The sequence below is a fragment of the Dendrobates tinctorius genome, unplaced genomic scaffold (assembly GCF_039654945.1).
Source record: "Dendrobates tinctorius isolate UK_male_01 unplaced genomic scaffold, ASM3965494v1 ptg000224l, whole genome shotgun sequence".
Taxonomy (NCBI): domain Eukaryota; kingdom Metazoa; phylum Chordata; class Amphibia; order Anura; family Dendrobatidae; genus Dendrobates; species Dendrobates tinctorius.
Window position 1 is genome coordinate 7,275,459 of NW_027361891.1, and position 144,179 is coordinate 7,419,637.

The following is a 144,179-nucleotide window of genomic DNA, read 5'->3' on the forward strand; positions in this document are numbered from 1 at the left end:
AGGAAAAAAATAACATTTTACTTTTTGCACAAAAATGTTACCTTAGGCTGGTTTCACATTTGCGCTTTTGTGCGCAGCGCATCGTGCGCACCCGTGCGCATGCGCACTGCGCACCTATGTTTAACATGACGTGCGCATGGTCTTGCACACACTTGCGTTTTCGTGCGCATGCGTTTTTTTGTCTTTTGCGCCAGGCGCGCCAGACGCAACATGTTGCATTTTTTGGTGCGCCCTGTCTCGGCAAAAAAACGCATGCGCACGCTTGCGCACGGAATGCGCAAAAACAACACATTGAAGTCTATGGGAACGCATGCGTGCGCATGGTCTTGCGCACGGTTGCGTTTTTTTGCGCATGCGTTTTTGAGTTAAAAAAGTCTAGAATGTTCTCTAGACAATGGAAAAAATGACACACCTAAAAACGCATGTGCAAAAAAAAGCAAACGCATGCAAAAACGCATGTAAAACGCAAGCAACGCTGCGTTTTTTTGACGCATCAGCGTGCGCATGACGTTAAAAAAACGCGCGTTTGTTTTGCGTTTTTCTTTGCGTTTTTTATGCGCTGCGCAAAAAAACGCTAATGTGAAACTAGCCTTGGACCGAAACTTTTTTATTTTAAAAGTTTTATTTTTATTTTTAGTGTGCAATTTCTCCTGAGTACAACGGGGGAAAGCCACTGTTTGGGCATATGGCAGGACTCAGAAAAGAGGGAGGGTTCACCATTTAACTTTTTGAACCCAAAATTGGCTAGAATCAATGGCGGGCATCATGTCGCGTTTGGAGACCCCGTGGTGTACCTAAACAGTGGAAACATCCCAATTCTAACTCCAACCCTAACACAGCCCTACCCCTGACTCTATTCCCCACCCTAACCATAATCCCAACCGTAACCCCAACACCACCCTAACTCCAACACCCCAACTGTATCCCCAACACAACCATATCCCCAACACAACCCTAACTCCAACACAACCATAACCCCAACACCACAACAGTAACCCCCACACCACAACCATAACCCAAACACAACCCTAACCCTAGCCCCAACTCTAACCCTAGCTCTAACCCTAACTCTAACGGACAAAAGGAAATAAATACATTTTCTTATTTTATTATTTTTACCTAACTAATGGGGGGTTTGATTTACTATTTTTTTTTATCACTGTGATAGACCCTATCACAGTGATCAAAATGAACTAATATAGGAAAAATCTCCTATTGTTGCCGGGTGCCGGCCGGCAGTTCTCAGCAGGCGCACTGCGCATGTGCCAGCCATTTTCTTCCCAGAAGAAGACACAGAGGGCCAGTGGGGGGCTCAGGGGACCGCATTTATCTCTCTTCTGGTATGCTAGATCATATCAGAGGAGAGATATAAATGGAAAATCAGCCTTTTTTTTGCGGTCGCCGTTATTCTGTGAATAACATCGATCGCAACACTGGGGATGGTAAAAACCAACCCGAATCATGTTCTCTAGTGTCTCAGCTACCCCAGTAGCCGAGACTCCGGAGATTTTCAGATGCTGAGGGCGCTATACACTTATTTCTCAGCGCCGTTAAAAAGCGGCACTAAGGAATAAGTACCCTTAACTGCCGCCTTCGTTAAGGCATTAATAGCCTGTTCAGACAGCCTGAACATATGTTTATGTGCACAGAACAATTGTCAATCTGAATGTTCTGTGCGTATAGTGTACCATTGTTCTCGGCATAGGACGAGTTACTTCCAAGGACGTTGATTTTTAAACCACTTTAGTTTACCTAAAAATGAGCGTTTTTCTCATTTGTAAATATTTGTATTCCTTTTTAGACAGGCCAACAATTGATAAACAATAAACGATTTGTATAGTCATTTATATTTGTATCTAAATTTGATGTACATTATTTTGCTGAGCTAGTAGTGCTTATCTTTTGTTTGTATGTGCTATTTATGCTAAATCTGCAAAAGAACTCAATTAAAATAACTCAATTTAAAAAAAATATTACTATGTTAGAATTCTGCAGCTTCTTTGTAACACAATACATAACCAGGTGGAGAATATTGTTCACAGTGAAATCCATGAGGGAGCTGTAGACCAAAACATTTATACTTTTCTGAATATCTTAAAGGGAACTTGACAGCTGATACATGCTTTCCGATCCACGGGCAGCATGTCAGACATTGGTTGTATGATTTTAGCCATGTAAGTTGTACTCTAAAATACAGCGGCATTTCAGAGAGAAACATACTTTAAAAGCCAACCAGGGACGGGTGTCTAGTCGAAATGGCTGATCCCATTCCCTTTGAGCGATGGTTCTCTCCCAGCATGCGTGTATAGGAAGAGACCAGTCAGTCAGTCATCGGCAACTGGCGTGGGAAGCCGATGGGGACTGGCCTCTTGGACAAACACACAGGGCTAAAATCATACAAACAGTATCTGATACACATTGCACTTACTCAGGAACCTCTTAAGCTGAATTATAACCAAATCCAAGTTAAAAGAAATTCCCCCCAAAGGTCTACAGCCTTGATGGTTCATAAAATGTCATACAAGAATATTAAGACCAGTTTACTGTTAATTAACATAAATATTTATGAACAATAAAACAAATCAAGAAAATTGAAACCCACACAAAAATACAAAAATCTCATTAGACTTTTCATATAAATAATAACCACAATATGAAAGCCACAATATGAAAAGCTTCTGTTCTTGCATTTATGAAAATATGTCTAAACAGCAGAAACAATCATTAATTTATTTTATTTTTTTTAACTATGACCACATTCATTTAAATAAGATTTTTTTATTGGTTTCATTAAGGTTTGTGGGCAGCTATGGTTTTCGCAAGAAAATGAGCAGTCGTGTATTCTAGGTATGAGTGGATATTTACAGGTAACACATCCAGTAAATTGGTAGATCAATGTAACCGGCACGTCATAGGGGATGTTTTTTTTCTCCCCACAATGAACAAGTAAGGACAAAACTCACTCCACAAAATGACAAATACCATGTAGAATTATATATTAGAAAAATTATATAAAAATATGTAAAACATTTATCACACATATAAAAATTAAGTTGTTCAACAATAAATTTATATAATCTAAAAATGATTTTTTTATTAGCAATTCACACCCATACAGTACTTCCATCTTTAGTACTTAAATACATATCATTGTAATTCGTCGTCCCAGCATGAAAACACATTCAGGCTTTCTCATGATGAGCTTTTGATGCTGTGTATCTTTGAAAGAATGGAAGTAATCTGTCTTACTTAATGGGTGAAGGAATCCTGCGGAAAATCTGCAAAATCAAAAACTCACCAAAAAGCTCATCGCGGGAAATTAGTCTCAAGGATCGGCATTTCAGGTGCCCTCATACAGCAGAATCTAAACCAACCAGTAATCTGAATTCAGTAAATACTTTAAATGGCATCACAAATCTCAATGCCGATAGAATATTTGACCACTGAATTCAGCATTACACAAAAGTACATGCACAGCTATATATAACAAAAGAAAAAAGTTGAACAGACTGCTCTGTGCATATTTTTGTCAACTCAGTTTTGACATTTGTATCACAGGCTAATTTAGAGAACTTTAATTTTTTTTTTAAAGTAATGCATTGTTTGTATTTTTTAGCTTATTAAATCATTTCAGCCTTAAAAATCCTGGAGATGGCTATGCTTTATACCTCTCTTGACATAATGGTTATCTAAAACTTCATGTACAAAAAACATTTAAAAATACCAGGAGAATTGATTCATATTTACAGATAGAAATGTAAAAAATATATATTGGAGTAAAAATTGGTGTTTATCGAATAGCTACAGCGCTTACCGAATAGCTGCATCGGGAACCCGGATAACTGGAGCGCTCCCGATAATCAGCTGTTCAGTGCAGCAGCTGCATGTGTCGCGGTTGTGTGACAGTCACAACACATGCATGGAGAGCCCAACAAACACTAGTAAAAATCAACATTTAAATATAAAAATACAGACAACATTAGCACACTTCTTTCAGATCTGTCACGACTGCTGTTCGAAAAAATGTATACAACATTCAGCGGCTGACTTGCTCTGTCACTTCTTTCCCCAGAAGTCCTCCTTTCTTTTCTGGGCACGCTCTAAGACTTCAGATGCCAGAGAACTTGAGGCAGCTGACCTCGCAGAGATTTGTGAAAGTCGGTCATCTGTGAAACAAAAAAATGCTGCGGTCAGAGCCCAGTGAAAGTATTAAAAGATAGTGCACTTCTGAATGTTGTGCTATGACATCATGAGTGTTGGATGAACCATGGAATACACATGAGGGTAATAAAGAGATGATACAAACATACAGTCATGGCCAATTGATCCAGAAAATTAAGTATTTCTCCCAGAAAATTATTGCAATTACACATGTTTATTTCCTTTGTGTGTACTGGAACAACTCAAAAAAAAACCTAAGAAAAAAAGGCAAGTTGGACATAATTTCACACAAAACCCCCAAAATAGCCTAGACAAAATTGTTGGCACCTTTCCAAAATTGTGAGTAAACAACTTTGTTTCAAGCATGCTCTCCAATAAGGTTCCAAAGAAATTCAAGCTGTCTTGCTGGCTCAGGGTGCATCAGTGTTGGCGTGAACTACCTGTCCACATTGGAATTAAATTAAACGCTATGGCAGGAGACCCAGGATAACCCCACTGCTGACGCAGAGACATAAAAAAAGCTAGACCGCAGTTTGCAAAAATGGACGTGAATAAGCGAAAATCATTCCAGGAAAGTGGCTTGTGGATAGAGGAGACCAAGATATAGCTGTTTGGTTAATCACATCATTCTACTGTTTACCAAAAACTGAATGTGCCTTACAAAAAAAAAGAACACAATACCTACATTCAAATATGGTGGAGGTTCAAAGATGTTTTTTGGGTTATTTTGCTGCCTCTGGACTTGACAAGGCATCATGAAATCTGAAGATTACCAAAGGATTTTGGGTAGCAATGCAGTGATGGTTTTGCATCCTAGGTCATGGATCTTCCAGCAGGACAATGAACCTCAAACATACTTCAAGAGGCACCTAGAAATGGATGGAAACAAAGTGCTGGAGAGTTCTGAAGTGGCCAGCAATGAATTGGAATTTAAATCCCATTGAACACCTGTGGAGAGATCTTAAAATTGCTGTTGGGAGAGCGCACCCTTTGAATAAGAGAAACCTGGAGCAGTTTGCAAAAGAAAAGTGGTCCAAAATTCCAGCTGATAGGTGTAAGAAGATTGTTGATTTTTATATGAAATGATTCACTGTAGTTATTTATTCCAAGTTTTTATGTGCACCTAAATATTAAGTTGAGGGTACCAACAATTATGTCTTCCCATTTTGGGGCCTTTGTGTGAAAATCTGTCCAATTTGCCTTTTTTCTCAGTTTTTTTGTGCGTTTTTCCAATACAAACAAAGGAAATAAACAGGTGTATAACAATGTGTAATTGTAGTAATTTTCTGGGAGAAATATTTCATTTTCTGAAACAATTTCAAGGGTGCCAACACTTTCAGCCATGACTGTAAGTAGAATTTACTGTCAAATTGTGAATAGGACAGAAAAATCCATTCTGCAAACTGCAATATTCAATGCGTATACAATGAAAAAGGGTTTAACCCCTAAAGGAGGCAGCAAATTAAAATTTTTAAAAGTTCATTAGTTCTTCCCTTTATTCATAACTTACCGCATATACTCGTGTATAAGCCGAGTTTTTCAGCCCCTTTTTTGGGCTGAAAAAGACTCACTCGGCTTATACACGAGTCATACGCCAGAAAGCCGGCGGGGGAGGGGGAGCAGGAGACATCATACTCACCCTCCAGGCGTCTGCATATCAGGCTCTGCTACATCTCAGTCCCGGCATCTGCATCTCTCTTCCTGTCTTCTTCCTGTGCGGTCAGATGGTACCGCTCATTAAAGTAATGAATATGGACGTGTCTACACTCCCATAGGGGTGGAGAGCATATTCATTACTTTAATGAGCACAGGAAGAAGACAGGAAGAGAGATGCAGACGCCAGGACTGAGATGTAGCAGAGCCTGATATGCAGACACCAGGAGGGTGAGTAGGACTGGGGGAGGGTGAGCCATGCCATATTCACCTGTTCCCGTTCCACCGCTGCGCTGTCTCCCGGGTCCTCTGGCTGTGAGGTTCAGGTCAGAGGGCACGATGAGGTGATTAGTGCGCGCCCTCTGCCTGAACAGTCACTTGAGAGAGAAAGCCGGTGACGCTGATGAGCAGCGGGCAGCGACGAGGGGTGAGTATGTAATTTTTTTTATTTAAATCGCAGCAGCATCATATGGGGCATATATTAATATGGAGCATGTTATGGGGCCACCATTAACCTTTCTGCAGCATTATGTGGGGCATATTTTAATATGGAGCATCTTATGGGGCCATCATTAACCTTTGTGCAGCATTATACGGGGCATATATTGATATGGAGCATCTTATGGGGCCACCATTGACCATTCTGCAGCATTATCTGGGGCATATATTAATATGGAGCATCTTTTGGTGCCACCATTTTACTTCTATTAGTATCTATTTTCATTTTTGAAATTTAACAGTAGCTGCTACATTTCCCACCCTCAGCTTATATTCGAGTCAGTAAGTTTTTACAGTTTTTTGTGGCAAAATTAGGGGCCTCGGTTTATACTCGGGTCGGCTTATACTCGAGTATATATGGTATATATTTTTGAGTGAACAATGGTTTAAGTATTTGTTATTTTGCTGAAAGAGTTGTAGTTTTGAATCATACCATTACTTTTGCCATACGATGTACTGAAAAATGGGAAAAGTTTAAATTGAGGTGAAATTTAAAAAAAAAAAAAAAAAATTCATTTTTGCGTTTCCAATTCATGGTGTTCATTATGAAATAAAAAGAAGCTGGTGATTTTTTGCGTGCTAAGATGTGCTTTTCAATGGTAATATCTACCTACAATGTTTGGATTACTTTTTGTAGATTTTTTTATCCTAAGTTTATAAAATTATATTTGTTTGTAAATCTTCAATGCTGACAGCGTTTCAGAACCAGAATTTTCACAATGCTTAGGCTAGGTGCAGACGAGAGTATTTTTGGAATCCAACAAAAATTGTATCAATCATGCTAATCACACTCTGATCAGCGTTCAATCAGAGTGTGATCATAGTGTGCTTCTGGATGACGAGGACATGGACAATTTTCTCCATCTTGTCCATTCTGTCAGTGAAAATCGTGCTGCACTCAGATGTCATCCAAGTGCTGTCGGGTAGTTTCCAAGGACTCATTGATTTGCATAGTAGAGACTAATCTGAAAGTTGGATCAAACTCGGGCATGCAGCGATTCAGAGTCCGTCCGAGTACAAAATCTGACATGTGCACAGCCCCATACACTAACATTGGTTTGGTTGTGATCCAATGTTTTGTTGGATCGCACTTGGCCCGATAACATGGGCATCTAAACTAGCCCTAACTATCATACGTTTTTATCATTTTTATGGCAATGTAGCCACTTTTGTATTTGTTTGTTTTTTTATTTGTTTTTTTTAAATGAGTTGTTTTTTTCTGGCAGAATTTGGGTTACATAAACATTAAGCTTTATTTTAAATAGATCTATATTTTTCCTTTAATTCCATACTATTCAGTAAGAGTAAAGGGATCGTAAACAGTGTGTTAAATGTAGTGTATATGTTGTTGCTATGGCTAGGAACATAATTATACTATATAGTATAATTAATTGCTATACTTGAGATACTATAAAGATTCGGGTGCAGGCCCTCCAGGTACATACCAAACCTCCAGATAGTCCATCAAAAAGGAAAGCAGCACACCACGTTTCAATAAAGTGCTTTTTTAATAGCCCATATGGCAATGGTTGAAAAAGGTTCACACCCATTGAACCGAAATGTTGCTGCATGGGAACATAGCCATTTGGGCTATTAAAAAAGCACTTTATTGAAAACTAACATGTTGTGCTGCTTTCTTTTTTGATGGACTATAATATTATATATATATATATATATATATACTGTATATATATATATATGTGGGACCATGCATACCACGAAAGGGGAGTGAGGGGACCATGCATACCACAAAAGGGGGTGTGTGGACCATGCATACCACAAAAAGGGGGGTGAGGGGACCATGTATAACAGGATTGGGGTGTGAGAGGACCATGCATACCACGAAAGAGGAGTGAGAGGACCATGCATACCACGAAAGGGGGTTGAGGGGACCATGCATACCACAAAAAGGGGGGTGAGGGGACCATGCATACCACGAAAGAGGAGTGAGAGGACCATGCATACCACGAAAGGGGGGTGAGGGGACTGTTGTGAGTTCATTTTACCCCTCCGTCACTGAGGCCTGGTGAACTCCCTATTCTAGTGAAAGAAGGTAGTGAGCCTGATTATCAGGCACCTGGGACTAATGAAGACGATTGGCTGAGTGGAGTCACTGACTGGATTTAAGACAGCCTACGCCCTTTCTGCCCTGTGGGTGATTTCTCTGTGGACTCTTGGACACCAGTCTGATTCCTGCTCTCCTAAAGCTAAGTTTTCTGTTTTGCCTTTTTGCATTTAAGATTTGTTTTTTGTTTTTCTTGCTTTTTGGATTCTGCCACTCCCTGCTGGAGTGTGCAGTGTTCCGTTAGCTCTGTCTTCTGAAAGTACCTGAGTGCTGATTTAGTTTTTGAAGCTTAGTTGCTTCAGGGCCCTTTTTATATCAGCTTGTTGGCTTTTGTCTCTGATAGGGTTTTGGCAGATTGCAGACAGCAGCCTTCCTATCCGTTCCTATCTAGGTAGTTTTGGGCCCCGTCTTTGCTCAGCCTGTCTTTCTGTCTGTGTAAGTGTTTTCATCTTGCTTCACCGTCATTATATGTGGGGGGCTGCCTATTGCTTTGGGGTCTGCTCTGGGGCAGTTAGATTTCCCCTTTCCTTCTTTAGGCCTATGTATCTCTCCGGCTGTGATCGAGGGGTCTAGGTCATCGTAGGAACCCCCCACGGCTACTGCTAGTTGTGTTGATAGGTTCAGGGGTCTGCAATCTGATAGTTGCCAACTTCTCTGGTTTTCTGGACTTAGCTAGCATTTCTGTTTTTGCCTCCTACGGTGACTCAATCATAATAGAATCATCCGCCAAACCGCAGATCCTTGGGTACTCAATAGCAGGAAAGAATTGTGCTTAAAAAAAAAAAAAAAAAAAAAAAAAAAAGAGTGTGTATATTCTTTCCTCTATATCTCTGAGGCCGTAGGGGGAATTTTTTTTTTTCTCTCAATGGAGATAAAGCAAGTGTCTGATCGTGTGGAGCAGCTCGCTGCTGAAGTGCGAGGAATTTCTGCCTACCTTGCTCGTTCACATGCTGTTGAACCAAAGATCCCCACACCTGATGTATTTTTTGGGGATCGATTTAAATTTTTGAGTTTCAAAAATAATTGTAAATTATTTTTTGCTTTGATGCCTAACTCGTCAGGGAGCCCCGCGCAGCAGGTTAAAATTGTCATCTCTTTGCTGTGCGGCGATCCCCAGGATTGGGCGTTTTCTTTGAAACCAGATGACCCTATTCTGACTAATGTGAACGCATTTTTTCAAGCCTTGGGGTTGCTGTACGACGAACCTAATGCTATTGATCAGGCTGAAAAGACCCTGTTAGCATTGAACCAGGGTCGAGAATCTACAGAGTTGTACTGTCAAAAGTTCCGAAAGTGGGCGGTCCTTACTACCTGGAATGATAGTGCCTTGGCTGCTCTCTTTCGGAAGGGTTTGTCAGAAGCCGTAAAAGATACTATGGTGGGATTTCCTGTTCCCTCTGGTCTGGACGATTCTATGTCTTTAGCCATTCAGGTTGATCGGCGTTTACGTGAACGCAGGATTACACGAGAGGTGTTGCCACCGGTTGAACAGACGTCTGAACCTATGCAATGTTTTGTCTAAGGCGCAACGTCAGGAATTCAGAAGGCGTAATAAGCTGTGTTTTTTCTGTGGAGATGCCTCACATATTATTTCTGTTTGTCCTAAACGTGAGAAACGCTTTGCACACACGTTTTCTGTTGGTGGGGTTCAGCCTAAGTTTCTTTTGGCGATTACTCTGATCTGTTCCCTGTCCACATTTTCCGCCAAGGCTTTTGTGGATTCGGGAGCAGCGCTAAACCTAATGAACTTGGATTTTGCTAAACGTTGTGGATTTCCGTTGACACCTCTGCAGACGCCTATCCCTTTGAGGGGGATTGATGCTATCCCTCTGGCTAAAAATAAACCTCAGTTTTGGACCCAGTTGGTCATGCGGGTCGCCCCAGACCACCAAGAAAATTGCAGATTTTTGGTGTTGCATGGTCTGCATGATGCCGTTGTTCTGGGGTTTCCCTGGTTGCAGATTCATAATCCAGTTTTGGATTGGAAGTCTGTGTCTGTGGTGAGTTGGGGTTGCCGGTGTACCTTTAGTGAGGCTCCGGTTTTTTCCACCTCTCCTCAGTCGCATGAGGTTCCTGACTATTTGGCGGACTTCTATGATGTATTTAGTGAGAATGAGTCTGCGTCCTTGCCTCCTCATAGGAGTTATGACTGTGCAATTGAACTAAGCCCGGGGTGTAAATTTCCTAAGGGTCGGCTCTTCAATTTATCTGTACCCGAGCACGAGGCTATGCGGTCCTATATTAAGGAGACGTTGGAGAAGGGTCATATTAGACCATCCTCTTCACCCTTAGGTGCCGGGTTTTTTTTTGTGGCCAAGAAGGATGGTTCTTTAAGGCCTTGTATTGATTATCGTGCCCTCAATAAAATTACTATTAAATATCAGTATCCGTTACCCCTGATTTCGGATCTATTCTCTAGAGTCAGAGGTGCTTGCTGGTTTACCAAGCTTGACCTCAGGGGGGCGTATAATCTTATGCGCATTAAGCAGGGGGATGAATGGAAGACGGCGTTTAATACTCCGGAGGGACATTTTGAGTACCTGGTGATGCCTTTTGGGCTCACTAATGCCCCTTCTGTCTTCCAGTGCTTCATGAACGATATTTTCCGAGACTTTGTTGATAAATTTTTGATTATCTATCTGGACGATATTTTGATCTTCTCCAAGGATTGGGATGCTCATGTGGAACATATTCGGACTGTGTTCCGGATCTTGAGAGAGAATTCTCTGTATGTCAAGGGATCAAAATGCCTTTTTGGAGTACAGAGGATTTCTTTTTTGGGATTTATTTTGTCTCCGTCAACTATTGAAATGGACCCGGCCAAGGTACAGGCCATTTATGATTGGGTTCAGCCCACTTCTTTGAAGGCCCTCCAGAAGTTTTTGGGTTTTGCTAATTTTTATCGGAAATTTATAGCAAAATTTTCTAGTATTGCCAAACCATTGACTGACCTGACCAGGAAGGGTGCGGATGTGTTGAATTGGTCTCCGGAGGCGGTTGCTTCCTTTCAGGAGCTGGAGCGTAGATTTACCTCCGCCCCGGTTCTGCGGCAACCTGATGTCTCACTCCCGTTTCAGGTAGAGGTGGATGCTTCTGAGATTGGTGCAGGAGCAGTGTTGTCCCAAAAGGATCCGGTAACATCTAAAATGAATCCCTGTGCTTTCTTTTCCCGAAAGTTCTCTTCATCTGAACGTAACTATGATGTGGGGAATCGGGAACTGTTGGCCATGAAATGGGCATTTGAGGAGTGGAGACATTGGTTGGAGGGAGCCAAACATCAAGTTGTGGTCCTCACTGACCACAAAAATTTGATTTACCTAGAGTCGGCTAAACGCTTGAACCCTAGACAGGCTAGGTGGGCCTTGTTTTTTACACGTTTTGATTTTGTGGTCTCTTTCCTTCCTGGAACTAAGAATGTCAAGGCATACGCCCTCTCTAGGAGTTTCTTTGCTGATTCTCCTGTGGTGACCAAGCCTGCTACCATCTTAGGCGAAGGGGTAGTTCTTTCTGCCATCTCGCCCGATTTGAGACTTGCTCTGCAAGAGTTCCAGGAGGACAAACCTGAGCGTTGCCCCAGTGGAAAGTTGTATGTTCCTGACCAGTGGAAGAAGAGAGTGATGTCTGAAGTTCATTGCTCTGCATTGGCTGGTCATCCAGGTATTTTTGGTACTAGAGATCTGGTGATTCGCTCTTTTTGGTGGCCCACCTTGTCTCATGATGTCAGGAATTTTGTGCAGTCCTGTGGGACTTGCTCCCGGTCTAAATCTTGTTCTCGCTCTAGTGGGTTGTTGATGCCTTTGCCGGTCCCCAGGAGGCCATGGACCCATATTTCAATGGATTTCATCTCTGACATGCCGGTCTCTCAAAGAATGACTGTTATTTGGGTGATTTGTGATAGGTTCTCTAAGATGGTTCATCTTGTACCACTCCCTAAGTTGCCATCTTCCTCTGAGTTGGTGCCCCTGTTTTTGCAACAGGTGGTTCGCTTGCACGGGATTCCTGAGAACATTGTATCTGACAGAGGAGTTCAATTTGTGTCTAAATTTTGGAGGACGTTCTGTTCCAAGTTGGGAATTCAGTTGTCCTTCTCCTCTGCTTTTCACCCTCAGACCAATGGGCAGACAGAGAGAACAAACCAGACCTTGGAGTCGTATTTGAGATGTTTTATTTCCGCTGATCAGGATGATTGGGTTTCATTTTTGCCCTTGGCCGAATTTGCCTTAAATAATAGAGCTAGTTCTGCCACTTTGATGTCACCTTTTTTTGTAACTTTGGATTTCATCCTTGATTTTCTTCAGGGCAGGTGGAGCCCTCTGCCTGCCCAGGTGTTGACACTGTGGTGGAGAGAATGCACCAGATCTGGGACCAAGTGGTGGATAAGTTATCTCTCTCCCAGGAAAAGGCCCAGCGGTTTTCCAATCGACATAGGACCATTGGTCCCCAGTTTAAGATTGGTGATATGGTGTGGTTATCATCAAAAAATATTGCTATGAAGGTGGCTTCTCCTAAGTTTAAGCCTAGATTTATTGGACCTTACAAGATTTTGGAGATTATTAATCCGGTCTCTTTTTGTTTGGCTCTTCCTGTCACATTTAAGATCCATAATGTGTTCCATAAGTCCTTGTTGAAGAGGTTTGTTGAGCCAGTTGTGCCTGAGGTGGCACCTCCGGACCCTGTATTGGTTGAAGGTAACTTGGAATATGAGGTAGAGAAAATTCTGGATTCCCGTTTGGCTAGACGGAGACTCCAGTATTTGGTTAAGTGGAAGGGTTATGGTCAGGAGGATAATTCCTGGGTCTCTGCCTCTGATATTCATGCCAAAAGATTGGTGCGTGCCTTTCATCGGGCTCACCCTGATCGCCCTGGTAGCGTTGTTGAGGGTTCGGTGACCCCTCCTCAAGGGGGGGGTACTGTTGTGAGTTCATTTTCCCCTCCGTCACTGAGGCCTGGTGAACTCCCTATTCTAGTGAAAGAAGGTAGTGAGCCTGATTATCAGGCACCTGGGACTAATGAAGACGATTGGCTGAGTGGAGTCACTGACTGGATTTAAGGCAGCCTACGCCCTTTCTGCCCTGCGGGTGATTTCTCTGTGGACTCTTGGACACCAGTCTGATTCCTGCTCTCCTAAAGCTAAGTTTTCTGTTTTGCCTTTAAGATTTGTTTTTTGTTTTTCTTGCTTTTTGGATTCTGCCACTCCCTGCTGGAGTGTGCAGTGTTCCGTTAGCTCTGTCTTCTGAAAGTACCTGAGTGCTGATTTAGTTTTTGAAGCTTAGTTGCTTCAGGGCCCTTTTTATATCAGCTTGTTGGCTTTTGTCTCTGATAGGGTTTTGGCAGATTGCAGACAGCAGCCTTCCTATCCGTTCCTATCTAGGTAGTTTTGGGCCCCGTCTTTGCTCAGCCTGTCTTTCTGTCTGTGTAAGTGTTTTCATCTTGCTTCACCGTCATTATATGTGGAGGGCTGCCTATTGCTTTGGGGTCTGCTCTGGGGCAGTTAGATTTCCCCTTTCCTTCTTTAGGCCTATGTATCTCTCCGGCTGTGATCGAGGGGTCTAGGTCATCGTAGGAACCCCCCACGGCTACTGCTAGTTGTGTTGATAGGTTCAGGGGTCTGCAATCTGATAGTTGCCAACTTCTCTGGTTTTCTGGACTTAGCTAGCATTTCTGTTTTTGCCTCCTACGGTGACTCAATCATAACAGGGGACCATGCATACCACAAAAAGGGGGGTGAGGGGACCATGTATACCAGGATTGGGGTGTGAGAGGACCATGCATACCACGAAAGAGGAGTGAGAGGACCATGCATACCACGAAAGGGGGGTGAGGGGACCATGCATACCACAAAAAGGGGGGTGAGGAGACCATGTATACCAGGATTGGGAGGTGAGAGGACCATGCATACCACGAAAGAGGAGTGAGAGGACCATGCATACCACGAAAGGGGGGTGAGGGGACCATGCATACCACAAAAAGGGGGGTGAGGGGACCATGCATACCACGAAAGAGGAGTGAGAGGACCATGCATACCACAAAAGGGGGGTGAGGGGACCATGCATACCACAAAAAGGGGGGTGAGGGGACCATGTATACCAGGATTGGGGGGTGAGAGGACCAAGCATACCAGGATTGGAGGGTGAGGGGTAGCATGCATACCAGGATTGGGGGGTGAGGAGACCATGCATACCAGGATTGGGGGGTGAGAAGACCATGCATACCAGGATGGGGGGGGTTAGAGGACCATGCATACCAGGATAGGGGGGTGAGAGGACCATGCATACCAGGATGGGGGGGGAGAGGACCATGCATACCAGGATAAGGGGGGGTGAGAGGACAATGCATACCAGGATAAGGGGGGGTGAGAGGACCATGCATACCAGGATAGGGGGGTGAGAGGACCATGCATTCCAGGATAGGGGGGTGAGAGGACCATGCATACCAGGATATAGGGGTGATGGGACCATGCATACCAGGATAGGGGGGTGAGGGGACCATGCATACCAGGATTAGGTGGTGAGAGGACCATGCATACCAGGATAGGGGGGTGAGAGGACCATGCATACCAGGATAGGGGGGTGAGAGGACCATGCATACCAGGATATAGGGGTGATGGGACCATGCATACCAGGATAGGGGGGTGAGAGGACCATGCATACCAGGATACGGGGGTGATGGAACCATGCATACCAGAATAGGGGGGTGAGAGGACCATGCATACCAGGATACGGGGGTGATGGAACCATGCATACCAGGATAGGGGGGTGAGGGGACCATGCATACCAGGATTAGGTGGTGAGGGGGCCATACATACTAGGATAGGGGGGGTGAGGGGACCATACAAACCAGGATAGGGATAAGGGGGTACCATGCATACCAGGATAGGGATTAGGTGTGCCATGCACACCAGGATAGGAGGGGGCAGCACATACCAGGATGGGAGACCATATACCAATAAAAATGCTTGCCACCCGGGCGTAGAACGGGTTCATAGCTAGTGTGTGTGTGTGTATATATATATATATATATATATATATATATATATATAAATACTGTATATATATATATAATCTCTAGAGATGCTGCCAGCCATATTAGATGACAGAGAGACTGATTGTTCGGTTGCATCCGACTATGAGGACTCTGACAAAGCAACCATGACAATCAGGCCAAGTCTCTTGCCAACACCTGAAAGCTTCGATCTGGACACAGGGCAGGGAGCATCACTAAATGTACTTTTTGACATCACAGAATTTATTTTTACTGTTAATCTAAAAGAAGTGTGTGAAGTGTCGGGGTGCTGCCGGATTTTTTATCGAACAGCATAATGACCCATTGATTATGTCCTGTTCAGATTCTCAAAATTGAACCACAATAAAACCTGCTTTGAGTTTCACGAATCTCATTTTCAGATTCGATATTTTAATGGATGTCTGAATAGATCCATTTAACTCAATGAGTCTGATAAAAAAAAAATGACAGCAGTTGGACATTTCACAAAAGATGTGTGAATGCAGCCTAAGTACATGTTTTATCACACACCATACCTTCAATGCTAGCATTCTCGTTAAATGCTGGATTGTAATAGCTGGAAGTGTTAAAATTTCCTGAAAAGAAAAAGAAGTACGGTAACACCTTACTTTAAAAACAACACTAACATTAAATAAAACTTTAATTTCAATTTACAGGGGTTGTCCACTTTTATCTTTATGTTAAGTGATTTTGTGGCACTTACTAATATATCATTCTTACGGGTTCTCCTCCAGTAATTGCTACCTTCATTTATCGTATCCGATTTAGCATGTGATATATGGAAAAGTGGGCTAAAAATTTTTCCAAGTGTGGCGAAATTGGGAAAAAAGTGCAATTCTGAAATGGCATTTCTTGGGTTTTGTTTTTACATTGTTCATTATATGGTAATAATGATGATACAATAATTCTACATGACCAGTACAATTACAGTGATACCAAAGATGCAGAACTTTTTTTTTATCCAAGTGGTGAAAAAAAACAATAAAAGAAATATATATATATTGGCTTGCATCACCATTTTCTGAGACGCGCAACGTTTTTAATTTTTAATTGATGGAGCTATGTGATGGCATGTTTTGTTTTGGAGTCTGAGCCAATATGTTTATTGATACCATTTTGAGGTAGATGTGATGCTTTGATTGTTTTTTGTTGCATTTTTTGAGTGACTTAGCAGCAGAAAATCCAAAATTTTGACTTTTTTTTTCTCATTATGCAGTTTAAGTATTGGGCTAACTATTTTTAGATTTTGACAAACATGACTTTTATAGAGATAGCCATACTATATATATTGTACCTTAAAAAAGCATTTATGCGCCATGAACTTTTCCAGATTTTTTCAAAATGAAAGACTTAAAGGGAATCTGTCACCTCATTTTTGGCCTATAAGATGCGGCCACAGCCATCAGGGGCTTATCTACAGCATTCTGTAATGTACTGCAGTGCGCAGGCGCCGGACCTCTGACCGTTCCCGGTGCCTGCGCACTGCAGTACTCTGCTCTGCCCTCAACAGGGCAGATAAAGTATGCCTGCACAGGAGCGCAGCATGAAGCAAGGAGGAGGACGTCATCTCTAGAAGATGGGAGACGCCGGACCGCGACACCCACCGCACCCCCCCGGTGAGTATAATATAACTCGTTTTTCTTATCTTTCAGGTTACATCGGGGGCTTATCTACAGCATTACAGAATGCTGTAGATAAGCCCCTGATGGCGGTGGCCGCAGATAATAGGGCAAAAATGGGGTGACAGATTCCCTTTCAATGTATTTTCTTGGGATTTTTGGGATATACTAACACAAAGTAGCAAGTATTTGAGAAGTGTAAAAGAAATGATTCTCGGTTCTATTTTAAAAATATATAAATCTGAAAATTGCGGCAAGCATTTGTACATGACGTACCAGTATGTCATATGTCAGGAATGGGTTAATGCTCCAGGTGTGAACGCCATTTTTTTTGGAGGGGGGTGCAGTGTTTTTCTGATGGACAGGTCTGGCTGTTATGAGAACAGGTGAGGGAGGCTGCACTAATAGGTACAAGACACCCTGTAATTCTTCTATATTAGGCTAGTTTCACACTAGCCTATTCTACATGCAGCGCACGGCGCCGCTAAGCCCCGCCCCATCCGGTCATCTCCTCCTACTATCGCACACGGCTGCATGCGATCTGGGCACCCTATCTTTAGCATGGGGTGCGCTGACCATGCGCTAGTAGTGCTTGCGCTGTGCACTTTTGAAGGTGCGCCGGTGTGCGCCGAACGCACCATGTTGCATTTTGGCACGCTCGGTGTACCTTCAAAAGTGCGCAGCGCACGCAAAAATCCTACTAGCGCACGGCAAGCGCATGGTCTGCGCACCCTATGCTAAAGATAGGGTGCGCAGATCGCATGCAGCCGTGTGTGCGATAGTAGGAGGAGATGACCGGATGGGGCGGGCAGGGGGTGGGGCTTAGCGGCGCCGTGCGCTGCATGTAAAATGCGCTAGTGTGAAACTAGCCTTAATAAGTGCCAAAAAAAACATATCCCCAACGCATTTGCTAAATGAATTACAAATTATACAACCATGAAGAGCCACTTGGGGCCATTAAACAGAAATTGTTTAAATGTTCTAATGTGCAATTCCATAACACACTCTTAATACCAATATAACATGATAGCATGGGCACTTAAATGTCATGGTGGCTCAGTGGTTAGGACTGCAGCCTTGCAGCGCTGGAGTCCTGGGTTCGAATCCCACCCATGACAACATCTGCAAGGAGTTTGTATGTTCTCCCTGTGTTTGCGTGGGTTTCCTCCGGGTACTCCAGTTTCCTCCCACATTTCAAAAGACATACTGATAGGGAATTTAGATTGTGAACCCCATCGGGGACAGTGATGATAATGTGTGCAAAACTGTAAAGTGCTACGGAATGTGTTAGCACTATATAAAGATTATATTATTATTATTATTATTGTGTTTGCACTGCAGATACTGAGTGATTTACAAAACTTTGCGTCCCTTCAAATAGTTTTCTAATGTACTATTTCGCAGCAGACCTGTTGCCAGATTATGCAATATAGACTGTATACATTATCAAACAGATCACTTAGACATGATGAGACTGGTACATTTATTTTCCATATCCATGTCAGAATGGCTGTATAATCTGAGTTTAGCTATAGAATGGAAATAGCTCATGAGAGCAACTGCACTTGGTCTCTGCCCATCCAGCCTGACTGACAGCTCGTGAGGAGCAGTGTGAGATCTCAGCTGCATGAGGGTTACTGAGGCGCTGTCAATCAAGCAAGGTGGGTGTAGAATGAGTTTCCTTTAATAAAGGATTATTCAGCCATTCAAAAATATGGACACCAGCCTGATCAGGTCTAAGAGGTCTACGTAGTAACTATGCAGTTAGCATTCTATAATCTTGTGACAAATCAAATTTGAAAAGGTTGAAAATATGTTCGCATTGGAATTTAATTAATTTGGAATCAAATACAAAGAGTAGTTAGTGACAGAAAGTTTGCTGGCTTTCTAATCGGCTTTAGGAAAAAGTGTGAAAAGCTTTGTAAGTGATGATCCTACCATTATGCTGAAACTCAGGATCTCGCAATGTTCCATGTATTCGACATGATGGACTCCATTGCCAAGATGATGGCACAAAAGGTTTCTCCACTGGCTTGCTGGTTGGAGATGTCATAGCTGCTGGAGAAGTTTTACTGCAAATCTGTAGAGTTGGCCATGGATCTTCTCTTAATGGCAATGGATCAACAGTCATCAGACCAGCAACAGGGGGAGATTTTACAGGCTGGTCTTCGTCATTCTGAAACATAGATAACTAATGAAGTTAGTAATTAGTAACACATATTCCTACATATTTTCATGTGTAAGTATATTGTGCATGATTATCATAAATAGCTAAACCTGATAAGATGCAATCAGCTGTAGTCAGTCCACAGATCTGATATTGATGTCCTGTTCTTAAGGTGCACAATTATGGTTCCCGATAATCATGCAGTGTAAACAGGCGGCCCATCACCAGAGAAATGAGCTAATCTCTCATTGCTGCTGAGACCAATGGCAGCCTATGCTCACGGAACAATCTGATCATACTGTGAGCACATGAAGCGTGGTCTGCCTGTCTAAATGGGCAACTAAATGACCATGGACAAGCAAACATGGTTTAAGCCCAGCTTCGGAAAGGATTATCAATATAAAAGACGTTGTAAACCCATCTAATTTAACCCCTTCCTTACCGATAGTACGTCATCGGTAAGGTCTCCCGCTTTGAGGTGGGCTCCGGCGCTGAGCCCACCTCAAAGCTGCAACACGTCAGCTGTTATGAACAGCTGACATGTGCCCGCAATAGGCGCGAGTGGAATCGCCATTCGTACGCGCCTATTAACTAGTTAAATCCTGCTGTCAAAGCTGACAGCGGGCGTTTACATAGCATTTCCGGCCGCCGGGCCTGAAATGAGCTCATCGCCGACCCCGTCACGTGATCGGGGGTCGGCGTCATGTTGCCTGGACAACCAGAGGTCTCATAGAGACCTCTATGGTTGTTCCAGGCAGATGGCTGTCAGCGCCACCCGGTGGTCGGCGCTGAAAGCACAGGAGTAAATTTGCTACATATGGGCGATCTGCTCATCGCCTATATGTAGCAGAGCCGATCGAGTATTGCATGCTTCAAGCCTCCTAAGGAGGCTATTGAAGCATGCCAAAAGTAAAAAAAATGTTTAAAATTAAAATAAAAAAAAACTAAAAGTTCAAATCACCCCCCTTTCGCCCCAATCAAAATAAAACAATAAAACAAAAATCCCACATACACATATTAGGTATCGCCGCATTCGCCGCATTCAGAATCGCCTGATCTATCAATGAAAAAAAAGTATTAACCCGATCGCTAAACGGCGTAGCAGAAAAAAAAATCAAAACGCCAGAATTACGTTCTTTTGGTCGCCGTGACATTGCATTAAAATGCAATAACGGGCGATCAAAAGAACGTATCTGCACAAAAGTGATATCATTAAAAACGTCAGCCAGCCATGCAAAAAATAAGCCCTCACCCGACCCCAGTTCACAAAAAATGGAGACGCTACGGGTCTCAGAAAATTGCGCAATTTTTTTTGTTTTTAGCAAATTTTGAATTTTTTTCACCACTTAGATAAAAGAAAGCATAGACATGTTTGGTGTCTATGAACTCATAATGACCTGGAGAATCATAATGGCAGGTTAGATTTGGCAACTAGTGAACCTACCAAAAAAGCCAAGCAAAAAACAAGTGTGGAATTGCACTTTCTTTGCAATTTCAACACACTTGGAATTTTTTTCCCGTTTTCGAGTACAAGACATGGTAAAACCAATGGTGTCAATTAAAAGCACAACTCATCCCGCAAAAAATAAGCCCTCACATGGTCATATTGACGGAAAAATAAAAAAGTTATGGCTCTGGAAATAAGGGGAGCAAAAAACGAAAACTCGAAAAAAGTTCCGGGAGTGAAGGGGTTAAAGGATTTAAAGGGATTGTTGACAACTTGCACAACCCCTTCTCAATTACTATATTCTCCCATGTAAAATAAAAAACAGTCTGTGGTGTAGGTGCTGTTCCAGTGACATCAGCGATGTCAGCTCTTGGGGCTTATGCAGTACTTTGATATTCATGACCCACTGTGAGATTAGGTCATTATTATCTGATGGTGGGGAATCCAGAATCAGCTGTTTGGAGCTCCTGCTGCAGCCAGAGGTAGACAGTAAAGGGGGCTTTACACATAGCGATATCGATAGCAATATCGCTAAAGCGTCACCGATTTTGTGACACAGCGATATTGCTAGCGATATCCCTATGTGTGACACTTATCTCCAACCGGCTCCCCCGCTGTCTGTCGCTGATCGCGCGAGATCGTGCAGCTCCATTTCTCATCGGGCGCTTCCTGCTGGGCTTCCTGCTGGCGCCGACGAGCGACGTGTGGATGCGGGCGGGAGGACGTCAGGATCGCCGCGTCTGAAAAGTAAGTAACGACCGCTGCTGCTTCGCGATGTCGCTGTGAGATCTGCCTGTGTGGCAGCTCACTAGCGACCATTTAGCGATGCACCGGGTCATATGCACTGACCGGGTCGTATCGTGGTCGGGATCGCTGGTGCATCGCTAAATGTAAAGGGGCCTTAAAATGAATGTGAGCTGCTCTGAGAACAGAGTTGTGCTATCTGGCCATTGCAGCAGAGCATTTTAGGCATTTGTACTTACAGTGGCTTGCAAAAGTATGTAACCTTCCTTGGCATATTTTGTGTTTTGCTACTTCACAACCTGGAATTTCTTTGTTTTTTCCAGAGTTTGCATCAGTTCATGTAAAGAACATGCCTACAACTGTGAACATTTGGTTTTATTTTTATGGAGAATCAAAGAACAAATAGGACAAAATAACTGAAAACTTCAGTGTGCATAAGTATTCACCCCCCTAAAGTCAGTACTTTCTAGAGCCTCCTTTTTGTGACAATTACAGCTGCACGTTGTTCTGGATAAGTCTCCATGAGCTTTACACATCTGGCCACTGAGATTTTTGCCCATTTCCCAAGGCAAAACTGCTTCAGCTCCTGCAAGTTATCTTGTTTCCTCTGGTGAACAGCAATCTTCAAGTCTGACAACAGATTCTCAATTGGATTAAAGTCTGGGCTTTGGCTAGGCCACTCCAGAACATTTACACGTTTCCCCTTAAACCACTCGGTGTGGCTTTAGCAGTATGCTTTGGGTTATTGTCTCGTTGGAAGGTGAACCTCCGTCCCAGTTTCAAATCACTGACAGACTGAAACAGGTTTTGCTCGTGAATATCCCGGTATTTCGCACCGTCCAACTTCGCCTCGACTAGGACCATTTTCTCTGTCCCTGTTGCCGAAAAACATCCCCACAACATGATGCTGCCTTCATGTTTCACCGTGGGGATGTTGTTCTAGGGATGATGAGCTGTGTTGGTTTGGCGCCAGACATAGCGTTTACCTTGGTGGCCAAAAAAAATCAATTTTGGCCTCATCTGACTACAGCACCTTCCTCAATGAATTTCAGGAGTCTCCCACATGGCTTTTGACAAACTCAAAATGAGCCGTAAAATCTTTCTGTAAGTAAAGTCTTTTTTTTGCTCACTCTTCCATAAAAGCCACATCTATGGAGTTTATGGCTTATTGTGGTTGTATGCACGGATACTCCAGTCTCTGCTTGGGAAATCTGCAGCTCCATTGAGGTTACCGTTGATCTCTGCACTGCCTCTCTGATTAATGTCCTCCTTGCCCAGGCTAAGAGTTTTGGTGGGAGGTGCTCTCGGCAGATTTGCTGTAGTAACCATGTTCTTTCCATTTAATGATAATGGATTTGATGGTGCTCTGGGGGATCATTAGAGATTGTGGGTTTTTTTTTGTTTTTTTGTTTTTTTTTTATAACCCAACCCTGACTTGTTTGGTCCTCATGGTGTTGTTTGGTTAGTGGTGCCTCTTGCTTAGTGGTGTTGCAGCCCCTGAGGCCTTTCAGAAAAGGTGTGTATATACTGACAGACCATGTGACACTTAGATTATACACAGGTGGACTTCCTTTCACTAAGTATGTAACTTAATAAAGGTAATTGCTTTCACCAGAAATTTTTGGGGGCTTCATAGCAAAATGGGTGAATACATATGCACATGCCAATTTTTATTTATTTTATCCCATATATTTTTCTCACTTCACCAACTTACACTATTTATTGCTGATGCATCACACACAAATCAGATTAAAAAATATTTAAAAACACAAGTTGCAATGTAAAAAATAGGTAAAAAGCCAGGGGTGTGAATACTTTCACAAGCTACTGTAATTGTGTATTTTTTCATGAACTCATATGAATGTTTTTCTTGAAAAAAGAGAAGGTTAAGGAGCACTACTAAGGGGCAGGAGAATAATTAATATTGAAAATAAATGAGGGGTGCTGCACAATGCAATGATCAACAAAAGGCACACCCAAGGCAATAAAGAGAAATGTAGCTAAAATAGAATACTGAGGGCAAGAGAAAAAAAAAGGAGATAAATGCCACAGTATATAGTAGAAAGTAAAGAAATGGTGACCATAAAGAGTAGTCCAAAATGGAACTTCGGGGGGTCAGGTCGTCAAGAAAAGGTGGTCCCGGGACAGGGGAGGTGTGGGGAGCCCCACGCGTATCGCTGCTGGGTGCAGCTTTGTCAGGGGAATTTATCTCCAATTTATTTTTTTTTTCTCTTGCCCTCAATATTCTATTTGGGTCTAGATCGCCTAACCATCCTCATATTGGATGATTCCCTGCTCCCTCCTATATCAGGGCTATTTACAGGGCTCCTCAGATCTTATGGGGTCTTCCGGAGTGAGTGTTGGTATGATATCCCCTCTATTCTTATAACGGATGGTCACCTTGCTTATAGTACCTTTTGGTCTATCTATAAATATAAATATTTTGAGAAAATAGCTAAATTTCTCTGGGGACGCCCAGATTCGGGGTTGTTGGGTCATGCCCTATGTATGTATGTATGTATTATGTACATTTTGGTGAATTTTGTGTAATTTTCCATAAGTGGTCTTTGCCTATCAGCATTTATTATTAGATTTGTTTGGGACATTTGGGGGTGTGCCTCCCTTTTTAAATGTTTTTATTCTGTATACCTGTTTGTCTCAATAAAATTTATATGTATTGGTCACATACTTTATTCCCTTGGGTGTGTGCTTTATATGCTGGGCCCTTTTTTCTTCTTTTGTTGATCATGAATGTTTTTCTTCAGACTAGTCACTACTTTTTCAGACATAAAAAAAATTTTTCACTAAATAATTTGATCAAGTTGCTCTTTTTAAAAAAATGGTTTTATCGTTTCACATACGTCTTGCATTGGTGGCTTTACACTTTGCATTATTCATCCTTGCATGGTGGAAGCAAAGCTGAACTTTGGGATCCTGGAAAATGCAGGAAAAAATGAAGCAAAGTACACAGCAAGAAAAGCAGCAGAAAAATCAGCAAAACCTGCTTTTAGTCTGCAGCTCTTTTACTGCCAAGAGATCAGGAAAAAAACGCAATTTCTCTTGCGAGAAAGCTTAGTCTTTTGTACAGAATTTCCCCATAAATTTGCATTAGATGTAGAAAATCCACAGTTTGAAAAATGCACATGTGTTGTAAGTGCATTTAAGCAGGTGTTTTTAGCCTGGTTTAATCTAGCAAACAAATAATTTTAGAAAAAGGTTCCTCCTGTTACACACGTTGTTGTGGAACCAATGTGCCACGGTCTGGGGATAGCCAGGAGGGGTGTACCTAAGAGACCTTGTTCTTCACTAAAGCCACTAATAGTGTGGTTAGACGTGGACCCAGTTAGATGCCAGGTACCACTCCCGGACAGACCCTAGAGACACAGCAGCAGACCCCCTAAGGGAAAAAGGGATGGACTAGGAGAGTCAGGACGGCCAGCAACAGGACAGCAGGAGGATGGATACTGCTCGGATGGTAGACAGGATGGGAATTGGAACACAGGAACAGATGGAGCAGGTTAAAGGGACACAGGACCTGATTCAAACTAGACATGATGAGGGAGGCGGGTCAGGATCAGGACTTGATATGGACAGGACAGGATCAGGAACGAGTTCTGAGAGGACAGACTGGATCAGGATCAGGATGGCAGGCAGGATGAGATACAGACCGGATGGACAGATTCAGAATCAGGGAAACGGACATCTACAACACTAATGAACTAGAATACCTAAGTCACCTTCCTATAGGGGAGAGTGCCTTAAATGCATGATGTCACCCAGCCATTGGCTGCTCCTTGAAGAAACAGGGAGAGCGTGCCTTAAGCACACTCCCAGGAGACCTGTGGGCCGTTTGCAGGTACGAGGAGGAAGTAGATGCTGCAGGGACTGGAGCAGCGTGAAAGGTTAAGTGAAAATGCCAGCGTCCCTGCCAAGAGGAGGAAGAGGACTCGTGCAGGGGTGCCGACGCTGCCCTAACACCCTTTATTTCTGATAACCAGTCTAGGTAAAGCAGACAGCTGAGGGCTTATATTATTAGGCTGGGAAAGTCCCTAGCTATTGTGCCCTTCACAGTCTAAAAATACAAGCCCACGTCATTTTTTAAATTTATTATGTTAATACATGTACAGTAAATTACACACACGCACACAATACTAATCATACATTTCATGAATAGCTATCTATCTACATCTTTGCACATCTAATCTAACATACTGAAGAGAGACAAAAACGCATGTGTGAAAAAAGCATCAAAAACGCATGTGGTACAAACGCATACAAAACCGCAAGGAAAAATGCAAGTGAGTTGAGGTGTGGGATTCATGCTGAAATTCAACTTTGTGAAAGCCTGAACAAATACTGATTGATGGAAATTCTGGATGAGAGAAAAGGAGCACATTGTGAGACGGTGGAGAACAAAATTTTTCCATATTCTTCATCCATTCTTTGAAATAGGATGCCACTCACCCATTCAAGTCTGTGAGTCCACAGAAAACGGACTGCTCTTGAATGTCATCCAATTGCAGACCGAGGTTTTCCTATGCACCTACAGACTTGAATGGGCGCATCTGATTTCAAAGTAAAATCACAGCATGTTGTGATATTTTTCACTGAAAGATTCAGTCGGTGAAAAAAATTGTGCATCAGCACTGCCCGATTGAATAACAATAATCTGAGTACTATCCAATAAAAAATTGGATAGCACTTGTTCTATGTGTACACTGGTGTGAGCAAGCCCTAAAACTAATTTGCAACGTGTTACCAGGATGATAAGTGCAGATTATTCCTTGTAAACTTTGATATCAAATTATTTAGTAAAATAATGGCCAACAGTGCACCAAGTAGGAGTTGTGAGGGCTTGCGCTGTAGCTAAAATAGTCACATGGCTCTTGTAGTGTTATATAGGGTGCTTGATGCGCTTAATAAGATTAGGTGACAGTAGCTCTGGAGGTTTTTCTATACTACTCACAGTACAATTGGAACACTACAGGGGTGCACAGTGTCATCCTATTGCTCAAAATAGTACATGGGCCATCAACTGGCTGCCTGGAAACTTCTAACTTGTTCGAGGGCATATGGGTAGTATCTAAGGAAGTCAAAATAATGTTATACTGTTTTTGGTTAAAAGGGGTTGTCTCAAGTTCATAAATGGTTAAAACTGCAAAGTGCTTGTAAAAAACAAGCAACGTTGCAATTTGCCAAAGTTTTGTTTTTTAGATTTAATATAAAAGAGTATTAAATTGCTTACAGAAATCAATAAAGATACCATATATTAGAGAACACATGTTTTTTGACAGATATTTTTCTCAACTTAATTAGGTGCCTAAAAATTGCTGTAGAACACAATACAAAAAAGCACAAGTGATAAAGTCTTTATTTCTGTTTTTTTCTGTTTATTTTTGGTCTTTCATACACCTTAAGCTGCAAGAACCAATTGGAATATATCAGGATAATATTAAATATATAAGTGAGAGACTAGTCTACAATACCAGGAAAAATGACTCATAAATTCCAAGTCACTCTTTCTGTGCATTAAAATTATTCAATGCGTAATACATATTATATATTTCCATCACCACTCTCAGTGTGTGGCAACATGTTTCCTTTCTGCACAGTTGACCATTCTTATCTAACTTTTAGTCTGAAAGCTACAAAATGACTTAATTACAAATCAGTGGTCATATTAATAATGAAAATGTACATGGTCATTAAAAGTGTTCTACTTTACCATCAAATGTTATATTTCAAAAAAATGTTTGCTTACCTTATTGGCTTTTCTGTCATTTAAACCATTGGATATATATTTCTTGGGAGAATAATCCTTTTTTGGGGACTTTTTATGCTTAAGTTCTGAATTGTCATGATCTTTACTTGGAGATACCAAAAGAGCACCACCTAAAATAATGATATTTTAGAAAAATAAGTTACGGTAATTAATGAATAAAGCATGGGTAAAACCATTCAGTCACTCTGAAAAACTGATGAATTCATCTTGCTCAAGGCAAGACAGGTTGCCAGCTCACTGAGAGATCAGATTACAGCTGCTTACTGAAGTCTATGGAGAGAGGGTGGAAAAGCAGATGGAGAGAGGGCAGAGCGACAGGGCTGTACCTTTCTAGTAGGTGTTTTAGAAAAGAAAAGCCAGCTCACCGATCTTCAGAAGGTGCACGGAACTCCGTCCTGATGAGATGTTACCACATGAAAAGAAAAAATGTTCCATATCCTCTTGATAAAAGTTGTCAATTTTTATTCCATGATGGTTAAAATACAAATACAAAAAGCTCCCCGGACTACACTGGTTCGCACATGAGGACACGAGCATCGCATTTTGATCACTGCCACGATCTTTATCAAAGCTATCCTACCACTGAATCACAAACATTAAAAAGGACCTTGATCCACTCAAATATCAATATTATTTATATTTTATTCATTCATTATCTAGCGATCTGCATATAAATGCATGTATGTTTCACGTTAGGACCTGTGATCATGTGATGAAAGACTGACATTTGATTGGATCAACGTCCTTTTTAATCTTTTGTGAATCAGTGGTGGGGTAGCTTTGATAAAAATCGTGGCAGCGATCTAAACTTTTCGCTCGTGTCTTTATGTGCGATCCAGTGTAGTCCGGGGAGCTTTTTGTATTTGTATTTTAATAAAAATTGACAAGTTTTATCAACAGGAGCTGGAACATTTTTTCTTTTCATGTAGTTTTATCCCAACACAGTGCTAGACGTACAGCTACACGGCTCAATACTGTCATGTAAAGTCCTCCACGCTGCTGTAATCCCTCAAGTCACTGTGTACTGAGTGCTAATTATGGTGGACAAGGTAGCAGGCAGTCAGTCCCCACCCACTAGCTCAGAGACAACTAAGAAATAATAATACAACATTGATACAGGAAAGATGCATAATTACAATTAAGGAATTTGTTCCTAAGACCTAGTGGGGGCATCACAACACTTTAGGAGAACCCCAATCAGAGGACAATAAAACATCCAGACTCCTCCTTATCTAGGAACTGGTCCAATATTTATGTTTCTCCCTCTCCCACAATGATAGTTCTGCTTGGCGTCACTTGTCTTATCTATTGCATTTTTTCTGTGCTGCGTTGTGCATAAATATGTGACTCTTCAGATTTTGTATTAGTCTATGCCTGATGAAGAAACCTGAGTAGTCTCGAAAGCTTGCAATGCGTTACCATCTTTTCAGTTAGCCAATAAAAGGTATCAACCACTGAGGTCTCTCAATTTTAATACAACATTGTTCATTTTACTTAAAAGCGCCATTAAGCACACTTTATGTGCCATATAAAATTGGCACTGAAAAGATAACTGGGCACTATATAAAATCAAAGAGTGGTCCTCAAGTGTTTAACATACAGAGAACGAAAGCATTCAACTAATAATACAGTTTATCAGAAAATATATTCACTGAATAAAATGTAGGAAATAATACTTGTAATAAATTAAGCCTATCCTATTTTTTTCTGCTGTTTTTAGTTGGTGAATATAAAGTACTGCCAACATGTACATAAGACCCTAAAATATAATGCCATACTAAGACCTGGATGCATTTATAGCCATATTAGACATGCACCTATAGGAGAGATGCAAGTGCTGAAGTGAAGACTTGCATTTAAATACATTGAACATTTTGTATTCATTAGTAAATAATGCATAATTCAGCACAACTTGAGTTGGAGGATTACAAGGAAGACATTCAGGAAGAAATATAGATGCCTACGGAAAGTATTAGACGTTGTGCAATGTTCTGCTTTATTTCATAGGAACAATCAAACCTCTTAAAGCCATATATAACTTAAAGAGTATCCATTACCTATATTATTTTTTCTTCAATAAAGCAAGTGAAACAGCACTCATTTTTTTATCTGATTTTACTTTCTGATATTTTTTTATTTTTGTATATTATTATGCAATCTGTCAGCTATTGCCTTTTTATCCCTATCCAAATGATGATTCCAATTGTCTTTTCTCCCCTCATTGCGTTGCTCTTTTCCATGTGTTCTCTATTTTCCCATTTTGGTCTGCTGAATCACATTCTGGCTTGGGTTTTTATATGTTCACCATTCACTGCACTTCCTTGCTGGCTATACCGCTAGGTGGCCTTAGGAGCTCCAGCCATTCAGCTAAAGGGTTTATCTTGCATGATAAACACCAGTTGAATTCCTGCAGTCAGTCTGTTTGTTTTCATTCCCAGTAACTCGTGAGGTTTCTGGAAGGTTACACTTGTTCCACTAAGTTTGGGCTCCTCAGCTTTCCCTTAGAATGACATGCTAAGCATGTCGAGGTGAGGAGACTTAAAGCCGCATGTAACTAGGCTCGTTAACGGGTCAACATTGACTTTTAGGATTGCTACCTCCAATAGGTGGCACTAGAGTCCTAGTCCTCTTCCTTTCTGAAGAGACAATTTGCATAATTAGCATATTTCCCAGAGGAGCATTGCGGCTTTAAGTCTCCTCACCTCGACATGCTTAGCATGTCATTCTCCGCAAGGAGAAATGACACTTCTTGGATATCGGTCAGACGCCTCTCTCACAGCCAAACCAGATCTCCCACTTTGCACTGATGAGGGGCAGTACCCCGAAACACAGTGTCTGCAAATGAAGCTTCTGGCTTGGCTTTTATCCTAAGTCATGTAACTAGACTCGTTAACGGGTCAACATTGACTTTTAGGATTGCTACCTCCAATAGGTGGCACTAGAGTTCTAGTCCTCTTCCTCTCTGAAGAGACAATTTGCATAATTAGCATATTTCCCAGAGGAGCATTGCGGCTTTAAGTCTCCTCACCTTGACATGCTTAGCATGTCATTCTCCGCAAGGAGAAATGACACTTCTTGGATATCGGTCAGACGCCTCTCTCACAGCCAAACCAGATCTCCCACTTTGCACTGATGAGGGGCAGTACCCCGAAACACAGTGTCTGCAAATGGAGATTCTGACTTGGCTTTTATCCTAAGTCATGTAACTAGGCTCGTTAACGGGTCAACATTGACTTTTAGGATTGCTACCTCCAGTAGGTGGCACTAGAGTTCTAGTCCTCTTCCTCTCTGAAGAGACAATTTGCATAATTAGCATATTTCTCAGTGGAGCATTGCAGCTTTAAGTCTCCTCACCTCGACATGCTTAGCATGTCATTCTCCGCAAGGAGAAATGACACTTCTTGAATTACGATGTGAATACCCTCAAAGCTAAGAGTCTGCCCTTTAATCCCATGCTGATTATATAACTGTATCTTAAAAATGTTTTGGTAAACAGCTAAAATGCCAAAACCTGTGTCACTGTGCAAATATTTCTGGAGCTTACTGTAAATGGATCACAGCATATAATATACTGGAAAATGATAATTATTTATTGATAATTTGATTTTCCTGAAACCCATAACAGCACTTACTAACTGATGCTAACATCAGTTTTAGAGAATAAACATTTAATGCTTCAGTACTTACCAGGGCCTGGTCTCTGGCCTGGGGCCTTATGTCTCGTGTTTGGCCTGCCTAAAGAATTTCTGGTCGCTTCGTAGTTGTAGAATAGCATGCCACCTCAGGTCTAGGGTGTTCTTAAGCTGCCTCAAGACGTGAACTGATGTGGCCTTCGGTGGAGGATGACATTCAGTGGTTGTACAACTTTGGGGATAATGGTTTTTGCCCTGATAGCCAGGCGACTTAGGGCTTATAGGTTTGTTTTCATTACTGTGTCAAAGCTTCACTACCCTTTACTAATAATATTACTGATATTGGTAAGAATGGCTTCTGGTGATACTGGATAACACTGTTTACATTGTATCCTAGAATCATGTATCATTGCCAGAGGTAAATTGAAGTGCAAATAAGCAATGAGTAACCTTCATATATAGGTATCAGGTACTTTTCTCTGACTCATAAAAAAAATATATATTTAAAGAGAACCTGCGATCTGTGCGCCCAATCAGCGCTGGCTTCACTCTCTCCCTCCTTTGGACAAATCAGACATTAAGCAGGAAGTCAGAGTTGTGGATGGCCGCTCACTTCCTCTTGATATTTGATTCATCTGAAGGCAGAAAGCGTGAAGCCAGCGCTGATTAGGAGCAGAGATGAGCGTGACAAGACAATGTGACACGTGTCCCAGGAGAGTGAGTGCTGAAAGTGTTGGAACGGCACCAGTACTGGAGGTGAATATAAGTGTTGTTATTTTACTGGGAAAAAACATGCTGATTGACATACTGTATAGTTTTATTGGACATATGCTCCTGTGATTTATTTTTCTATATACCGTATTTTTCGGATTATAAGACGCACTTTTTTCCCCCAAAATGGGGGTGCATCTTATAATGCGGGTATACCTTACTGGCATCGGTGGAGCAGGGTCCCAGAATGGCTGCTGGAGCAGGAAAGAGTGGAGCATTGCTGCAGGCCGCAGGCTGGGATGAGGGGGTGTTCCGATGTGTGCTGCTGCGGGTGAAAATGGCTGCGGTGCTCTTTGGAGTGGGGGGCTCCGCTGGCATTTTGTGAAAGCCCGGAGCCCCCCACATATCCATTACTGCGATGCGGTGGCCTCCGGAAAAATGGCCACCGGAGGCGGCGCACGCTGCCGGAGGAGCCCCCCCCCCCCGCACCACAGAGCACCGCAGCCATTTTCACCTGCAGCGGCGCACATCAGAATATCCCCTCATGCCAGCCTGCAGCCTGCAGCAACGCGCCACTCTTGCGTCCTCCAGCAGCAACCCTGGAACCCCGCTTCACCGCAGCTACCACTGCCGGTAAGCAATAAGACGCATGGATTATAACAGGCACCACCATTTTATTAAAACATGTTTTTTCCTATTTTTCCCTTAAAAATTTGGGGTGCATCTTATAATCCGGTGCGTCTTATAATCCGCAAAATATGGTGTTTATATATTTGGAAGTGCCCTGTATTTTCCTGGCCTTATATAAAAATTCAAAGAATATGAATTTTTGGGGATCACCAGGCGTTTTATTAAGTCTTAAAAAACTGCATTGTATGACTAAAGCGGTTTAGATCCAATATCTACAATTCTCCATAATAAAAAGAAAACCTATAAGGTGTAGTAGCAATGCATGCTGTAGCAGTCTTGAGTAACATGTTACCTGTCGCTGGAGTAGTTAGGTCATGATGAGTCCTCTGTACTTGTCCGTATGTTTTTAGTTTTGGGGTAGGAAGCCTTCCCTCAACCACTGACACTGAAGAGATGTCAGATTGCTCCTCCGAAGGTCTAGATTTAGCATCAAAAGTTCTTTAACAAAAAAAAAATGGAGTAAATTGTAAAAGGAACATGACCCAAAATATGTAAATTCTGTGTTTACTTGTTGATATTTACATCACAAATCATGAATTCTAAACACAATAAACAGAATTCCAATTTACAATGGGTATAATTTTTACCTTTTCTGGAAAACAAAAATAGTTGTTGATGGTCTGTAATAGTAAATGAACTTACATATACAAATGTTAACCTGGAAAATACCCTCTGAAATCATACAGATCAGGCACAATGTCTTGTATTTATGGTTATAGCACCCTGAAAGTATCAGATTTTCTAGTACTAGCACACATGTGAGTAAGGTGCTCCCTACAGTTCAGCACATTTTTTGCATCATGTTGATGAATCAGGAGAAAACAATGACAAGTTTAAAGTAAAAAAAAAAATTAGTTGCTTTTTAAATGATGTTGCTCTGTAAGTTGTTCTTGAAACTTAAATTTATCCCAGGGAAAGTTGTACAGAGGCTTTATAAGCCGGGCTCTTTATCATAATAAATCTAGTTTATAACTTAACCCCTTAGTGCAAAATGACATATATGTACATCAGAGCTGGGGTCACTGTATGTTGGAGGGCTCAGGAGCTCAGCTCTATCCACATATGGTAGCTTTCAGGTATGTTTCATAGCGAGCATCTGTTTCTAATAGCAGCAGCAAGAGCTGAGCTCCAATCTCTGCTGTCAGCCATTTAGATCAGGGGTCTCAAACTCGGCAGAGTAAATGGGCCGCACATATAAAAAAAAAATTGAACTGGGGGGCCGCATTCCTTTCAAACTTAATACGCTCCGTACACCCCGTACACGTGCGGCTCTGCTCCATCCACCCTGTAAACCCCTCCTGACCCCACGCATAAACTTACCTTCATCCAGCACCATGACAACTAGCACAGACAGCAGTGTCCTGCACACACTGAGGACCCTGATCATGTGACCCCTGACTCCTCCCTCTCCTGTGACCTCATCACAGGTCCTGTGCACAGAACAGCCAATGCCATCGCCGCTCCTGAATGCGCGCCTTCCCCCTGCCTCAGGGAGTGAGACATGTGGTGCACACCGCGGGCCGCAGATGCCTGCCTCAGGGGCCGCATGTTTGAGACCTCTGATTTAGATGCTGCTGTCCAGGTCTGACAACAACAAGCTGTTTCCGTGAGTGCACGCATGCACATTGGCTCCCACTGGCCCCCATGACCCAATAGCGAGGGGACCCCCTTCACTGTCATCTTGGTACACAGTTTCAGGTTGACGTTCATAGGAAACTGCTATTTTCACTATATAATGCAATATTGTAATATCACAGAATATAGTATCAGCGATCAGATTCAAAATCCACCAAGTAAACTAAAAAAATTTTTTAATTTTATTAAAAAAAAAAACAAAAGACTTTAGAATACATAAAAATTTTATTCCAACCCTCTTCCTCAGTATTAGAAATAAAAAAATTAAACATTTGGTATTGACATGTATGTATAACTCCGGGCTATCAAAATATAAAATAAATTAACTCACATAGTAAACAACGTGAAGAGAAAAAAATTCAAATTCGAGAATTGTGGCTTTTTGTTCACTACACCTCACGAAAAAAAATGAAATAAATCTATCAAGATTTAGCATGTAACCCAAATTGACATCAATAAACAGTTTGCTGTGCAAAAAAAACAAATCATACATACAGTATAATATATATATATATATATATATATATATATATATATATATATATAGGAATATAAGAGGATTGGGATCCAGCAAAAAGATGAAAGTTCACCAGAATTATAAAATCTTCTTCTTTATTTATCCATCAATTCATATAAAAAATAGATGAGGAACTCCAAACAATTAGTAACATTCCAGCAAGGGACTACATGTTTCAGCACTATGTGCCTTCTTCACGGTCCTATTTGAACTGAGCTCCAACACTGACAATATATCCTCCTTTGTGAAACATATTCAAATAACCCTTAATTAAAAGCAGTGAAACAAACCAGTTAAAAACACCTGAGTAAATGGTTGAAACTCAGTTCAAAAATATTGCTGGAAAAATACATATATTGAACATATTATATACATAGACCAATGATATAAACATTAAGTAATAACTCAACAGTGATATGGAATAACTGCAAAAAAAACAAATCATATATACAGTATAATATATATATATATATATATATATATATATATATATATATATATATATACACACACATACATACATACAGTGTCGGACTGAGGTGCCAAGGGTTCACCAGTAACATTGACTTTGGGGGGCCCACTTTACACCTTGCATACAAACAATACACTACCCTCGTTCACAAACTTACATATATCCTATTTAATAATAGATTGGGTAGGTTGATTAATGAATGATGAAATGTTGCTTTTTCTGTACAGTGAAACAAGTGGATTATGCCAAGTACTGCCCACAGAGTGGGGTTTGGGGCCCAGGTCTGCAGAGAGGCCCACCGGGGGATTCCCCTGTTCCCCTATGGGCCAGTCCAAGCCTGTGCATATATTGTGGTGTAGTAACCACTATGTCCGCTCAGGGGCGCTGTGTGGAGGTTCCAAGAGAAAGGATGAGTGGCAGAATCCTGAAAGATGGTTATGTATCTCAAAGTGGGTGGCTTTGAGATGGAGACTTAGTTATGTGTATTGATCAGCAATGGTATTGCTGAAGTGTTATTTCAAGATATAAGGGAGACGTCTCCAGGTAACTCGGGAGTTGGGCGGGCCGGTTACCTACAAACCCACCCAGGGGTGTGTCTGAAAATGCCTGTATTAAAAAGCTATGTGAGTGTGTGAAGGACCTGTGATGAGGTCATAGTCACGTGACCCGGTGGGCGTGGCTATAAACCATATAATGTGGCCAGGGAAGGTCACATGTGGTGAATGCTGGGACTTGGTTGGTCCAGAGTGGAAGGTCCCGTGAGGAGGAATGTCTCCTGGCTAACAGCCTGTGTGTGGCTGGGTGTAATGGCTGCCAGAGCCTGAAAGTTTCCTGGAGGGATATGGACGTCTGCAGCATGAGTGATGGAACCATGTGGAGACCCTGACGTGGGTGAGATAAATGAGGCTAAGAGAGCCTGTATGCTGGACATTGAGCAACCTGTGTATGCTGGACATTGCTGACAGAGGGGAACTCTGTAATGAACGCTATGCTGGTAATGCTAATATGAACTGTATGCTGGTTCCTGCTGAACAATAAACCACATGGATTGTGATGATATATGGAAATCCTGGTGCCGGATGTGTTTTTGTTCGCTGCCAAGTGAGATTCCCCTAAATAAATGACAGTGCTACCTCACAAAATATATATATATACATGCGCTTATTTTATTCTACAAGTCTCTGAATTTTTTTGGCACCACCATAAAAAAAGGTTGAATATCGTTGTTATCCTAATGACCTGGATGATCATGTTTTCAAGTACAGTAATTTTTACCATACAATCACACCGTAAAAAAAGGCAAGAAATAAAAAAACACAATGACAGAACTCCATTTTTTCCCATTTTTCAGTCCACTGTATGGTAAAATGGATGGCATCATTCAACATGACAACTCGCCCAGCAAAAAACAAACAAACAAACAAAAAGAGTTATGGCCCTGTGCAGAAGGGCAGGGAAAAATGCAAACTTAAAAATTAAAAATGGCTGCAGAAGTGAGGGGTAAATTAGACTGCGTTGCCTATAGCATTGTCTCTATGTGTTTGTTATACCTGTTTTATTGTTATTGCACATGTTCTATAATAGAGAATGCCAAATAAAATGGGATTACAGACTAAAAAAAAAAAGCAAATTATACCTTTCATCAAGAAGAAATTGTTTTCAGAAGACCTTAACTTTTTATAGAATTAGGATGTGAAAGGGAGATAGTGAAAAGTTCTTCATATTCCTCTTTCTACTCATTATTTAGCAAACAGCTACAGAAAAAAAGTAGTAAGAAGATCTCACTCATCTTAAAGCCATTCCTAACATCTAGAGACGTGGAAATAAGAAAAAAACTCTGACATAAAAGTAACGTTTCGTGGTCAGGGCAGTAGTTCCTCTACGTATCGTGGAGAATTCTGAGCTCACTTCTTCTTGCCAACCAAAGAAACTTGGAACTCAGAGAAAAACTCCAGATTCCCTATGACAGTAGAAGAGCGTTTGTGGCTAGAAGACCTGTTCCGCTACGTGTTATGGTGAATGCTGAGCTCACAGCTTCCTGCTGAGTCACCTCTCTGCTCTACTCCAAGAACACTGTGATATAAGCTGTGCATAGTAACACCGATACTAGCAGATCAACGGTTGCAACTCAGGTTACTAATGGAAATTGTGACAATGCAGAATGCCCTTTGCTTTTCTGCAACTTTGTCCCAGTAGAAGAAAATCAATTGCTTCATTGCACTTCAGTTACAAGGGGATATAACTAAATCATGAGGCAGGGAATTATACCAAATGCATAGAACACTCATAATTGTGTGTAATAATGAAAAAGGAGACTTAAGAATATTAAGTTAAGCAACTTTTCAAATAGACTTCATTAAAGAGTATTTTCCTGCTATAGTCTGTAAGTGCTATATGAGTGATCTGCAACTGATGGGAATGCATCCATCAGTGCTTCTGCTCCCTTCTGACCACTCTCTCTGCTGAGGACATGGTACACAGATCCCCATAGTATGGAGATAGGGGAAACAATCTAAAGTCTCCAGAAGAGCAGAGAAAGCAGGCTGTAGAAAAGGAGGAAAACACGTAAAGAGGAAATAAGTAGCGATGGGTCAACCCGAATAGTGAAGTTTGGGGTCCGTACCAAACACCTACTGTTCGGGCATAGACCCCGAACTTGGAGTTCACCAGGAAGTCCGTGTTACTGTTCGGGTTCGGCACCCTGAACACCAGGTGTTTTTTCACGCTATCATCTGCATGACAGCACGAAAAACTCCGGCGGCTCCAATCGGCCATAAGATTAATACCATTGGTCAAAGTGCTGAGGTTCTCGTGTTGTCATAGAATCATAGAATCATAGAATCGTAGAGTTGGTAGGGACCTCCTGGGCCATCTGGTCCAACCCCCTGCTCAAAGCAGGATTTGCTAAATCATCCCAGTCAGATGTCTGTCCAGCCTCTGTTTGAAGACTTCCATTGAAGGAGAACTCACCACTTCTCGTGGCAGCCTGTTCCACTCATTGATCACTCTGTCAAAAAGTTTTTTCTAATATCTAATCTGTGTCTCCTCCCATTCAGTTTCATCCCATTGCTTCTAGTCTTTCCTTGTGCAAATGAGAATAAAGTTGATCCTTCTACAATGTGACAGCCCTTTAGATATTTGTAGACAGCTATTAAGTCTCCTCTCAGTCTTCTCTTTTGCAAACTAAACATTCCCAAATCCTGCAACCTTTCCTCATAAGACAGGGTTTGCAGACCGGTCACCATTCTGGTCGCTCTTTTCTGAACTTGTCAGATGATAGAGTGAGCCCGCAGCTATCTCCAGAAGTAAAAAGTTCACCTCCGGTCACTGGTGTCAGCTGCTGAGACTACTACTCACATCAGCCTACGCCTGCTGTCTCTAATAACAGCAATAGCAGGTGGCGGCTGATGCTAGTATTCTTCAGCCGGAGTCTGCGCTCTAAATGAATAATTTAAAAAAACGGCGTGGGTTCCCCTGTATTTTTGATAACCAGCCAGGCAAAACTAACAGCTGTGCTGCAACCCTCAGTTGTCAGCTTTAGCAAGGCTGGTTGACAAAAATAGAGGTGTCCCCATGCCGTTTGTTTAAATTATTTAAATTGTGCTGTGCTAGCAGTGATGTCTCCAAGGTCACTGCAGTTCAGGGACTCATCTGGGAACCCAGTCTCAGTGAACTGTGGTAACCTTAATGACATCACCGCTAGTCACTGAGGCTGAGTTCGCAGCAGCTCATTCCTCAGTGGTTTTCAGCCCGGATGGTCTCATCTTGGCACCATCCAGGTTGAAAACTGTTTATTCCAGACATGGATTACGGCATGGGGCAGAACGACGGACGGGTGAGGAATATGGTTGTTTTTTATTTTTGTTTTTTTTCCAGTAAATTATGGCTTCAGTGTAATGGGCGTTATACTCACCTGTTTGTTATTTTTAAATAACAAAAGTGAAAGTGTGTTTTTTTTATTTCAAATAAAATACTTTATTCTGGCCATGTGTTTATTTGCAATACAACTATAGGATAAGTAGTTGATAGGTGTCTTATAGATGCCACTCCATTACTAAGCCATGGGCTTGATGTCACCGGACAATACCAAGGTGACAGCAACCCCACAAATATGAACCCCACTTGCGACTGTCTCAGGGCATGTGGGAAGAGCCAGGTAAAGTGCCAAAATTGACAAATCTAGTAGATGCGCCCTTTCTGGGCAGCTGCGGGCTTCTATTTTTAAGCTGAGGGGGCCAATATTCATGGCCCCTTACCAGCCTGAGAATACCAGCCCCTAGCTGTCTGCTTTAGCTTGGCTAGTTGTCAAAAATGGGGGGACCCATGCCGTTTCTTTAATTATTTATTTAAATAATTAAAAATAACGGCGAGGGGACCCATCTATTCTTGATAGCCAACCTTTCTAAAGCTGCCAATTGAGGGTTGCAGCCCACAGCTGTCAGTTTTGCCTGGCTGGTTATTAAAAATACAAGGGAATCCATACCGTTTTTTAAAATTATTTATTTAGAGCGTAGGCGCCGACTGATATTAACGGCAGCAGGTGTAGGCTGATGGGAGCAGTAGCCCCATCAGACGATGCCAGTGATCAGAAGTAAACTTTTTACCTTCGATCACAGCTGCAGGCTCACGTTGTTACTTGACTGATTGAGTACCTCAGCTCTATGGCTGGCACTAATGACTTTATCGCCGATCAAATGCATTGTTTGCCATGCTTTCATGCACATGACAGCGTGTCAAACACTAGATGTTCGTGCTCCCCATCAACTGAATGGGGTCTGGGTTTGGGATCAAGTACTGTTCTGGTACCCAAACCAAACTTTTTTTTTTTTTTTAATTTTCGGCTGAAGCTGCCAGACCCAAACATCCAGAGGTTCACCTATCACTAGTAATAAGTGCAGGATAAAAGCTGTGCTCATATATAAACTAGGAAAGACAGCAGAATCCTGGATACACAGCATGGCAGTTGAATGTAATTTCATAGGTGCAAAAATGCATATGTCAATCTAATATACAATGAGGTCTTTTAAAACCTGATGATATAACTAATAAATACCCACTTTTTCATGCTTCTTTCTCCTCTGTTGTTTTCGAAGTGTTGTTCTGTTGTCTTATCTTCTTCTTCATGGTCTTCCTCTTCTTCCATTTCATCATCTAATGTGTCAATTGGCAAAGGTTCTATATTTTCTGTTGGTGGTGCATTATCATATTCATCCCAAACCAATTTCCTTCTAACTGGCAGTGTGGAAGCATCTGATACCCCCAGATTCCCAGTATTAGATTGCATTTCCACTTTGGTAGGTGATTGTTGTAATTTTTCTTTCTTCGAAGATGTTTGCAATCTGTACAAACGATGCAAAAAAAAAAAAAAAAAAAACAAAGAATATAGTTATATGAATATATGATGATAATAACTATTTATAGAAGACGAATATATGGTTGGTCATGGATCCTAAAAAAGATCGGAGAGCAAGTGCCGACACTGCGGGAACGGCGCCGACACGGGAGGAGAGCCTAGGCTTTATTTTTTCATCAAGAAGGGGTTGTCCTAGTAGTGGACCAACCCTGGACAACATTGTGAATTGGTGATAACACTTTTAAGGTTAACTGTGCTTTCAAGTAACTTTCCAGAATAAGCTGTTCTGTGTGTATATGATGGAATAACACAATTTCTGGCTTTTATTTGACTTATACCTTTCATTCTCACCAGCTCAAAAGCCTAAAGGCAACCCAAATGTAACCAAGTCCAAAAGCCATGAGCCGGTAATATAAGGGGAAATATTAAATATTTATCTAAGCGCAACACAATGATGAATTATGACATAAAACTTACCCTGCCAGATCTAAAGCCTTAATATCCCTACTCAGATCTTCCTCACTACTGGAGTTTGTAGACATGTCCCACATTCTGTTGTTATTGGAGATGATCTGGTTGAGGTGTTCACGGGAGAAGTGAGTTCCCTGGGCCCGACGCCTATAGTATTCAGCCTTCTCTCGTAGTTCTTTCACCTAGTTACATCAAATATAGTTTGAATCATAATATCTTGTATAGCAAATAAATAGCATGATTTAAAAATGCCGAGACTTAAGGCCCCGTCACACACAGCGATCTCGCTAGCGAGATCGCTGATTTTGTGACGCCACAGCGATCTCGCCAGCGAGATCGCTGTGTGTGACGGGGATCAGCGACCGCCCCCCTTGCCGGGTATCGCTGATCGCGCTCCATCGTCCTGGGCCATTTTTTGATCGTTGGTCTCCTGCTGGCCAGCACGCATCGCTGCGTGTGGCAGAGGGAGACCAACGATCAGCGACGCTGCACGCTGGTATCTAAGGTAAACAGTGGGTTTCTAAGAGCCATGCGGCTCTTGGATACCGGCTGTTTACCTTAGATACCAGCGTGCACGCTGGTTTCCAGGGTAAACAGCGGGTATCCAAGAGCCGCACGGTTCTTAGAAACCTGCTGTTTACCTTAGATACCAGCTTGCTCGCTGGTCCTGATCGCTGGAGGGGCTGTCTATGTGACAGCTCACCAGCGATCAGCCTAACAATGTCCCAGCGATCCCATCCATGTCAGATCGTTGGTGGGATCGCTGGGACATCGTTATGTGTAACGGGGCCTTTATGCTTAAAGGAAACCTGACAGGTGATTCAGAAATCAAACTCTTTTTTATTACAGTAGAACATGGTCAGAGAAAACATACTTTAGAAAGTCGGTCAGGGACGATGCAACTAGGACTAATCCAAGAGGATGATCCCCGACGGCTTCTCCCTGTCCTGCTCCCCTTAATGACAGTCAGAAGATGGTGAGGAGCCACAGCGAGCAGCCGCCGGGGATCTACCATTCGGGCAGATCGTCCAAGTGGTACTGGAAACTGAACGGCTTTTAAAGGGAATCCATCAGCAGGTTTTTTCTACGTCATATGAGAGAGGCATGATGTAGCCAAAGAGACCCTAAATCCAATGATGTATCACTTATATTACTGGGTGCAAAGTTTTTAGATTTAGCATGTAGCAGAGCTGAGAAAGCTGCCACTGCCCACACCAGGTTATATACATTTCAGTTCATTTTTTCTGTGTCGATTCAGGTTTCTGCACTCAGTGCAGGTAAGGATGTGGCCTCCCTTTCTTTGATCTGGACACAATGATTATATAGCTTCCCATTTGCTGGGTGTCCATTTTAGGGACCTGGTTCTGCTCTGCCCTTATTCACATTGACGCCACGCTGACACATGGTAACGCTTTAATGCTAGGTGTTAGTCTCATCCCACTATGGATACACCTTGATGCTGATGATGGCTTTTACGCTTTTTTTTTTTTTTTTATAAAAAACGGTGTTTACCAAGTACTCTATGTTATTTATACTCACTTATTACAGGGTGCATGTCCATTTTGTTTCTATCTTAGGTTTTGTTTGTTTAATGGCCAGTGTGAACATGCTCCTATATTTTGTATGCATACCAACTTATACTCCAGTTTTTTTTCATTTCTGTATGTACATAGTCTATAGACAGTAAGCTGGAGGTGGCAGCGATGGTCTAGCATACTCGCCGCTGCTGTAGTCCAGACAATAATAATTACCAGGTGATAACATTTTCAATTTAAGCAAACAACAGCACACAGCCTGACATGTGACACATCATTGAATTTAGTGTTTTAACCCCTAAATTATGCTGTCTTACATAGCAACAACCTGCTGACAGATTACCTTTAAAAGAGTGTTTTTTACTGAAATGCCGCTGCGTTTCGCACATGGCTACAATAGCAGAGCTGGTCTGTGATTCATACTGGCCATCATTTCGGCAGCACGAATCAACTATCAGGTTCCTTTAAAGCAATGCCTGCAAAAGATGACATGTTAAAGCAGTGCCTGCAAATGGTAACAGTGTAAGATTAAAAGTAAGGAATCAAATGTAAAAAGTTGACATTTTCACAGCAAGCAACATCAATATATAGCAGAAATTAAAGCTGCTTGCATGCAAACTTTTCGTTGCTTCATACCAATAATGTGCCATACATTTATGGCACAGCATTATAAATGGGATGGCACAGTCTCAGGAAATGAACCCGCATCATTGCATCGCCATTACTTTGCAGTTAATAGATTACAATTACAGTTACGCAATAGTATGACTTAAAGAATAAGTAGAGCACCAAAGAACCAACCTCAGCAACCCATATGGAGCCTACACTGAGAGAGGGATCCTAAAGGAAGGAACAGACAACAGTTCAGTATACAGCACTGTAATATCATTCATGGTGAAATCAGAAAAAAACAGCTTATTGCTGCCCCCTAGCTGTAAAATAGGATTACTTCATCATGCAAAGCTGCAAAGAAACTTTAATTTCTTAAGAAATATGAAACATGCCTTAATTGTCCCTTTTGGGTTTTTTTTATACAGTTTTTATTTTTTGCATGCAAATTTTTTTTTATTGTATTTTATATGTAATTGTAGGGGCAGCCAACTTGTGTTGTGAGCAGCAGTTAGCAGAATTTGAAAAGCTTATTAAAGGCAGCAATATGCAAAGGTGAAAACTGAGGGAAAATGTAAATCTATAGGAGAGTGTTCTGCGAATGCTTTGGGCAAAAGGGGGGTACCCTCGCCATCATCTACTGTCACCGGCGAATCCTACAGTATGTAATCTGCTTCCAGCTTAACAGAAGTGATACCTTTCATCATAATCCTGCCTGTAATACTTGCTGGAGAGTGATCTCTACTAAACAAAAAAGGTCAGTCTAATGTCTGAAATCAAGTGACCAGAGTGAAAGCTTCAAGATTACACAAATTTATTTTTATATACCGTATATAAATCGAATATAAGCCGAGATTTTCAGCCCAAAAAATTGGGCTGAAAGTCCCCCTCTCGTCTTATATTCAAGTCATATACAAAGGGGGGCGGAGGGGGCGGGGGGGGTGTCAGGTCATACTTACCCATCCTGACGCTGTGTCTTGAGCCCCCAGCTTCTCCCTGTGCTCTCTCTTCCTGCCTTCAGCGGTCATGTGGTGCCGCTCATTAAAACTCATGAATATGCGCATATTCATGAGTTTTAATGAGCGGTACCACCTGACCGCTGAAGGCAGGAAGAGAGAGCGCGGAGAAGCTGGGGGCTCAAGACACAGCGTCAGGACGGGTAAGTATAGCGATACTCACCTGTCCTGCGTCCATGGCTGCTTGCTGCTGTCTGTCATCGGTCAGTGACTTCAGACAGCAGAGGGCGCGGTGACGTGGTTAGTGCGCGCTGCGCCCCCTGCAGTCTGAACGTCACTGACTGATGACGTGGGAGATAGCGGTGAGCAGCCATGGACGTAGGACACGTGAGTATCTCAGGTGGCAGCAGTGACACCGCCACCTCACACCCAGCGACAGAGAGGTGAGTATGTCATTTTTTTTATTTTTACATGCAGCAGCAGCAGCATGGGGGCAGCATATGGGGGAACAATCTATGGAGCTTCTTCTGGGGTCAGCATATGGGGGAATAATCTAAGGAGCTTCTTCTGGGGGTCAGCATATGGGGGAACAATCTATGGAGCTTCTTATGGGGGCAGTATATGGGGGAATAATCTATGGAGCTTCTTCTGGGGACACCATATGGGGGAATAATCTATGGAGCATTTCCCACCCTAGGCTTATACTCGAGTCAATAAGTTCTCCCAGTTTTTTGTGGCAAAATTAGGGGGGTCGACTTATACTCGGGTCGGCTTATACTCGAGTATATACGGTAGATAATGACATGAAATTGATAAAAAAAATAAAAGAAAAAAGTTTTATGTTAAAACTCGATTCTGACAGTGACGCTACATTCTTTTTGAGGCATTATTACACAAGATGATAATTTTTCTGACTCAAGACAAAAAGGAGAAATATATATATATATATATATATATATATATATATATACACACAGGGCTTTTTTTGTAAAAAAAAATATTTGCCGGTACGCATTTCTCATTATTCAGTACTATAGTCTGTACGATAATTTCAATCAAAAACTATGTAATTCAGATTGCAAAAGAAAAATAAAAAATGACTAATACTGTATAAACGTTTTTTTCACTTGCAAAATATGGTTTTCGTATTCCTTAACCGATTTACCTAGGCTGTATTCTATAATAAACGCCAAATTTCAACCAAATTTTCATCAGCCACGACGTCTCAAGTTCGTTCTTTACTGTTTCTGTCAATGGCTGATCGCCGACCTCAAAGTATCCAAGAGTCAATGTACTTTGTTGGATCAAACAGCTTCAAAGGTGGCCCAACTAGCCTGACAAAAAGCATTTAAGAAATAGTCTTTGTCAGCAACGATGCACGGGATGGTGTCGCGATCGGGTTCATTTGCGAAAATCCCCATTCGCATTCGCTGGAGGAAATAGGAATGGTACAGAGTGCGTGTTGCAGTGGCACCATTTTCTCAGAGCACTTTCTCTTGATCAGGTATTCACGAAATCCGCGAATGACGTCTCTTTCTGCAACCTGAAATTTTCTACACAGGTTTCTAACTTCCTGCTTGCCGAATGTTAATTGTTCCTGGACATCTGGCCACTGTGTCTGGTCAAGAACACGTGCCCATTGTGCCAAATTTGCGTCCTCACAATCAAGCAGACGATTTTCCATCGATTCGTGAAGCTTCGTGTAAAACACTGATGGATTAATTGGAGGATCAGTTACACACCCTTTCTGGTGGAAGACAGCGTTCCCAAACCGCAAATTTTCAACAGCTTTCTCGGCCATTTCATAATATGAACCTGGTCTCGTTTGCCTGTCTTTAAACACCTGAACAGTTGTTTTTATCTTTTGGTTGGCAGTGTACAAGTCCAGCTTACAATCTTGAAGATCTCAGACTTAATTCTGATAGTTCCTGCAGCACGTCGCACATCAAAGCGAGATACAGAACAAATTCTGTGGAGGTTATCTTTCGCAACAAACCCTCATAAGTGCATTTTTCTTTGTGGTCCCTTGACGGACACAGTTTCACTTGTTGAAAATGTTAAACCAACGCGTCTAAATTTTCCCATACTGCGGAAACGGAACGGAAACTCGATGCCACCCATCTGGTGCTGAATATTTGGCCAATCTTAAGCAGCTGAATGTCTAATAATTACGCACACTGTTGTAGCCCTCTGCTGTTCTTCGGTGACGCGTGATACAATACATATAACTTATCGAGGAAAGCCTTAAATCTGTTGATTCCGGATACTTCTTTGACGGTGTCACCAACAGCTAGCGCAAGTCGGTGGTTGGCGCAGTGCCAAAAAATTACGGACGGAAACCTGTCTGATAGTAGCTTCTTCAAACCGGTGTTGCGTCCTATCATGACAGCAGCACCATCACATGCAACACAAAGGAGTTTACTCCTCAAATATTCATCTGTCATGCCGTGTGAATGAAGAAAACCCAACAAAGAATCAAGAATTCCTGTTGCATTCACTGAAGGAAGTTCAATTAAGTCTAAAAACAAGTTAACTGCAGAGTTCATTGCAATGTCGTCAGTGACACATGTACGAACATAAACAATCAGAGCAGAAATATTGCTTGCAGTAGTGGACTCGTCAATTATTAATAACAGTTTACGATTTGAATGTACGATTTCCTTAACCAAATTTTTTCTCATTTCGTCGCTGATATGATTCATAATGTTGATGCACGCGTTAGTTGAGTGAAGAATGCGACCCATATCAACACCATTAAGTTCTTGCAAACAAATTTCAGTTTCGAAATTATGAAAACTTTGATTTTCTTTTGCTACTTTATATGCTGTATGGAAAACTTTAGCTGTTTCTTTTTCTTGAGTTTGCGCATGCAAAATCACCGTCTGGAGTGATTCTCTGTCCGCCTCTGCAAGCAGCCTAACTGCAGCTTTGTGGCTGGCGGTGTCTTTGTGATCAAATATTTTCTCTCTCAGAGATGTTAGCTGCTGTTGCCGACTTTCGCCGAAAAATGTTATGTTACAGTTGGCCCAAGCCTTTGAAATTTTCATCCCAATGTTTGACTCCACACCCAGATATCCAACTTTCTTGCACGACGAACAACCGAGCTTCTGTTCACAACCGTACAGCCAATTGTACTTACTGGAGTAATTATTCTTCTGGTCTAGAGTCCAGCATGTTGGCCAGTCGGGAGCCTTTGAATCACCAGACGACAGCAGCTTTACGTCATCAGGATCATTAACACTAGCTGATGCAGGTTCGATAGTTGAAGATCCGGTGGCCACGTTCTGCTCTATCATCTGATTTGTTTCTGTCTCCACGTCTGTTCGGGGTCTTTTGTGTGCCAGAACCGCGCCGCCCGAGAAATAGTGCGTTATTTTATCCATCTAAGACAAGTTTCACGAAACAAAACTCAATGAACTCGTACAAAACTTCATAAAACACTACCGTATATACTCGAGTATAAGCCGACCCGAGTATAAGCCGACCCCCCTAATTTTGCCACAAAAAACTGGGAAAACTTATTGACTCGAGTATAAGCCTAGGGTGGGAAATGCTCCATAGATTATTCCCCCATATGCTGCCCTCATAAGAAGCTCCATAGATTATTCCCCCATAAGAAGCTCCATAGATTGTTCCCCCATATGCTGCCCCCATTAGAAGCTCCATATTGTTCCCCCAGATACTGCCCCCATTAGAAGCTCCATATTGTTCCCCCATATACTGCCCCCATTAGAAGCTCCATATTGTTCCCCCATATACTGCCCCCTTTAGAAGCTCCATATACTGCCCCCATTAGAAGCTCCATATTGTTCCCCCATATACTGCCCCCATTAGAAGCTCCATATACTGCCCCCATTAGAAGCTCCATATTGTTCCCCCATATGCTGCCCCCATTAGAAGCTCCATATTGTGCCCCCATATACTGCCCCCATTAGAAGCTCCATATTGTTCCCCCATATACTGCCCCCTTTAGAAGCTCCATATACTGCCCCCATTAGAAGCTCCATATTGTTCCCCCATATACTGCCCCCATTAGAAGCTCCATATACTGCCCCCATTAGAAGCTCCATATTGTTCCCCCAGATACTGCCCCCATTAGAAGCTCCATATTGTTCCCCCAGATACTGCCCCCATTAGAAGCTCCATATTGTTCCCCCAGATACTGCCCCCATTAGAAGCTCCATATACAGCCCCCATTAGAAGCTCCATATTGTTCCCCCATATACTGCCCCCATTAGAAGCTCCATATTGTTCCCCCATATACTGCCCCCATTAGAAGCTCCATATTGTTCCCCCAGATACTGCCCCCATTAGAAGCTCCATATTGTTCCCCCATATACTGCCCCCATTAGAAGCTCCATATACTGCCCCCATTAGAAGCTCCATATTGTTCCCCCATATACTGCCCCCATTAGAAGCTCCATATTGTTCCCCCAGATACTGCCCCCATTAGAAGCTCCATATTGTTCCCCCAGATACTGCCCCCATTAGAAGCTCCATATAGTTCCCCCATATACTGCCCCCATTAGAAGCTCCATATACTGCCCCCATTAGAAGCTCCATATTGTTCCCCCATATGCTGCCCCCATTAGAAGCTCCATATTGTTCCCCCATATGCTGCCCCCATTAGAAGCTCCATATTGTTCCCCCATATGCTGCCCCCATTAGAAGCTCCATATTGTTCCCCCATATACTGCCCCCATTAGAAGCTCCATATTGTTCCCCCATATACTGCCCCCATTAGAAGCTCCATATTGTTCCCCCATATACTGCCCCCATTAGAAGCTCCATATTGTTCCCCCATATGCTGCCCCCATTAGAAGCTCCATATTGTTCCCCCATGTGCTGCCCCCATTAGAAGCTCCATATTGTTCCCCCATATACTGCCCCCATTAGAAGCTCCATATTGTTCCCCCATATACTGCCCCCATTAGAAGCTCCATATTGTTCCCCCATATACTGCCCCCATTAGAAGCTCCATATTATTCCCCCATATGCTGCCCCCATTAGAAGCTCCTTAAGATTATTCCCCCATGTGCTGCCGCTGCTGCTGCATGTAAAAATAAAAAAAATGACATACTCACCTCTCCGTCGCTGGGTGTCAGATTCTCACCTGTACTGCGTCCATGGCTGCTCACCGCTATCTGCCACGTCATCAGTCAGTGACGTTCAGACTGCAGGGGGCGCGGCGCGCACTAATCACGTCACCGCGCCCTCTGCTGTCTGAAGTCACTGACCGATGACAGACAGCAGCAAGCAGCCATGGACGCAGGACAAGTGAGTATCGCTATACTTACCCGTCCTGACGCTGTCGCTTGAGTCCCCAGCTTCTCCGCGCTCTCTCTTCCTGCCTTCAGCGGTCACGTGGTGCCGCTCATTAAAACTCATGAATATGCGCATATTCATGAGTTTTAATGAGCGGCACCACGTGACCGCTGAAGGCAGGAAGAGAGAGCACTGGGAGAAGCTGGGGGCTCAAGACACAGCGTCAGGACGGGTAAGTATGACCTGACACCCCTGCCCCCCTCCCCCTCTGACCCCCCGGTGTATATGACTCGAATATAAGCCGAGAGGGGGACTTTCAGCCCCAAAAAACGGGCTGAAAATCTCGGCTTATATTCGAGTATATAAATGACAATTTAAACTAATCAAACCAAAACAGACCGGCCCCCCATCAGTGGTATACAGCCCCCCCCATCAGTGGTATATAGCCCCCAGGGACTGGAGGACGGCAGCGGTGACAGAGCGACGGAGGGTAAGAATGAATGCTTTATTATTTTAAGGTGTGCGGCATTACCTTCAGATTTCCGGTACGCCGTACCGTCGCAAAAAAAGCACTGTATGTATATATATATATATATATATATATATATATATATATATATTCTAATATAATATATTTCTATGTTCAGAATTATTAGAGAAGTATTTTTAGCATATTATCATTTTTATACAGCTATTTTCCAACTTCAAGCCGTGTGAGCTTGAATGATTATTGGATGAAGCAGATCAGGCAATGTGTACATGTGTAATGAGGGAGGGTGAGGCCTAAGTATATCATCACCCTTTTATCGAGGTGTGCAAAATTATTAGGCAGCTGGTTTTCCAAAATAGGCCCCCCCAAAAAAATTTAAATTTGAAGTAAAAAATTGTAAAAGTCTTACAGTGGGATGCAGCAGTCTTGAGGTTGCTAAGATATTGGGACGTTATCACAAAAACATCAGTAGTTGGGCAGCACGGTGGCTCAGTGGTTAGCACTGATCTTGTGCATTGCTGGGGTCCTTGGTTTAAATCCTACAAAAGGACAATATGTATAAGGAGTTTGTACAGTGGGGGAACAAAAAAAAGTATATCGTCAGCTACCAATTGTGCAAGTACTCCCACTTAAAAAGATGAGAGAGGCCTGTAATTGACATCATAGGTAGACCACAACCATGAGAGTCAAAATGAGAAAACAAATCCAGAAAATCACCTTGTCTGATCTGGCAAGAATTATTTTGCAAATTATGGTGGAAAATAAGTATTTGGTCACCTAAAAACATGCAAGATTTTTGGCTCTCACAGACCTGTAACGTCTTCTTTAAGAGGCTCCTCCGTCCTCCACTCATTACCTATAGTAATGGCACCTGTTTGAACTTGCTATCAGTATAAAAGACACCTGTCCAAAATCTCAAACAGTCACTCTCCAAATTCCAATACGGTGAAGACCAAAGAGCTGTTGAAGGACACCATAAACAAAATTGTAGCCCTGCACCAGGCTGGGAAGACTGAATCTGCAATAGGCAAGCAGCTTGGTGTGAAACAAAACTCGTCGTGTTTGGAGGAGACAGAAAGCTGAGTTGCATCCAAAGAACACCATACTTACTGTGAATCATGGGGGTGGCAACATCATGCTTTGGGGCTGTTTCTCTGCAAAGGGACCACGACGATTGATCCGTGTACATGAAAGAATGAATGGGGCCATGTATCGTGAGATTTTGAATGCAAACCTCCTTCCATCAGCAATGGCATTGAAGATGAAATGTGGATGGGTCTTTCAGCATGATAATGATCCCAAGAACACGGCCAGGGCAAGAAAGGAAAGGCATCGTAAGAAGCATATGAAGGTCCTGGAGTGGCCTAGCCAGTATCCAGATCACAACCTCATAGAAAACCTTTGGGGGGATTTGAAAGTCCATGTTGCCCAGCGACAGGCCCAAAACATCACTGCTCTAGAGGAGATCTTCATGGAGGAATGGGCCAACATACCACCAACAGTGTGTGCCAATCTTGTGAAGACTTACAGAAAATGTTTGACCTCTGTCATTGCCAGCAAAGGATATATAACAAAATATTGAGATGAACTTTTGTTAATGACCAAATACTTATTTTCCACCATAATTTGCAAAATAAATCTTTCCAAATCAGACAAGGTGATTTTCTGGATTTGTTTTCTCATTTTGACTCTCTGTTGTGGTCTATCTATGATGTCAATTACAGGCCTCTCTCATCTTTTTAAGCGGGAGAACTTGCACAATTGGTGGCTGACTAAATACTTTTTTCCCCACTGTATGTTTTCCCCGTGATTGGGTGGGATTCCTCTGGGTTCTCTGGTTTCCTCCCACATTACAAAGACATACTGATAAGGAATCTAGATTGTGAGCCCCATCGTGGACAGTGCCAATAATGTCTGTAAAGCGCTGTGGAATTAATGGCGCTATATAAGTAAGCATAAATAATAAAACTTTATTCCAAATAGTTAATGTGGTCACAAAAAAATGTGTTGAGAAAACAAGAGACTGATCGTTCTTGCATTGTAACATCACTTAATTTTTTTTCAACTGGCTAACATGGTACCAAAACCTTTTTTCTCAAGAAAACAAAATGCACGTTAACTGCTAAAGATGAGAAGAATCAAACATGAAACTACCAGGTAGCTGTTATCCTCCAGTGCTGTCATATTCCAGAACTGCAAACTCCCTGGAGTGCCCAGAAGTACAAGGTGTTCAGTGCTTAGAGACATGGCCCAGGTAAGGGAGGCTGAAAGCGGACCACCACTGAACAAGAAAAGACTGGGCCAAGATATACATAAAGACCGATTTTTCAAAGGTTTTATGGACTGATGATATGAGAGTGATGGCTGATGGACCAGATGGATAGGTCATGGCTGAATCAGTAACATGCACAGACGTCCACTTCAACTCAGACACCAACAAGGTGGAGGGTGGGTCACCGCTATGGACTAATATTATTAAAGATGAGTTAGTTGAACCTTTTCAGGTTGAAGATGGATTCAAATCAATTCCCAAAAACACTGCCAGTTTCTAGAAGACACTTTCTTCAAGCAGTGGTACAGTAAAAAGGCTACATCTTTCAAGAAAAACATAATTTTTATGAAGAAGAATGCTCCATAAGGAGAATGCTCCATTGCATCGAACAAAGTACTGCACTTCTTGACTGTCCCATAAAAGCCTTAAAGATGAAACAATAATGGCAAGACTCCCTTCCTCACTTGACCAAAACGTTATTGAGGATTTGTGGGCCCTTCCTAACAGTGTCTGGGAGGCTGTGGTTGGTGCTGCCCAATTAGAAATATAGTGTAGATCTTTTGATTTGCTATGCCGCTTTCCCTATGTGCAGGGCATTGCAGTAGATTAGATATCCATGGTTATGATCACTAACAGATAACTGTCACTATATGAGTGGTTGTAACCATAGATGTCTAAGCTACTGCATTGCCCTGCACATGGGGTAGGAGACAAAGGTAATCAGTTGAAATATCCTACATTTCTAATTGGAGGTATTTGCTAATATTATTATTACACCTGTGAAGTACAGTATTCAGATGTACGGGACATCTTGTTCTTCGGGATCCATTTTTGTGCTTGCGACGCCATTTTGTTGTTTACGAGTTAAATTTTGTAACTTAACTAGATGAAAGTTCATGGCTGTTATGAAACCAGACTGTTCCAGCTTGTACAAGATATGAGATATGAGATGAGACCCTAAAAGAATGTGCTATTGTTCTATATTCTACGTCACGCAGCTGGGGACATATTCCGATTTTCTTGCAATACTATTGGCTTAAATGTATTACGATTCTATTGGTAGCTGTATACTTTGCATAATTAAGTAGAATGCTATGTAATGTGAGATTCAATAAACGGGGTAAGTGGTCTGCTTTGATCCTCCCATACAGAGACATATCTCTGTGTGGTTATTCTCAGTTGCTAGCAACATTCTGTGAACTAATTTGGAAATCACTGGATCAACCATGAAGGGTTAATTTAGCCCTACCTCAACAGTTTTTGGCGCCCAAACGTGGGGCCCCCGAGTAGGGACGCCTCTGCCCCCCCCGGAGGACAACAAGACAAAGGACCCTCGGAGCGGACACAGGTGCTGGAAAATTGGGACTGATCACGACAACGACCACGACAACCACGGTAAGTTGGCAGTTATACTGTTGAGACTGACCGTTGGTGTGGTTTTCCTGTGCTTGTTGCTGCAAAGAGGATCTGAGGTTTGTCCCCATGGTGGGGTGATTCATGGGTGGAATCATATAGAGGTGTAGTCCCGTTGGGGGCCCAGTGCTCGAACCGTACCTCATAAGGGACGGACACCCCGGATTGACCAGTGATTGTGACTCTCTTTATAGTCAAAATATCCTGAAATCCTGAATTCACTGTTAGTAATCAGGCGTGGTGAGTGATCGAAGACTGGGTATAATACGTAACTCAGGTATACATAGATATATATATATATATATATATATAACCAGAGGTGTCCGGAGGGATAGTCTGAGACGCCCTCCTCCTTTCACTGAGTACCGCGAATTTTGGGCAATCCCAGAGGGGGATTATTGACCCTGTGGAACAAACTGTACGGCCGCTCCAGTATTGTGCACAATTTGTCAGGATATTTAGCTCTAAAGGAGAGAATTATGTTTCTGTGGAAGAAAAAGAAAAGTTTGGAGTTGTGTGAAGGATCAGATACTGTTAGTCTTATGATTCAAAGACGAGGAAAGAAATCTGTCAGGAATGCAGGAAAAATATTTTCAATTCTGGGATTTCCTAAGGGCGGGAGGTTGCAGCCTACGCTATGGGATGAAGGGGTTAAAAAGAATAAAGGGAGGTTGACTGATGGTGGAATACTTAAAGATGCTGAAGAATTCCGTGGCTTGGCACATGAATTGTATAATGAAGGTTATGTGGAAATTGAAGAGCAAGTGAATTCTGATTGTTTTTATTGCTATGTTGAAAAAGGAAAATTGTCTACCACTGTGAAAAAGACTGGCAGTTTTGTGGTACAAGAAGGAATTGAGAATGTGATTAACGAAGATACTGAGATCGAGACTAATGTGTTAGGCAGTCAAATAATTAAGAATGATTTGAAACAAGAAGTTTCCCTGCTAGATGATAAGGTCCCTCCCCAGGAACTCAAGCCTCTACTCCCGACTGTAAGCTCTGTGCCCGTTAACCCTAAGGCACCGATATATCCTGGACTACCAAAACTCAGTATGCCCCCACCCTATGATCCTGCTGGGTGGATCTGTGCTGTATGTGGAGTTACTAATCCTCAGTGGAGAGAGGTCTGTTATAATTGTGGTACAAGGAAACCGGGAATAACAGCCCCCATTTTTCCTTTTGTTGAATGCCGACGGTACCTATTATCATCCGCCGGCAGCCTCAGTCCCTGTTATGCCTAATATTGCTAGTGGTTATGAATATCCACCCCCTCCTACTTTAGTTACCAGGTCAGAGACAGGATACACAGAGGAGATAGAAGATTTCCAGGAAATGTATTCCAATATTGTTCCTGGACCCCACTGTTATGATGTGCTCTTTAGGATAGGGACAGGGGATCTCACAAAGCAGCACGTTGGGGCCATAGTAAATGCCGCGAATAATCAACTCCGCCATGCTGGAGGACTGGCTGCAAAAATTTCACAGAAAGGCGGACCCATGATACAGGAAGAATCTGATTCATATATACAAACGTATGGCCAGGTAGAAGCAGGACAGGTTGCAGCAACCAGAGCAGGACAGCTGCCGTGTCAATATGTAATACATGCAGTGGGACCACGATATGACCCTATCAATATTCCTAGGTCCCAACAATTGCTTACTGAGGCTGTCCAGAACGCAATCCTGTATGCCTCTTCTGTCCCCCCCGGTACGATGCCTCAACGTACAGTGGCTATACCATTAATCTCTGCCGGTATATTTCAATATCCCAGGAAGGATGCCGCCATGGTCATAGTATCAGCAATAGAGCGGTGTATACAGGAAAACCCCATAAAATTGGAAGAGGTCCGATTTGTTCTCGACAGCCGCCTAACGGCCCATCAGGCAATACAATCTCTAACTGTAACAGAGCCTCCTGCCTCGCTCCCACAGCAGATGCCTCTTGTGCCCGTACTACCGCCACCTCCTCCCCCCGAGTTGTCAGTAATATCCGAATTTGAAGATAATGTGGAAAGCACTCCTGACAGGCCAAAGTATACTCCCTTCACCCCATCACAAATAGACACTGTTTGCAATCAATTACCCGATCCAGAGACTTCCCCCATGGCTTTCTACAGGCAAATGGCATCAAATCGAGACATTTATTCCACTCCCCGAAGAGATCTATTACACATACTTCTAGTAAAAGCTGGGGAGGGGTATTTTCCAATTATGGAGGGTGGCATAATGTATAATGTGGATCTGGATGGGGGAACCCATGAGAGTGGTGTTGATTTCTGCAATGCTTTAAAGGTCTGGGCACAGGATAGATTAGCGGATCAAGCTACCTCTCTCACAGATGTCACACAGGACAAGAGGGAGACTGCCGAGAAGTTCTATGGGCGTCTTATGGCAGTATTTAGAGATCTGGGATTTTCATTGTATAATAAAGCCCATACACACCTTTTTGTGGCAGCTTTGATGTCTGGTCTCAGATCCGAATTGCAAGAGGCAATAATGACAGTTAGACCTGACGTCGAGAATTCCACTCCGGATGATGCATTGAAAGTAATAAAAAGTTTTCAAAAAAATTTAACCCGTTCTGTGTCAGGAGGAAAAGCAAAGAACAAGCCAGCAGCTGCAGCTGTAGCAGCTCCAGGTCCTCCAATAACAGCCCCCCCCCCAGCTGCCAGCACACAGCTTGTCCCTTATCAGTGTGCCCTTCAGCTCCCACAGCAGCTTCCGACCCCCACCGCAGCAGCGAGCACACAACTCGTACCTTATCAATGGCCCACACAACAAACTCTGGCCCCCCCTCAGACTTCAGCTCCCTACTCTCTTGATCCTATGAACAGGAACCTTCCTTCCCAGCTCCGCCGTGCTAATTCTCGTTTACAATGCTGGCGCTGCGGGCGCCTGGGTCACTTTCAGAGAGACTGTCACACTCCCGCTGACAGATGCTACCCTCGTTTCCTTTTCCAATCGTAACCTAAATACTGGGAACTCTAGAGGGTACCTCAGTTACGGACAGCCCCAAAATCCTGATAATCGTCCATACTGAAGGGGTGGCCAACCAGAGTCTGCTATCACAATGTCCTCCACCAAACCTGGGGCATGCTCATCCGTCACGCTCCCTATAGGGGACACCCTTGTTAGGTTCATGGTAGACACTGGGGCGGCCAATTCTATAATCAAATCATCAGACGTACCTACGGATATCCCTATTCAATTCTCAGATCAAGAGCTTGTTCTAATTGGAGTAGATGACAGACCCAATAAACATACTCTTACAAAACCCATCCCTGTAGGACCCTTCCCCGAAGTTACTGCCCAGTTCGTAATCTCTCCCACATGTCCAGTAAATTTACTGGGGGCAGATTTATTATCACAGTTCCTGTGACATCGGCGGCTATGCCCGCCGATGCCCCTCCTGCAGCAGCGCGCGCCGCAGCGTTCCCTTACCTGCGCGCCCCCGTCGCCCATTCGCCCTCACGGCGGCTCCTGGCACCCGCCCCCTGTCTCGCGCACGCCCCTTCCCGCTCTCTCTCACCAGCGGTGGGCGGCGCTGAGGGGCTGGACTGGGGGACGCACTTCCGGGGGTTGGTGTATTTCAGGCGTCCTCGCTGTTAGGAGGACGCCTGATGATTGTGTAGTATTCTGCACCCTCTGGCCTCTACAGTTCTCCTGTAGCTCTGCCTTCCTCTGCCTTGTCCTCCCTGCCGTCCTCGGTCTCGTCTCCCTCGCCCTCCCCAGTCTGTCCAGGCGCTGCTTCCTTCCTATCCTCTGTGCCCTTCCCTCTGTCTCCGGTCAGCCCTGGTCCGTCCTCTTGCCATTCCCCGTATTGTGTCTTCCCCTGTGCTACCGGTTCCTGCTCGTATCTCAGCCCTCTGCCTCCCCAGCCCCTTTTGTCCGTGGAGCCGTCCCTCTTGGTTCCGGCTGTCGCGCCTCCGTCCTCTGTGGTCCTGCCCCAAACGATCCCTGTATAGGGGTCGGTCTTCACCTGGGTGCTCGGCCCAGGGGCTCCGGATCCGCGATCCAGAGGGTCCACTCTCTGACGTAGTTTCTCCTAAAACATTACAGTTCCGCTCCAGAATACAATTCCAAGATGATGGTCGTATGGTTTTTACGTTACATAACCCCTATGCAGATGAAGACAGTGAGGAAATCTGTATTTTGCATGCCCTTCCTACAGTTATGATGGCCCTGATAGGCCCAGATCCACCCCCAATATTGCCTGAGGATCAACGCCTCACCCCATATCTCTCAGAGATACCATCTGAACTTTGGTCAAAAGGGCCGAATGATATAGGGAAAATGCCCGTTGAACCAGTAAAAGTGTTTCTCAAACCTGGTGCCCCTTTTCCCAAAGTCAATCAATAATCTCTAGAGGAGGAGGCGTTGGCTTGGGTGAATCCGTTGTGGGAGAGGGATGACCCGGTGGTGACTAACATCCAGAATTTTTTGGAAACATTCCGTAAGGTTTTTGATGAACCCGGACGCCTTGCTTCCTCTACAGAGGCCCTTTTTAACCTCTGCCAGGGGTCCCTTACGGTAGGGCAATACGCCATCCGTTTCCGGACCTTGTCCTCGGAGCTGGGGTGGAATAATGAAGCCCTGGTTGGTGCCTTTTGGAGAGGCCTTTCTAGTAAAATCAAGGACGAGTTGGCCGGGCGTGACCTTCCAACCACCCTGGAAGATCTCATCTCTCTGGCTACTCGTATTGACCTGCGTTTTCAGGAACGCGCTAGAGAGTCAGCCAGGGAGAAGAGGCCCTTTAGATTATACCAAGCTCCCATTCCGCGCGCCGTTGCTCTCCCTAGTAACACTGCTCCCGAGCCTATGCAGGTGGATCGCATCAAGCTGTCCGAACAACGGCGTAAGGAGAGGATGACTAAGGGACTCTGTCTATATTGTGGAGGGGCCAATCACTTCGTACGCACTTGTCCTGAGAGACCGGGAAACGCATCCGCCTAGGCCAGGTAGGAGAGGGCCCCCTAGGTGATCAGACCCCCTCTCTCCCACTTACTCTTTCAGCTCTGCTTATTACAGGTCGGGGGCGTGGCTCCGTGGAGGCATATGTGGACTCGGGCGCAGCAGGCAACTTCATCCGCCAGGAGGAGGTTGACAAACTCCAGATTCCCGTGGTCGTCTTAAGTAACCCCCGAGCAATCACCTCCGTCGATGGCAAACCTCTACCTGGGCTTATCACCACGGTTACCACTGAAGTAAAACTACAAATTGGCGCACTTCATTCCGAGAAGATTGCCTTTTATGTCCTGCCTCAATTATCCCACGCCATTCTCTTGGGACTACCTTGGCTTAGGCGGCATGAGCCAGTTGTCGACTGGCGCTCCGGGGAGATCTTGCGCTGGGGGCACACCTGCCATGCAAGCTGTTTACGTACCCTGGTTCGTTCCCATTCTCAGCCTAGGCCAACGGATCTCCCGGGCCTTCCTGTTCCATACCACGCCTACGCTGATATTTTCTGCAAGAGGGAGGCGGACTCCCTGCCCCCGCACCGGTCCTATGACTGCCCCATCGACCTGATTCCTGGAGCGGTTCCTCCCAGAGGTAGAACATACCCTCTTTCTCCTGCCGAGACCTCTGCCATGACGGAATATATTCATGAAAATCTGTCCAAGGGGTTTATCCGGAAGTCCTCCTCTCCTGCGGGCGCAGGTTTCTTCTTCGTCCGGAAGAAAGACGGATCACTGCGGCCTTGCATTGATTACCGGGGCCTAAACAATATCACCGTTAAAAATCGTTACCCCCTTCCGTTGATTCCGGAGCTCTTTGACCGGCTGAGAGGAGCTCGGATCTTCACAAAGTTAGATCTGCGGGGAGCCTACAATTTGGTCCGGATCCGTGCTGGGGATGAGTGGAAAACGGCCTTCAATACCCGTGACGGGCATTATGAATACCTAGTCATGCCGTTCGGCCTTTGCAATGCCCCCGCTGTGTTTCAAGAATTTATCAACGAGGTGTTCCGGGATCTACTCTATTCCTGTGTGGTCATCTATCTAGACGACATTCTCGTTTTCTCGCCCGATCTGTCCTCCCATCGCAAAAGCGTACGCTTGGTCTTGCACCGCCTTCGAGAGAACCAACTCTACGCCAAGATTGAGAAATGCCTTTTTGAGCAGACGTCACTGCCCTTCTTGGGATATGTCGTCACCGATTCCGGTCTAAAGATGGATCCCGAAAAACTCAGTGCGGTACTCAAGTGGCCCCGTCCAGTGGGGATTAAGGCCATCCAGCGGTTTCTTGGGTTCGCAAATTATTACCGTCAGTTCGTGCCTCATTTTTCTACGGTTACCAAACCCATCACGGCCTTGACCCGTAAGGGAACGAAGCCCAACAGCTGGTCCCCCGAAGCTGAAAACGCCTTCCAGGCTCTGAAACGTTCTTTTGCGTCAGCACCCATTTTGCATCGGCCTGTGACCAGCAGGCCTTTCGTCCTGGAAGTGGATGCCTCCTCCACTGGAGCGGGGGCGGTCCTGTCCCAGCAGGCTTCATCCGGACGGCTGGTCCCTTGCGGCTTCTTTTCTAAAGCCTTTTCACCTGCGGAGTGCAACTACTCCATTGGAGACCGAGAATTACTGGCCATTAAGATGGCCTTGGCTGAATGGCGGTATTTACTCGAGGGGGCTGTACATCCCTTCACCATCCTCACGGACCACAAGAACCTGGCTTACCTGCAGTCTGCCCAAAGACTCAATGCCCGGCAAGCCAGGTGGGCCCTGTATTTCTCCCGCTTTGACTTTCAACTTCACTTTCGACCTGGTAATAGGAACATCAAGGCCGATGCCCTTTCCAGGTCGTTACAGTCATCGGAGAGGGATGAAGTCCCATCCTATATTATCGAGCCTACTAAGATGATCTCCGTGGCCCCTGTGAATTTTGCTATTCCTCCGCCTGGTAAGACTTTCGTCCCTCAAAGCAGACGTACAGAGGTGTTGGGCTGGGGGCATTCCTCCAAAATTGCTGGTCACGTTGGGACTAAAAAGACTCTCTTGCTGCTGTCCCGGTATTACTGGTGGCCCACGCTTCGCCAGGATGTGATGGACTATGTTGCCTCGTGCACAATCTGTGCCCAGAACAAGGTGGCTAGGACTTTGCCCGCCGGTCTTCTTCACCCATTGCCAGTTCCTGAGGTCCCCTGGCAGCAGATCGCCATGGATTTTGTGACTGATTTACCCCACTCAGCTGGATGTACCACCATCTTAGTCGTAGCAGATCGTTTTTCCAAGATGGCCCACTTCATTCCCTTACCGGGACTGCCGTCCTCCCCGAAGTTGGCCGAGATCTTCATCCACCAGGTCTTCAGGCTGCATGGTCTTCCTCAGCGGATTGTGTCGGATCGGGGGGTCCAGTTCACCTCCCGCTTCTGGAGGGCTCTCTGCCGGCTTATGGGTACATCTCTCGACTTCTCCTCCGCATACCATCCTCAGACCAACGGGCAAGTGGAGCGAATTAATCAGGTGTTAACCACCTTCCTACGTCACTTCTCCAACGCCCATCAGGACAATTGGGTCGCGCTCTTACCTTGGGCTGAATTCTCGCACAATAACCATCCCAGCGAATCTACCACCAAGTCACCATTTTTTGTGGTAACCGGTCAAAACCCAGGTATTCCGTTACCTTTCTCCACGTCTACTGGAGTACCCGCAGCCGATTCTCTCGCTAAGGAATTCTCGCAGATTTGGAGAGAGACCAGGGACGCGCTCAAGGGTGCCAACAACCGAATCAAGAAACATGCAGACAAAAGACAGAAGGACGTGCCTCCGTACCATCCAGGTGACAAAGTCTGGCTTTCAACGCGACATATCCGTCTGAGAGTTCCCTCTTATAAGCTGAGTCCTCGGTACATTGGGCCGATTGAAGTGATTGGACGCATTAATGAAGTGGCTTACAAACTGAGGTTGCCTGCTTCGCTCCGGGTTCCCAACGCTTTCCATGTCTCGCTCTTGAAACCCGTAGTCCTGAATCGGTTCCAACCAGTTTCCATCGTCCCTCCTTCACCTGTTATCTCGGACAACGTCTTCGAGGTCAAGGACATCTTGGCTATGAAAAGAGTCAGGGGTAAGACCCTTTTTCTTATCGATTGGGTGGGTTTTGGTCCCGAGGAAAGGTCCTGGGAGCCTCGGGAAAATATCAACGCTCCCCGGATTCTGAAAAAGTTTTTGGCCAATCTCAGTAGGGGAGGACGTAAGGAGAGGGGTACTGTGACATCGGCGGCTATGCCCGCCGATGCCCCTCCTGCAGCAGCGCGCGCCGCAGCGTTCCCTTACCTGCGCGCCCCCGTCCGGGCGCGCGCCCGTCGCCCATTCGCCCTCACGGCGGCTCCTGGCACCCGCCCCCTGTCTCGCGCACGCCCCTTCCCGCTCTCTCTCACCAGCGGTGGGCGGCGCTGAGGGGCTGGACTGGGGGACGCACTTCCGGGGGTTGGTGTATTTCAGGCGTCCTCGCTGTTAGGAGGACGCCTGATGATTGTGTAGTATTCTGCACCCTCTGGCCTCTACAGTTCTCCTGTAGCTCTGCCTTCCTCTGCCTTGTCCTCCCTGCCGTCCTCTGTCTCGTCTCCCTCGCCCTCCCCAGTCTGTCCAGGCGCTGCTTCCTTCCTATCCTCTGTGCCCTTCCCTCTGTCTCCGGTCAGCCCTGGTCCGTCCTCTTGCCATTCCCCGTATTGTGTCTTCCCCTGTGCTACCGGTTCCTGCTCGTATCTCAGCCCTCTGCCTCCCCAGCCCCTTTTGTCCGTGGAGCCGTCCCTCTTGGTTCCGGCTGTCGCGCCTCCGTCCTCTGTGGTCCTGCCCCAAACGATCCCTGTATAGGGGTCGGTCTTCACCTGGGTGCTCGGCCCAGGGGCTCCGGATCCGCGATCCAGAGGGTCCACTCTCTGACGTAGTTTCTCCTAAAACATTACAGTTCCGCTCCAGAATACAATTCCAAGATGATGGTCGTATGGTTTTTACGTTACATAACCCCTATGCAGATGAAGACAGTGAGGAAATCTGTATTTTGCATGACCTTCCTACAGTTATGATGGCCCTGATAGGCCCAGATCCACCCCCAATATTGCCTGAGGATCAACGCCTCACCCCATATCTCTCAGAGATACCATCTGAACTTTGGTCAAAAGGGCCGAATGATATAGGGAAAATGCCCGTTGAACCAGTAAAAGTGTTTCTCAAACCTGGTGCCCCTTTTCCCAAAGTCCATCAATATCCTTTGAAACATGATCAGGAGCGGGGCCTCCAAGAACAAATACAAACGTTACTTGATAACGGTGCTCTGGTACCCTGTGTTTCTCCGTGTAATACGCCCTTGTTTCCCGTTAAGAAAAAGACCCCACCTGGCCTGCCCCCTGTGTACCGGCTGGTACAAGACCTACGGGCAGTTAATGCAGCCACTATTCTGGAAACTCCAGTGGTACCTAATCCACATACTCTTTTGTCCCAAATACCCCAGGATGCTGCTTGGTTTACAGTCATCGATCTTACCAATGCCTTCTTTAGCATTCCGTTACACCCAGATTCCTGGTTTTTGTTTGCATTCACTTTTCAGGGACGACAGTTAACATGGACAGTTATGCCACAAGGGGCCCAAAACAGTCCCAATCAGTTCGCATGTTGTGTCTCTTACCCTGGCAGTTAGATCACCCCCAGGTCACGCTGCTTCAGTATGTGGATGATCTTTTGTTGTGTGCACGGACGGAGCAGGAAGCCAATGCTGCCACTGTTAGCCTCCTCAAGCATCTGGCAGCACTGAACTGTCAGGTTTCGGCCTCGAAACTTCAGTTCTGCCTTGGTCAAGTGATCTTCTTGGGTCACTGTCTCCTTCAGGGTGTCAGACACCTCACAGAAGAAAGAAAAATAGCTGTCAGCTCCCTTCCTTTCCCAAAAGATGAAACTGAACTCCAGCGTTTTCTTGGACTATGTACCTACTGTCGTCAGTGGATACCGAATGCATCCCGCATAATGCAACCTCTTTACAACGCCTTGAAAGACGGCATAATGAGCTACAAGGAAAGATCACCGGTTTGCATGGAAAGCCTTTATCATGCCTTCTCTGAGTTAAAGCGGCTTATTGCTTCCGCCCCTGCCTTGGGCATCCCGGACTATACTCGACTGTTCCATTTGTATGTGTCTGAGAATGAAGGACACGCAGCAGGAGTACTTACACAATCACATGGCAATAGGCAGCGACCAGTGGGCTATTATTCGGCCCGCCTCGACCCAGTGGCCCGAGCATCACCAAGTTGCATGAGGGCAGTTCACGCCACTCACTCATTGCTTGACAAGACTGCAGACATAATTCTTGGACATGAAACGCATATTTTTGCCCCACATGATATTGCAGCAATACTGAGCCTTCAGCAACCAAGACATTTGACTGTGCAACGACACTTACGGCTGCAGTGTTCACTCCTTTTGCCTGATTATGTCAAGTTGCATCGCTGTACAACAATCAACCCCGCTACTTTACTGCCGATCCCCAAGAAAGATGGCAGTGATGAGGATTTTTTCCAACATGATTGTTCCCAACTTCTGACTGAAGAAACAGCTACTCCACCAAATGTCAGTGAGAATCCACTCCCAAATCCTGATCTGGTGTTATACACGGATGGTTCAAGATATGCTGACGAGTTTGGTAGATTCCACACGGGATATGCTGTTACCACAGAGGACACTGTAGTGCACGCAGCTGCGCTTCCGCCCTCACAGTCAGCACAAGAAGCAGAACTTCAGGCTCTGTCTACTGCATGTACTTTGGCCAAGAACAGATGGGCTAATATATACACGGACTCACGGTATGCATTTGATATTGCTCACGATTTTGGGGCTCTATGGGCCAATCGAGGGTTTATTACTACTGCTGGAACCCCAGTGAAAAATGCTGAAGCTGTTAAAACCCTCATGGACTCGATCAAATTACCTACTCAGGTGGCCATTATCAAAGTTAGGGTGCACGGTTCTAGGAATAGCCCACAGACTGTTGGCAACGCATTTGCGGATATGCAAGCAAAAGCCGCCGCTCTCTTACCCGTTGAACCAACCATACCAACTATGGTGACCACACGCTCTCAGCGTAAACAGTTACAAGAAGCACTGACCCTACAAGAACCTGATGATCTACAACAGACTGAAGTTTTCTGTCGGACCCCGCGAGACCGCTTAATGACAATGCAGAGAATGTCTCCAAAGGAAGAGGTGAAGCAATGGAAGACCGATGGGGCACGTATGGATAATGGTCTCTGGAAAAAGGACCAACTCGTATGTCTCCCTAAGCGGATGTACCCTGCTATTGCCACTTGGGCACATGGACCTACACATCGAGGAAAGAATCAGGCCCTCGCACTGGTGCAAAAATTCTACTGGGCCCCGGGAATTTCCACAGTTTTGACAGCGCTCAACCTTGCCTGTAATATATGTCAGACTTGCAATCCTGGTCAACTTCAACGTGTACCCCAGAAGCATCTTGCTAAGCCCGATTATCCTTTCCAAAGGCTCCAGGTGGACCATATCATGTCGCCTAAGTCTGGAAGGTATGAATACTGTTTGGTTGTTGTTGACATGTTCTCCAGTTGGCCGGAAGCATTCCCCGTTACCAACATGACTGCAAAAACTACAGCGAAGAAACTGGTGATGGAAGTCATATGCAGATATGGGGTTCCAGAAGTTGTTGAAAGTGATCAAGGTCTGGCCTTTTCTTCTCATGTGTACCAGGAAGTTCTGACAATGCTTGGATCCACTGTAGCCCTCCATACTCCGTACCACCCACAATCCAGTGGGAAAGTTGAGAGGCTGAACGGCACATTGAAGGGACAATTGACCAAAATAATGCAGGAGACTACGGCTCCATGGCCAGAGCTCCTACCCATTGTACTATACCATATTCGTACTACCCCTATTGCAAAACATGGTCTGTCCCCATATGAGATATTGTTTGGTACTAGGCCCCAGTTGCAAACTTCCAGCCCCAGCAGTTATCAGAAGAAACTGACCGTGCTGTTCAATATGTTATTCAGCTTAGTAAAAATCTTGCTAACACCCATGCTCTAGTTTCTTCTTCTCTTCCAGATTCAGCAGAAACCGACACCTGTCATAACCTGAAGCCTGGTGATTTGGTAGTCGTGAAAAGGCATGTCAGAAAGCACGGACTAGAACCCTTGTATGACGGTCCCTATCAAGTCCTCCTCATCACCCCTACATCAGTGAAACTAGAAGGAAGACCGACTTGGATTCACGCATCGCACTGCAAGCTGGTTAAACGAGCCAATAGCAAATAAGGGGGCATTATGTTTTGGTTTTTCGCATTTTCCATATTATTATTGGTAACTGCATGGGACAGCCTAAATTCCCCAACGTCCTTGAATAATAAGTTTATACAACATCATGAAAAATTACTGAGAGATTTGTTGGACAATTCCCAGTCTCTGGCAGACTGTTGGATTTGCACGTATTCACCAGTGTCAGCCACAAGCATCCCCTTTTTGGCTATCCCTGTTCCACCCGAGGAGTTATTTGCTTGGACTGACTGTTCTGACACACTCGCTAATAATGCCACATATAATGATAAGTTATGGAATTTAACTGTTGGTATACCTATTGTGGGATGGGTGGGATACCCCTGGTGGCAAGGTAACCTTTCAGGAAGTAATACACAACTTCAATATTTGGCCTACAAAGGGGGAGCATGGGTCCCTAAGAATAAGACTAGTTTAATCAATCTGGGGCAAGTTCCAACGTATGGTCTACAAGTCAATTTCAATGGAACTTCACACTCTACTGATGCCTTCAAACCAATGTTGTTAGAAAGAAGGTTACATAACACGTCATGGGAATATTCTAATTTGTTTCCCCAGGGTTCTAACGAAACCTGTGCCAGTATTCCTGGCAATATATCTTGTAATGAGTCCTCTGAATATGTGCCAGGAACCCCCACTTGTGGAAATCCCCATGTAGGTTATTGTAGCCCTTTAGGACAATCTCCAGCTTGGTGCATGCTTCAGAATGCATCTGCATTCATAGACTTAGCTCATAGATTGGTACTGCAACATTCAGCCCTATGGGATTTACCTGATGACATGTTCTGGGTATGTGGAGACAATGCTTATAAATGGTTGCCAGTAGGGGTAAGAGGTACTTGTACTCTGGATCGCTTGACCCCGGCCACCTTTGTTATTCCGAACAAACAGTTGGATACACAGGCTATACCCAAACATACATTATACAAAAGAGCTGCGGACAATTCACCCCGCCCTTCAGGGAGACCACATATAGTACAGATGAGTGTGGCCAATAAAATTGTCAATTCTATTTTCATTTACCCTATGATTACACAAATGTGGGATAAATTGGTTAGGGCCACAGATTATCTAGATGATCAAATTTGGAATATATTGGACATACTTAATACTACTGTTGCTGTCCAAAATCAACTTATTATAGTCACTAATCAACATACTATAGTGCTGGACTACTTAACAGCAGCGCAAGGTGGCATGTGTCAGGTCATTGGACCCGCTTGCTGTCATTATATAGATCCTAACAGTACTATGAAGTTAAGGTTAAAGTTAGAAGATATTCAAAGACTCAGAGATCAATACGATAAAGACAATGATCGTACTAAAGACAGTTGGTGGTCAGACACCTTCTCCTTTCTCAATCCAGCCAATTGGTTCAAGGGAATTGGGGGCTGGATAGCTGGGATCTTACAGAGCTTGTTACACATTGCTGCCTGTATCCTTGTTGTATATGTGATACTAAAACTTGTTCTTTGGTGTATTTCTGTATGTATTAGGAAATTCTGCACAAAGACAGCTAATGATGATACCAAAGGTGTCGTTGCCCCTGCTCTTCTCTGCACTGATCTCAAAAGGCTACTTGATGAAGATGTTGAAGCCAAGCACATGGCTACCTACAAAAGATCTCCACCACCGTCATCAAAAATTGTTATTCGTGAACTGCAGTATACAGGGGGGACGGGTGCGCCGCGACAGCCATGACTGGTAACACGGCATCAGTCATGTGAAGACCAGTACCCCTCAAGCTGTTAGCTTGGGATAGCACCTCTGATGCTGCATATGTGTTATCAAAATTTATCTAGGGGGGAATTGTGAAGTACAGTATTCAGATGTACGGGACATCTTGTTCTTCGGGATCCATTTTTGTGCTTGCGACGCCATTTTGTTGTTTACAAGTAAAATTTTGTAACTTAACTAGATGAAAGTTCATGGCTGTTATGAAACCAGACTGTTCCAGCTGTACAAGATATGAGATATGAGATGAGACCCTAAAAGAATGTGCTATTGTTCTATATTCTACGTCACGCAGCAGGGGACATATTCCGATTTTCTTGCAATACTATTGGCTTAAATGTATTACGATTCTATTGGTAGCTGTATACTTTGCATAATTAAGTAGAATGCTATGTAATGTGAGATTCAATAAACGGGGTTAGTGGTGTGCTTTGATCCTCCCATACAGAGACACATCTCCGTGTGGTTATTCTCAGTTGCTAGCAACATTCTGTGAACTAATTTGGAAATCACTGGATCAACCGTGAAGGGTTAATTTAGCCCTACCTCAACACACCTACTACATATTGGGATAGGATCTTGGAGATGGGAACACCCCTTTAAATTGCAACCTGAAATATTTTTGAGCCATAACCTTCCCTCAGGTTATGGCTCATAAAAAGAGAGAAGTCTAAAGCATAACTCAAAAGTGTCAGCTGTACAAAGATAAGGAAAGGGAAGTATATGTTGCTCAGATTAATGTTTAGTCGCATGTACAACATACGTACACATCCCTTTCTTTCTGTATGTAGGTAAACCAGGGGAAGAGGGGTAACTACCGGGGTCAAAGTCGGCGCCATCATGACCAGGCCTGTTGGGTGAAGAGAAGAGCCTGCCGACGCCAGCAAAACTTCAGCTCGATGTGTGTCCTCGGACGTATATTCAGCTGAAGTGTATTGAAGCACACAGACCCATTGGGTAAGTGCGCGGCAATACATGCTACCGGCCAATCACGTGACTAGAGGTGCATGGAAGTAACTTCATGCGCTCCCGTGTGCGACGAGGAAGCAGATGAGCGGCGAGTACTTTTTTATTTTTTTAAAGATGAGTGAGAACACGGTGGCCATACTACTACATGGATGACTATGGGTTGACTATAATACTATGTAGAGGACCATGGCCTGTGCATTATACTATATGAAGAATATGGGCTGTGTATTATATTATATGGAGGACTATGGGCTGTGCATTTTTCTATATGAAGGACTATGGGCTGTGTATTATATTTTATAAAGGACTATGGGTTGTGCATTATATTAAGGATATGGGTTGTGTTTAAACTAATATGGAGGACTATGGAGAGGCGCATTATACTATAAGGGGTGCATTATACTGTATGGAGGACTATGTGGGGTACATTATACTGTATTGATGACTAGGGTTAGTGCATTATACTCTGCTATAAGGACCCATGACATCTATGTATACCCCTGGTGAGTATAATGGTTAATTTTTTCTATACTTTAAAGAAGAGCAGCAGAATGGAGGTCATATACCTAGATGGGGGATATATACGGTAGTAGGATGGGGCCAGGATAAGGGACATATACTTATGGGGCCAGAAGGAGCTACATGTATGCCAGGATGGAGGGCACATACATATCAGGATGGAGGAGCCCTGGTCCAAATCATGCACCGGGACGCATCAGAGTCTATTTAAGTCACTAACCAGGGGTATGCTGATATACTGAAAAACAGTTGTAATACTGCAGAGTGCTACTCTTAATAGTCATCTAGGTGGTGTTGCAATGGGTACTAGTCACAGTCTCCTTGCTGCTAGTACATCTACACTGTCTTCATTGACATCCCATCCAGCACAGTTTCACACAATAGGTGGCCTTGACTGCACACAAAAAGACCATAGACTAAAGCTTGCATCTACATCTTGTGACCATGGTTTTATAATAATGAAGATCTGATGACTTTTTGATGTTTGGTGAGAACCATGGTCTTAATATCTGTGTAATTACATTCTGAAGAGCATTTGAACAGCTGACCATTATTGTGCTGCACCACGCTAGGCTGGGACCTGTTTTTCTACAACAAGACAATCCTCAGTAGTGCAAGTTCTAATTGACTCTTTGCTTTTATTGTACACATGACTCTTATTTACAAGATACATAAAAAAAATTAGTCTAACTTCGCAAAATATAATCATATGGCGTTCTCAGAACCAACCAGTGCAAACCCTTTCCTTTATATTTTTGTGTTTAATAACAACGTTCAAGGCAATTAGTCCATAATCTTTGAACATGCTGCGAAAAGGATATTTATCAAAAAACGTAAAAGGTTAATAACCTCAGCTCTTCCACATCTATGTTACTCACCTGATCGTGTACTTGGTTCTTTGTCGTCACCCATGCACCATCCTTGTATTTAAATTCCGAAGGTGATAAAAAGTTTGCAGAATATTCAGTTTTCACTTTCCTGGAATGCGAGAAATAATTATCAGACAAGCTTTCCTGCACAGCTGATATTATTTATTTAAATTTAAATTATATATAAACAGTGCCTTGCAAAAGTATTCGACTCCCTGGAACTTTTCAACCTTTTGCCACATATCATGCTTCAAACATAAAGATACCAAATGTAAATTTTTGGTGAAGAATCAACAACAAGTGGGACATAATTGTGAAGTTGAACGAAATTTATTGGTTATTTTACATTTTTGTGGAAAGTCAAAAACTGTAAAGTGGGGCATGCAATATTATTCGGCCCCTTTACTTTCAGTGCAGCAAACTCACTCCAGAAGTTCATTGTGGATCTCTGAATGATCCAATGTTGTCCTAAATGACTAATGTTAATAAATATAATCCACCTGTGTGTAATCAAGTCTCCGCATAAATGCACCTGCTCTGTGATAGTCTCATGGTTCTGTCTGAAGCACAGAGAGCATCATGAAAACCAAGGAACACAATAGGCAGGTCCGTGATACTGTTGTGGAGAAGTTTAAAACAGGATTTAGATACAAAACGATTTCCAAAACTTTAAACATCCCAAGGAGCACTGCGAAAGCGATCATATTGAAATGGAAGGAGTATCATACCACTGCAAATCTAACAAGACCCAGCCGTCCCTCTAAACTTTCATCTCAAACAAGGAGAAGACTGATCAGAGATGCAGCCAAGAGGCCCATGATCACTCTGGATGAACTGCAGAGATCTACAGATGAGGTGGGACAGTCTGTTCATAGGACAACACTCATTCATACACTGCACAAATCTGGCCTTTATGGAAGAGTGGCAAGAAGAAAGCCATTTCTCAAAGATATCCATAAAAAGTGTTGTTTACAGTTTGCAACAAGCCACCTGGGAGACACACCAAACATGTGGAAGAAGGTGCTCTGGTCAGATGAAACCAAAAATCGAACTTTTTGGCAACAATGCCAAACGATATGTTTGGCGTAAAGGCAACACAGCTCATCACCCTGAACACACATCCCCACTGTCAAACATGGTGGTGGCAGCATCATGGTTTGGGCCTGCTTTTCTTCAGCAGGGACAGGGAAGATGGGTAAAATTGATGGGAAGACGAATAGAGCCCCGCGTTCGGTCCGGTTCGATGGGTGTTGTCGTCCCGTCCGGCGCCTCCCATCTTAATACGATGCCGTCCTCCTCCTTGCTTCTTCCTCGGCTCCTGCGCACGCGTACTTTATCTGCCCTGTTGAGGGCAGAGTAAAGTACTGCAGTGCGCAGGCATCGGGAAAGGTCAGAGAGGTCCGGCGCCTGCGCACTGCAGTACTTTGCTCTGCCCTCAACAGGGTCAATAAAGTACGCATGCACAGGAGCTGAGGAAGAAGCAAGGATGAGGATTCATCGTATGAAGATGGGAGGCGCCGGACGGGACGGCGACACCCATCGAACCGGACCGAACGCCGGGGTGAGTATAATCTAACTCTTTTTTCTTATCTTTCAGGTTTCATCAGGGGATTATCTACAGCATTACAGGATGCTGTAGATAAGCCCCTGATGGCGGTGGCTGCAGCTGATAGGCCAAAAATGGGGTGACAGATCCCCTTTAAATTCCACGCCAATATCGCTGATTGTGGCAAATCCGTGCGGCAGGAGATGATCCGCGGCAACTGCCGGGAGATCAGCGGCTAGAGCCGCAGATCTCCTGACGGTAGCGGTGGCTTGCGTCGTTCGAATTCCGTGCCAGTTCGCGGCTGGACTGTGCCTGTCGCTGATTGGTCACGCCCGGCCGGCCACGACCAATCAGCGACACGGGATTTCCATTACAAACAGACAGAATTAGATGATGATTATTATGAGGAATAGCAGAAACAATTTTACAGAAGAGTAATGGCTGCTCTCAAAGAACACAAATTTGAGATACAGAAACAGCTGAGAATGGGTAAAATACTGAAGATAAATAAAATCATCATCACTTTCACACTTCGAAAATGAATATGGCACATACCTATAATACTTTGGCATTTTGACTTGTTGAATAATTTTCTCTTTGATAATCTTTCTACCTTTTTCTTCTTGTTCCTTCCCAGATTTATCCATGTAACCAAGGCCAGGTTCAAATGAACTAATGTCTCTCTTTTTATCCTACACAAAATGATGTAACATAGATTAAGAAAGCCTTCACACAAGATTTGTGTTTTATGTAATTAAAGGGGTTTCCTATTTAAGAAGGACTGAATACTTAGAGAACAACAGATTCAGTTAGTTCTCACCCTCACCAGGTCCGGCGATGGCTCTCCGCTACTGCTTCGGTCACTCTATTTTGGCTACAGCGGTGACGTCAACTCAATAGTGCACATGGCTGCTGCAGCCAATAATTGAGCTCAATGGCTCTACCGGTGTAAATGACATGAGTTATTTGAAGCAATGGTAATGTGATTTTTTTATTGTGAAGTCACAGCTGCAGCCAAAACTCAGAGATCAGAGCAGCAAGGAAGGGCTAGCGCTGGACCTGGGGGAAAAGGAGAGGACCATCTGAGCTTGGGGATAGCTAGAGTGGGAACAGAGTGCAGAACGATGGGGTGACACCCTATAGAGGGAGAGTAGGTTATTTATTGTGATAGGCACAACTCCTATGAAAGCATGAAAGTCAGCGGGTGCTGCTGCCCTGTGGCTGGTGGAGTTATTCCTCCAGATGGATAAATCATGGTGTATGGGCTGGGCTGCTGAAATATTCTATGTGTTTCAACGTCAGCACGGCGTCCTTTTCAAGAAATAAAACTTGTTTCTTTTGTCTTAAAAAATAGATGCCAGTCTGGAGTTGAAACGCATAGAATAAAAAAAATACCTTAATCCTTTTCAGGTGAAGATTTGCTTATTTCAGCAGCACAGCCCTTGCACCGTGATTTGTCCATCTGGGTCTACGATCTCAGGTGTCATTTTAGAGCTATGCAGTTATTTGAGAACCATTTCTCTTAAACTGGAAATACCCTTTCAATAACTAAATAACAACTTCACCGAGTCTGGGTAGAATATTTGAGTACTGCACTTACTTAGTGACATAGAGCATGATGATATTCTTCAATGCCCCCTTATACATTAGATAAATGTTGGTCAAAAGGCATTTTCATCGAGATCGGCAGACCATCTAATGTGTATGGGGGACTCCTGACTGTCCCCTAACAGCTTATACCAGGGGGCATAAGGATAGAGCAATTGGAATTCAATAGCCTGATTCTTTGGTTCAGTGGGGAGATAAGCCTCTGCCACATTATTTTGGCAGTTGTTTTCTCACAGACAACAGAAGAACATTCGGCTGATCCGAGATTAGCTGTATACAGGGAAGTCAGGAGAGAGCGGACAGTCAAACAACTATTTGGCCGACAGGTATCTAATATGTATGGATAGTTTGAATTCCTTTTTGCTACCTGGGTTTATGAAGGAGAAAAGGTGTTACTGGTGGAGGTGAGGCTGCAAGTGAGAGCAGGAAACAGGAGGCATCTCCCCTTATACAGCCTTCTAGTGATACCCTGAGGTATCACATGAAATTCTGCTCATGTTACCATCACAATTACCCTAATGACCACCACTGACACATACAAGGGTACTTTTTATTTTTACTAATAGATGGTGGACTAATCACTCTTTGCACTTAAGACCAACTGTAAACTATTGGGGTGTGTACCAGCACCAGGACTGAAGCTGCATCAAGCACTGTCCACAACCTGTGGTATAAACCACTATGACAACTTCTCTAGGTGATATCTACCACAAAATACCGGTAAAAAGTGTGACTGGTCCAACAGATATACGTATACATCTCTACATAGAAAAATGAATGTATGTATGTGTGTATCACCAACCAATCACGAAGAATCTTTCATTTCACCAGAGCTGGTTAAAAGTAGCTGAGCTGTGATAATAATAATCTTTATTTATATAGCGCCAACATATTCCGCAGCGCTTTACAGTTTAACAGTTTCAACACACAAGTCATAAGTAACAACGTTAACAATACAATAATTAAAGCAGAATCAGACGACCCTGCTCGTGAGAGCTTACAATCTACAATGAGGTGGGGGAGATACAAAGTACAGGTGTGTATTTACAATGAAGGTCCAGCCATCTTGAGGGAGTGAGGGATGGATGGAGATAGTAAATGGGCTACACACGCACACTTACACATAGAATGACTTTGATTAGTGAACGTGATAGGCCGCTCTGAACACATGTGTTTTGAGAGAGCGCCTGAAACTATGCAAATTGTGGATAGTCCTGGTTGGTTGCTATGAGCAAGTTTTCCCACTTGACAACACCTCAGCAGACACTGACATGGTGGGAGAAATCTAGCATCCCCAGGAACATAAGCTCCCAGCCATTGTCTGCCCCCAGAAAGGAGGACAGAGCACATGACAGAAATGAATCCCCCCCCTCCCGTGGATCAATGGTAGGCAAGCTAGGCCAAAGCCACTCAGCGTTTTGGTACTGACCCCAGGCCTTTCTTAAAGGGATCGCCGGTATGGAAGGCAGGGCAAATCCATCCAGTGCTTTAGTTCTGACCCCAGGCCTCTCTTAAAGGGATCCTCGGTATGGAAGTCAGGGCAATTGCCTTCAAATGCTCTGGTACTGACCCCAGGCCCCTTTTAAAGGGATCCCCGGTACAGAAGTGAGGGCAAATCCACTCTGCGCTTTGGTACTGACCCCAGGATCTCGTAAAGGGATCTCCTGTACGGAAGTTAGGGCAAATCCCTCAGTGCTCTGATTCTGACCCCAAGGTTCTATTAAAGAGATCATTGGTATGCAAGTCAGGGGAAATCCACTCAGCGCTCTGGTTCTGACCCCAGGATGATGTGGGATATTAGTGGTAGTTGTCCGGTGGCTCTGGCTGATGGGATGATGTGGGATATTAGGGGTAGAAGTCCGGCGGATGTGACGGGATGATGTGGGATATTAGTGGTAGTTGTCCAGTGGCTCTGGCTGACTGGATGATTTGGAATATTAGGGGGTAGTAGTCCGGTGGCTCTGGCTGACGGGATGATGTGGGATATAAGGGATAGTAGTCCGGTGGCTTTAACGGGATGATGTGGGATATTAGTAGTCCGGTGGCTCTGGCTGATGGGACGATGTAGGATATTAGGGGTAGTAATCCGGTAGCTCTGGCTGACGGGATGATGTGGGATATTATGGTGAATGTGGCTATGCGGAGTGGTCGGGGCAATACACTCAGCTTTATATATATATATATATATATATATATATATATATATATATATATACACACACACCGTATATACTCGCGTATAAGCCGAGATTTTCAGCTCATTTTTTTGGTCTGAAAGTCCCCCTCTCGGCTTATACGCGAGTCGGCCAGGGAGGGGGAGCGGGGGGTGTCGGAGATCATACTCACCTCTCCTGGCATGTCTCTGCAGCCCCCATGCTTATTCCATCTTCTCGGCGCTGTTCTTCCTGCTTTCAGCGGTCACGTGGTACCGCTCATTACCCTCATGAATATGCGCATATGTAATGAGCGGCACCACGTGACCGCAGAAAGCAGGAAGAACAGCGCCGAGAAGATGGAACAAGCACGGGGGGCTGCAGAGACATGCCAGGAGAGGTGAATATAACGGGGGGAGCCATATTCACCTGTCCCCCGTTCCACTGCTGCGTGTCGCTCTGCTGTCTTGCTTCCTCTGGCAGTGACGTTCAGGTCAGAGGGCGCCATGACGTAGTTAGTAGGCGCCCTCTGCCTGACCAGTCACTGCAGAGCCGGCAACGCTGATGAGCAGCAGCTGCAGCAGCGACAAGGTGAGTATGTAGTTTTTTTTTTTAATTGAGGCAGCGGCAGCAGCATTGTAAGGGGCCACTAATCACCGTGCAGCATTGTAAGGGGCCACTAATCACCGTGCATCATTACAAGGGGCCACCAATCACTGTGCAGCATTATAAGGGGCCACCAATCACTGTGCAGCATTATAAGGGGCCACTAATCACTGTGCAGCATTATAAGGGGCCACTAATCACTGTGCAGCATTATAAGGGGCATATGTTATTATGGACCATGTTATAGGGCCACCATTATTCACTGTGCAGCATTATTAGGCATATTTTTGTATGGAGCATCTTATGGAACCCATCATGAACTTTATGGAGCATTATATGGGGCCATCATGAACTTTATGGAGCATCTTATGGGGCCCATTTTATTTTGAAATTTACCAGTAGCGTCGGCATTTTCACCCTAGGCTTATACACGAGTCAATAAGTTTTCCCAGTTTTTTGTGTCAAAATTAGGGGGGTCGGCTTCTACACGGGTATATATATATACGGTGTGTATATATATTCATTATAATTTGTTATAACTAACCGTAGTTAGTTACTATGCCCGGGCAGCGCCGGGCTCTTCAGCTAGTATATATATATATATATATATATATATATATATATATATATATATATATATATATATTCATACAACTCTCCACAGGCAGAACCTGTTTATCCATAGTGAACAGCAGTGTCATTGAAATAAAGCATATGTGCATGGACTTTGACGTTTTTAAGTTGTAAAATTTAACCCCTTCACCACATTAAAGGCAGGGACATGGCTGATGACGTACATGTACGTCACTGGTCGTGAAAAGGTTAAAGGGAAATTGACAGCTGATAGATGGATTCACCAGCAGCTCAGATGATGGCTGCATTCTGTCAGCCAAGTATGTCTGACTCTAAACTGTTGTGGCGTTCAGAGAAAAGCATACTTTAATTCCCCCCTGTCCAACTGGTCTCTTGTGTGGCTTGGTTTCCTGGTGGCTTCTGCCCACCAGCTACCTTGGAGTGACAGGTCTCCCCCTATACACGCATGCAGGGCAGGCGAGGGAAAAGCCACTGGACAGCTTTTAAAGTATGTTTTCTAAGAAACGCTGCAACGTTCTAGAGTTAAGCAAAAGTGGCTGAAATCATGCAGCCGGTATGTGATACATGCTGACGTGGATCGGAAAGCATGCATCAGCCATCAGGTTCACTTGTGTATCATGTAAAAAGTGTACAGAGGCAGGCTGCCTGTGGGCACAAGTAGGCTTATTTGGAGCTAGTATAATCATGCCTTACCTTCCTTTTAGGAGATGAGTGTTCTCGGTCATACTGGAAGGAAGGTTTGTCTTCCCAGTATTTTCTTAATTTTGGACCTTTTGCAGGTGGTGACCCTTTAAACTGACTTTTATACTCAGTATCTGTCTTGACATTTATTGTCTTAAATGGCGGGACTGACTGATTCTTGTTATGTATGACCTAGTAAAAGAAATAATAGCAGTCAGTATGCATAAGAAAACAAGTGTGGGTTCCATAACTGTATGTAATTTCTCTATCGCTTCCTCTCAGTTTCCTAAAATATCCCAATTTATGTATGAATTTTGTTTCTTTTGCACATTTTCACCAATATTATGGAGTTTCCATAAAGGCAACATTATCCAAACCACATTCAAATAAAGGAGGGCATGCAACCATTGTGCCCAGGCTCTGGACCATTATCCCCGTTAAGTTCCTTTTTTATACAATACATTACATCCTGGAACCTAAAGAGTCATCCTAACCACATAAGAATAACATAAGCTGTGATAAATAAGCAGCGGCCTATTCAATTAAATGCCACTATGTAACTAAATGAAAAGATAATACATACATACCCATGCCCGGTTATACCGCCCCCAACAATTCTAATCCAGGCATATCAAAGTTTACCATTCATAGCTTACATATTGGCACTATATTAGTAACAATAAGCCCTCACATGGCCATATTGACAGAAAAAAAAAAAAGTTATGGCTCTGGAAAGAAGGGGAGCGAAACACGAAAACAAAAAATCGAAAAAAGCTCCGGGAGTTAAGGGGTTTCCCGGTTGAGTAAAACCACTTTCCCCAGCTGCAATTTATCTGAAAGCACATACACTATGCTTTATTCATCCTAACAGGGTCCAGCGCGGAGTCTCTGCCGCTGCTCCTAGTGGGTGTTATTGTCTGTAGTGTTCATATCACAGACAATCAGTGAGCTCAGTGATTGGCTGCAGCACTGTCAACATGACGTCAACGCCGCAAACAGTAATAGACACAGGAAGCAATGGTGGAGAGTCAGGGTTTGAACCTGGGAAGATGAGTAAAGTTCACTTTATTTATTTTTTTTATTTTTCTTATTTTTTGTTCTTTATTAAACAAAGTTCGCCAGGGACAAAGGTTTTCCCCAACCAGAAAACTTATTTTCTGTCTTATAGTGATTAATTTCTGGTATAGTGCCTATACAGTTGTGGCCAAAAGTATTGACACCCCTGCAATTCTGTCAGATAATACTCAGTTTCTTCCTGAAAATGATTGCAATCACAAATTCTTTGGTATTATTATCTTCATTTAATTTGTCTTAAATGAAAAAACACAAAAGAGAATGAAGCAAAAAGCAAAACATTGATCATTTCACGCAAAACTCCAAAAATGGGCCAGACAAAAGTATTGGCACCCTCAGCCTAATACTTGGTTGCACAACCTTTAGCCAAAATAACTACGACCAACCGGTTCTTTGTAACCATCAATGAGTTTCTTACAATGCTCTGCTGGAATTTTAGACCATTCTTCTTTGGCAAACTGCTCCAGGTCCCTGATATTAGAAGGGTGCCTTCTCCAAACTGCCTTTTTTAGATCTCTCCACAGGTGTTCTATGGGATTCAGGTCTGGACTCATTGCTGGCCACCTTAGAAGTCTCCACTGCTTTCTCTCAAACCATTTTCTAGTGCTTTTTGAAGTGTGTTTTGGGTCATTGTCCTGCTGGAAGACCCATGACCTCTGAGGGAGACCCAGCTTTCTCACACTGGGTCCTACATTATGCTGCAAAATTTGTTGGTAGTCTTCAGACTTCATAATGCCATGCACACGGTCAAGCAGTCCAGTGCCAGAGGCAGCAAAGCAACCCCAAAACATCAGGGAACCTCCGCCATGTTTGACTGGACCGTGTTTTTTTCCTTGAATGCCTCTTTTTTTCTCCTGTAAACTCTATGTTGATGCCTTTGCCCAAAAAGCTCTACTTTTGTCTCATCTGACCAGAGAACATTCTTCCAAAACGTTTTAGGCTTTTTCAGGTAAGTTTAGGCAAACTCCAGCCTGGCTTTTTTATGTCTCGGGGTAAGAAGTGGGGTCTTCCTGGGCCTCCTACCATACAGTCCCTTTTCATTCAGATGCCGACGGATAGTACGGGTTGACACTGTTGTACCCTCGGACTGCAGGGCAGCTTGAACTCGTTTGGATGTTAGTCGAGGTTCTTTATCCAACATCCGCACAATCTTGCGTTGAAATCTCTTGTCAATTTTTCTTTTCCGTCCACATCTAGGGAGATTAGCCACAGTGCCATGGGCTTTAACTTCTTGATGACACTGCGCACGGTAGACACTGGAACATTCTGGTCTTTGGAGATGGACTTGTAGCCTTGAGATTGCTCATGCTTCCTCACAATCTGGTTTCTCAGGTCCTCAGACAGTTCTTTGGTCTTCTTTCTTTTCTCCATGCTCAATGTGGTACACACAAGGACACAGGACAGAGGTTGAGTCAACTTTAATCCATGTCAACTGGCTGCAAGTGTGATTTAGTTATTGCCAACACCTGTTAGGTGCCACAGGTAAGTTACAGGTGCTGTTAATTACACAAATTAGAGAAGCATCACATGATTTTTCGGACAGTGCCAATACTTTTGTCCACCCTCTTTTTTATGTTTGGTGTGGAATTATATCCAATTTGGCTTTAGGACAATTCTTTTTGTGTTTTTTCATTTAAGACAAATTAAATGAAGATAATAATAACAAAGAATTTGTGTTTGCAATCGTTTTCAGGAACAAACTGAGTATTATCTGACAGAATTGCAGGGGTGTCAATACTTTTGGCCACAACTGTAAATAGGCTATGAAATATAAACCTTGCAATAAAATTTTAAAAAAAAATAAATAAATAAAAATCAGAAAGTCCTTTAAAAAAACGTATATGAAGACATACATGTTCGGCAGCAAGCAACGGGGAGTTGTCTGTGGGACTTTTTTTTTCAAATTGCCTTCTGTACTCCGATACCTTCAGCGGATGGTGTGCAGCCGCTACATTCAAGCCTGCCTTCTTCTGCAGAACCCTGTGGATCTTCACATATGACAAAACTTCATCAGTCTCTATAGAGTTCATTTCTTGGAGTACTTCCAAGTAAAATCGGAATTTGCAAATATACAATTAATGCATTCAGTAACCTATGAGGTCATCACCCACTGTACAAATGAAGGACTAATGCACACAGCAGAACAGTATGCACAGTAAGGACACTGCGGACTCATACAATGTGAAGGTTGTACTGAGAGATGATTCAGATTTGTGACTAGGCCCTGAAGCTGTAACTGGGAAAGTCCAAACTAAACAAGCAGAATCAGCAATATATAACTCACTATACAACTATAATATACCATGCCAAAACCTATTTCGGCTCTTACCCCATTTCTGTCTCTTGGTTGCTTTGCATCACCAGGCACTTGTGCACTTTTTGTTTTCTCCCTTTCTTTGTTCTTGGGCGCACTGTCATTCACAGGTTGCTTTACGGGCGCTGCTGCAAGGTCATCCGCAGACTTAATTCTAAGGACTGCAGAGCTGCCATTGTCGGGAACCTTTCTAGGCACGGTTGATTGAGATCTCGATTTTTTTTGCGACCTTGGAGCGTCTGGCGTGTGTAATTTCTCTTCGACCACGGTATGCGTTTTACCATTTTGTGCGCGGCTTGACGTTTCCGAGGTTAAAGCATTATTTTCTTTCCAATGAAATGATTTTGCAATCTGAGGATTATAATATAGAACTCTTCGTTTTGAAGGAAAGTTGGGTTCTCTAGTAATACCTTTATAAAGAAACAAGCATAACAATAAAGAAGACAAGCAATCACCAAAATATCTTAATTATTTTCTTGATTGAGGGTGTAAACGAATTTTCTTTCTTCGGGAGCGCGCCTGTCCTCTGCCTCCCGGCTTCCTGGATGCTGATGGGTGGTGCACTCCTGAAGACTGACAGTCCACCAGCAGCATGGTCCGTACCGAGGACTCTCTGATGTGGCTAGCATAAGGAAGATTTCCCTTTGCAGCATTGTAGGAGTTCGATGGGCCCTAAAACTGTCTGAAGCCGGTGATCTGTCCGCCTTCAGAGTGGCGCTTGCAAGTATAGAAAACCGTTCTTGCCGCCTAATCCCTTAGGGTCTGTGCACACTTTGCATATTTGATGCAGATTAGTTGCATTTTTTTTCTGCGCAGAATTGTCACAAAACCTGAAGGGTTTCCTGATATCAGCAAAGTGAAAGACAATCCTGAAGTCTCATGCAAATTTTACTTTTTTGTGACAGAATTAACTCTGCAGAATGTCAATTCTTCCAGCGTTTTTGCTGCAGATTTCCCTCATACTAATAAGTGGGGAAAAATCTGAAACAAATACACACATACAAAACACATCAAAAACACGTTAAAAACAAGGCAAAACCTATCCTAATTTAAGCAGTGTTTTTCCTGCCCGAAGAGTCATAAATGGCACCAAAATGCCTTTACCAAAAAATTGACGCATACTAATACCCTTGGGTCTCTACTTTCAGCTGTAGTAATGGTGTACCGACACAGGTACATGAACACTGTAGCCAAGCACTGGCTGTAGCACCCTGCAGTCAGTGACTGACTACGTAGCAGACTTAAATGATAATTAAATCTGAACCTGACATATATTCCTTAGAATAGAATATACCATAAATCATTAATTAACAATGAATTTCCTACACCAAACTCTTTAATCCGAGCCTAACAAGAAATTATTAAGAAATAGTTACAGGTGTATTCTCCAGTTATCTGCTATCAATAAGATAGTGGATAACTTTCCAACCGCTGGCGCCCCCACTGATTCTGAGAACCAGGGCTCCCAAGAACCCTGTGTGAATGGAGCCATGGTTGATCATGCGCACTAATGCTTGATTCATTCTTATGGGAGTGCTGGGGACCAGACAAATGCAGGGCTTGTCTATATTTAGATGTCCCATTAAGAATAAATAGAGCACCAGTGGGCATTACCACCCATTGGCCTGGTGATGCACCCAGTGGACGGCCCCACAATAAACGAAAAGTTAGGCTGGTTTCACATTAGCGTTTTTTAGCGCAGCCCATTGTGTGCGTCCATGCGCAAGAGCCATGCGCCCCTATGTTTGACATGGCGGGCACATGGTCTAGCGTTTGCACGCGTTTGTATGCGTTTTCGTGCGCATGCGTTTTTTTGTAGTGCGCGCCCAACGCAACCTGTTGCATTTTTGGGTCCGTCCAACGGCGTAAAAAAACGCATGCGCACGCTAGCGTATGGAATGCGCAAAAATAACACATTACAGTCTATGGGAACGCAGGCGTGCGCATGGACATGCGCACGCCTGCGTTTGAAATCGCATGCATTTTAAGCGATAATATGGCTAGAAACTGGTTAAAAAGCATGCGCCTAAAAAATGCAAACGCATGCAAAACGCATGATGCGTTTTTTGCATGCGTTTCTATTGCGCACGAAGTGCAGCACTAAAAAAACGCTAATGTGAAACTAGCCTTATCATGATGGACAGCTGATGACATTTAAACTTGAGAAGACCGTTTTAGACGAAAGGCCAGGGAGTAAAGGTTGTGATAAAATCATGATGTGATTAAAAAAATTAGATTCATAATTTTTGCAAAAACAAACACATTGATTCTGGATATTTTTGGGGCTGCATGACCCATCCTTAATAGACAAGTTTAATTTTTTGCTGCCTTTTTGACTGCATCATCATACTGACAGCATCACAACCGCGACTTCCGGCTGTACAACAGTACATTGCATACGCCAAGTAATATGCAATCTGAAGTCAGGGTCAGGTCTTGGTACCACTAATAGTCGATTCACTACTTAAACTGTGTGTGAACATCATGCACCGTCCCGCTTTACTCTAACACTATGAGTTAATACAGGAAATAGTTTAAAAAAAACAACCTTGTAAGTCTCTTTACTGAATACTACTCACCAAGTTCATCAGACGGAAGTCCTGCCCATCTAGACATCTCGGTTTGATCTTCATCCCAGGATTTCCACTTGAAATTTCTATCATATTCTGATAGACCCTAAATTAAAATAACATTCATTCACATTTGATTTCTTAAGTCCAATGGTCAAATGAAACAAAAAAGGGTCATTTTTGTTTTAATCTAAATCTGTACAGTTGCCTCCTACAGGGACAGCAGTAGATGTTTGACGGGAACAGTAAACTGTTTATATGGGATATGTGTTCATTCTGCTGTTATCTACATAGAATTCATGTTCATTCCCCACCTATAAAGTACAGGGAATATAATATACACCTGATTATATGTGTTCATTCTCCAATTATCTGCATACTAGACAGAGGCTTGATGCTATTGCATCGGGAGGGCGGTAATGTCGCGTTGGGGGCAGGCTTTGCAGCGTTGAGAATCTCTCCCCCCCATGTGCTCACCCACCTATCCACGCTCTCATGTGCTGACTTCTCCCATCTGTGCTCTCTTCTTTGACCTGTCTACCCCATGTTGGCGTTGATATTTGCTTTTTAAAGGGGCTTTCCCACGAACGTTCTTTTTAAAAATGGTCTGTGTCTGACCGTGTACAGAGCATACCACAGCTCCTGTGCAGGGGAGGAAGCAAAAGACAATACTGACATTACCAAAATACTGAAATATTTTATCTCACAAAATGTATCCTCTGTGATCCCCTGCTGTAATGCCAGTATTGTCTTTTGCTTCCTCCCCTGCCCAGGAGCTGTGGTATGCTCCGTACACGGTTAGACACAGACAATATTTAAAATGAACTTTCATTCATGGGAAAACCCCTTTAACCCCTTCACCCCCAAGGGTGGTTTGCACGTTCATGACCGGGCCAATTTTTACAATTCTGACCACTGTACCTTTATGAGGTCATAACTCTGGAACGCTTCTATGGATCCCGGTGATTCTGACATTGTTTTCTCGTGACATATTGTACTTCATGTTAGTGGTAAAATTTCATTCAAATAACTTGCGTTTATTTGTGAAAAAAACGGAAATTTGGCAAAAATTTTGAAAATTTCGCAATTTTCCAACTTTGAATTTTTATGCCCTTAAATCACAGAGATACGGCACACAAAAAACTTGATAACTAACATTTCCCACATGTTTACTTTACATCAGCACAATTTTGGAACCAAAATTTTTTTTTGTTAGGAAGTTATAAGGGTTAAAAGTTGACCAGCGATTTCTCATTTTTACAACACCATTTTATTTTTAGGACCACATCACATTTGACGCCACTTTGAGGGGTCTATATGATAGAAAATACCCAAAAGTGACACCATTCTAAAAACTGCACCCCTTAAGGTGCTCAAAACCACATTCAAGAAGTTTATTAACCCTTTAGGTGCATCACAGGAATTTTTTTGAATATTTAAAAAAAAATGAACATCTAACTTTTTTTCACAAAAAAAATACTTCAGGTTCAATTTTTTTATTTTACCAAGGGTAACAGGAGAAATTGGACTGCAAAAGTTATTGTGCAATTTGTCCTGAGTACGCTGATACCTGATTTGTGGGGGGGAACGACTGTTTCGGCGCATGGCAGAGCTCAGAATGGAAGGAGCGCCGTTTGACTTTTTCAATGCAAAATTGGCTGGAATTCAGATCGGACGCCATGTCACGTTTGGAGAGTCCCTGATGTACCTAAACAGTGGAAACCCCCTACAAGTGACCCCATTTTGGAAACTAGACCCCCCCAAGGAACTTATCTAGATATGTGGTGAGAACTTTGAACCCACAAGGGCTTTACAGAAGTTTATAACGTACAGCGGTACAATTAAAAAATCATATTTTTTTCCACAAAAATGATCTTTTCACCCCAATTTTTATTTTCCCAAGGGTAACAGGACCCTAAAAGTTATTGTGCAATTTGTCCTGAGTATGCTAATACCCCACATGTGGGGGTAAACCACTATTTGGGCGCATGGCAGAGCTCGGAAGGGAAGCAGCACCATTTGACGTTTTTGGCTGGAATTGAGATCGGACATCATGTCGCGATTGGAAAACCCCTGATGTACCAAAACAGTGGAAACCCCCCACAAATGACACCATTTTGGAAACTAGACCCCCTAAGGAACTTATCTAGATGTGTGGTGAGAACTTTGAACCCCCAAGGGCTTCACAGAAGTTTATAACATAAAGCCGTACAATTAAAAAATCATATTTTTTCCACAAAAATGATCTTTTCACCCTCAATTCTTATTTTTCCAAGGGTAACAGCACCCTAAAAGTTATTGTGCAATTTGTCCTGAGTATGCTAATACCCCACATGTGGGGGTAAACCACTATTTGGGCGCATGGCAGAGCTCGGAAGGGAAGCAGCACCATTTGACGTTTTTGGCTGGAATTGAGATCGGACATCATGTCGCGATTGGAAAACCCCTGATGTACCAAAACAGTGGAAACCCCCCACAAATGACACCATTTTGGAAACTAGACCCCCTAAGGAACTTATCTAGATGTGTGGTGAGAACTTTGAACCCCCAAGGGCTTCACAGAAGTTTATAACATAAAGCCGTACAATTAAAAAATCATATTTTTTCCACAAAAATGATCTTTTCACCCTCAATTCTTATTTTTCCAAGGGTAACAGCACCCTAAAAGTTATTGTGCAATTTGTCCTGAGTACGCTGATACCCCACATGTGGGGGTAAACCACTATTTGGACGCATGGCAGAGCTCGGAAGGGAAGCAGCGCCATTTGACGTTTTTGGCTGGAATTGAGATCGGACACCATGTCGCGATTGGAAAACCCTTGATGTACCTAAACAGTGGAAACCCCCCACAAATGACACCATTTTGGAAACTAGACCCTCTAAGGAACTTATCTAGATGTGTGGTGAGCACTTTGAACCCCCCAGTGCTTCACAGAAGTTTATAACGCCCGGGCATGAAAATAAAAAAATCGTATTTTTTCCACAAACATGATCAATTATTCCCCAATTTTTTTATTTTCCCAAGGGTAACAGGAGAAATTGAACCCCAAAAGTTGTTGTCCAATTTATCCTGAGTAAGCTGACACCCCATATGTGGGAGAAAACTACTGTATGGACACACGTCAGGGCTCGGAAGGGAAGTAGTGACATTTTGGAATGCAGACATTGATGGAATGGTCTGCGGGTGTCATGTTGCCTTTGGAGAGCCCCTAATGTACCTAAACAGTGGAAACCCCCCACAAATGACCCCATTTTGAAAACTAGACCCCCTAAGGAACTTATCTAGATGTGAGGTGAGCACTTTGAACCCCCAAGGGCTTCACAGAAGTTTATAATGCCAGGGCATGAAAATAAAAAAATTGTATTTTTTCCACAAACATGATCAATTAGTCCCCAATTTTTTTATTTTCCCAAGGGTAACAGGAGAAATTGAACCCCAAAAGTTGTTGTCCAATTTGTCCTGAGTACGCTGACACCCCATATGTGGGAGAAAACTACTGTATGGACACACGTCAGGGCTCGGAAGGGAAGTAGTGACGTTTTGGAATGCAGACTTTGATGGAATGGTCTGCGGGTGTCATGTTGCCTTTGGAGAGCCCCTAATGTACCTAAACAGTGGAAACACCCATAAATGACCCCATTTTGGAAATAAGAACCCCTAAGGAACTTATCTAGATGTGTGGTGAGCACTTTGAACCCCCAAGGGCTTCACAGAAGTTTATAATGCCAGGGCATGAAAATAAAAAAAATCGTATTTTTTCCACAAACATGATCAATTAGTCCCCAATTTTTCCATTTTCCCAAGGGTAACAGGAGAAATTGGACCGCAAAAGTTGTTGTCCAATTTGTCCTGAGTACGTTGACACCCCATATGTGGGAGAAAACTACTGTATGTACACACGTCGGGGCTCGGAAGGGAAGCAGTGCCATTTTGGAATGCAGACTTTGATGGAATGGTCTGCGGGTGTCATGTGCGTTTGGAGAGCCCCTGATGTACCTAAACTATTGAAACTCCCAACAAGTGACCCCATTTTGGACACTAGACCCCCCCACGGAACTTATCTAGATGTGTGGTGAGCACTTTGAACCCCCAAGTGCTTCACAGAAGTTTATAACGCTCGGACGTGAAAATAAAAAAATCATTTTTTTCCACAAAAATGATATTTTTGCCCCCAATTTTTTATTTTCCTAAGGGTAACAGGAGAAATTGGACCCCAAAAATTGTTTTGCAATTTGTCCTGAGTAGGCTGATACCCTACATGTGGGGGTAAAACACTGTTTGGGCGCATGGCAGAGCTTGGAAGGGAAGGAGCACCATATGACTTTTTCAACTCAGAATTGGCTGGAATTGAGATCAGACGCAATGTTGCATTTGGAGAGCCCCTGATGTGCCCAAACAATGGAAACCCCCAATTCTAACTCCAACCCGAACCCCAACACACCCCTAACCCTAATCTCAGCCCTAACCCAAGCCCTAACCCTAGCCCTAACCCTAACCCTAGCCCTAACCCTAATGGAAAAATGGAAATAAATACATTTTTTTAATTTTATTATTTTTCCCTAACTAAGGGGGTGATAACGGGAGGGTTTGATTTACTATTTATGGCGGTTTTTATTTTTGGCAGCTGTCGCACGCTAAAAGACGCTTTTTATTGTAAAAATAGTTTTTGAATCACCACATATTGAGAGCTATAATTTTTCCGTATTTTGACCCACCGAGTCATTTGAGGTCTTATTTTTTGCGTTGACGTTTTTATTGGTACCATTTTCGGGCACGTGACATTTTTTTATCGCTTTTTATTCCGATTTTTGGGACGCAGAATGAACAAAAACCAGCGTTTCATGAATTTCTTTTGGGGGAGTGCGTTTACACCGTTCCGCGTGCGGTAAAATTGATAAAGCGCTTTTATTCTTCGGGTCAGTACGGTTACAGCGATACCTCATTTAGGTCTTTTTTTATGTTTTGTCGGTTTTATGCAATGAAAACTATTTTATATAAAAAATAATTATTTTTGCATCGCTTTATTCTGCGCGCTATAACTTTTTTATTTTTTCGCTGATGATGCTGTGTGGTGGCTCGTTTTTTGCGGGACAAGATGACGTTTTCAGCGGTACCATGGATATTTATATGCGTCTTTTTCATCGCGCGTTATTACACTTTTTGTTTGGCGGTATGATAATAAATCATTATTTTTTGCTTCGTTTTTTATTTTTAATTTTTTAGGGGTTCGCTAAAGGGGTTAACTAATGGGACAGTTTTATAGGGCGGGTCATAACGGACGCGGCGATACCTAATATGTGTACTTTTATTGTTTTGGGTTTTTTTTATTTTCAAAAAATGAATTTATTGGGGAATATTTTTTTTTTTTTTTACTAATTTATTTGGCGATTTTTTTTAAATTGTTTTTACACTTTTTTTTAATTTTTTTTTTACTTTATTACATAGTCCCAGGTGGGACATCACTGTCCTGTGACAGATCGCTGATCTGTCACATCACAGATCACTGTGACAGATCAGCAATCTGTCACAGGCAGTGCACAAGGCTTCCTCATGCCTGCGCTTTGCAGGCACTGAGGAAGCCAGCTTCCTCCAGGCCCCCGAAGGCCCCCGTCGCCATCTTGGATCCGGGGGCCTGGAGAAAAGGAGTCCCCCGCAGCAGCGCTGCACATTGCGCTGCCGTGGGGGGCTCAGGGAAGCATGGAGGGAGCCCCCTCCCTGCCGATGCTTCCCTTTAACTCCCGGTACACCGCGATCATGTTTGATCGCGGTGTGCAAGGGGTTAACGTGTCGGGGGCGGTCCGTGACCGCCCCTGACACATAGTGCCGGGTGTCAGCTGTGATAATCAGCTGACACCCGGCCGCGATCAGCGGCGCTCACCACGTGGGCGCCGCTGATCGCGCTAGATGTACTATCCCGTCCATGGGCATAGGGGCCCGGGTCCCATGGACGGGATAGTACGTCTGATGTCAAGAAGGGGTTAATGTGACCGGCTTCCTCTGCCTATAGACACGTCGCGCATCTGCCACCGGGATCAGCTGAATGATTCACTGCGCCTGCGTGAATTCCGCGCAGGCGCAGTAAGGCTGTGTGCCCACGATGCGATTTTTAAGCGTTTTTGCCGCAATTTTCGGCGCGAAAACGTTTAAAAATCGTGTAGAGAACGCCCCCCATGCATTCCGATGGCATTCCGCACATGCTGTGCTAATGCTGCGCTTTTTTGCGCGGCGGAATCGCATCGCGGAAAAAATCGCAGCATGGTCAATCTTTTGTGCGGAATCGCAAAGAATTGCCGCGATTCCGCACCCATAGGAATGCATGAGAATCGCTTACTTCCCGCATGTGGCTATGCCCACCATGCGGGAAGTTAAGCGTCTCATGTGCGGTTGGTACCCACGGTGTGGAGGAGAGGAGACTGTCCTCCAGGCCCTGGGTACCATACCCCTGTAAAAAAAAAGAATAAAAAATAAAAAATCGGGGTATATTTACCTTCCGACGTCCCGCGCTGCATTCCCGGCCTAAGCGTTCCCAGTAATGCCTTGCGGCAAGGTCCTGTGATGACGTAGTCTCACGAGATCGCTATAGCAACGCGAGACCAACATCATCACAGGTCTCACAAGGCATCGCTGGGAACGCTGTGGCCGGGAATGCAGCGCGGGACGTCGGAAGGTAAATATACCCCGATTTTTTATTTTTTTATCATTTTTAACATTTTATCTTTTACTATTGATGCCGCATAGGAGGCCTCAATAGTAAAAAGCTGCTCACACTTGTCAAACACTATGCTTCAAATCGCTTGGAGAGTGCTTGAGAAAATCGCGGTAAAATCGCGGTGAAATTGCGCGGGGAAAAAAACAGCGCGATTTCTGGGAAGGAGTCCGGTTTTCTGTGTGCGTTTTAACACACAATGTGGGCACATAGCCTTAATCAGACCGCCGCCATCTTTGTGCAGACAGATAGCGGCAGTCCCATTAAAACTGCTCATGCGCTCCTATTGTATAAAGATGGCGGCGGTCAATGAATCATTTGGCTGATTCCGACGGCGGCATGTTCACGACGGTGTTCCGCTGGTCGTACCACGCAAGAGGCTGGTGCCACCAGCAGTTTCCATATTGAGACACCCATCACTTGGGTATCCCAATATGACGATCGGTGAACTTCCGCCGCTTGAAATTCTGGGATCCGGACACATCTGGACGGAACAGGATGTGAAGACATTACAAGGGAAGTATATATTAGATATTCCAAATTCACTCCATGTCTAAAATGCACAAGAAACCTACTATACCTCTTCATATTTTTGGACTAATAAGTTATGTTCATTCTTTTCAGTATGTCCCGGAAGCCAGGATTTCTTATTTTGCCCCCTTAAATTCTAAAGAGCCCAGACACAGCATCTCCCACCTACCCCTCCACAGAGACCCTGCTGCGTTTCACACTCCCAGTTCTCTATTACTAGCCATAAAGCCCTGCTGTCCAGTCGCTCTCTTTTGACCCATGAGACAGCCTCTGCCTATGTACTTTCTGTGCCCTGATTTTCCACAAAGTCTCTGCCAGGCTGTCACTCACCCCTGCCCCCCACCCCCCGGTCCTGATAGGGCCATGTACAGTGGCATGTAAAAGTTTGGGCACCCCTGATCAATATGACTGTTATTGCGGACAGTTAAGCAAGTTGAAGATGAAATGATCTCTAAAAGGCCTAAAGTTACAGATGACACATGTCCTTCGTATTTTAGGCAAACAAAATATTGTCTTTTTTTTTTCATTTTACAAATTACAAAAAGGAAAATGACTAGCAATTTTAACCAAGGGTGGCCAAACTTTTACATGACACTGTATGGGGCAAAGTAAGTGGCTCCAGAAATGTGACGTTATGGGGCAGACAAACATGTACTAAACGGACTGTACTGACGTATATATAAGTAATAATATAGTAAATGAATACTAATGCCCGGTCCTGACCCTGAGAGTCACTGCCTCTGATCACACACATTGGTAGTAATGGCAGTAGAGCGATGCACAGCTGCACCGTGCGGACCTGCTGACACCCTGCTTTCACTGTTCATGCCCCTGCTCCGTCCTAGCAGTCACACAGCCAGGCACCTCACATAGTAATGTCACCGTCACACACACCTTGAATCGGACCGGCATCTTCCGTCCTCCGCACCCCGGAGCTCCCTCCGCGCTGGAGCCGGTGACAGGTGTCAGGCCCCTGTAAACACAACACGTTACCTAGGCAAATCCCAGTCCGCGTCCTGCTCGCATTGCGCCTGCGCTATGGTAACGGCTGTGGGAGCGGGGGCACCAATCAGAGCGCTTCTTCCGGCGTCTCCGCTGTGTTCTGGGGATTAGCCGCTGGATGATTGGCCTGTGCACACAATGGCGGAGTCCCCGGTGACAGCGGTACTGTCTCCTGTGCCTCAGCACCTGGGCATTCCGGGGAGACCTGCTGTTATATCCGGGCAGGTAGAGCCCTGTGTGCAGCCATGCTGACTGGGGCTCTTCATGGCCATGTAGCAGAGCTGAGAGTGTTGCATGGTTTCTTTGGTTTCTTACCTGTACTAGACACATATCTTCTTGCATTGTGGACAGGGGCTTAAAGGGAATCTGTCACCTTTTTTCGACTATGAGCTGGCGGCACCGCCATCAGGGGCTTATCTACAGCATTCTGCAATGCTGTAGATAAGCCCCCGATGTAACCTGAAAGATAAGAAAGCAAGAGTCACGGTAGATTATACTCACTGGGGGGGGAGCCGGTCCGGTCCGATGGGTGCCACGATGACGTCCTCTTCTTCCTGTCGCGGCGCAGGAGACAGGAAGGAAAGGAGGGCGGCATCGCTAGATGGGAGGCGCCCATCGGACCGGACTGCCCCCCCTCCCCGGTGAGTATAAGCTACCGTAACTCTTGTTTTCATATCTTTTAGGTTACATCGGGGGCTTATCTACAGCATTGCAGAATAAGCCCCTGATGGCGGCTTATCTACAGCGGCGGAGAATTAATTAAATTTCCATCTCCAAAAAGCTTGTCTGCAGAGGGAAGCATGAAGTGCTCTAAAATTTTCTGGTAGACGGCTGCGCTGACTTTGGTCTTGATAAAACACAGTAGACCTACACCAGCAGATGACATGGCTCCCCAAACCATCACTGATTGTAGAAACTTCACACGAGACCTCATGCAGCTTGGATTGTGTGCCTCTCCACTCTTCCTCCAGTCTCTGGGACCTTGATTTCCAAATGAAATGCAAAATTTACTTTCATTTGAAAACAACACCTTGGACCACTGAGCAACAGTCCAGTTCTTTTTCTCCTTGTCCCAGGTAAGACGCTTCTGGTGTTGTCTATTGGTCATGAGTGGCTTGACACAAGGAAGGCGACACTTGTAGCCCATGTAATGGATACCTCTGTGTGGTGGCTCTTGAAGCAATGACTCCAGCAGCAGTCCACTCCTTGTGAATCTCCCCCAAATTTTTGATTGGCCTTTTCTTAACAATCCTTTCAAGGCTGCGGTTATCCCGGTTGCTTGTGCACCGTTTTCTACCACACTTTTTCCTCCCACTCAACTTTCCATTAATATGCTTGGATACAGCACTTATGATTGGGTCACCAAGGAGGAAAGCAAGACCAAGCTAAGCCACAGAAAACCAGAGAGGTTGGTAACTAAGTGGATTGCAGACCCCTGATCCTATCCACACAACTAGCAGTAGCCGTGGAGCTTACCTACAATGATCCTAGACGCCTCGACACAGCCGGAGAACAAAATAAGCCTAAAACAAAAAAAGGGAAATCTAAACTGCCCCAGAGCAGTCCCCAAAGGAATAGATAGCCCCCAAACATATATTGTCGGTGAGAGAAGATGAAAACACAAACACAGGTGGGAAAATAGACTGAGCAAACGACGGGGCCCACACTAACTAGACAGGACAGGAAAGGAAAGACTCTGTCTGCAATCACGCAAAAAACCCTGGTTCAAAAAATGCCCAACACGTCTGATAGAAAAATACTGAAGTCACTAGATTTCGCCCACTATATCAGCACTCTGGTATATTCTGAAAGCTGAGCAAAAAGAGGCCAATCTAATAAGGGACAAAAACAAACTGGCTCAAGCAGTAACATAAGGATGGAAATTCAGCACAGCCCCAGCTGGAGCTGACTGAACACAAAACTGAAATAGACAAAACCAGATCAAATGGGAACAATAGCAAACGAACACTTAGCTGAGCATGCAGGGACTGACCTGGAAACTAAGACCTTAGGAGGCAGGAAAAAATCACCAATCGCTGTCTTAAATCCAGTCAGAAACTCCAGATCTCCAGTCATCCTCATTATCAGGTGGCAGGCCTCTGTTAATTAGATCAGCTCCATTACCTCCAGTAACCACCAGAGGGAGCCCGGAAAGAGAACTCGCGACCCCTCTGTCAATACAGCCAGCTCCACTACCTTCACCAGTAACCAGAGGTAGGCCAGAAAGCGAATTCACAACAGTACCCCCCCTTGAGGAGGGGTCACCGAACCCTCATCCATGTCACCAGGCCGATCAGGATGGGCCCGGTGAAAAGCACGAACCAATCTATTGGCATGAATGTCAGAAGCAGAGACCCAAGAATTATCTTCCTGGCCATAACCCTTCCATTTGACCAAGTACTCGAGTCTCCGTCTAGCCAAACGAGAATCCAATATTTTCTCTACCTCATATTCCACATTGCCTTTAACCAATACAGTGTCAGGAGGCGCCGCCATAGGAACTACTGGCTACACAAACCTCTTCAACAGAGATTTATGAAACACATTATGGATCTTAAACGTAGCTGGAAGAGCCAATCAAAAAGAAACAGGATTAAGAATCTCCAAAATCTTATAAGGTCCAATGAATCTTGGCTTGAACTTTGGAGACGCAACCTTCATAGGAATATTCTTTGACGACAACCAAACCATATCACCCACTTTAAACCGGGGACCAATGGTCCTATGTCGGTTGGAAAACCTTTGGGCCTTTTCCTGAGAGAGGGACAACTTATCCACCACTTGGTCCCAAATCTGCTGCATTCTCTCTACCACAGTTTTCACACTTGGGCAGGTCAAAGATTCCACTTGCCCTGAAGAAAATCGAGGATGAAGCCCAAAGTTACAGAAAAAGGGTGACATCAAAGTGGCAGAACTAGCTCTATTGTTTAGCGCGAATTCGGCTAAGGGCAAAAATGATACCCAGTCATCCTGATCAGCAGATATAAAACATCTCAAATAGGACTCCAAAGTCTGATTTGTTCTCTCAGTCTGCCCATTGGTCTGAGGATGAAATGCAGAGGAGAAAGATAACTGAATTCCCAGTTTGGAACAAAAAGCTCTCCAAAATTTGGAAACAAACTGGACTCCTCTATCCGACACAATGTTCTCAGGAATCCCATGCAACCGAACCACCTGTTGTAAAAACAAGGGCACCAACTCTGAAGAAGATAGCAACTTTGGGAGTGGTACAAGATGGATCATCTTAGAAAATCTATCACAAATCACCCAGATAACAGTCATTCTCTGAGAGACAGGAAGATCAGAAATAAAATCCATTGAGATATGGGTCCATGGCCTCTTGGGCATCGGCAGGGGCATCAACAACCCACTAGAACGACAAAAGGGTTTAGACCGAGAACAAGTCCCACAGGACTGCACAAAATTCCTGACATCACGAGATAAGGCAGGCCACCAAAAAGACCGACTCACCAAATCTCTGGTACCAAAAATACCTGGATGACCAGCCAACGCGGAGCAATGAATTTCAGACATTACTCTCTTCCTCCACTGATCAGGAACATACATTTTTCCCATAGGGCAACGTTCAGGTTTGTCCTCCTGAAATTCCTCCAGGGCATGTCTCAAATCAGGTGAGATGGCGGTGTGAGAAGCATGGGGGAATAGTGGATGAGGGCAGGTATATCTCACCCACATACCTTTCCTATGTGGCCTAGTCTGGTCAGTATGTCACCTGGTGACTAATGAGTAATGGGAGGCGGATATAAAAGGATACCATGTGGTGTGTTAGTTGCTCAGCCTGGGGAACACAGAGAGCATGTCTGTGTGAGCGACACTTGTGAGTGAAAGCTGTGCTTATGGTAACGCTGGTTTGGCTGGCTGGGAGAAGCCCTCCAGTTGGTAGTTAGTACGGACCCTGTTTAGTTAGTGCCGGACAGGCAAGGATTTGTTTTATGTTTTATTTCCTGTATGTTTTGCTTTCACCTGAAATAAACCTGACCCAGCGTCAGTTATGTCCGAATCCCGGCTGTGCACCTGAGTTTCATGCTAAACCCACGTGACCTTTGACCCCAGCAAAGGTGATCCCGGAGTGTTTTATCACAAATTGGTGGAGAACGTGGGCACCACGTTGAAAGCATGAACATGGAGGACGTGGTGAAAGCACTGGTACAGTCCACCTCCATCCAGCAAGAAGCTAATAGGGTGATGATGGCCCAGCTGAAGGAGTTGGTGAGCATGACAGCTACAGATCGTTCGCTTCTCCAGCAGGTGGCGCAGCGCCTGGCGACCTTACCTGAGGTTAACCCGGAGGCTGATTCGAGAGTGATTCACGTGAGTCGGTACTGGCAGAAGATGACAACAGAAGGTGACGTCGAGGCATGCCTGACCACGTTTGAATGGACGGCGGTGCGTGAAAAATGGCCGAAGGCCCGCTGGGCCGGCCTGATTGCCCAGTTTCTTTCCGGTGAGGCCCAAAAAGCCTATTATGACTTAGAACCTGAAGCCACGCAGGACTTTGACAAACTGAAAGCCGAGATCTTGGTCCGGCTGGGAGTGACGACCGCTGTCCGTGCACAAAGAGTGCATCGATGGACTTTTCAGCCGGATAAACCACCGCAGTCACAGGTGTTCGACCTGATTCCCCTGACGAAGAAGTGGCTGCAACCCGAGGTGCTGACGGCTCCAGAAATCATCCAGAGAGTCGTCCTGGACAAGTACCTGAGAACTCTACCGCCGGCCCTGAAGAAGTGGGTAAGCCATGGAAATCCGGTGACGGCAGATCAACTGGTGGATATGGTTGAGCGTTACTTCGTGGAGGAAGGACTCAGAGATGACACTACCCCACCTCCGTCTTCATCATCTCCACGTGGAACCGGTAAGACTGTTCCCGGGAGTAGGGGAGAAAGAAAAATCCCTAAGACAGTGTGGGAGGAAAACGGGACTGCTCGCACGGTGACGCCAAGAGTATCGAACTTTGGTCTAGGCAAGGGACCCGTTAGGTGTTTTCACTGCCAAGAGATGGGCCACATCGCTGCGAACTGTCCGGTCACTACTGGACCCATGCAGTGCGACGTCATAGACTTTAAAAAACGCATGTCTATGGTTGCCCAGATAGTGAGTGAGAAAGCCGGTCAAAGTAAGGTGGAAAAACACCTGTGTGATGTATCGGTGGATGGGAAGAAGGTGGTGGCATTGGTAGACTCGGGAAGTGTGGTGACTCTGGTGAAGGCCAGTCTGGTGTCAGCCCCGACTGGACCATTAGACAGATTTTCTGTAACGTGTGGATGGAGACACCTGTTCATACCTCACCGCGGTTGTATGCATTTCAACTTCCTATGGGACGGTGCAACATAAAGTGGACTCGTCCCCGCGTTGTTGCATGATGTGATCTTGGGCCGGGATTTCCCCCAATTCTGGCAATTGAGGGAGAATCAATTGATACCCCAGGGTAACAGTGTACGTGATAACTCTCCCAGAGCGCAGGTGGGTCCCGAACCCCTGGAGGAGGTTCCCCAGGAAAACTCTAGTGACGAGTCTACTGGAAATGACCTTCAGTTCCCGTTTTCGGTCATGGCGGGGGATACTGAGGTGACCAGGGAGGAGGAGGGGGCAGGCAGCCGTCCACCTCCCCTTTTGCCGGATTTGGAAGTCCAGAAAGATGACTTCCAAAGCGAGCAAATAAAGGATCCTACCCTTTCTCAGGCTAGGACAAATGTAAAAGTGATAAATGGGGTACCCGTAGAACCTGGCACTAGGCTGGCATATCCTTACCTGGTCCTGGAGAATGATTTATTATATCAGATAGAGAAAAAGGGGGAAGACACGGTGCAACGATTAGTCGTGCCAAAACCCTACCGGCGGAAAGTGCTGGACCTGACCCACGGACATGTGATGGGAGGTCACTTGGGAGTCCAGAAAACCACTGAAAGAATATTATACTGTTTTGTTTGGCCAGGCATGCATCATGATGTTCGTGTATATTGTGAGTCTTGTCCTGACTGCCAAGCCTCTGTGCCTAAACCCCGGTTCTGTAGCCCTTTGGTACCCCTGCCTATTATTGAAGTCCCGTTTGAGAGGATTGGGATGGATTTAGTGGGGCCCCTTCCACGGTCTGCACGTGGACACCAACATATCCTGGTCATCGTGGATTATGCCACTCGTTACCCGGAGGCGATCTCTTTACGTAACACGGCCACCAAAATGATTGCCAAGGAACTGGTGCATGTGTTTAGTCGGGTCGGTATTCCCAAACAGATACTTACTGACCAGGGGACTCCTTTTATGTCAAGGGTAATGAGGGAGCTCTGCAGGTTGCTACAAATCGAACCGTTACGCACGTCCGTGTATCACCCTCAAACAGACGGGCTGGTCGAACGGTTCAATAAAACTTTGAAGCAGATGCTGAGAAAGGCGATAGACAAGGATGGGAAAAACTGGGACTATGTACTTCCGTATTTGCTTTTTGCCATTAGGGAAGTGCCCCAGTCTTCCACTGGGTTCTCGCCTTTGAGGTTATCGCACACCCGACGTCCCCGCGGACTTTTAGAAAGAAACCCCGGAGGGTCAAGTCACTCCGTTTAAAAAGGTGATAGATCATGTAACTCAAATGCAGGACCGTATTGCGGCCATTATGCCCATCGTCAAAGAGCACATGATGCAGGCTCAGGGAGCCCAGAAAAGAATCTATGACAGGGGCGCCAAGATCCGTACATTTGCACCCAGAGATAGGGTGTTGATCCTGGTCCACACGGCCGACAGTAAATTCCTCGCAAAGTGGCAGGGCCCCTTTGAGATTAAGGAAAGAGTTGGTGAGGTAAACTACAAAGTGTATCAGGCAGGTAAAAGGAAACCTGAACAGATTTATCATGTAAATCTGATAAAACCTTGGAAGGATCGGTCTGCCTTATCAGCGGATCTGGCCCGGCCTGTCTGCTCGCATACCATACCGGAGGTACGGGTTGCAGAGACTCTCTCGGAGCGGCAAAAGACTGAGGCCAGGCAGTTTCTACTTCATAACCAAAAGTTTTTCTCAGAAAAACCCGGGCAGACTACGCTAATGAAACATGACATCGTAACGGAACCTGGTGTCACAGTTCACGTGAAACCCTACAGAATCCCTGAAGCACGCCGTGAAGCCGTTTCCCAAGAAGTCAGGGCAATGTTAGAGTTAGGGGTCATTGAGGAGTCGCACAGTGCTTGGTTCAGCCCAATTGTGTTAATTCCTAAATCGGACGGCACCATCCGGTTCTGCAATGACTTCAGGAAACTGAAAGCGGTCTCTAAATTTGATGCTTACCCTATGCCTCGTGTCGACGAGTTAATAGATCGGTTAGGGAAGGCCCGGTATATTACGACCCTAGATCTAACAAAGGGATATTGGCAGATCCCTCTGGCAGCCTCTGAGAAGACGTCATTTGCTACACCGGAAGGTTTATTCCAGTATGTGTATATGCCGTTGGACTGCACAGAGCGCCGGCAACATTCCAGAGACTGATAGATCGAGTCCTGAGGCCACATAGGCAGTACGCTTCTGCCTATTTGGATGACATTGTCATTTACAGCTTGGACTGGGAGACTCACCTCCGGAAAGTGCAAGCTGTGATTGAGGACCTGTGGGGGGCAGGTCAAACCGCGAACCCAAAGAAATGTCACATCGGGCTAGAAGAAGCCCGGTATTTAGTTAACGTAATTGGGAGGGGTATTGTTAAACCCCAGGTGTCATGATCCATGCGGGACCAGGACAGATAAAAGCACAGGTAACCTTTTTTTTTTCCTAAGCTGTGCTTAAGTGTGGCTTTTGCCCCCGATGGCCATTTGGATTATAGCACTGTGGTGTTGTTTGTTGTAAGTTTGCCCCCGGTGGTGGTAAGCGTTATTGCACTCTTTAGTTAATTGCACATGTTTATAATGCAGGTGTGATTGCTGGCTCTGCTATAAAATAGTCACAGGTGTTGCAATCAGCGTTGGTGATAGTATTCATTTCAACCATCCTTGGTGGAGGAAGGAGCTGGAGTACGTTCCTTGCAGCACTGTCTTAGCCCTGGTGTGGAAGGAGTCATAGGGGATTTCCTTGTAGCTCTGACAGAGCTTGGTGGCAGCGTTTCAGGAGGAGAGCTGCATTCTGGTGGTGGACTCTGTTGCCATGAGCAAGTGCAACAGAGTAAAGCTAAGTGCTGTTCCCTGTTTGTCTTTTTCCTTCATGTGTATTAGTACAGCGGTGGGGCCAGTGCCTGCGCCACCCAGCTCCCTAGCAAGGGATAGGTGTAGGGTGTGCTAGGGCGACAGGTATCCTAAGCAGCGCCCGGTGCGGAACCGGCATAGGGAACGTTAGGAGAGTTAGGGACACTGACTCAGGGGAGTGCAGGAGGTCTCCACGTCCCCTTTCCCTATCGTAGGGCCCACCGTTGTAACTTTTTCCCTTCCCCTTGTCTTGTTGTTTTAGTTACCGGCCTGCAGGCCGTGTCACACAGGACTGTATAACGTGCCGCGTCTTGTTTACAGTTACCGGCCTACGGGTCGCGTCACACAGGACGGGTCCACGTGACACCAGGTCGATAAAGTTCAAGCGGTTCAGGACTGGCCGCAACCAGTTAACAAAAAGCAGGTGCAAGCCTTTCTGGGGATCGCCGGCAATTATTGCCGGTTCATCCCCAATTTTGCAGCCATCGCTACACCCCTGACGGATCTTACCAAAGGGAAAGATTCCGTCATGGTTAAATGGAATTTAGCGGCTGAAGAAGCCTTCCATAGCCTAAAATGGTCCCTTTGCTCTCAACCCGTACTGGTGACTCCAGATTTCCGCAGCGAGTATGTGATACAAACTGATGCCTCTGAGACCGGTATCGGAGCCGTACTGTCACAAGCGAAGGACGGAATGGAACACCCGGTCCTCTATCTCAGCAGGAAGCTGAATAAACGTGAGCAAAAGTATGCGATAGTGGAAATAGAGTGCCTCGCCATTAAGTGGACTATAGAGTTCCCTCAAATATTACCTGGTGGGCAGAAAGTTCAGGCTGATCACTGACCATGCCCCTCTCAAGTGGATGCACTTGCACAAGGAACAGAATAGTCAGGTGACCCGGTGGTTCCTTGCCCTGCAGGCCTACACTTTTACGGTGGAGCACCGCCCAGGGGTACAGATTGGTAATGCAGATGCCCTGTCCCGAGTGCACTGTTTGGGGGGTGTCATTGCTCGACCGGAGTGGTCTGAGCAGAGGGGGGGATATGTGAGAAGCATGGGGGAATAGTGGATGAGGGCAGGTATATCTCGCCCACATACCTTTCCTATGTGGCCTAGTCTGGTCAGTATCTCACCTGGTGACTAATGAGTAATGGGAGGCGGATATAAAAGGATGCCATGTGGTGTGTTAGTTGCTCAGCCTGGGGAACACAGAGAGCATGTCTGTGTGAGCGACACTTGTGAGTGAAAGCTGTGCTTATGGTAACGCTGGTTTGGCTGGCTGGGAGAAGCCCTCCAGTTGGTAGTTAGTACGGACCCTGTTTAGTTAGTGCCGGACAGGCAAGGATTTGTTTTATGTTTTATTTCCTATATGTTTTGCTTTCACCTGAAATAAACCTGACCCAGTGTCAATTATGTCCGGATCCCGGCTGTGCACCTGAGTTTCATGCTAAACCCACGTGACCTTTGACCCCAGCAAAGGTGATCCCAGAGTGTTTTATCACAGCGGAAAGAACTACCCCCTCATTTAGAATGGTAGTAGGCTCAGTCACAATAAGAGAATGCGCAAAGAAACTCCTAGAAAAGGCGTCTGCCTTGACATTCTTAGTGCCCGGAAGAAAAACGACCACAAAATTAAAACGCATGAAAAACAAGGCCCACCTAGCCTGTCTAGGATTCAAGCGTTTGGCTGATTCAAGATAAATCAAATTCTTGTGGTCGGTGAGGACCACAACTTGATGTCTAGCTCAATCCAACAAATGTCTCCACTCTTCAAATGCCCATTTCATGGCCAACAATTCCCGATTCCCCACGATATAGTTACGTTCAGATTGGGAGAATTTTCGAGAAAAGAAGGCACAGGGATTCATTTTAGAAGTCACTGGATCTTTTTGGGACAAAACGGCTCCTGCACCAATCTCAGAAGCATCTACCTCCACCTGAAATGGAAGTGAGACATCAAGATGCCGTAGAACCGGAGCAGAAGTGAATCTCCGCTTAAGCTCCTGAAACGCCGAGACTGCCTCTGGAGACCAATTCACGACATCAGCGCCCTTTTTGGTCAGATCAGTCAGTGGTTTGACAATACCAGAAAAATTACTTATAAATTTACAATAGAAATTAGCAAAACCCAAAAACTTCTGGAGAGCCTTCAAAGAAGTGGGCTGAACCCAATCATAAATGGCCTGTACCTTGGCCGGGCCCATTTCAATAGCTGACGGGGACAAAATAAATCCCAAAAATGTAATCCTCTGTACACCAAAGAGGAAATATCCTGAGACTGGGGAGAGGTGGAGAAAACAGGAATGTCACTAAGAACACACTGACAACCCCAACTCACCACAGACACAGATTTCCAATCAAAAACAGGATTATGAGTTTGCAACCAGGGAAAACCCAGAACAATAGTATCATGCAAATTGTGCAACACCAAAAATTTACAATTTTCTTGGTGGTCCGGGGCAACCCGCATTATCTCCTGGGTCCAAAACTGGGGTTTATTCTCCACCCAAGGAGTAGCATCAATACCCCTCAAAGGGATAGGAGTCCGCAGGGGTATCATGGGAAAACCACAATGTTTAGCAAAGTCTAAATCCATCAGATTCAAAGCTGCTCCTGAATCTATAAATGTGGAAAATGTAGACAAGAAGCAGATCAGAGTAATTGCCAAAAGGAACTTAGGTTGTACACTGCCCACAGCAAATGTGTGCGCAAAACGTTTTTCTCGTTTAGGGCAGACAGAAATAGTATGAGAGGCGTCTCCACAGAAAAAACACAGCTTATTACGCCTAAACTCCTGACGTTGTGCCCTAGACAACCCCATCACATTGCATGGGTTCAAACATTCGTTCAAAAGGCGGCAATGCCTCTTGTGTAGTTTTACGCTCACGTAAACGCCGATCAACTTGAATGGCTAACGACATAGAATCATCAAGACCAGAGGGAACAGGAAATCCCACCATAACATCTTTTACGGTTTCTGCCAAACCCTTCCGAAAGAGCGCTGCTAAGGCACCATCATTCCATGTAGTAAGAACCGCCCACTTTCGGAATTTTTGACAGTATAACTCTGCAGAATCCTGACCCTGGTTCAATGCCAATAGGGTTTTCTCAGCTTGATCAATAGCATTAGGTTCATCATACAACAACCCCAAGGCTTGAAAAAATGCATCCACATTAGTCAGAATAGGGTCTCCAGGAGTCAAAGAAAAAGCCCAATCCTGGGGATTGCCGCGCAGCAAGGAGATGACAATTTTAACCTGCTGCACAGAGCTCCCCCGATGAGTTAGGCTTCAAGGCAAGAAATAGTTTACAATTATTCTTAAAATTCAAAAATTTATGCCGATCCCCAGAAAACACATCAGGAGTAGGGATTTTTGGTTTAACAGCAGATGATTGAGCGAGATAGGCAGAAATTCCCCGTACTTCAGCAGCAATCACACAATTGCTTAATCTCCATTAAAGAAAAAAAAATCCTACGGCCCCAGAGAAAAAGAGGAAAAAAATATATAACAAAAAAAAAATTCTGACACTTTTTTTTACAATTCTCTCCTGCTTTTGAGTACCCTAGAATCTGCGGTTTAGGCTGGTGATTCTGTTATGATTGGGTCACCGAGGAGGAAAGCAAGACCAAGCTAAGCCACAGAAAACCAGAGAGGTTGGTAACTAACCGGATTGCAGACCCCTGATCCTATCCACACAACTAGCAGTAGCCGTGGAGTGTACCTATGATGATCCTAGACGCCTCGACACAGCCGGAGAACTAAATAAGCCTAAAGCAAAAAATGGGGAAATCTAAACTGCCCCAGAGCAGACCCAAAGGAAAAGATAGCCCCCAAACATATGTTGTCGGTGAGAGAAGATGAAAACACAAACACAGGTAGGAAAATAGACTGAGCAAACGATGGGGCTCACACTAACTAGACAGGACAGAAAAGGAAAGACTCTGTCTGCAATCACGCAAAAAACCCTGGTTCAAAAAATGCCCAACACGTCTGATAGAAAAATACTGAAGTCATTAGACTTCGCCCACTATATCAGCACTCTGGTATATTCTGAAAGCAGAGCAAAAAGAGGCCAATCTAATAAGGGACAAAAACAAACTGGCACAAGCAGTAACATAAGGATGGAAATTCAGCACAGCCCCAGCCGGAGCTGGCTGAACACACAAAACTGAAATAGACAAAACCAGATCAAATGGGAACAATAGCAAAAGACCACGTAGCTGAGCATGCAGGGACTGAGCTGGAAACTAAAACCTCTGGAGGCAGGAAAAAATCACCAGCAGGGATAGAGGGAGTCGGCTGTCTTAAATCCAGTCAGAAACTTCAGATCTCCAGTCATCGTCCTCATTATCAGGTGACAGGCCTCTGTTAATTAGATCAGCTCCATTACCTCCAGTAACCACCAGAGGGAGCCCGGAAATAGAACTTGTGACCCCTCTGTCAATACAGCCTGCTCCACTACCTTCACCAGTTACCAGAGGTAGGCAGAAAGCGAATTCACAACACAGCACTCTGTGAACAGCCAGCTTCTTTAGCAATGACCTTTGTGGCTTACCCTCCTTGTGGAGTGTGTCAATGACTGTGTCAATGACAGCCTTCTGGACATCTGTCAAGTCAGCAGTCTTGCCCATGATTGTGGAGCCTACTAAAATAGGCTAAGGGGCCTTTATAAATGCTTAGGGAGCCTTTGTAGGTGTTTTGCAGGGCTGTGGAGTCTGTAAGCCAAACCTCTGACTCCTCAATTTCCATGACACCGACTCCTACTCCACCAAAATGGGCTCCGGCTCCACAGCCCTGGTGTTTTAATTCTAATTTTACTGAGATAATGACTTTTAGGTTTTCATTGGCTGTAATATTCTAATTATGCGAGAAGTACCTGTATACACAGTGAAGGAAATAATTATTTGAGCTCTTGCTGAGTTTGTAAGTTTTCCCACTGACAAAGACATGAACAGTCTATAATTTTAAGGGTAATTTAATTTTAACATCAAAAATAAAATCCAGAAAATTACATTGTATAATGATATAAATTTATTTGCATTTTGCAGTGATAAATATGTATTTGATCCCCTACCAACCACTAAGAGTTCTGTCTCCTACAGACCAGTTAGACGCTCCTAATCAACTCATTACCTGCATTAAAGACAGCTGTCTTACATAGTCACCCTTATAAAAGACTCATGTCCACAGACTCATTTAATCAGTCAGACTCTAACCTTACAACATGGGCAAGACCAAAGAGCTTTATAAGGATGTCAGGGACAAGATCATAAGCCTGCACAAAGCTTGAATGGGCTACAAAACCATACGTAAGATGCTGGATGAGAAGGAGACAACTGTTGGTGCAATAGTAAGAAAATGGAAGAAATACAAAATGACTGTCGATCGACTTCGAACTGGGGCTTCATGCAAAATCTCACCTTGTGAGCTATGCTTGATCATGAGGAAGGTGAGAGATCAGCCTAAAACTACACTGGGGGAACTTATTAATGATCTCAAGGCAGCTGGGACCACAGTCACCAAGAAAACCATTGGTAACACATTGCGCTGTAAGGCTATGTGCACACGCTGCGGTTTTTGCTACGGCTCCGCTGCGGTTTTGGCCCTGCGGAACCGCAGCAGTTCCGCAGACATGGTACAGTACCATGTAACCCTATGGGTTTTCAAAACCGCAGTGCTCACGCTGCGTTTTTTTCCGCGCGGTTTTGCTGCAGTTTATAAACCGCAGCATGTCAATTGTTTCTGCGGATTCCGCTGCTGTTTCACACCTTTAACATAGTAGAGGTGTGAAACCGCAGGCCAAACCGCAGCAAAACCGCAGGTCACTTTACCTGCGGTTCTGCGGGGAAAAACCCGCAGGTGATTCCGCAGTGTGTGCACATAGCCTAAAGGTTTAAAATCCTGCAGTGCCCGCAAGGTCCCCCTACTCAAGAAGGCACATGTGCAGGCCCATCTGAAGTTTGCCAGTGAACACCTGGATGATTCAGTGAGTGATTGGGGGAAGGTGCAGTGGTCAGATGAGAGAAAAATTGACCTCTTTGGCAGTAACTCAACTCACCATGTTTGGATGAAGAGAAATGCTGCCTATGACCCAAAGAATACCGTCCCCACTGTCAATCATGGAGGTGGAAACATTATGTCTTGGGGGGTGTTTCTCTGCTAAGGGCACAGGACTACTTCACCGCATCAATGGGAAAATAGATGGAGCTATGTACCGTAAAATCCTGAGTGACAACCTCCTTCCCTCCACCAGGACATTAAAAATGGGTTGTGGTTAGGTCTTCCAGCAAGACAATGACCCAAAATATACAGCCAAGGCAACAAAGGAGTGGCTCAAAAAGAAGCACATTAAGGTCATGGAGTGGCCTAGCCAGTCTCCAGACCTTAATCCCATAGAAAACTTATGGAGGGAGTTGAAGCTCCAAGTTGTCAAGCGACAGCCTCAAAATCTACAAAGACGACTGGATCAAAATTCCTCCTGACATGTGCGCAAACCTCATCAACAACTACAAAAACTGTCTGACTGCTGTGCTTGCCAACAAGGGTTTTTGCCACCAAGTATTAAGTCTTGCTTGCCAGAGGGATCAAATACTTATTTCTCACTGCAAAATGCAAATAAACTTATATAATTTATACAATGTGATTTTCTGGATTTTATTTTTGATATTCTATCTCTCAATGCTAAAATTACCCTACCCTTAAAATTATAGACTGTTCATGTCTTTGTCAATGGGCAAACTTACAAAATCAGCAAGTTATCAAATAATTATTTCCTGCACTGTATATAGAACATGGTCGGACACATCCATTACACAGGGGCACATTTAAAAGATGATCTTGGGACAGGAAAGTTTTTTCTCAACACGTTTAATTGTGGAACTTATTATTCCAAGCGCTATTAATTAAAATGTACTATGTTCATGGGGCAATGCCTTTAATGTAGATGTAAGATCAACAATTATGTCCTAAATGGTAAAACACTTGGTGAAACTGTCACTTACAAAACTGTCACTTTAGTGATCAGTGTCAGGCAGCTGCTGCCAAGACAAAGCATAGGGATGTATTAGAAGAAACATAGATGCTCATGAGGAGAACATAATTTTACCTCTATATAAGTCACTAGTGCGACCACACTTAGAATACTGTGTACAGTTCTGGTCTCCGGTGTATAAGAAAGACATAGCTGAACTGGAGCGGGTGCAGAGAAGAGCAACCAAGGTTATTAGGGAACTGGGGGGTCTGCAATACCAAGACAGGTTATTACACTTGGGGTTATTTAGTTTTAAAAATGAAGGCTTACAGGCAATCTTATTACAATTAACAATTATATGAGGGGACAGTACAGAGACCTTTTTACACTTAGACTTGTAACAGTGACAAGGGGGCATCCTCTATGCCTAAAGGAAGAAGATATCACATGCGCAGATTCTTTACTGTAAGAGCAGTGAGACTGTGGAACTCTCTGCAACATGGTTTAATGGTTGACTCACTTCTGAAGTTAAAGAAGGGTCTGGATGTCTTTCTTGTAAAATATAATTTTACAGGTTATGGCTACTAAATTCTGTAATGTGGCGTTAATCCAGGAAACTAGTCTGATTGCCGCATGGAGTCTGTAAATTTTTCCTCTAATGTGGAACTACCATATTAATGTCTGCCCCATGGGGTGTTTGCCTTCCTCTGGATCAACATGTTTGGGTAGGTTGACCTCAGTGGACTTAAAGACGTCCACTACCCTAATTCAGTTACTGTTCTTTCCATAAATGCTTAGGGATAATGCCAAAATAAACCTTTTCTGCCCAGTTTGACCGTGATCAGGAAGGTAGCTAACGCTTGTAGTTCACCTCACTATGTGTCAGCAGACGTAAAAGTAGGTAAGAGCGGAGTAGGACATGGGTCCTGACTGTTCAGACACCTGTCTATGGAAAGCTGTATAAACAAAATGAAGAGCCCAAAAAAGGGGAAACATGCCACTGTTTGTACAACGTATAAAAGACTATTGGTATGAGGGCAATGCATAGGTGTGCATTCATCCAGGGCTCACATCTGCTGTCACATGGTGGGGTGAACTACAAGAGTTAGGGACCTTCCCAATTTTTTTTTTACTTATTGTTATTATTTTGTTTTTATGCTAAAGTGCATCCTTTAGTATCTTTGTGGTGCCTACTTAATTGTCATTTTTCAAATCATATCCTGTTTTCCTGGGCTTCAGACATAAGCCCTGATGGAGCCACAGACTCTATCCTAAAATGCAATGTGAACATAGCCTTATTCCAAAAATAATAAGCATCCCCCCAATTCATAGAATCAACTAGTCTCTGTTGATCTGACCCCTGGGACTCCGAATGACCCTGAGAACAGAGCTCGAAAACCCTGGGACCGCCCAGTCTTTAATGTAGCTGAGGTGCATATATTTATATCAACCTCTATTTATTTTCTATGAGACTGCTGGAGAAAGCGGAAAACAGTGTTATTTCTAGTAGTTCCATAAACAAGGAATGTTGTGGAGGTCAAGCACGCTCTCCTCTGCTCCATTCACACTGGGGCTCTGCGGAGCCTGGTTCCAAGGGTTTCTGAACTCCCGTTGCCAGGATCACTGTTGGGTCTCAGCAGCCAAACCCCCAGCGAGCAATTAACAAGTTCTCCCCATGTCTGCGTGGGTTTCCTCCGGGTTCTCCGGTTTCCTTCCACACTCCAAAGACATACTGATAGGGAATCTAGATTGTGAGCCCCATCAGGGACAGTGATGATATCTGTGAGGTTCTGTGGAATTAATAGTGCTATATAAGGAAAGCATAATAATAACACCTCCAGCAAAAAATGCACAAAAATAATTCTCCTGCCACCTGTAATTACATGCCATGTCCTGCAGATGGTGCAGTGTACCGTGAGCTAAAATGCAGGATCCAGCAAACAAAACTGTACAAATATATAATTACATCTCTTTCTCCACATATTGCACCTACTATAATATATTATTATTACTATATTACTAAATAGTAAATTGATGTTAACCCTCAATACCTATATATTCTCTGAAAGTAGATCTGCCACATTGCCAACATGCCACCTAGCACTTTATACACACAGGTGCCTTCTTGCAATTGTGCTTCAAAGTGATTTTTTCCCTAAAAATGCATGAATGTTAATGTTAGTAACTAAAATTAGATACGCCCAAACTCCATAAAGGGGTTGTCCAAAACTAAAATTTATTCAAGGACGACATCTGCAAGGAGTTTGTATGTTCTCACGTGTTTGCTTGGGTTTCCTCTGGGTACTCCGGTTTCCTCCCACACTCCAAAGATTTACTGATAGGGAATGTAGATTGTGAGCTCCAATAGGGACAGTAATGATGAAGTCTGTAAAGCGGTGTGGAATTAATGGCACAATATAAGTGAGTAAAATAAATACATTTATTTTAATTCTAAATGTCGGTCATAATCCACAGCACTACCCCCGCCTCTGCTCACTGAAATGAAGAGTCATCAGTGACTTCTGTTTTAGGGGCTGGGCTAGTCCCTGCTCTACTGAGCATGCGTCAGTTATTAAATCTGATGCGTGCTCAGTAGGATCTTGTCATTGTGCAATATGCACAGTGACAGTGCACTCTCTAGATGGCTCTGATGAGAATTGACAAGCCAGCAAGAGAGCACACTGTCAGTGCGCATTTTAAGGAGAGAACGAGTGAGCAATGACCCACAAGTGGTGTCTCTTACAGAGTTCGGGCTGATCTCTGCTGGCTGGGTTTTTTCCTTAAAATGCACAAGTGCACTCTCTTTATTGCTCTTTACTCCTGATCAGGGTCAGAGAGGGAACACACACTGTCACTGTGCATATTGCATAGTGACAAGATCCTACATCAGAATTTATTTTGCTCACTTATATAGCGCCATAAATTCCACAGCACTTTACAAACATTATTGACACTGTCCCCATTGGGGCTCTATCATTATGTATTTGGAATGTGGGAGGAAACTGGAGAATCTGGAGGAAACCCACGCAAACACAGGGAGAACATACAAACTCCTTGCAGATATCCTTGGTGGGATTTGAAACCAGGACTCCAGTGGTGCAAGGCTGCAGTGCTGACCACTGAGCCACTGTGCTGCCCTGAAGCAGCTGAAGGCAGCTCTCATCATTGTCTCCAGATCATGCTGATATCTGAACGACCAGGAGACATTGATTGGAGCTGAAATCAGCCAGCAGCGCCTGGGAAAAGCAGTACAGTTCACCCTCATCCCAGGCATCGACTGCTGAAAGCAGCTTTCATCATTGTCACCTGGTCTCACTGTGATTAGGGTGACCAGGTGACAATGATGGGAGTTGTATTCAGCAGCAGCTGTGTAACTCCTATGTAAAATAAAGAATTAAATTAGAAAAACAGCATTTTTCATAACCAGCAGAGGGAAAGCTCACGGCTGGGGGGTGATGTTAATCTGGGACAAGGGAAAATACGCCATAAGGTTTACAGACTATTAATAACAGCTCACAGCTGTTTGCTGAGCCCTTCCTGGTGAATTAACGGGGGTCCCCCTATAAATTCAAACCAGAAAAGGGTAAACAGAGAGCTGTGGGTTGATATTAATAGCCTGGGAAGGTGTCAGATATATTGCCCCCCCACAGGCTACTAAGATCTGGCGCTCAGCCGCCCCATAAATGGCTGATAAATAAGATGAGGAGGGATGAGGAGACAATGCATATCCCGCTTATACTCGAGTCAATAAGTTTACCCAGTTTTTCGTGGCAAAATTAGGTGCCTCGGCTTATACTCGGGTCAACTTATGCTCGAGTATATACTGCAGGGCCGGACTGGCCAACTGGCAATTCTGGCAAATGCCAGAAGGGCCTGTCTGGGCTGCCTTGTCTGCTACAATGTTAACAGAATCAGTGTTCTCAAGACACCCACACTATTAAGAGTTGTGACAGAGCGCCAAATCGCTGACTCCGTCACTTACCCCAGCAGGCCACGGGTATTATTAGAAATATAGGTCTTGTAGTAGATCTTCCTTTCCTCCATCCAGGGTAATATTAGTAATATATCCCATCTGGTTTTAGGGGACAGGGACAACATGAATTTCAGCCCCAGTCCGTACCTGATATACTGTATGTATTTTTTTCAAGCTCTGAAGCACTAACAGGGACAGTGCTAGTATGAGTTTTATAGGGCCCCTGTATGACTTGTAAGGTAGCGCTTCTTATTCTGATAGGGGACACTCACTTGGCAGCCAAATAATCACGTCTGGCACGGGTTTTCCATAAAACAATAACAATCCATGCGGTTTAATCAGGCATCATAAACCCACAGCAGCAACATAAAGTTCATATCAACAGCATAGCGTTCATGACAGAGCTTCACTCAGTAAACCCTGTGGTCACACAGGTTGTGCAATGTCCAGCACACAGGCTCTCTTAGCCTCACAGTTATATCACCTCTCTGGGTTTACCTCATGGCTGCTTCTCCATACTGCAGGCATTCATTCCCTCCAGGGAACTCTCAGACGCTTGCAGCCATTACTCACAGCATTCACGTGCTGTCAGGCAAGAAGCCCCATCTCCCAGCGGGACCTTCCACAACAGACCAACCGGGTCGCAGCATTCACTCATGTGACCTACCCTGGCCACCTTATATGGTCTGTAGCCACGCCCACCGGGTCACATGGCTATGACCTCATCACAGGTCCTACAAGCATTCATACATTCTTTAGTATGGCGTTCTAGACCCACCCCTGGGTGGATTTGTAGATGATTGATCCCACCCGTCTCATCAATCATCTGAAGGCTTCTCCCTGACACATTGGAACGAAAGATCAGCTCTGCTTATCAGCACATAATCAAGCCTCCATGCCAAGGCCACCCACCTTGAGATCCATAATGATCCTTTAGCACCCTGCTCCTGTTACCACTCTGGACAAGGCTATCCGTCCGTCCTGGGACACCCACACAGCGCCCCCTAGCGGACACAGTGTTCACTACACCACAGACTGTATAAATTGTTTAATATTGATTTTGGCGGTGACAGACTCCCTTTTAGCTTTTGTTTTGGAAGTACAGTATTGTTTTCTGTTGTTGAAAAAAAATTAAAACTGAACATTTATTCACGAACATTGGGATTATTGTTAGATAATTTTTATCTAATAACTCACAGTAATTTGGCAGAAAGCCTGAATAAATTATATGAGTGAGCATGTGTTATCATGAAGAACAAAGTCAAATGTGTAAATATTGTTTCTGTTAAATGGAAACAAATTTACATTATGCATGGTTAGAAATTTGTTAAAATATGTGCATTTTGCAAAACTTGTGCAATATACAGTATTTAGCTGATTAGTATGCAGACATCTTGTTATAATTTTTTAGCACTTCATACTTATCTCTCTATTCTTCACTTTGGGTACAAGAAACGTGTTAAAAAAAAACTTTTTTTTCTAAATAATCATTTTACTTTTGGTAAAAGTTTAAATAAATACACGAAGTTCGCTCTCTGAGGACTTTCATGGCGACCTTAGCAAATGTGAATAAAATATGTTTACTATTTAGTCCTTTTTTACTCTGAGCCTAAGCAATTTTGAAAATATGTTCAAATGTTATTTAATATAATTTATCTTGTTTATTATTCAATAAATTTGCTATAATAATTAAGGCCAATGGTCTCTCTGATTTTTCAAAACAAAAACTTCAATCACTGTTAACCATGAACTTCTTTTTAATTAAATTAATATACATCCAGAAATATTGACAACACTCAAAGAGGATGCAATGGGGGGAACGACCTTTCTCTTAATTTATTAACCAAATGGTATATATTAAACTGAGACTCCCCCCAGACTATATAGTACTTCTAAAGGACAGTCATAAGAACTAAACATACTAAACCTAACAAAAAACAATGACCATATGTCCTATGCATAAAATTATTTCTTTTATTAATTATTCAGTAAAAAGACAGGATTTGTTATAAAAACATTTTTTGCAAAGCATCAATGTAGACATATAATATATAATATCAAGTACATGAAAAACAAGGGGGGCAATACTATCCAGTATATAAAATCACATCCATAATAGGAACCATGCTGGGAAAATAACCACACGTGTACAGGAAAGATATATATCTTTGTACCGTGTTAGCCAGTAGATAGAAAAATATTCAGGATTGAGAGACCTCAGTAGTTGATACCTTTTAATGGCTAACTGAAAAGATGGTAACACATTGCAAGCTTTCGAGACTACTCAGGTCTCTTCATCAGGCTAGACTAATACAAAATCTGAAGAGTCACATATTTATGCACAATACAGCACAGAAAAAATGCAATAGATGAGACAAGTGACGTGAAGCAGAATTATGATTATGGGAGAGGGAAAAGCATAAATATTGGACCAGTTCATAGATAAGGAGTCCGGATGTTTTATTGTCCTCTGATTGGGGTCTCCTAATGTGTTGTGATGCCCCCACAAGGTCTTAGGAGCAAATTCCTTAATTAATGTAAAAAGACATAAATCCATGCGACACATTCATTCCAGCATTGAGAGTGTCAAAGGTCGTCATAAATTTATATTCACAGACTCTCCTCTCTCTCTGAGATGTGAAGTTACCTTTCAATACCAGTAATTTCATATCCCTGGTGTTGTGGTCCATCATACAAAAATGTTTTGCCACAGGTAGATCCATTCTTTTTTCTCTTATTCTGTGACGATGAGCATTCATCCTTGTTCTAAGCTTTTGCCCTTTTGCCCCCAGCATAAAGTTTACCAGTTAAAACACCTACACCTATCCGTATATATAAGTACCTAGGTGAGACATATCCTGGCTCAGGACAAGTAGAAAAGGCCCGCAGCATAAAACTCAAAAATATCAAAGTGTCAAAGTATCGATCTTGTATGAGATTATAACTTACATCTCCTCAAAGAAAATTTTTATTAGGAGGCAAAAAAAACGGACTGCATAACCGCGCCTATGCAAATTAGCAAGAGACACCGTTGCCATGATAAACACCGTATTCATAGTGACGGACAAGCTAATCCCATTGCGCATGCCCGGAAGAAATCAAACCACGTCGGACCACACAACAAGTGCGCATGTCCGAAAGAAAAAAAGGACGTGATTGTTAAAATATACACTGCGCTCATAGTGACGGCCCTACGAGGGTCCCATTGCGCATGACCGGAAAGACATCGAGTCAAACCAAACCGCTCTGCAAATGCGCATGTCCAAGGAGAAAAAAGAAGGACGCCGTTGATATGATATTTACGGTGTACCGTAATAAATAGTACATTTACATTGCGCCTATACAGAGGAAATTCAAACCTCCAAAATCAAAAAAATGGCCACTAATGATAATTACTTATGATTTATCCCCAATCTCGCCATGAAAACTACTGTGCAGGGCCAAAAGGGATACAGGCATGCAGCCCAGACGAGATGGCAATTGCCATACCTCCATAATAACAGATGACAAAACTTATGCAAAACAACTATAAATATATGGCTGCAGTCATATAAAAACAATATTAATATACATCCACCGATTGGAATCAATGCCATATGCAAATATGAGCAAAAGGCATATGTTATATAATAGATCATTATAGTACAAATACTATCAATACATATTATATCATATCACCCCAAAATTAAGAAAAGAGTTTATACTTTATGATGAAAACTGATGGACATCCCACGATTTAATGCAGTATCCACTATGAACTTCCACACTTAATGTAAAGTACCACATTGATAAACAAGGTGAATTAAAATGCCAGCCAGTTATGTGTCTCATGTCAGACATATGACGCACGTGGTGCAAGGAATGATGAGACTCTCAGGTGAGCCACGTCAACATCCATACCGAAAATATTTCAGCAGAGATGTGGAAAGACGCGACCCAACCGAGGCCTCCAATTCATACCACTGCCACACGCGCGTACCTGACATCACATATACCATTACCAATGCGGCACACAATGGTTGACATAAATCTAAACATTCTAAAGATACAATATTAATAATCCAAAAAAATCAGAAAAAAATCACAATGCAAATATGTGAAAATGTAAACAGAAGTCTTCATCCATCTTGACAAAATATATATTTTTAGATCTCCACATAATCCATTATAAACTCAATTTCATCGATCAGGTGAAAAAAGTAGATGCAGGATCAATCATTTCACTGTAGTGCCCAAAGCTGATGAAAATAAAATCATAAAAACTATTAAATATATATTACATATAAGTCAAGCAAGCATATAAAAATACCAATATGTATATAAAAGGTCTCTAAAATAAAACCATAGAGAATCCAAAAATAAAAAATACAAATGAATAAAATGAATAAAAATTAAAAATAACTATGTTAAGAAGTCAGAGAAATGGGGCGAAACTATTATTTTCATTGAGACCAAATGGCTGAACCGTATTAAGTGTCCATATCCATTTGGTCTCACACTGTGCAAGTTTTTGACTGACATTATCCCTTTGATATTAATAGACAAAGTATCTATGCCACGAACTCTCAACTGAGTGCTATCACAGTTGTGGTGTACTTTAAAATGTCTGAGAATTATTTTCAAGGCATCAATGTCATCTTCTTTTTCCGCTGCCTTGATCCCAAGGACATGTTCACGAACCCTGATCTTAAGTTGCCTTGTTGTCATACCAATATATATTTTTTGACACGGACAAGTTGCAAAGTACACCACAGCTTTAGTTGTGCAGGTAATATGGTGCCTGATTTTAAATGAACGATTCCCTCCTTGATTGAAAAAAGTATCTGTGCGTTCAATATTTAAACAGGCCACACAATTCCCGCATGGAAAACAACCAAAATTGGTTCTAGGAAATTTATCCAAGAAGGTTTTCCCAGGAGCAGGCACATAGTGGCTTTTTACCAACACATCTCGCAGATTATCAGAACGTCTGAAAGTAATCTGTGGTTTTTTTGGCAGGTAGTTAGCTAATACCGAATCCGCACATAAAATTGGCCGTGATTTCTCTAAACATTTTCTAATAGGCTCTGCCTGGACATTAAATTTCGTAAAAAATCTCACTTTATTGGATACATCCATTTTCCTATTGGCATACAATAGTGAGTTCCGTGTTGAATGTTTAGCTGTTAAATAAGCTTTTTTTACCATGCGGTGGCTATACCCCCAGGCATAAAATCTGGTCTTAAGATCTCGTGCCTGTTCCTCAAAAATTTCATCTGAAGAGCAGATTCTCCTCAATCGGAGAAATTGGCCAACATGAACCGACCTAATGACAGATTGCGGATGGGCTGACGTGGCGTGCATTAAAGAATTTACTGAGGTTGGTTTGCGGAAAATGTCAGTTTGCAACTCATCATTACAGTCACGTTTAATCGTGACATCTAAAAAGTCAACATACTCAACGTGATCCGAATACGTTAAATGTATTTTGAATTCATTATCATTAAGACTTCTCATAAAAGAATCCAAGGTATCCTGAGTACCCTGCCAGATCAAAAGAATGTCATCAATGTACCGTGCCCAAAAGAGGACGTGGTCCATTGATGACAGACGATCCAACAAGAAGAGGTCCCTCTTCCACAGCCCCAGGAACAAATTAGCGTAGGCCGGCGCAAAAGCCGCGCCCATCGCTGTGCCCTGGAGCTGCAGGAAGAAGGACCCCTTAAAAGTAAAAAAATAATGGGATAAAGAGAAATCCAATAGTTGTATGATGAATGATGTCATATCAGACTTAAAATTGGAAGACTCCAAGAAAAATTGTACTGCTCTTATGCCATCAGAATGGCGTATGTTTGTATAGAGTGACTCAATGTCACACGTAACTAGTAAGACGTCCTCCCCAACATGTAACCCGTCCACTTTTTTTAAATTGTCTGAGGTGTCTTTGACATATGATGGGAGAGCTTCGACCAACGTTTGCAATTTCGCATCAATAAACCGTTTAATCTGTTCCAAATAATTTCCTGTCCCTGATACGATGGGCCTGCCAGGTGGTGTTCTTTATCCTTACGGATCTTAGGTAATAGGTATAAAGTTGGGATGATGGGTTCCGAAACCTTCAGAGCTGTATGCAACTCTTTGGATATAACACCGTCATTTTGTGCTTTCACTAGTATTTTATCAAGTTCAGCACCAAAGCTAATAGAAGGATTATATGTTAGTTTTTTATAACATTGTTGGTTGTTCAGTTGGCGAAAAACCTCCTGTTCATACAATTTAGATGGCCAAATGACGATGTTACCTCCTTTATCCGAAGGTTTTATCACCACATCATCCCAACTATGGATCTTCTCTATTGATTTCCGTACCTCACCTGTTAAGTTATCCATTTTACTATGTCTTGGTATGGCCTCCAAATCTTTAGACACTAGTTGAACAAATAAGTCCACATTGGGGCATGTTGATAATGCTGGAAACTTTTTAGATTTTGGCCGTATAGATACCGGAATATTGTCACTCTCCAGAGTGTTATGGTCTTCTGCCAATTCTTCAAGATTTCTTAAAGCCTCCTGCTCTGCTTCTCTAGGGAACATATTACACAGTGAAGGAGATGGACTATAGAGCCAGTGAACAAGCTTGGCTTGGGAAGATCAATCAGGTTTTTAATAATGGAGCAAATGCTCAGTGTAATGTGGTTCAGAGAAATGTGGATTTTGGAAATTCTATTAAACAAATATTATCTAAGAGAACAAGACTCTGGTGGAATAAAGCATTTTTGGAAAATTACATCACTAAACAAATTATTCCCAGAGGCCTTCGAATAAAGTTCATTCCATCCTACCCGGTGGATGATGAAAATTTTATAAAGAATTGGGAGGAATTATGTAACACGTCGAAACGTTTCATGTTAATGTTGATCGATTCCAATAGTAAAACACTGATTGAGTTGGATAAAAAGTTGGATGACTTATTGAAGCAAGAGTCTCATCATTCCTTGCACCACGTGCGTCATATGTCTGACATGAGACACATAACTGGCTGGCATTTTAATTCGCCTTGTTTATCAATGTGGTACTTTACATTAAGTGTGGTAGTTCATAGTGGATACTGCATTAAATCGTGGGATGTCCATCAGTTTTCATCATAAAGTATAAACTCTATTCTTAATTTTGGGGTGATATGATATAATATGTATTGATAGTATTTGTACTATAATGATATAATATGCCTTTTTGCTCATATTTGCATATGGCATTGATTCCAATCGGTGGATGTATATTAATATTGTTTTTATATGACTGCAGCCATATATTTATAGTTGTTTTGCATAAGTTTTGTCCTCTGTTATTATAGAGGTATGGCAATTGCCATCTCGTCTGGGCTGCATGCCTGTATCCCTTTTGGCCCTGCACCGTAGTTTTCATGGCGAGATTGGGGATAAATCATAAATAATTATCATTAGTGGCCATTTTTTTGATTTTGGAGGTTTGAATTTCCTCTGTATAGGCGCAATGTAAATGTACTATTTATTATGATACACCGTACATATCATATCAACGGCGTCCTTCTTTTTTCTCCTTGGACATGCACATTTGCAGAGCGGTTTGGTTTGACTCGATGTCCTTCCGGTCATGCGCAATGGGACTCTCGTAGGGCCGTCACTATGAGCGCAGTGTATATTTTAACAATCACGTCCTTTTTTTCTTTCGGACATGCGCAATTGTTGTGTGGTCCGACGTGGTTTGATTTCTTCCGGGCATGCGCAATGGGATTAGCTTGTCCGTCACTATGAATATGGTGTTTATCATGGCAACGGTGTCTCTTGCTAATTTGCATAGGCGCGGTTATGCAGTCCTTTTTTTTTGCCTCCTAATAAAAATTTTTTTTGAGGAGATGGCCTTTTAGTATATGTGCAGTAGTTGGATTATTAAGTACATTTTTATTAGTGAGTATGATTGTTAATCTATATGTAGGATAAATGGACACGCTTTCTTGTTTATAGTTGGTCATTTTCGCTATATGCTGGTTGTGATTGGTAGCTCTGGGTATAAAAACCTATTGGTCTCTGATAGGAACCACCCCCTGACGAAGGCAACAGGCCGAAACGCGCGTTGGGGAGGGGCGGCTATCCCAGGCGAGCAGGAGTATTACAGCCTGTAAGTTATAATCTCATACAAGATCGATATTTTGACACTTTGATATTTTTGAGTTTTATGCTGCGGGCCTTTTCTACTTGTCCTAAGCCAGGATATATCTCACCTAGGTACTTATATATACGGATAGGTGTAGGTGTTTTAACTGGTAAACTTTATGCCTTTATGGAGACACCTGCTGGTTGGTTAGTATATTGCACTTATTTGCACTTTTAATTGAGACTTTTGCTGGTCGTTTATTACAATGCACGTAAATTGCACGTTCATCATGCTTTGGCTTATAATTATATATGTTTTTTATTAATTGCACTAAGTGATAAAAAGGATTATTTTTAGGGTAATAATTATTTCACACAATTTATGTTTAATAAATATAACACTGTACACGTGTGGTTATTTTCCCAGCATGGTTCCTATTATGGATGTGATTTTATATGCTGGATAGTATTGCCCCCTTGTTTTTCATGTACTTGATATTAAATATTATATGTCTACATTGATGCTTTGCAAAAAATGTTTTTATAAAAAATCCTGTCTTTTTACTAAATAATTAATAAAAGAAATAATTTTTTGGATAGGACATATGGTCATTGTTTTTTGTTAGGTTTAGTACATCCAGAAACATGTAGGATATGCTTCTACAGATCGTCAGTGACTGCCAATCCGGTTGATAGGTTTGCGGACAACATAATATTCCCCATGTTGTCTCTAGACACTTTCACACCTTTCACATGCCCTCGTTGCGAACCTGTACTCATCTGTGCAGGGAATGTGAACACCAAGGCGGCCTTATTATTTTTGGTGTTCTCTGGTCAGTGCCAAGCTGCAGTGTGCTGAGCTGAAAGCATAGGCAGGATGACAGTTCATCAACTATTGAGAATGTTTCTGACAGTTTTGTCAGAATTTCAGAAACATGCACACCAGTAGCCCTCTGGAGCTCATTTTTTATGGGCTTTGACAGTTCTCTTCTTGCTTTTCCTCTCAAAAAAAGGAAGTATGGGTAATGCCCATCTTTGGACCTGTATGGCTTTGCAAACTTTCCTATGGAGGAGCTGGTACCTATGCATTCTGAATTGACATGTTTTGGCACATGCAATCAGTAGTGACAAGGACACTAAAAAAATGCATATCTAGAGAAGAATTCCCTCTTTGGGGGTTATTTGGCTGTGGCCCCTCCAGTTTATCTACTGACACTTTTATTAGCAGCAAAACAGGTGAACTTGATTCACACAATTGTCTCTGCTTCCAAACTACAGTGGGTACAGAAAGTATTCAGACCCATTTAAATTTTTCACTCTTTGTTTCATTTCAGCCATTTGGTAAATTCAAAAAAGTTCATTTTTTCTCATTAATGTACACTCTGCACCCCATCTCGACTAAAAAAACAGAACTGTAGAAATTTTTGCAAATTTATTAAAAAAGAAAAACTGAAATATCACATGGTCATAAGTATTCAGACTCTTGCTCAGACACTCATATTTAAGTCACATGCTGTCATTCCCTTGTTATCCTCCTTGAGATGGTTCTACTCCTTCATTTGAGTTCAGCTGTGTTTAATTAAACTGTTAGGACTTGATTTGTAAAGGCACACACCTGTCTAGAGAAGACCTCACTGCTCACAGTGCATGTCAGACCAAATAAAAATTATGCAGTCAAAGGAACTGGACAAGGAGCTCAGAGACAGAATTGTGGCAAGGCACACATCTGACCAAAATTACAAAATAATTTCTACAGTACTCAAGAGCACAGTGGCCTCCATAATCCTTAAATGAAAGAAGTTTGGGACCATTAGAAGTCTTCCTAGACCTGGCCGTCCAGCCTAACTGAGCAATCGTGGGAGACGAGCCTTGGTGAGAGAGGTAGAGAAGAACCAACATCACTGTAACTGAGCTCCACAGATGCAGTAGGAAGATGGGAGAAAGTTCCACAAAGTCAACTACCACAACAGCCTTCCACCAGTCAGGCTTTATGGCAGACTGGCCCGACGGAAGCCTCTCCTCAGTGTCAGTCATATGAAAGCCTGCATAGAGTTTGCTTAAAAACACATGAAGGACTCCCAGACTATGAGAAATAAGATTCTCTGGTCTGATGAGACGAAGATAGAACTTTTTGGTGTTAATTCTAAGCGGTATGTGTGGAGAAAACCAGGCACTGCTCATCACCTGCCTAACACAATCCCAACAGTGAAACAAGGTGGTGGCAGCATCATGCTATAGGGGTGTTTTTCAGCTGCAGGGACAGGACAACTGGTTGCAATTGAAGGTAACATGAATGTGGCCAAGTACAGAGATATTCTGTATGAAAACCTTTTCCAGAGTGCTCTGGACCTCAGACTTTTCTGGAGGTTCAATTTCCAACAAGACAATGATCATAAGCACACAGCTAAAATAACAAAGGAGTGTCTTCAGAACATCTCTGTGACCATTCTTGAATGGCCCAGCCACAGCCCTGACCTAAATCCAATTGCGCATCTCTGGAGAGACCTGAAAATGGCTATTCTCAAACATTCACCATTCAACTTGACGGAACTGGAGAGGATCTGCAAGGAAGAATGGCAGAGGATCCCCAAATCCAGGTGTGTAAAACTTGCTGCATCATTCCCAAGAAGACTCATGGCTGTACTAGCTCAAAAGGGTGCTTCTACTCAATACTGAGCAAAGGGTCTGAATACTTATGACCATGTGATATTTTAGTTTTTCTTGTGTAATAAATTTGCAAAAATTTCGACACTTCTTTTTTTTCAGTCAAGATGGGGTGCAGAGTGTACATTAATGAGAAAAAAATGAACTTTTTTGAATTTACCAAATGGCTTCAATGAAACAAAGCGTGAAAAATTTAAATGGGTCGGAATACTTTCCGTACCCACTGTAAATAGTGTTTAAATCATGCCTGTCTGGCTTATGATAGCAGAGGCTACAGAGAGAAAATTAAGTTATATTCTACCTGCAGTGACCTGCTTCCAGTCATTGGGTTGGTGCAGGGCGTTATTACCGTCACGGGGTTACCTCAACAGAGAGGAGCCAGAGACTGCAGCGTCTCATTGTTCCTACTCCTGCACTGAAAAGAAGCTCTTCACCTTCTTTTTAAATGGTGCTAATTTCTTTTGGCAATACGAGGTTAATCGGTCATGTTGGGAGCTCTGGGAGTCTGAGCTCTCAGCTGAGCATGGTTAGCCACTCCTATCCCCTATATAATCTTTGTCATGTACAGGCCCGGATTGGCAATATAACCAACCGGGCATTTTCCCGCTGGGCCGCTGTCATGTGGGCCGCGGGCGGCAGCGCCCGATCATCTGGCCGCTTGCCAGCTGCTGCGGCCACTGTTGCTCCTGCCGCTGGCCCTCTGCGGGCATGGCGGTGATAGTTTCAAGTTCCTCCCACACTGCAGGGAGATAAGCCGCCACGCCCCCCCACGCACCCCATCCTCGCCGTAGCATGAGACCCCCTCCCCCCCGCAGCCACTCACAGTGTCGCACTCGCTTGCCTGCTCGCTCTGTTCGCAGGACCTGTGATGAGGTCACAGGAGGGGAGGAGTCAAGGGGTCACATGATCAGGAGCCTTTGTCCAGACCCCCGATCATGTCACCCCTGACTCCGCCCCTCCTGTGACCTCATCACAGGTCCTGTGCGCTCAGCCTTGCCTCTGCCGTCTGCAAGACTCTGCTTTGCTGTTGTCATGGTGCTGGTTGAGGTAAGTATGTGTGGGGTCAGGATTTACAGTGTGGATGTAGCAGAGGTGTGTGTATGAGGTGTACGGAGCGGAGCCGTGTGTGTACGAGGTGTACGGAGCGGAGCCGTGTGTACGAGGTGTACGGAGCGGAGCCGCGGGTGTACGAGGTGTACGGAGCGGAGCCGCGCATGTACGAGGTGTACGGAGCAGAGCCGCACGTGTACGGAGTGGAGCCGCGCATGTACGAGGTGTACGGAGCGGAGCCGCGCGTGTACGAGGTGTACGGAGCGGAGCCGTGTGTACGAGGTGTACGGAGCGGAGCCACACATGTACGGAGCAGAGCCGTGTGTACGAGGTGTACGGAGCGGAGCCGTGTGTATGAGGTGTACGGAGCGGAGCCGTGTGTACGAGGTGTACGGAGCGGAGCCACGCGTGTACGGAGCGGAGCCATGTGTACGAGGTGTACGGAGAGGAGCCGTGTGTACGAGGTGTACGGAGAGGAGCCGTGTGTGTACGAGGTGTACAAAGCGGAGCCGTGTGTATGAGGTGTACGGAGCGGAGCCACGCGTGTACGGAGCGGAGCCGTGTGTACGAGGTGTACGGAGTGGAGCCACGCGTGTACGGAGCGGAGCCACGCGTGTACGGAGCGGAGCCGTGTGTATGAGGTGTACGGAGCGGAGCCGTGTGTACGAGGTGTACGGAGAGGAGCCGTGTGTACGAGGTGTACAGAGCGGAGCCGTGTGTATGAGGTGTATGGAGCGGAGCCACGCGTGTACGGAGCGGAGCCGTGTGTACGAGGTGTACGGAGAGGAGCCGCGCGTGTACGAGGTGTACGGAGAGGAGACGTGTGTACAAGGTGTACGGAGAGGAGCCGTGTGTATGAGGTGTACGGAGCGGAGCCATGTGTGTGTGTACGAGGTGGAGCCGCGCGTGTACGAGGTGTACAGAGAGGAGCCGTGTGTACGAGGTGGACGGAGCGGAGCCGCGCAAGTACGAGGTGTACGGAGAGGAGCCGCGCGTGTACGAGGTGTACGGAGATGAGCCGCGCGTGTACGAGGTGTATGGAGAGGAGCCGCGCGTGTACGAGGTGTACGGAGAGGAGCCACGCGTGTACGAGGTGTACGGAGAGGAGCCACGCGTGTACGAGGTGGACGGAGTGGAGCCGTGTGTGTATGGGGAGTGGAGCCATATGTGTACGGGATGTACGGAGCGGAGCCAAGTGTGTACAAAGCATACAAAGCGGGCTTTTCCCACGGACACAGGCGTACACGGCGGAGCCCCGAGGAGCATTTTAAAACACACACATGACGTTCCACCTGAAGTGATGTGCTGGAAGCTGACCGGAAATGAGATAATTTCTTGAGGAGATTGTGACGGAACCAGGAATGCTTCAAGATCCATCACCGTGTCCTCCTCCGACAGCGCAGACAGCAGGATCGCCTTGGAATCGGGGATGCCGGCCATGTGAGCGGATCATGATAGGTCCTGCACCGGGAAGGCTCAGGTGGGCACTACAATGGGAGCCGGGCTGCTATAGTATCTTTGTAGAATCTTTCTTTATTTCTTTCTCTCTTTTTCTTTCTTTCTCTGTTCTTTCATTCTCTGTTCTGTCTTTCCCTCATTTTCTTTCTCTCTCTGTTCTTTCTTTCTCTCTCTGTTCTTTCTTTCTCTCTAATCTTGCTTTTTTCTCTCTCTGTTCTTTCTTCCCCTCTTTCTTTCCTCTCTTTCTCTCTGTTCTTTCTTTCTTTTCTTTACTTCTTTCTTTCTCTCTCTGTTCTTTCTCTGTCTCTCTCTGTTCTTTCTTTCTTTCCCCTCTTTCTTTCTCTCTCTGTTCTTTCTCTGTCTCTCACTGTTCTTTCTCTGTCTCTCACTGTTCTTTCTTTCCCCTTTCTATCTCTCTCTCTGTTTTCTTTTTTTTCTCTCTCTCTGTTTTCTCTCTTCCTTAGTGCCAGTCAGTGTGCCCATAATGCCAGCACTGTGCCCTCAGTACCAGTCAGTGTGATCAGCAGTGCTAAATGGGTGCGATTAGGTGTGGACATGGGTGTGACTAGTTGTGAAATGGGTGTGGCTGGGCGTGGCCAAAATTTGCAGCTTCCCTTCTTCAAAAGTTGGGAGGTATGATAGGGGCAGCTATGACCAGGGGGTCTGGTTGCCCAATAGACAGCAGGTCTGCCAGGAATTCTGTAATCATGCATACAAAAGGGGACAGAGCTTTGGGAGGAGTACTGTACCTAAAAGCAATAAATAGGACTGAGCTGAAATACTGGGCACAGCTGTGACTACATGTTATATAGTCGTGTTAATCTCCTCTCATTTCTTGTAAACTTCAAGTGTACAAAGATATTATATAGTCACCATGTGACTAGTGGGCCTGTGTAACTTCAAATGCCAGGGCTGAATTTTAGTCCCAGTCCGGCCCTGGTCATGTATGAAAGACTTCGTCAGAGATAGCTTATGCTGCATGGCTGTAATAATTATGAAGGTACTATGGAATCTGATTGCATGGTATAATACGAATCTAAGACCAAGGTTGAGACAAACTGTATTAACAAAGCAGAGTATTACATAAACTAACAGAGAAATTCCTGAAAATACAGCAAAGTGCAACCAGCACAAAACGGAAATGTCCAGCAATTGTGCTAGCGGAGTGCGACCGCTAACATAAGCAAGTCCAGAAATTATATGCGGCAAGAGTGCGACCTGCACTCATACGTGGTAGTCCAGAAATATGCAAATAGTGAAGCTGGCACCTTTCAATGGAAGTCCAGAAATATGCAGATGGTGAACTACAAGGAGAAGGTTTTCCAGTTTACTTCTTTTAGGGCTGAAAAAGTCCCACTAAAGTCCAGCAACGCAGCCCACAGTAAATACTCAGATAAGTAAATACTGAGTAAATACTCAGATAATAATAATCACATACAGTAGATTATAACAAATACCAAGAGGAATGAGGGCCCTGCTCGCAAGCTTACAGTCTATGAGGAAAGAGGTAGACACGAAAGGTGGGTGGTAACAGTTGCCCTGATTGTATGGACCAGCCATAATGTTAAGTGTGTAACAGTACAAGCACAGAGGGCTAATGGATGCATAAAGCATGTGGGAACATGATGCAGGAAATCTGGTTATGGTAAAACTTTTGGCTGTGCCACACAGGGATAGGTTAGGTTAATGTGTTGAGGCGATAGGCCAGTCTGAATATATGCGTTTTCAGGGCACGCCTTAATAGTCTTCCATAAGTCCTTATTCTGAACGACTCCGACAAAGTTGGCATCTGTCAAAATGGTCTTAAGGGGGTTTTACACTAAGCAATATCGCTAGCAATATCGCTAAAACGTCACTGGTTTTGTGACGTTATAGCGATATTGCTAGCGATATCGCTATGTGTGATACTTACCAGCGACCGGCTCCCCCGCTGCTCATCGCTGATCGCGCGAGAATGTCCGGCTCCATTTCTCGTCGGGCGCTTCCTGCTGAGACTTCCTGCTTTGACGTCCAGCGACGCGTGGAGGCGGGCGGGAGGACGCAGGATCGCTGTGTGTGAATGGTAAGTATCGTGCGCTGCGTCGCTGCTGCATCGCTGTGAGATCTTTCTGTATGAAAGCTCACTAGCGATCATTTAGCGATGCACCAGCGATCCTGACCGGGTCGGATCGCTGGTTGGATCGCTGGTGCATCGCTAAATGTAAAAGGGCCTTTAAACTGGGTCCCAGGTACAGAATCCGTGGCATGGATTTGGGACAAAGCATCCCCCTTCCCATTGCGTGAATCTGGGAGGTATGAAATGACAAAATTAAATTGATTCAAAAATACTCCAATGAACCTGACATGGAGAAAGACATGTAGCAGATCTAAGAAATTCCAGTTTGTGATGATCTGTGAGCACAATAACTTGTGCTGCCCCCTGCAGATGGTGCCTCCATTCCTTAAATGCAGCGATAATGGCTAGATGCATAATTCTCCGCAGAAGAAAGTCTACAAGAGAAAAAAGCACATGGATGTAACAGACCTTTCTCTCCTGTTCTTTGCGAGAGGATGGCCCCCAGAGCACAATCAGAAGCATCCACTTCCACGATGAAAGGATGTCCTGGGTTAGGGTGAATTAACACTGGTGCAGAAGTGAAACGGGACTTAAGACAATCAAAAGCCTCTTGAGCCTGTGTAGACCACAATAAAGTATTTTCCTTCTCGGTTAGTTGCATAATAGGTCGAATAATCCCAGAGAAATTACGAATAAACTGCCTATAAAAGTTAGAAAAATATTCAGGATTGAGAGTCCTCAGTAGTTGATACCTTTTAATGGCTAACTGAAAAGATGGTAACACATTGCAAGCTTTCGAGACTACTCAGGTCTCTTCATCAGGCTAGACTAATACAAAATCTGAAGTCACATATTTATGCACAATACAGCCTAGAAAAAATGCAATAGATAAGACAAGTGACGTGAAGCAGAACTATCAATATGGGAGAGGGAGAAACATAAATATAAACATTGGACCAGTTCATAGATAAGGAGTCTGGATGTTTTATGGTCCTCTGATTGGGGTCTAGTTCTGTGTTGCCCCGCAAGGTTTTAAAAGGAAATTCCTTAATTGATGTAAAAAGACATAAATCCATGCGACACATGGGAGTACAAATTTATGACGAACTTTGACACTCTCAGTGCTGGAATGAATGTGTCGCATGGATTTATGTCTTTTTACATCAATTAAGGAATTTCCTTTTAAAACCTTGCGGGGCAACACAGAACTAGACCCCAATCAGAGGACCATAAAACATCCAGACTCCTTATCTATGAACTGGTCCAATGTTTATATTTATGTTTCTCCCTCTCCCATATTGATAGTTCTGCTTCACGTCACTTGTCTTATCTATTGCATTTTTTCTAGGCTGTATTGTGCATAAATATGTGACTTCAGATTTTGTATTAGTCTAGCCTGATGAACAGACCTGAGTAGTCTCGAAAGCTTGCAATGTGTTACCATCTTTTCAGTTAGCCATTAAAAGGTATCAACTACTGAGGACTCTCAATCCTGAATATTTTTCTATCCACTGGCTAACACGGTACAAAGATATACATCTTTCCTGTATAAAAGTTAGCGAACCCGATAATACGTGGTACCTCCTTGACATTTTTAGGTGCGGGCCAATCAAGAATAGCCTGGATCTTACTTGCCTACATGTTAAGCCCAAGTGGCAAGATGACATAACCCAGAATTGAATCTCTGTGCGATGGAACTCGCATTTCTCAGGCTTGATGTAAAGAATGAGATGATTCTCTTAACACAGTCTTAACATACTCTTGATGTTCCTGCAATGAATCTGAAAAAATCAAAATATCGTCCAGATAGGTGTATGAACAGATCACAGTATGTCTATTTATTAAATTACGGGTTTACTGTCTGTGTAGTCAGCTATACTGTCCAATACTTTCATATAATTTTCATTCTGTTTACTTATCAAATATATTTGATTTACAAGATTTTTTATAAGGCATTCCCATTTTTTTCAATTCCATCTGGGAAAGATTGTTGTAATTATTTTTTTAAGTAATTTAGCATTCTCTACATTTGTTTTTCCTTTGAATATACATGTTCGTTTTTATTGTCTCTTGTTTGGATTGATAAAGATTCTTTTGATTTGATTGGGCATCAGGTTCCTTTCCTTTTAGGTTTTTCCAATTATATGGGAGTGCCTATATTACTATTTGTGGGTAATCATTGGGATATTTAAGTAAAATGATATACTAAAACCTTAAAAACCTAACCCGACACATTTCAACAGAACCAATGATTTTAGCTGTAATTGTAACACCATTATCTGTATCAGTGTGGAGCAGATAGCATATGCATGTGGTAAGAGTTTCAGTAGTCATTATGTAAAATAATCACCTACTTTCAGGGCGCACTGAAGCGGTGCAGCTCAGACAGACACTTCTTTGCCGTCGTAAGACATGAAGATTTCACATATCTTCTTACATAGAACTAGAGCGATGGTCTCCTTTCTTCTAACTAATTACCGTATATGATCAAAGTGTAAAGAAGTCATCTTTTCGGGAAAAAAGACTTAATGCAAATGATGAGAAAATCCCCAACATCAATTCGGAAGCAAGAATTGAATTAACCCTTTGCAGCAGCAGCTGCAGTCAGATACATGCTTTTTTCTATTTGTCTTTTTTTCCTGTGGTTTTTTTTGTAGTTGAATATTCTTAATCTGTTCCCTATATTTAGAGTGTGTTAGGTCATCACCTAATTAATGAATAAGGATTTGCATTAATGGAAATTACTCTGTTCGACCAATAAGTATTCAGGTCAGCATCTAGCTGAAAAAAATCGTCTAAGAAACTTGCCTTCTGGGTAAATGCCAAACTAATCATATGCTATATGGATTAAACTCGTGTGCGCCAATGGTGCTATGAAACTATGTACTGTGCATCGCTGGGTGGTTCGGATTGTATGTGCTAATTATTTGTATAACTCATTATGTGGGCATTGTACAGCACTATTACATGTACAGTGTATGGCACACGATCTGCATACAATCTCTGTTTGTTCTACCTAAGCTCGTTTGTGTTTCTTCGAGGCGCTCCATTTTCCTCCAGAATAGGCTTTAAAGTAGAGAGGTCAGACCATGAACAACATTTATCTTCTATCCACAATATAGGTGCTATATGTATGATCTTTGGAGATCCCCCACTAATCATAAGATTAAGTTATGTAAGTGAAGTCATGACAGTTTTTCTACATCTCATGTAGCGATAGTGTCCATATATATCTAGGAAAGACTAACAAGCCATAATTGAAGTCTGTATGTGTACTAGTGTATAACCTCTAAGGCAGTTTGCCCACAGTGTGTTTTTAGTGGGTTTTTGATGCTGTGTATTTTTACTGCATCAAAAACTCAGCGTTTTACGGTTCTAGCAAAGTGGATGGGATATGTATAAATCTTATGCCCACTGTGCTTCTTTTTTGTTCATCAAATTGATCTGCAGTACTTATTTCATATTCGCAACCTGTCGATTTCTGCAGATTTTCCCCACAGACTTGCGCTCGATGTGGAAAATCGGCTGGTAAAGAAACGCACATGCATTTTTAGTGCGGAATTGCATCAAAAACATGTGATCTGGACATGACTGTGTCAGTAAAGTTTTGGCAAAGCCAAATACGAGAACTTATCAAAAACAAAGCAGCTTAATAAAAACAATACGACACGCCAAAAAAAACCAAAAACCGCAGTGTGAAAAGCGCAATAAAAACACGTAAAAAAACACATGTAACCTAATTTACTTCATATGTGCGGAAATGTTGCAGAAAATCTGCAACACCAAAATTTCACAAAAGGCTCATCGTGGGAACGTAGCCTAAAGCTGGAGGAATAAAGGAGCAATTGACACATCTTCAACCACCATCTGAAAATGAGGTTTCAACTCTGTTTTGGTTATGTAATAAAAGTGAATGATCTAAATAAAGTCTTCCCACATATTAATTGACTCTTTGTAATGTTTTGGCTCTGGCATGTGTGTTGCCTAATAAACGTTTTTACCTCTTGTAATTTTTGTGTGTTATTATGCAAAGTGGATTTCACTACTTTGTTACACTGGTCACCAGAACAAAAGAGACCTATAAAAATTAATGTGAAATTCATTACACGTTTTTCAGGTATCTTTTTCTGCATGTAATCACTTGGTCTAGCTACAATATCTACTGTGTAAAAGAGATCCTCAAGTGTTGCCAAATCAAGACGCTCTAACTGTGTGATAATACGAGTGATGATGTTGCTTCAGATTAGATTACAGAAGGGAAAAAAGGAAAATTGAAAATTCCACAAAGCTCCCATGAGGTCTTGAGAATAGAACATAAGCAGCTCACACTGTAAGTTTCCACTAAACATCATGTATTCTCTTATGGTGCACTGTGCCCGTACATGATGGGATAATTAAGTCCGTATAGGTAAGTCTCTGCCAGCTTTACTTATGTGGACATTACACTATTCAACTACAGTACAGTATGTATGTCAAAGAGAACGAGCCAGTGGGGTCATGCAGATCCCACCGCTGCCACCAGTTTGTCACGGATGACACCGGGGAGATCACGCAGACCAGACCGCCATCACCAGTTTGTCAGGGGCTACAACTCTGCTGCCTCCAATCATCAGGGCAGTCATGTGATTAAGTGACGAATAGTGGACCCCCAGTTAGTGGGGGGATTCACAGTGAGCGTATGGTATATACACCTCTGACTCCATTTCATGGAATATATATACAGTTGTATGCATTCCCCGGCAGAATTTTTGCTTTCTCTGCCTTTTTTCAGAGAATATGAATGATAACACCAAAACTTTTCCTCCACTCATGGTTAGTGGATGGGTGAAGCCACTTATTGTCAAACTATTGTGTTTCTCTTTTTAAATCATAATGACAACCAAAAACATTCAAATGACCCTGATCAAAAGTTAACATACCCTGCTGATTTTGGCCTGATACCATGCACAGAAGTTGACACAAATGGGTTTGAATGACTACTAAAGATAACATCCTCACCTGTGACCTGTTTGATTGTAATCAGTGTGTGTGCATAAAAGCTGAGTGAGTTTCTGTGATCCAGACAGACTCTTGCACCTTTCATCCAGCCACTGACGTTTCTGGATTGTGAGTCATGGGGAAAGCAAAAGAATTGTCAACGGATCTATGGGGAAAGGTAGTTGAACCGTATAAAACAGGAAAAGGATAAATAGATATCCAAGGAATTGATAATGCCAGTCAGCAGCGTCCAAACTGTGATTAACATATGGAAAATCGGGCTCTGTAAAAACAAAACCACGGTCAGGTAGACCAACAAAAATTTCATCCACAACTATCAGGAAAATTGTTCGGGATGCAAAGAAAAACCCACAAATAACATCTGCTGAAACACTGGACTCTCTGAAAACTAGCGGTGTGGCTGTTTCAAAATTCGCAATAAGGAGGCAATTGAAGAAAAATGGGCTGCATGGTCGTGTTGCCACATGAAAGCCATTACTGTGCAAATGCCACAAAGTATCTCGCCTGCAATATGCAAAACAGCAGAGAGACAAGTCTCAAAACTTCTGGAACAAGGTAATTTGGAGTGATGAAACCAAAATTGAACTTTTTGGCCACAAGCATAAACGTTACATTTGGAGAGAGGTCAACAAGGCCTATGATGAAAGGAATACCATTCCTACAGTAAAGCACGGAGGTGGATCACTGATGTTTTTGGGATGTGTGAGCTACAAAGGCACAAGAAACTTGGTCAAGAAACTTGGTCAAAGTTGAAGGAAAGATGAATGCAGCACATTATCAGCAAATACTGGAGGCAAATTTGCAATCATCAGCCCAGAAGCTGCGCATGGGACATACTTGGATGTTCCAACATGACAACAATCCAAAACACAAGGCCAAGTCGACCTGTCATTGGCTACAGCGGAACAAAGTGAAGGTTCTGGAGTGGCCATCTCAGTCTCCTGACCTCAATATCATTAAGCCACTCTGGGGAGATCTCATGCGCGCAGTTCATGCTAGACGGCCCAGGAATTTGCAGGAACTTGTTGCCATGGAGAGTGGGCAGCTTTACCATCTGAGAAAACAAAGAACCTTATCCACAACTACCACAAAAGACTTCAAGCTGTCATTGATGTTAGAGGGGGCAATACATGGTATTAATTAATGGGGTATGTGAACTTTTGATCAGGAAGGATCATTTGGATGTTTTGGGTTGTCATTATGATTTAAAAAGAGAAAACACAGTAGTTTGACAATAACCACTAACACCCAACCACTAACCATGAGTGAAGAAAAAGTTTTGGTGTTATCATTCATATTCTCTGAAAAAAGGCCAAGAAATCAAAAATTCTGCCGGGGTATGTAAACTTTTGAGCACAACTGTATATGTGTACCCCCGTACGGTCACTGCCATCTCCACAATAACAAAAGGAACTACTAGCTTCCATCACCAATCGTTTATACAGTGGGGGAAATAATTATTTGATCCCCTGTTGATTTTGTAAGTTTGCCCATTGACAAAGACATGAACTGTCTATAATTTTAAGGCTGTGTGCCCACGATGCGATTTTTAAGCGTTTTGCCGCGATTTTCGGTGTGAAAATGCGGCGAAAGCGTTTTAAAATCGTGTACAGAACTCACCCCATGCATTCCTATGGCATTCCGCACATGCTGTGCTAATGCTGCGCTTTTTTCCGCGGCGGAGTCGCATCGTGGAAAAAATCGCAGCATGCTCATTCTTTTGTGCGGAATCGCAAAGAATTGCTGTGATTCCGCACCCATAGGAATGCATGAATCATAGAATCATAGAATCGTAGAGTTGGAAGGGACCTCCATGCGCGAAGTTAAGCGTCTCATGTGCGGTTGGTACCCACGGTGTGGAGGAGAGGAGACTGTCCTCCAGGCCCTGGGTACCATACCCCTGTAAAAAAAAGAATAAAAAATAAAAAATCGCGGTATATTTACCTTCCGACGTCCCGCGCTGCATTCCCGGCCTCAGTGTTCCCAGTAATGCCTTGCGGCAAGGTCCTGTGATGACGTAGTCTCGCGTGACTCTAGCGGTCTCGCGAGATCGTTATATCAACGCGAGAGCAACGTTATCACAGGCATTACTGGGAACGCTGAGGCCCGGGAATGCAGCGCGGGACGCCGGAAGGTAAATATACCCCGATTTTTTAATCATTTTTAACATTCTATCTTTTACTATTGATGCCGCATAGGCGGCCTCAATAGTAAAAAGCTGCTCACACTTGTCAAACACTATGCTTGACGAGTGTGACCAACCTGTCAATCACTTTCTAAGCGATGCTTCAAAACGCTTGGAAAGTGCTTGAATATCGCACGCGAAAATCGCGATCATAATCGCGGTAAAATCGTGGTGAAATCGCGCTGAAAAAAACGCGCGATTTCTGGGAAGGAATCCGGTTTTCAGTGTCCGGATTTAAACGCTACGTGGGCACATAGCCTAAGAGTAGGTTAATTTTAACATTGAGAGACAGAATGTCAAAAATAAAATCCAGAAAATTACATTGTATAATGATATAAATTTATTTGCATTTTGCAGTGAGAAATAAGTATTTGATCCCCTACCAACCACTAAGAGTTCTGTCTCCTACAGACCAGTTAGACGCTCCTAATCACCTGCATTAAAGACAGCTGTCTTACATAGTCACCTTTATAAAAGACTCCTGTCCACAGACTCAATTAATCAGTCAGACTCTAACCTCTACAACATGGGCAAGACCAAGGAGCTCTATAAGTTTGTCAGGGACAAGAGCATAGACCTGCACAAAGCTGGAATGGGCTGCAAAACCATAAGTAAGATGTTGGGTGAGAAGGAAACAACTGTTGGTGCAATAGTGGAAGAAATACAAAATGACTGTCAATCGACATGGATCTGGGTCTTTGAGATCTTTGGCATTAACTCAACTCACCGTGTTTGGAGGGAAAAGAAATGCTGCCTATGACCCAAAGAACACCACTCCCACTGTCAAGCATGGAGGTGGAAACATTATGTTTTGGTGGTGTTTCTCTGCTAAGGGCACAGGACTACTTTACCGCATCAATAGGAGAATGGATGGAGCCATGTACCGGAAAATCCTGAGTGACAACCTCCTTCCCTCCGCCAGGACATTAAAAATGGATCGTGGCTTGGTCTTCCATTCTGACAATTACCCAAAATATACAGCCAAGGCAACAAAGGAATGTCTAAAAAAAAAGCACATTAAAGTCAGGGAGTGGCCTAGCCAGTTCCAGACCTTAATCCCATAGAAAACTTATGGAGGGAGTTGAAGCTCTGAGTTGCCAAGTGACAGCCTAAAAATCTTAATGATTTAGAGATGTTTTGCAAAGAGGAGTGGATCAAAATTCCTCCTGACATGTGCGCAAATCTCATCATCAACTACAAAAAAGTGACTGCTGTGCTGCTTGCCAACAAGGGTTTTGCCACCAAGTATTAAGTCTTGTTTGCCAGAGGGATCAAATATTATTTCTCACTGCGAAAGTCAAATAAATTTATATAATTTATACAATGTGATTTTCTGGATTTTATTTTTGATATTCTATCTCTCAATGTTAAAATTAACCTACCCTTAAAATTATAGACTGTTCATGTCTTTGTCAGTGGGCATACTTACAAAATCAGCAAAGGATCAAATACTTATTTCCCAAACTGTATATGCCGATTGGACACCCGTTGCAGGAATGGCTCTTATCTTTATGGAGGGAAGTGCTCCGATTAGAAAAATGCAGTGAACTATGTCTTCCAAAATGAATAATGACAGACACCCAAACTCCCATTTTTTTAAGCTCAAGCTTACATCCATATACTTCGCCTTGGTGAGTTCATATGGGGGCTGGTTGTGGGATGTGCTAGGTCTGTTAGACTCTTATGAGATCCCTAACTTTCAGGATATCTTCACCCCTAGAGGTCCCAGGCAGTAGACATTGTCTTCCTGTTTCCTATTGCTATTTTATCTTTCTATAGACAAGAAACATGACATGGAAAGCATCATCCATCGGTTCAATATTAAAGGGAATCTGTCATCAATTTTTTTACCTATCAGCTGCGGCCACCGGCATCAGGGGCTTATCTATAGCATTCTGTAATGCTGTAGATAATCCCCCGATGTTACCTGAAAGAGAAGGAGAATGAGTTAGATTATACTCACCCAGTTGCGTTCCGGGTCCTGTTCGGGTCTGGAGGGAGTCGCAGTCCGGTCCGGCGCCTCCCATCTTGCAGCGATGATGTCCTCTTCATTCCTGACTGTCGCGGCTTCTGCGCAAGCGCATTGCTCTGCCCTTTTGAGGGCAGAGCAGATTACTGCAGTGCACAGGCACCGGAAGAGGTCCTGCGCCTGCGCACTGCAGGACTCTGCTCTGCCCTCAACAGGGCAGAGCAATGCGCCGGAGCCGGAGCCGCGATGGCTACGAATGAAGAAGACGTTATAGCTGCAAGATGGGAGGCGCTGGATCGGACTGCGACTCCCTCCAGACCCGAACTGGACCCAGAACGCCCCTGGGTGAGTATAATCTAACTCATTTTTCTTCTCTTTCAGGTAACATTGGGGGATTATCTACAGCATTACAGAATGCTGTAGATAAGCCCCTGATGCCGGTGGCCACAGCTGATATGCAAAAAAATTGATGACAGATTCCCTTTAAGTTGGAGGGGTTTAAATGGCCTTACGTTATTAGTGAATGCGTTATGTTTGTGTCATGATCCATTTTTGGATCTGTGTCAGTTTGGGCTTCTCTGATATAAATTTTTTTCCTTTCAGGCCATCGGGGGTTAATGTCAGTTTTTCCCCCCGGTGGCCGCTGGTGTTACTACATGTTTAGTAAGTCTGCTTGTGCTGGTGGGGACAACACCCACCTTCCTATATAAGGTCACCTGGTGCACCAGCTGACTGTTGGTAATACAGGTCCTTTGGAAACCAACCGTTCTAAAGAGAGGAGTTATCTGGAGCAATGATGTTGGCAGCTTACCTGGTGCAGTGGACATACAGCTGAAAGCGGTGTTCGGGTGCCTTACTCTGCTGTCCGGTGCATGACAGCAGAGGAAGCTAAGTCTTGTTTGTTTTTCCCTGTCTGTTATTTTTCCTTGGTGTTTTATTAGTACAGCGGTGGGACCAGTGTCCGAACTTGCCAGTTCCCTAGTAAGGGATAGGTGCAGGGCAAGTGAGGGACCTAGGTATCCTGGTCGGCGACAGGTTGAAAGAACCTGTATAGGGAACGTCAGGAGAGTTCAGGGCACTTCCTTAGGAGAGTGCAGGAGGTATCCATTTCCCGGTCCCTATTGCAGGGCCCACCTTTGTAATTGTGTCCCCGATGTCCCCTTGTTTGTCTTTGTTGGTTTTGTGACCGACCGATCTTCGGGTCGCGTCACGCAGGGCCAGTCACTTCATGACAGTTTGGCCCTTCACTATGGCTCCGAAAATATATCTCCCAGAAATATCGGGTAGATGCAAACCCCAATATTCATCCCTGACCACTGGCTCCAAAAAGTCTCAGAACAGTGCTTTGATCAGAGGAAGCTTTTGCCTGGAAAGTGTACTTCCCTGACTCTGCGTAAATGAATCCCAGTCCTGGTGGTTGTTTTCCAAAGCCTATTTCCCATGGTAATTACCTAGTTACTATATGAGGTTCCTACTTCAATTGAGGCTGAAGTGTCAGCTCCCTCTCACTTCCCCAGTTATAATTAGTTTATCTCTTCCCCATATGTTCAGTGTGAAGTCTTACTTCAATAGAGGATGAAGTTTCTTTCTCTCCTCCCCAGTTATAATTAATGCCATATGGGCAATGTGAGGGTGATATGTCCCGTCTCTGGAGATCTCTGTATGGATTTTAATTTTTCTCTATGAAATCTACGTTGTCCCACTGCATACTCACAATGTATTTTGTCTGGTGTACAGTACACTAGATAAATTAAGTCATAGACTAGAGTCCTTATTAGCAGTATCCACAACTTGAAGAATAATAGATGTCGGTATTTTGGTATCAATCTCTTTCTGTGACTATAGGACCTTAATTCCTATTGGTAGGTCATATAAAGAATTGGCCTACCAATGAAATGGAGACTTCAATAGGGGATGATCTGCAATACCTGAGACCGACGCAGTGCATAGAGCTGTAATGTTGTGGCTCTGTACCGTGTCCTTCTGTCAGTCATATGACTTAAAGACAGCACGTGAAAGGCACCATAGTGGGTATGATCAACCACAGCTCCATTTACATGGTGTTCTTCAAAGCTACGTTTCCCAGGATCATGGGGGACCCAGCGGTAAGGTCCACAACAAACAGAAAGTCATCCCCTATCCAGAAGATAGGGGAGAACTTCCGAATTTGGGATAACCCTTCATACAGTATTATGGGCACCACAGTCCTCCATACAGTATTATGGGCACCACATAGCCCTCCATACAGTGTTATGGGTGTTACGGGCTGGCGGAACGCACCAAATAATAAAGATGGTATTTAGGTGCGTTCGCAGCTCAGGGTCCACCGTGCAGAGGTGTTAACTGCTGCTCGGTAACGGCGGACACGATATGGCGGTATAATAACGGAACACACGGGGTTAACCTCATCCAATGTGTACAGAATCGGACTCTGTTATCTCACAGAGCCGCACAACCGCCAAATAATAAATGCCGTAGCCTGTTATTGCTCACAGAGCTTGGCAGTGTGAGCGCTAGCGTATAGTCACAGAACTCAGCACTTAGACCGCAGGACTGAAGTCCCTCTAGACTGCTGGCGCTCGGCACCGCGACTGCGATGCCAGCAAGGGCTAAATAAATTACATGTGCAAGTGTGCACAGTGCCGCTCAGGTGGACACCACTAATCGCCCTGGCTTGAGCCAGATAAGCGCACAGGTTGCCCAAGGTGTTGCACCGGCATAGCTGTCACTTTCCGCGGTTCGATAGTGCCCTGTAGTGGGCGACATCATCGGACGCTAGTGTGCAGACGGCTGGTATGCACTGTGGACTATAGACTAGCCACTGACAGGCGCTGACTTGGACTCTAAACCCTACCAACATACGTATCAAAAGGGAAACTATTTGAGTCTATACTAGCGCATGGCCGAGCTGGAGCAGCGTCCATCCAGGACCTTCCTGACCTTCCTGATTGTCCAATCTGAGCTGGAGAAGGACCTGAGCATGTGACCTCCGATCTCCAATGAGAGATCGTGCCACGAGCATGCTCAGTGGACCGAAAAGAGGACTTAGTCCCTGGAGTAGCTCGCTGCTGACCAGCCTGCGTTGCTATAGTTGGACCAGATGTGGCAGCAGCAACCAAACCCACAGAGCTGGTCTGAGTAGAGTGCCTGGATCGATGAGTCTGCTGAGCAGCCTCCTGTGCGGCCGGAGAGGAATGTGGGAGACTGTCGAATGCAAGGCTCGGGATTCCTGCTGTGCAGTGACCGGAACCCGACGCCTAACAGTGTTATGGGCACAACACAGTCCTCCATACAGTATTTTGGGAAACACAGTCTTCCATACAATATTATGGGCACCACATAGTCATCCATACAGTATTATGGGCTCCACATAATGCTCCATACAGTATTATGGGCATCATATATTGCTCCATATAGTATTATGGGCACCATATATTGCTCCATACAGTATAATGGGCCCCATGTATTACTCCATACAGTATAATGGGCCCCAAATATTACTTCATACAGTATAATGGGCCCTATATAATACTTCTCCCCCCCTTTCCCCGCTGCTCTGGTCTCCTCAGCGTATTCTGACCCTTTGCATTGCTCTGCACAGAGGGTGGACTGTACTGATGTCATCGCGCCCTCTACGCTAAGACGGCACAGAGCTCAGACACAGAGGGGGAATGATGGGAGAGGGAGCGTCAGAAGATGACTCCCTCACTTGTCATTGTTTTCAATGCATCGAGGCCCCACTACTTATGAGCCCCAAAACATGCCATGTCCCAGGCAGCTTGTGGACCCCGGCACTTGCACCGGGTGGTGATGTTGGACTTGATATATGTGTCATAACTGAGCACCACCAAATATTAAGCAGTTGGTGAAATGCATTTAAGGACACACACCCTTAAATCAAAGGGATTTATAAAAAGAAAATCAGCACACCAATTAAATAAGAGAAAAGTGGTGGACTCTTTATTAGCCCATGTGGTAACATTTTGGGCAGCACAGTGGCTCAGTGGTCAGCACTGCAGCCTTGCAGTGCTGGAGTCCTGAGTTCAAATCTCACCAAGGAAAACATCTGCAAGGAGTTTGTATGTTTTCCCCGTGTTTGCGATGGTTTCCTTCCAAATTCCAAAGACATACTGCTACTGAAGCTAGATTGTGAGCCCCATCAGGGACAGTGATGATAATGTGATATGTTAGCGCTATATAAATAAAGAGATTATTATTATTATTTCAATTCCATAGCAGAGAAATGTTCTGTAATAGATCTGAAATGTTGTCGCATGGGCTAATAAAGAGTCCGCTACTTTCCACAAGTAATCGGAGTGCTTCTTATTTTCCTATACACACATATAGACACACGCACTTAGGGCAGATACTTATATTTACACCATGTATACAGGACAGGAGCAGTATACACAGCTCCACACTGTATAATGTGGTAAGGAATATAGAGTGGAGCGGTGCATGTACTATTTTTTTGCTTTTCTTTTTGCAGATCAAAAATAAAGCATGTGCACAAAAATCAGAACAAATGCAGAACACATCGGCTAAACCTTGAACTCCTATATATTAAAGAACTGTTGACAATGCAGTTATTTAGGCACATGGCTCTATGTCATTCTATGTTACGTAGAAGAATTTAAATAATTTGATCTATGGTAGCCTGACGAGGACAAAGCAGTCAAAGTAAATGCAGACATCCATAGTGGAAATGAATTTATAATGTTAAAGTGAGTCGTTGTTACCTAAGGTGGGTACAAGCCTAAATTCACAGTGTCTGGAAGAACAGATCCCCCTCCTATTGCGCTGTCTATATGCATAGAGTTCTATTAAATTAATGATACTCTCTCGGCTGCCGAACCCCTGGGACAAGATATGTTAATGGAGACCACCAAGAAGGAAGGATTTACCCCTACTCACAAATCCAACCCAATGATATCAGCAATAGTAAGATAAATCAATATCCATTATGTGATTCTACTATAAACTGTTCATGCAAAACTTGTAAGTACCATCACGTTACATAGCAGACAATGATTCTGGATAAAGCCATTGTTAACGGAAAGATCAAAAAGAGCAGCACTCTTCTGTAGATTACTTATTTTAATATGTATAGGAGGGAATCAGTCCGCTGTGGGCGAGCCCCCCAAGCAGCGCCTTTAGATAATGTAGTTAAGCTATGCAGCAGCATTTCTGTTCCTTCCCCAGAGGCTTTTAGACATTTTATCATTTGCAGCAATGACTTGGGCAATGTGGCCTGTTATGATGGACAAAGGATTTAGCTTTATTTTTCCAGAAACTATGGCATTTACCTACAGTGCCCTACCTTCGGAGGAGAATCAGTGCAGTGTTAATTGATTGGGAGTAATTCATAAATCATTCGGTAAAATGAATAATTTATGAAACGTTGGCAGGTGGTGGAAACAAATAGCTTAGATGTCACATAGAAGCTGAAAGAACACAAACGGCTTTTCCTAGAATACGCATCAGCTTTACATATGCATTTACTTGCATTGTAAATGACCACTGGTTAAATAGAAAAAACGTGAAAACCACTATGAATGTATTGTATGCATAGTGACATGAATATTAGATTTTCTATACACCTTCATCTTATACAGGAATTCCGAACCACGCTATAATCCTCATCTGAGCACAAAGAATAAACAAATTTCAGAAGATCCACATAACTCAAAAAAATGAAGAAAAAGTCAATATATTGTCCACCAGTCACCGGTCATGGGGTGTTATCCTAAGTTTCTCGATAAGGGGTGAGCTGTTGTATGACAATCCGGTGTCGGATTGAAGGTGTGTAGAGTGGCCGTGCAGAGCCAGAGGCACCCCGGCCAGTGGCGTCCCTGGTTTCTTGGAAGATAAATGGCCAACAATGCCTGACAGCGTGTGACGTCACTGAAGCTACAGAGCCTCGCTGGGGCCGAAAAGCAAACCAACGCGTTTCGAAGGACTGCATCCTGCTTCATCAGGGTTACCGCCTCCATCACTACGCTGCTTATATATGCTGTTCGCACACTGTCTGGGACCTCCATTAACTATATATATATATGATGGTGATAGTTAGCCAAGTGACACTAAATGACCCGCTTATGCATATAGATATCCCTCATATAGAGACTGATACATACGCAAAAAATATTTTGGAATAGATGTTTGTCCTCACTGTGAAATTAAGTTAGATGAAAAAACAGGATTTTGGTTGCTTACCATAAAATCTGTTTCTCAGAGTCTTCATTGGGGGACACAGGAACCATGGGTGTGTGCTGCTGTCACTAGGAGGTTGACATTATGCAGGAAAAAAATGTTAACTCCGCCTCCGCAGAATGCACCAATCCGACCAGCTGTAGGACAATCAGTTAGTGAAAAAACAGTAGGAGGAGACATTATCATGTAAGTCAATCATATCATTACAGATACCAAAATCATGGGAGGGCGCTGTGTCCCCCAATGAAGACTCTGAGAAACAGATTTTACGGTAAGCAACCAAAATCCTGTTTTCTCTTTCATCTCATTGGGGGACACAGGAACCGTGGGACGTCCAAAAGCAGTCCCTGGGGTGGGAAAAGACAGAAACTTCCTTCAGGTCGGAGAACTCACCACTGCCGCCTGCAGGATTCTTCTGCCTAGGCTGGTGTCCGCTGAAGCATAGGTATGGACCTTATAGAACCTTGAAAAGGTATGCACGGACGACCATGTGGCAGCCTTGCACAACTGCATTGCTGATGCCGTGTTGTTTACCGCCCAGGAGGCGCCCACCGCCCGGGTTGAATGGGCCTTGACCCCAGCAGGGGACACCCTGTCCTTCACCCGGTAGGCTTCCAGAATTGCCATTCTGATACAGCAGGCAATTGTTGCCTTAGAGGCCGGCAGGCCTCTTCTCACCCTATTGGGGATAACAAAAAGTGAGTCCGCCTTCTTGAAGGGAGCAGTCCTGGCCAGATAGACCATTATCGCCCTGACCAGGTCTAGCTTATTTAAAGAACGCTCCAGAGGATGGTTTGGAGCGGGACAAAATGACGGAAGGATTATATCCTCGTTCAGGTGGAAGGCCGATAACACCTTGGGAAGAAAGTTAGGAGGAGGCCGCAAAACAACCTTGTCCTGGTGCATAATTAGGAATGGAGGGCGACAGGACAATGCCACTAATTCTGAAACCCGCCTAATAGAGGTGATGGCTTCGAGAAATACTACCTTCCAGGACAACAAAGACATGGGAGCTTCCTGGAGGGGTTCAAAGGGTGAACCTGTCAAGGCTTCCAAGACCAATTTAAGATCCCATGGAGCCACAGGGGATCTGTAAGGAGGGGCCGCATGTGCCACTCCTTGCAGAAAGGTCTTAACCTATAAGAGGGAGGCCAAATTTATTTGAAAAAGAATAGAGAAAGCAGATACTTGGCCTTTTAAGGAACTTAGGGCCAGACCGCCATCTAACCCTGCCTGGAGAAAAGCTAAGACAGATGGCAGGGAACAGGGCATAGGTGTGATGTGATTAGACTCACACCAGTCAAAATAGGCCTTCCAGGCTCGATAATAGACCCTGGAAGAGGATGGCTTCCTAGCCTGGATTATTGTATTAATGACTCGGTCCGAAAATCCCGCTGCTCTCGGTATTGTGGTTTCAACGGCCATGCCATCAAATTGAGCAACCGAGAATTCGGGTGGCAAAATGGCCCCTGAGCCAGGAGATCTGGTCTGTTGGGGAGTCTCCAGGGGGTGCCTGTGAGAAGATTGATAATTTCTGCGAACCAGGCCCTCCTGGGCCAGTACGGGGCGATCAATATGACCGGCACCCCTTCCGCCTTGATCTTCTTTATCAGTTTGGGCAGGAGAGGAAGGGGAGGGAACAGGTAAGGGAGTCTGAACTGTGTCCAGGGAATGACCAGCGCATTGACCCCTATTGCTAGAGAATCGCAGTATCTTGAGACAAACTGTTGAACCCTTCTGTTCTGTCGCGATGCCAGGAGGTCCACGTCTGGAGTCCCCCATAGCTGGCATATCTGACGCAACACGTCCTGGTGTAAGGACCACTCTCCTGCCGCGAGCCCCTCCCGACTGAGGAAATCGGCAGCCATGCTGTCTGTGCCGGGAATGTAAACTGCCGAAATTGACGGAATTGCGGTTTCTGTCCAGTTGAAGATTCTGGATACCTCGGTCAGTGCCCGGGGACTTTTGTTTCCCGCTTGGTGATTGATGTATGCCACCGCCGTGGCATTGTCCGTTTGAATCTGGACTGGCTGGTTGTTGAGATATATTTCCCAATGTAGAAGTGCTAGAAAGACCGCCATCAGTTCTAGAATGTTGATTGACAGTGAGGATTCTTGCCTCGACCATCGTCCCTGGACCATCAGGTGTCGGAATACCGCACCCCATCCCAGGAGACTGGCATCTGTAGTTACTACCTGCCAGTAGACAGGGGGAAAAGGCCATCACAGATGAATGAGGGGGGAGGCCAGCCACCACTTGAGGGACTCCCTGGTCTGAATGGAAGGGAGGAAGGGGCGATCCAGCGAAGAGATGGGCCTGTCCCAATGAAGGAGGATGTTCCTCTGCAGTATCCTGGAACGGATCAGGGCAAAGGGTATTGCCTCTGAAGCTGCCATCATCCTTCCCAGGACTCTCATGGCAGCGTGAAAGGATAGGAGCCGGAATTTCAACATAGAGCGAATTCCCTGCTGGAGGGTAATCCACTTTCTCTCTGGGAGAAAGACCCTCAAGCGGCTGGTGTTGATTACCATTTCTAAGAATTCTAGGCGTTGTGTTGGCGTTAGGTGGGATTTCTCCCAGTTTATGATCCAACCAAACCGGGACAGCGTGTTTAAAACTACCACTAGATCTTCCTGGGCCTAAGCGAAGGAGGGCGCTTTGACGAGAATATCGTCGAGAAATGGTACCAATATTATGCCTCTGACCCCTAATATTGCTACCATCGCCGCCATAATCTACGTAAAAATTCTGGGGGCTGTTGCCAGCCCAAATGGCAGGGCCACAAACTGGAAATGCTGCTTTTGGACAGCAAAACGCAGAAACCTCTGATGTCCCTGAAAAATGGGGACGTGTAGGTAGGCGTCCCGGATATCTATGGAACATAGGAATTTCTGATCCTCCATAGACGTAATTACCGACAGAATCAATTCCATCCTGAAATTGCGTAAGCGGACCCATCTGTTTAGCCTTTTGAGGTCTAGTATGGGACGAACTGAGCCATCCTTTTTTGGTATCACAAATAGGTAAGAGCCGGTAAAACGTTCCTGCTCGGGAACGAGGACGATTACTCCAGCGTTGAGGAGAGAGTCGATTGACGCAAAAAAGCTTAGAGCCATAGCAGTGTCTTTTGGTGGTTGTGATATAAAGAAGCGATCTCGCGGCAGCACGTTGAAGTCTATCTTGCATCCTGTTGATACTACCTCCTTTACCCAGATATCATCTACTGAACTCTGCCAGATATCTCTGAAGAGAAGAAGGCGGCCTCCTAGTCTGGGAGAGGTACTGGGAAGGGAGTTGGACTCCCTGCTGGCGTATGACTGAAGTGGCTCTCCCCGGCCCTGACCTTGTAGCTCTGCTGTTGGAAGTGCAGGAATGCCATGAAGGGGTGGCCCAAAAGGATACC

The 144,179-nt window shown here is 43.9% G+C and overlaps 1 protein-coding gene across 3 annotated transcripts; it reads right to left on the minus strand.

The window, feature by feature from the left end:
* Window positions 1–2,758: 2,758 nt before the first annotated feature.
* On the minus strand, window positions 2,759–91,061 carry MDM1 (Mdm1 nuclear protein). Of its 3 annotated transcripts, XM_073555484.1 has the most exons (15): window positions 90,839–91,056; window positions 82,716–82,812; window positions 80,152–80,546; window positions 79,676–79,810; window positions 76,761–76,940; window positions 71,662–71,798; window positions 69,570–69,669; window positions 42,977–43,015; window positions 40,647–40,822; window positions 39,874–40,155; window positions 32,485–32,630; window positions 27,139–27,269; window positions 18,958–19,195; window positions 15,916–15,975; window positions 2,759–4,166 (listed from the first exon to the last, which is right to left on the minus strand). In XM_073555484.1, exons 1-15 carry the CDS (start codon window positions 90,854–90,856, stop codon window positions 4,057–4,059), a joined length of 2,244 nt encoding a protein of 747 aa, XP_073411585.1. In that variant the 5' UTR covers window positions 90,857–91,056; the 3' UTR covers window positions 2,759–4,056. The 3 variants fall into 3 exon arrangements, with proteins under 3 accessions (XP_073411585.1, XP_073411587.1, XP_073411586.1); XM_073555486.1 differs by lacking the exon at window positions 79,676–79,810 and having other exon boundaries at window positions 90,839–91,061; XM_073555485.1 differs by lacking the exon at window positions 15,916–15,975 and having other exon boundaries at window positions 90,839–91,060.
* Between the last annotated feature and the right edge of the window lie 53,118 nt (window positions 91,062–144,179).

What these genes read in the sequence shown, in the direction of transcription:
- MDM1 (XM_073555484.1), bottom strand. An exon ending in CGTTGCTTGCTGCCGAACAT is followed by an intron (nt 76,941 to 79,675) that starts GTATGTCTTCAT and finishes TTCTTTTACTAG; the next exon opens with GTCATACATAACAAGAATCA. An exon ending in GGAGAAAGAAGCATGAAAAA is followed by an intron (nt 32,631 to 39,873) that starts GTGGGTATTTAT and finishes TTTTTGTTAAAG; the next exon opens with AACTTTTGATGCTAAATCTA.